This window comes from Prinia subflava, chromosome 8 (assembly GCF_021018805.1).
Source record: "Prinia subflava isolate CZ2003 ecotype Zambia chromosome 8, Cam_Psub_1.2, whole genome shotgun sequence".
NCBI lineage: Eukaryota > Metazoa > Chordata > Aves > Passeriformes > Cisticolidae > Prinia > Prinia subflava.
The window spans coordinates 36458452-36602630 of NC_086254.1; the positions used below are offsets into that span (position 1 = coordinate 36458452).

Below are 144179 nucleotides of genomic sequence, written 5' to 3' on the forward strand. Positions count from 1 at the left end.
CCCAACTCCCTGAACCCTGGTTTTTAGACTTGTACCCTATTTACGAGTATTGCCCCAGTCCCTCTTTCTGAAAAAGAAAGGGGGAGATGTTGTAATGTGCTTAATTTCTAATGGTTTGGCCCTTCCTCTTTCCCCAGGTTAATGGTCTGTCCCATGTCTCAGTTACCCTGAAGTTTGTTTCTCTCCTCCCACCCTATGTCCACCTTCCTAGACCCTTGTCCATCTTTTTAGAACCTCAGGTGTGATTTCCCAAAACACCTGGGAGTATTGATCCCTCCTCAATAGGGAAGAAATCTTCAGGCTCCAAACCTTTTCTGCCCCTGGCCCTGCACTTTGGGACTACAAAGGAAGATACTCAACTGTTTACCACTCATGTTTGTGATTCTTCAGAGATCACTGTGGCACCTGCCTTAACCTTCCCTGATGCATTACGGTGAGGAGCTTGGGTGGGTGGGACCAGCTGAAGTTTCTAAAGATGAAGCCAGCAGCAAAACAGATATTCACATATCCCAGCTTGAGGTTTCTGGACCAGTCACTTCAGTGCTTTTGTCCCAGTCCCCAGGTGGGGCAGCTTGGGCAAAGCACCAGATCTGCTGCAAAGGTGAAGTCCCAGGGACAGCACAGGGCCCCTACCAGGGAAACAGTCCGTGCACCGCAGCAGCAAGCACAGACACACAGGTCCTACAGCCTTGACCTGTACTGGGAACTCATACCCTCCTTAAGGAGCTCAGAGATGGTCTATGGGGATCTGGCTGGATGGCACTGATAAACCCTCTCTCTAACCCAGCTCATTTCCCCAAGGCTTGCTGGGTGCCTCATCCTCATGGGACTTGGCCCCACTGCTGCCCAACTCCTCTCCAAATCCAAAGCTGAGTCATCTTATCCTTTCTCCCCTCTCTGCCCAGACAGCAGAGCCCTCATCCTCACAGGGCTCTGCACCTGAAGCACACGGCTTTCCCCTGTCCTGGGTGGGTGTCCAGAGTGGCTGCACCACCAGGGACCCACACCTAAGGTAGGAGGCAGGACATGGAATGACTGGAGAACACTGGCATTGCAGGAGCATCAGGCTCCCTTCAAAAGCCAGTCTTTCATGTTTTCACTCCCCAGACTATTGAGATGCAATATGATTTCCTTACCTATGAGCCTCACTGTTCCCAGAGCTACTGAGGGGCAGAAGGTGTGCAATTCTGCTACCTCTGCCTGCTGTTGTCCTGGGAAACATCTCCATTGGAGAATTTCAACCAAGCTTTTGGAAAATATTAAAAATGGACCAGTGCAAAGTTACTAGATAAGAATCTTTAAAATTTATTGGACTAATTGTGTTACATTCAATATTTGATGTGTTTCTCCTGGACAAAGAATTGGCATAAATACAAACAAGCCTTTGTGTGCCTTCCCTAAACAAATGATAAAGTACTAGAGACAACGGAACATAGTTCACATCTTCATATTTACATTTTACCTTTACTTTACAACTTAGTGCCAGGAATATTTACAGAAAAATACAGTAAGAACAGAACGTTCATGTCTTGGCAACATACAGGAATTCATACAAATTGTCTATGATTGAAGCACATGATATCTGGCATTCTCACTTCTAATTGCTCCTGCTAAATCCAGGGGAAAAGGGCTGTGTTTGCCTTCGAAGGTATCACTCAATTGCACAGTCACAAAAATGCATCAGATTTGTCTGTGAGGTTGCAATTTAGTTCCCTCCTCTTTCTGGGCATGCAAAACCATGTGAAAAGAAACATTGTGACCTACGGAGAACCCAGCAGGTACAGCCCAGGAGCAGCCAGGGCTGCTCTTCCCTCTGGCTTTGCGCACTGCTACCCACAGATGCACCAATGCCACCAGCACTGTCCTTCCCCCTCTCCTGCTTGCTGTAAGATTCTAATGCCTTTCTAGAAATACCTTTAAAAGAATGGCTTTTCTTTAAAGGTCTCTGTTAAGGTATTAAAATGTAATTTCAACACTGTGTTTAACAATGTGACAGTGGTCACCTCCTGCTCTGTTAAAACAGAATTATGAACCCAAACTGAAAGGTCTGATGAAGTCTCAGTTTAATTAGTTGCAGGCTGGGGGGTGTCAGTGCTCATCCCCTCTGATGGACTGATGCTGACCCAAGACACTTGACTCAGCAAGTCATAAATTTTATGCAGCAGTTTGTGATATATAAAAAAATCTGGATTCTTGGCTAACTCTTGCAATCACCATGGAAATAAACCTCATTTGCTCTGACCCTTCAGGGGAAATGCTCTCAAGACAGTGCTCTGGACTAGCTAAAGCCATCAGAGTTTGGTCATACTTAGAGAAGAGATGGATATAATTCCCAGACTGGTGGGGTGCACTTTGTTATGAAGCCTGAGACCTACACACATCCTGGGGAAGGAGGAACAGTCCCTGCAGCCACCCTGCACTGGCATAGTCTGCCCAGGGTGCCCAGTGCTGTGACCAGCACCCAAACTATGAGGGATGGCAGCACAGCTCTGCATCACAACATTTTTGTACTGAACTGTGACTTTTCTGAAGGCTTACTTTTTCAGAGCCAATCCCATCACCTACAGCCAGATCACACCAGCTGTAACCTGCTCACCAGCTGCTTCTACAACTCAGTTGACATGTTCTAAACCTCCATCCCCTGGCATTGGGAGTAGCCACAATGTGACCACATTCCCTTCTTTCCAGATTCCTGCCAAATTATATGGCTCTCACAGCTTTTACTGTTCCCACGGGTGCCTTTAGGTGAACATGGAAATAGACCCAATACAACCCTTCAGCCAAGCAGAGGTCTTTTTAAAGAAAGTAAATCTTCAGGCAGTCCACTTTGCTATCCCTGCCAGGAACCTCTCAGAGTTTGCCCCCATGCCCATCTCTGAACTCGTGACTGCTCCCAACTACCTGATAGCAGCACCTGGTGCAGCTGTGCTTCATCTCCCAGGACTGTGTAACACTCAGCCATGGTAAGTGGGGTTGCTGTTACACTATTAGTGTGCAGACACAGGGATTGCTCAGGATGTTCATTGTTACACATGCATTGCTCATGCCTTTTAAACCAGTGGGCTCAAGTTTCTTTGGCCATTAATTAGATCCAATAGGTACAAACACAGTGTGGGTAAATTTAGTGTGCATGCATTAAATTGCTCCTGGCAAGAGTTTGGCAGAGGAATGAGGTTGTCCAAGTTCCCTGCACAGCTTGACCAATGCACCCAAATGCTGCCCTGGAGCTCCTCCTGCCATGTGCCACCTGGGCAGCACACATCCTCCCACAGGAGTTTTCTTTAGGTGGTTTGATTTTTTCACTTTTTATTCACCCGGATCAAAGTCCAGAGCTCCTGAATTGTTCCCTGCAACAAGCACACATCACCTTGGTTGACGACCTCAAAGTCCTTTCACACGTATTTTAGGGGCCTGTGTTTCCATGAACACTTTGTGAAAAATCACACAAAAAGCCAGGAGTGAGATCTGTCCTTGGCAGATAAGTTGTAATGAAACAATTAAGACTGCTTCAGGTCAGAACTGTTGCAAAAAGTAGCTCTGAAATATCAAAATTCAATGTCTGACCGGTATTACGGCAATGCATAGCACAGCTTATTAAAACCACTTCGGAAATAATTAGAAGAGCTCCCCAAATTCGTGTTAACTCATCTTCTTCCATTATCTGGTGCTGGAAGGATTAGGATTCCCTGCTGCTGTCAGGCTGCACCTCCCCAGGAGTGTCAGCCAGAATTCACTGCTGCAACACCAGTTGGGATGCATCAGGAATCAGAGGCACTCCCAGGGCTGCCCACGCCCATCACACCTCGAGATCTCAATATCACACTTGTAGCTGTAAACATCTTTTCCCAGCACATCCTTTATGTCCTAACACATCAAAGCCACAGCCTGAAAATGAAAACCCCTAACCTAGGTAGAAGGGACGTGCTGCTGCCATATGTGAGAACATACAGGAGATTCAAAACAATGTGAAGTTATAACTCCAAAGGGGCTTTCACAGCATTGAAATTAATGAGGAAAAGAAGAATTCGTGAATTTTCTTTTTGAGTTGTTCAGTCGGTTTAACAGGAGCTTCTGAAAAGTGTTGTAGAAGCTGCAAAAACTGCTCATGCTATAAATAACAAGGAGGAGGCAGCCCCAAAATCTCAGATTTCAATCCAGTGGAAGGAAGGCAAGTGATGTTTATGCTTTTTATGGAAATGGTGAGGAGGTGATACAGACCCTTCAAAATAAATTAAGTGGTTGCATTAAAAAAATTAAAAATAAAAATCAAGCTACTGAAATTAAATGTGACATTTTGCAATAGACCTGAAAGACATAACCTTGCTTTTATATAACCAAAAGCTCTTCTCCAGTAATAACTCCTTTTGGAAAATCAGTTAATTTCAGGTGTTGGTGGCTGTCTCACATGCAGATGGACTCACTCGGAGCCCTGGAGGGGGTGGCCACATACAGCATCTGGGCTTTGGATTTCAGAGCCTGCTCTTTCCAAGCAATCTTCCTCCTCTTGTTTCTGGTACACAGATGGGTTACACCCAGTGAAGGATCTTTCATTGAGCACTGAAGAGGGACTGAAAATGTCTTTGAAGTTCTTATATGGAAAGTTGATGCTCTGGAACAGACTCTTCCTCCAAGGAAAGGTCCTGCTCCCTTGCCCTTGTGGGTGCAGCAGGGTGTCTAATGGCAGGTTTGTTTGTATTGTTATTTCCATCCTCATATGCAGAGATGGCTTTACTTTGATTGTTTTCCTCTCAGAGCAAGACACCTACAGTTCCTAATTCATCTGGAAAGGATGACTGGGTGAAGAGATTATTTTGCTAGCATCCAGAAAGACTGGAATTCAGTGATCTTCTGAGGGTAGGAGAATCAAGTCAATATCCCAACTGCAATGTTTCGGGTTCATTTCTCATTCCTCCCACATGGTATCTGCTGACTAGTGCTAGAACATGATTTCCTGAATTCCGGAGGGCTGAGAAAATTTGTTGTTGTTATTTAACTGTTTTCATTAGTGTAGCCACCAAGCTCTGATCTAATTGTCCTGGAAGGATAATGACCTAAGGGTTGCAGTTCTTGAGCCCAACCTCCTGGAAAAGTGAGGTATAAAACTCTGGCTCCAGCTGCCTGTTGCGGTATTTATTGACAATATCTGCTATTTTCTGTTTTCGGCGGACATGGGGGGGGTTGTATGAATCACTTTCCAGCCTCTTTCTCCGACAAATATTTATTACTGTCTGTCTCACTAAAAAACCTGAAAAACAAACAACATTTAAATAAAGTTTAAATTTAGTCCTGCACCCTTTGCTAGCTTCCCAGCCAAAGACATTTTTGGATTCTGTCCCATCTAAACCTGGGGGAGATGTTCAGCCCCATCAAGTCAAGAACTTTTCTCCACGAACAGTTGATAACAGACAGCCATGGTCCCCATGCTTGTATAGACCTTCACTGTGAAGGATGAAGAAAGGGACTCACTCAGTGGTACTCTAAACAGCCAGAGGAGAAGGAAGAGTATTCTCTGCTTTGCTAGAGCCAAGCAGCTGCCTGGACAACAGCACCCTCAGGACAAGAGGGAAAACCCAGGGCAGCCAATATGAGAGGCACAGTACCACTGCCCCAGCTACATCACATATCTGGACCTCAGGTGGGCCCTGAGGTCACAACAGGTAATTCCAGGGGAGCCTTGAGAATAAAAAAATGTACCTGTCAATAGGTATATTTTTCCAGTAGGAATTGCAGAGCCTTCCCCTTGGAGAAGAGATGAGGAAAGACCTCATGGGTTGTGGCTGCAAACAGATTTCCCCTACACTACCTTGACACTTTTGTCACCCCTCTGTAACTCACACTCCTGGACACAGATGGAGGAGGAGGTGGGGAGTGGAACTAGTAGCACTCAAAAGCTGGCAGCTAACTTTATCATATTTTATTCTAAAAGGAAATTTCTATGCCTCTAAGGAAGCAAGTATCCCTTACCCTCTTTGCTGTTCCACAAGCTCTTTCACAAAGACAAACATTTACAGGACCTCCCTGTACACAAACTACACCTTCTGAACTTAAGAGATGAGAAAAATTTCACTATATTAACAGTCCTGATGCAGAGAAAAACGAGCCCAACTCTAGGAAAACATACCTGATAGTTTTTCAGCAAAAGCCACTGATTAGCTGAATTCATAAATGTTATTTAAGGGCCCAGGTCTGGCTTCAGTTTGCTAATCACTGAATTAAGCATACAAACCCCAGAGCTTGAAAGTCACCTCCAACAGCAGCTTTATGGTTATGTACAGGTATCCTAATGTTCATTACTTCATTTTACTCTGTCCCACGTAGTGCTTTCACTGGATGGAATTTACAGTTACTGAAGCTAAATAGCATCAATACTAGGACTGGTCCATGAATCCATCCAGGAACAGAGGAAAAGGCAGAAGGCACACAATGGAACCTATTAACACATGCCTGCATGGCACTGAACACATAATCAAAAATGCTGTGGTTTTAATCCCTGTCTGGCTTCCAAACCAGAAGGAACACACAGCATGCCAGTAAAGTAACAAATTCCATAGCACCCTCTGGTGCACCTTGGTTCTCTGTGCTAAACACCAAGGTCACATTTCGCTCTCCTTTATAAACAGGCCCTGTTCCTAGTTCCAGAGCTCTCTCCTGCTATGCTGGCAGCTGAGTGCTGCCCACCTGCTCCCTCTGCTGTTCCTGCTCCCAACTGCTCCCAACTTCTTGCTGCTGCAAGAAGCATGGCTTTCATTTGTTCAGCATTGCCTAACACTTTTTCCAAAGAAAGATTCCAGACCATGTACTTTGCAGATATATTATTATTTTTTAAAAAGTAAAATATAAACATGAGCATTCCTAAAACTTTTTAGCTTACCAAGAGCTCTCCTACTGACTATCATTCCATCCACCAGTGGGATAACCATATTGAATTTCCCAGTTGCTCCTTGTAGTTTTATCCTGAATAAGCCAGTGTTTAAAGGATGGATGAAGATCACAGGAACTTCCTTCTCAGGAATGGTAGACCTTAAGGTAAAAACACAACTGTTGAATCAGTTTTAAAGCACTGTTTCAATTAATCTACAGATGAAATGTGACCCCTTTATGTGTTAAAATAAAGTTTTAAAATGCCTCATGGCTAAGGCAGGATCCTGCGGAATGCTCTGGACCCTCAGAAGGGATCTGTCAGTCATGCTGTGCCTATGATGCCTGTCCCCACAGGACTGGACAGCCCTGCAGCCAGGGTACAGTGTGTATGCAGCATTAACCACCTCACAAGGGAGCCAGTCAGGAGGGAGACTTATCACGGACTCAGATAAAACTGCACATTTTCTGTTCTTTAATTTATCGTTTATCTGCAGTGATATGAAAAGCTCTTTCATTTTTTCAACCAAAAAATAGTCCACTGAGAAACACATAAAAATGACAAAAATAAGAGCAGTCTTACCTAAGGGAAGTGCTACTATTGGCTGTGGTTTCCACACCAGTGCTAGTCTCAGATACCAGATCAGGGAGGGGGAAGTTTTCTGTAAGAACAAAATGCACCAAATAAAGTTTATCTAATATAGTTTTGGATTTGTTTTTCTTGTGTACAAGGAAAGATTATTTATCATCAGTCAAAACCACATAGTCCTCAAGCATTTATACCAGTAGTGTTTTTGCACAGCTAATGTCTTTGTTTGGCTTCCAGTTTCAGCATTCATGGAGGGTACACACACCTCAGCCATCTGCACTCAGCAGAGGAGGTCCCAAACCCTCCGTTCTCTCAACCCAAAGGTCAAAATCTAGAGGAAGCATTACAGCAGGAAGGAGATGGAACTACTTCAACCACAAAAAGAGCTTTCCAATTATTATTCACTGAATCTTCATCCATCCACAAGTGATCAGCTTCCAGAATACTGCTAGGAGCATTGAACAATGCCAGCCACTCACACCTACAGTTCCCTTGAGCCCTGATGCCACAAACATTATATCCTTCCTCAAATCCAAGCTCTGTGGATCTCCACCAAAACCCACAACTCCGCTGCCATGCACTTGGTAACAAAGACTGGATAATGAAGGTGAATGAGGAAAAAGTAAGAACTTGAATCCTTTAAGGGATCCCGACACCTTGTTCAGAGGTTAAGAGATGTTTAGAGTTTCTCACAGAAGTAAAGTTCAGGCAGCAGGACAGTGCTTCCAGCAGAAGGAATCTAAGGCCCAAACCCAGACATTGCCATCAGAGCTGGGATGCTAAGGGTACACAACAGCTGGAGCAAGCAGAGGGAGAGCATGGCAAGGCATGGACACACTCTGAGATGGAGCAAGAGGGAGAGCAGACAGTTGGCATCGGGATGATAACCTTGACTACAAAGTGACAGCTTTTCACTGTCCAGACTCAAAGATGTACCAGAAGCATAAGGTAAAAGCCACGAACATAAGGAGCATATGGCAAAGCCTCTGGGCTAGGAGTCACTTCCAAGAGCTGCCCTTCCCTCCATCCAACTGCCAGGCTTACTGAAGCTCACAAACTCATTTCTTCAGCTTCAGGCCCAGAACTCTGGGAGATTCCAACAGCTGCTGAAAGAAAAAGTCAAGCAGAAGCACGCCTGTGCAGCACAGCTGTTGCCCCTATAGTGAAGGGGTCAGGGACACCAGGTTGGAACACACTCTGGGCCAATGTCTGGAGAAGGAAATGATGATGCAGAACTTGCTGTCTGCCTCATGATCTCAGTAAAGCTCTGAGGGACATGCTGTGGACATGGTGGTCTTCCTGAGAATTTGTATCTACACTTAACAGGAAGCTTCCTCTTGATTGTTGCTCCCATTCCTTTGGTTGCTTTACTCTGGAAGGAGTTAAGGCCTTAATTAAGGTCCATCCTTACTGCCAGACTGGGAACCAGTATTAGAAATCAAAGACAAAATAAAGCAGCAGTTCCTGGCCAGTCTTCCAGACACTGCTGGGCTAGGCCAGTGCACAGAGACTCTCACATAGCACTAAGGCCAGGCCATGGCTTGGAACCAGCACACAAGAAGCTCCTGGGGACAAAGAATTCCTCAACACTGTTCATCATTGTTGATTTCATATCTTCTTTTCTTAATGTTAGAGCCGGGATTAATACACACGAGTCACAGTTCACGTTTGGACTCAGTGTTTATTAATTTTTATCTATATTACAACCTCACAAGTCGTGAGTTCTAACTAGTAAGTTAGAGAATGGAGGTAAAATGGATGCCTCTCCTTCCAAGGTTATTTAAGCGCTCATCACCCAATAATGAGATGACACCTATATTATTTGTATTTTTGACTCAATAACGACCACTCAAGGCCCGCAATGTGGACCTTTTTCACCCAATTAGAAAAAAACACCCGAAACCATGAAGAAGAAGGTGAATATATACTAAAATCTTAAATCTAAGTTTTTCATCCTGTGAGATCACACAATACCATTCAAACCATACACACCCACAACCCCAGTGCTATCACTCAATTTCGGAAGCCTGTTCCAAGGCCTCAAGTTAAATGTGATACTTGCTTGACAGTCAGTGTTTTTTAGAACAGAAAGCCTGAAATCCTCAGCCTCCAGGGTTCCATCAGACCATGGCCATGCCATGGCTGTAAACAGAATAAACAAAGCTGGGTCTCTCCCAGAGCAGCAGTACGCTGAGGCAGAGAGTAAACACCAAACTAAGAAACAAAGTTGCATGAGGAGCAGGAGCTTGCCTGAGCAACACAGCAGAAGGGGAGTATGGAGCAGGCACCCCCAGTGCAGAACAAATGAGCCCTCCCCTGAAGAGAGAACATAGAGTTCCAAAGGTGCCATCACACTAAGGAGGATGATGATCCCTCCAGCACAGAAGCAGCAGGTGTCAGAAACCATTTTTTAAAAGGAAGAAAACCAGCTCCCCTCCTTGGAAACAATAGCCAAGGAGAACTCAAAAGCAGAAGAACACACCCGCCTTGGGTGCTGAGCTTAAGAAGCTTCATGACAGCATTTCATAGGTACTGCTAGTGCTAAAGGAAACTTCAGACCTCCATATGCCACTAATTCACCTACACCCTGTGGATCACAACTCAAATATTCAAGAACTGATTCAGAAACTTAGTGTTCTTACAGACATTAATAAAAACTTATTTTGACTGCGAGGGTGGTAAGGCCCTGGCACAGGTTGCCCAGAGAAGCTGTGGTTGCCCCATCCCTGGAAGTGTTCAGACAATATGGAGCTTGGAGCAACCTGGTTTAGTAGAAAGTGTCCCTGCACATGGAAGGGGATTGGGAATAGATGAGCTTTACAGTCCCCTCCAATTCAAACCAGTCTGTGGTTCCATGATCTAGCATTTTACTAAAAAAAAAAAACAAAACACAAACCCAAAAAACCAAAAAGCAAACCAAAACAACCAAAAAAAACCAACCAAAAAACCCTCCCAAAAACCCCAAAAGACAAAAAACCCCCCAAAAAACCCCCCAAAACAAAAAAAACCAACCCCCCCCAAAAAAACCACACCAAAACCCCCCAAAAACAAAAAAACCCAACAAAAAACCAAAAAACAACCACAAAAACCAAAACAACAAAAAACATACACAAAACCAAAACAAACAAAACAAACAAAAACCCAAACAAACAAACAAAACCCCAAACCAAAAAACCCACACACAAAAACGACAAAAAACCCCAACCAACCAACCAACCAACCCCAAAACAAGCCACCCAACAGAAAAAAAATCCCAAAAAACTAACAAAAAAACCAACAGAGTTTTTCCTCTGGTTCCTGCCCTGTTGCTACTTTAGTGAACTGTTAGGAGTTGTACATACCTATATCATCATAACGTTCCACCCAGACCACATACACTTTGGTTTCAGGTCCCATTGGTGGAATGGTTCGGCCCTGGGGCATCCTCTTGGATCTAGAAGTAGGACTGAGCTGTTTCGAACACAAGGGAAGAAATAGCATTTGCAAACATAATAAGTCCAATAATGCAGCCAACAAGTATTTCTCCCAGCTGTTCCTCAGTTATTCATATCTCAGCCAGGTACAACCTCTGCCAGCTATTGAGCAGGGGCAGCTGTACTGGAACTACTCACTGCAAGCTGGGTCACCAACTACTTGTATTCTATACAAACTAATATATATCTATATTCAACCTTGACTCAGTTAGAAGTTTTTCTTAATGTTCTTGAAGACCTTAAATGAGTAACTAAAAATACATTTGGAAGTGAATTCTAAACAGCAAGTAATCAGTAATAATGTCTTTCGCTTTACAGATATAACAGTTCATGATTTTCTGCTTTGTTAGTGTACAGACACAACTGACACCCTGTTTTAAAGTGGGTAGGTAGGAAAAGTGTTCATGTCTATCCATTCTCAATTTCCAAGCGTGGATTTGAGGCTGAATTACTCCATAAATACTGCATATACTTTTCCCTGCACGCATTTCAAGATTTCAGGATGCACAGGATTACCACTTAGCATGTCTAAGTTTTATATTTAAGTAATGTAATCTTGCTATCTCCTCCTGTAGATTAAAATTCTGACAGGACCAAAGCAGATATCACAGATTAATGGCAAGGAACAAGTAGCTCTACATGCCAGGAAATCATATATTATCAAAAATCCCGAGCATTGCCAGCACGCTTCTGGAAAGAAAAAAAAAAAAAGCACCATTTTTCAATGCAAGTTTTGCCTTACCCGCTGGGAGGGATTAAGATTGTCTGTATGATTGGGGAAGAGTTCAAGTGTCAGAGGCTGCTGCTTCAATATTCCTGGCAGCAGATCCATGTTGGAGTCACTTTCTTGGTCAGAAACACTGCTTTCCAGTGAATCAGCTGTAAGTCAGAAAAAAAAAAAGTGTTTGCTTCTTCTTCCACCAGAAAACTTAAGTTGTCATCATATATAAGGTTTTGACACGAAAAAAAAGTTGTAAGGCTTTTGAAACTAGACACGCATAAATGTATGGTCAAGTCAATATAGTCCTCATAAGCAGGAAGATGAGTTAGGAGACAACTGCCAGTTATTCCAGAAACAGACTGCCAATAAAGCACTCCCTATGGACTTACACACATACCAGCGATTTCCTATAGAATACAGTCTCCTTCTTCCTATGGCTACACCATATTTTATTCTAGGCAATTTTAAGCATGCCAAAGATGCCTTGAAAGCTGTAGCTTCTCTACTTAGCAGTGGTACAAACACTCCTCCATGTGCTGCAGGAACACATAACCAACAGGAAAGGAAAAAAGAATAGGCATCACCAGTTGATGTGAATCACATGTTCAGCCTAAAGCACCCTGGCAACAACAAAACTGCTGTGCATGCCTGGACATCTACTGAGGCTCAGACTGAGAAAGTCACAGAACAGATGCCACATCAGGAAGAAGTCTAAGGATGAGAATGCTGTAATTTAAACGTCCACACCTTTCTGACAAGGATCTTGCTGAACACACTACTTAGTTGATTTATTTAGGTTTTGCTTCTGAAGGAGATGTCAAGCAAAAAATCGTTGGTTTCATTTTTGTATAGAGAATGTACAGAGAGATCTTACTCAGGGATTCCATTGGTGATGGGACAACAAAGGCAATTTCTGTCAGGGCATCTGCATAATACAGCACCTTCTTCTGCCCATTGAAGATACTTGCCCCAACATCATCTGAGATAATTAGATCATCTGAAATGGACAGAAAAGCAAAGTTTAGCCAGAAGGAAGCTCTACTGCTTTACACACTGCATCAGAAATTACTTTCAAATACAAGGTGCAATGAGCAGAAATCATGCAAATCTCATTTTAAAACAAAAGGAGTCCCATGGCTAGCAACCTTTCTCAGATAAATGTTTTTACTGTCTTGAAGGAAAAGGCATTTTGGGTTGGGAGTGGCTTCATTCTGAACACGTTTCCAATGTACTGGATTGTTTCTTTCCTAGTACTCTAGTAAGCACATCTGCCACAAGAATACATCTGCTATCTATTTCTGAGCATTCCATCTAGCAACATCGTTCAGTTAGTCATTCCATTTCCAAAGGATTCTAACATTTATCACTTAGGTCTGATACTATTCCAGAATTCAAGCCAGTTTCTGCAAGCTGTCTTTGGTCTTTTCTCTGTCAAGCAGAGTTAGACAAACATCTGTCTCCAATCAGTTCAAGAAAGTTCCTCATTCTCAGTCCCCACTTATTCCCTCACCAACACAGGCCTTCAGAGTAGGGAAAGAACGTCCCTCCCACTTTTCCTTCCCCATGTCATCTCCAGAAAAACTAGCAAGGACTTTAATTATTTCTCTGATCCAGTTTATGGAAGGGTTCCTGGGATAGCTGCCTCAAAAAAGCCACTGGAGCAGAGAAATTCACCATACTGACAGAGAAGTGGCCAGAGACATGTTGAAGACTCCAAGTGTTCTTCAGCATCAGGAAAAGGTTCCCACATCTCCAGTGTACAGGCTCCTAAGGAGCAGCACCACAACTCGAACCCAGCTCTTTAGGAATTTCTTTGATTTTGAGGGTGCTGCAGGAAAACATTCCCATGAAGTTATTTTAACCAGAACTCATTGGAAGTTATTTTAGACTCATAGAATCATTTAGGTTGGAGATTGTTGAGTCCAACTGTTAACTTAGCATTGTCAAACTCACCATTAACCTATGTCCCCAAGTACCACATCTGCACAGCTTTTAAATCCCTCTAAATTGCCCAGGGATGGTGATTCCACCACTGTCCTGGGCAGCCTATGCTAATGCTGGACTGCTCCTTCCATAAAGAAATTTTCCCTAATATCCAACTTAAACCTGCACTGAGGCCGTTTCCTCTCATCCTGTCATTCATTATGTGGGATACTGACCCTGACCTGGGTTCAATGCTTTTCAGGGAGTTGTAGAGAGCCAGAAGGTCTCTCCTGAGCTTCTTTTTCTCCAGGCTGAGCCCTCCCAACTCCCGCAGCTGCTCCTCATCAGACTTGTGCTCCAGCCCATTCACCAGCAGAACCAGATTAGAAGTAACCTGCCATTCCTCCTTTCCATTTCTGAATGCATTTTCTGTTTCCTTCTTCCCCAAGCTGGTTGAATTAATTCAGCTATTTAGTGGTCTGTGTTTTCATTCAAATGGCTGAAAAATTTGAGTTGGAAAGTCCACATTAAACCAGGTCTCTTGCTAATTCAGGGACCTGCCTTCTGCAGTTGTTCTGACACAGCCAAAGAGAGGTCAGAGGGCTCTGCCTCTGAGAAAGCACAGCCTGACCCTGTCCTTAAAGCAAAATTAAATCCAGACCTGGCCATTTTGTAATCCATCCTGACTTGCTCAGAGAAAGCAACGCCTCTGTACTCTAATCTCTCTCCAACACTTTCAGCCTTCTGTGGTTTGTACTTTTATGCTGTAACTTCAGGGAGAAGCCTCCAGCTGGCTGCAGATACAGGTGAAGGGCACTCCTAAAACACAGTGAATGGATAGCAGAGCGAGTGCTGCTTAAACACTGATGAAGTTGTCCAAGGGAGAAGCTAACCCAACTCCCAGTTTCCCATCCTGGGATAGCAGCTCATATTCCTGGGGATCATTTTGGGTGACAGAATGGGGAGAGGGTGGTGTATGCCAAGCTCAGGAGAGGAGTTGCTCTAGTGGAAAAAAGCAGAGTCAGTGAAGCAAGAGAGAGAGCCATGTATGGGTTCCAACACCTCCAGGACCCATAAACAGCACCTTGAGTCAGTATTTCATTTTAATTTGCTTACAGAACACTAAAAGAAAATCACACAGTATTTCTCTGCTGGCTCCTGGGCCAGCCACAAGGAAGCTCACTCTTTCTTGGAGGACTGACAGCATGTAAGCTGATACTAAGTTTTAACCTCTCCCTCAGGGAGTCTCTCTAAGAAGCTTCTCTGGTGCTCACGGTGAGCAAGAAACTGCACAATCCCGTGAGCCTTTGCAGGTATGCTAATCCTTTGTTTGTGATTGGTCATTACCCTAGTTCCTGGGTTTTGCCTTCCACTGACTGGATGATTTTGGATCCCTTCCCTGACTGTTGTTTCCCCAATCCTTTCCCTCATTGGTCTACATTTCTGACTCTGCCCACCCCAAACCCTATAAAAACCTGTGTTTCTGAGCCTTCAGGGTCTTTCAGTTGCTGGTTCCTGTTCTAATAAAGAAGCCCTTGATACTGGAAGATCGCCTCCTGCTCCATCTGTCCTGTGTTGCCTGAGAAGAGCTTCGCTGATTGGCTGCTCCTGCAGCCCTCACAGCTGAGCTCTATCCCTGTGGTGTGCCTGTGTAACGGACACCGTGAGCGTCTTTTTAAAGATGCTTCACCCGGAAGGTCGCAGCAGCCGGAAGAGCCTGCGGTCTGTGACATATTCCAAGCCTCTTTGCCAATACACAGAACAATCTGCAACCGATTTCACCTGAATACTGGTTTGGAATAACATAATAAAGATTCATCAAATCTTAAAAAATACAGTCCAGAGGGGTTTTTTTTTTCTGAGGCTACTTCCTCCCAACAACATACAGACATTCGTTTTGCTCACTCCGACTTGAAACACTAATTTAATATTTACACATTCCTTTCCAGCAAACTTCATTTATAAAAAAAACAAAACCCAACCAAACAAAAAATACAAACAAAAACCAACAACAACAAAAACCATAAAAAACCCCAAGCCAACATTCAGATAGGTACACAGGAGCAAGAAAATTGTCTTCTCAAGGAGTCTAAACATTTTAATTTAGTACTAAAGACATTTCCTATGTCTTACGTGTCATACCTTGTTCAGGTCCCTCTTCATCACTGCAGCTGTTGATTAACCAGCTTGTTGAGACGTGACCAGTCCACCCAGGGTGCTTCCCAACATCAACAGACCAGCCAAGAGACAGCAAGAACTCCAGGAAGTGGGGCTGAACAATTTTGGAAGACTCCATGTTCTTCAGGATCTGAAACCAACAGCAGCACCACGTTGGTACAAGAAGCAGGAAACAGGCTTCTTCCTCCCCAGCTTTTACACTAAATTTTTGTCACCAACATGGTTTTACCCAAACATAGCTACAGAACTAAGCCTGGAACCCCAGCCTTTCTACATGGACATTACTCCCTGCTCCTCGGCATTCTCCTGTCCTGCTTGGCCTTGTCCTATTCAATCAACTTGACTTTCTGCCAGCATTTTCAAAGCCTGTAAAACAGTGAATGAAAGGCCTGGAAATAGCAATTTTGAGACTCAAGCACTCATCAGAAAAAACACTAAGTAGTCAGTGCAGAACCTGCATTTGCACCAAAGGCAACACAAGGGTTTCCTAGACAGTTTTCAATATAAGACTGAGCTAAAATTTGAGGAGAAGGCTATTTTCCTCTACTCACCTGTACACAACATAGAGTGATTTAAAGAACAGGCCTCACAGCACATTAAATGATGAAACAGATCTTCCAAAACAATTTTCAGCAGCATTAAAGTGTGCACTTTAATCAAACATCACACTGTACAGTTCACATTCAACTTTAATTCTGCTTCTGACAGAAATCTGGGATGTTTCAAAATGTTAAGGCAATTTTTACCTCATTATGACCAAGTGAGAGTTGAGCCCTTCACCAAACAGCACACAAGTACACATGCGATTTGGGTACCAGAACCATTGGGGCTGGTGGAAAAAAACAATCCATTCATCCCTTTTGGGCCATACAGCAATTTGTTTTGTGGCAGAGGCATCAATCATTTTGGCTTGTGCAGGGGCAGAACACTGGGACACAGGCCCAAACAAAGCAGAAATTGCAGGGATGGGTGCTGGAAGGAAAGCTTCCAGGCTTGAGGCTTTGTGTAGTCACATAGTCCTGACACTTCATCCTAACGCCTCATACAGTGTTCAGCAGTGACTACACACACTGCATTGAAGTATCATTATTAATCCTCTTTACTGAGCACACTGAAACCATAGCTGTGCTTCAGAACAAGTCAGAGTAAGTGGGTTGGAAGACGTATGAGCTCCATAAGAGCATATAAACATTCTGCTAGCTCAGCAAGTGCACATCGCACAGCTCAAAGGCAAACCTAGCATATCTTGTTTCATAGCTGACTTTGCAGATGAAAAGACCCTGCACCGGCTACTCTGAATGACAATTTGTAACACTCACAGATGATCCTGGTTTCAAGAGTTGTGTCCCAACCAAGGTAGAAGGTGCTGTGGTGTTCTGACAACTGGGCATTCACAGTGACATGAGGAGTTGGCACAATGATTTTTTACGCAAGACACGCTTCTACTTTTTACTATGAGAGTTATGAATGAAGTGAGACGGTACTAGAGAAACATCCTTTCCTAATGAGCGCATTAACCCTCTTAGCAAGTTTCTAGGTCACAAAGAAGTCACTACTTAGATTTGTGCAAATTAACCTGATTAACCTAATCGTCTTTGAATCTAAATATTATAGCATAAAGACTTACAATGCAATAATACTTCCTTACTTGGAGAAAGTTTTCCATTCTTTTAACATATGTTTAACATTAGAATGAAACCAAACTACCTTGACATTGCTCATTGCTGGAACAAACTGCAACCTTCCCTGCAAGCTGAGCCAACAAAGCTGAAATGCCTTTCTGATCTGAATCTTTGAACTCTACAAATAAGGACAATAAGGACAAAACAGATAATATAAATACTATTAATATTTTGATATATATCTTATCTATATTTAAAATATATATTAAATTTGTTACAATAATCCTAAGTGTGAGCAATGTACTTCAACCTACAGATGAAGGGAGTATGCAGTGACTTGTAGCTTGCTCTGGTTCTGACACTCCACTTTAGTCACCAGCAGTGATACTTTACTCACTTGGAAATTACTAGAAACAAGACAATATAGACTAGTTGGCACTCCACAGTTTCACTTACCTCTTGGCTAGTTTTCTGGCCTGCCTTCATGTAGAAAATGAAAACAGTATCAAAAGGACGACAAGGTAACAAATCCAAGTAGCCAAGGTCATCAAAAAACCCAGGAAGAGCAGAGTCAAGTGCAATCAGGTGAGGAGGTAGACGACTGTTAGTAGGTTCCTGTCCAATAGACAGAGTTCAACAGTTTAAAACCCCATCTTTCTTAATTGAAGGGTCTTTGGCTTCAATGGCAATCCATTAAAATACAAAAAGATTACTTCCCTTCTCTAAGAGCAAAATTATACAGGGATTTCTGATGTGATATAATATTGTCACTAAATGAGTAACAGCAAGTGTAACAGGTTGACAATCTGTTGCACTCCACTTCCATTAAATAAAAGTGGTACTTTGCCAGTGAGAGACATAGTATTTTGCTCAAGAAGAGCACACAACAAAACCAGCAGATGCTTTCAGAGTATCACAGCTATGAACACAGTGGCATATGCAGTTTCAGATTAACTTAAATATCAGTAATATGTAATATACTGAGCACTTTCAGACATCACTTTTGCAAATGCTCTATAGTCTACTTTTCCTGACAGCTTTCTGGAGGGAAAATAAATAAGACGTGGGAGAATCCACAGGTAGGAGGCAGATTTTCAAATTAAGAATATGATAAAAAATAATTGTTTTAATTTAAAAAAGAAACTTCGACATCTATTATGTACCAAGTATTTATGTATGATTAAACCAATTCAGCACAACTATCTCTGAAGCAAAACTTCTATGGCAGTTTTATTTCAGAGAGCCTTCAAGTATCACTACAAAACCTAACCCAAGTTGTGGAATAATTTTAATTGTGAACATTTGAGTGTGATGGCTTATGCATCCACTGTAAACAAAGACACAGACACCTCTTCAGAGCATGTTCAACTTGAAGCCCAGCCTTTTACAACCCTGCTCTTAATCCTGGAATACTGGAATCTATCACTTGATTTGATTATACTGCAGCTGAACAATAGCTGGAACTACACGGCTGATCTTCCACTAACAAAACTTATTTTTCCCCTTTTGTCAAGCCAGGTAACATGGGAACAGGAGGAATTGGACAACACCAAGAGGTATCAGATCACCTTCAGTGCCTCTAACGAGAGGAACCCGAAGTGAGAGAGGAACAAACGTGCGGTCTGGAACTCCTGTGCTGGTGGCGGGGGCTTACACTCAGTGATGGGATCAGGAAAGCTCTTCTTCCGCCACTCCTCTTCACTTCTCTGATCTATGGAAGTCTCAAAGACAATCTGCTGAGCCATGCCATTCCTCAGCTTCTCATGGCGCTCTTCAAGCTGGAAAACATTGCATGAACTGCTGATGTCACCAAAATCAAAGATCCACTAAGAAAACAGTTCCATCATTTAGGAAAGCCCTACAGCAGCTGCTGCAGTCCACCATCAGAATGGTTACTAAAACACTTTCAAAAAGACCTTGCAACATTGCAAAATGAGCACCTAAACACCCTGTTGGCATAGGAGAGCTCTGTGAATATCCAGTATGAGCTATGGCTTCCCCTATTCAAGAGAACAGAAACTAAACCAAATTAGATCCTGTGAAACTTTAAAATATTTGAGACATGCACTCTCTTCTTCCCCCAGGAAGGTCCCAAAAAAGACCCTTCCGTTTCCCCAGAAGAAGCAACAAAGTGGAAGTCATTGCTTCCTACAGGACATTAGGATCAGTAATAAAACATGTTGAGCAGTGGTTACCAAATAACACATCCAAAGCACTGGCATCTTCCTGGAGGAGTGCATAGATTTAACTAATTTGCAGAGGTTATTATTCCTCTAATATGAAATTGGAAAAGCAAAACAGTAAAATTATTTACAGTAAGACGTAAGTGCACGACTCTCAGAAAAGAACCCCAAGAACAAAATCAAGTCAGAGACAGTTACTTACTTCCTGATTCACAATTTCATGTAAATCAGGAATGCTCAAGTCAGCTTTCACAAATGGAATCTTGTCCACTTCTTCAGGAAAAGGGCGGTGTTTCACACTGTATTTCAACCCAACATCATTTTTAGGAGCTGGTCGAGGTTCTGGTACAAATGTCTGACAAAAAAAGGTTGCTTTTACATTCAAGGTATTGCATCACTATACAAGACTATAACAGATGAAAAACATTTCCTCTGCTGTCCCCACTAGAACTACACTAATCTATTACTGAGCAGCATCATTAAAAAACATTAAATACTTTAAACTAATAGACATGTATTAAAAACGTGACTGTAAATTTTAAAAAGACACAACTGTCCATTTTGAAATCTATGAACCCTGCTAAGCATCTAGCCTGTAAAAGGTTGCAAACCCCCCCAAAACGGCAAGCTCGCATGGCAACATATTATTTTCAGCCGTTCTAACTGTATTCAGAGAAAGCTGGCAAGTATTTGAGAAGCTCCATTTCAATCCTCCTGACTGTGATAATCACAACAAGCCAAGGACTCAAAGAGAGCAGCAATGCTGTGGGTCAGGAGATGCACTGCCAGAATAGCCAAAGGACTTGCATCATGGATTATAATGCAATTCTGACATTGCTACTACATCATGTTCTGTACTGTCATTATGTAATTCCAAACTTCAAGTTGCCAAGGAAAGCAACAAACGATCTAGGTGCAGGTTTAGAGGTGCATCAGCTCCAAGCAAGCAAGATCTTTCATTGCATCTTCAGTGTTGTTTTTTAAGTTTACTACTAAGTTTACTACTGATTACATTTCAAAAGGACAAAACCATTAACAATTATGTTATAGAATGCCTTCAAGTTTGAAAAGTTCTCTTAAAACTGGTGAGGAGGTCAGCAGTCAGATCATGGCTTGTCCTTTAGTGTAGGAGGTAGCACAGCTGGACTGAGATTATTTAACCAAGGGTCTCATCTCCAGAGATAGCAGAGCTCCAAACACATCCTGGATGGTCTTCCCAAAGGCTGCTCCACAGAGACCACATTCATCTAAATGTGAACACAGCAGCTGAGACTGACAAGCCCTCATTTCAGCTACATTACTGTCTTTCTTTGACTGAGGGTCATGGGAAGAGTTTAAAGAATCGGAAAAGTTCACAGACAGAAATTTTCATGACAAGAGTATATGCTTCATTAGATACCTGCAGTAAGAAATTTTACTGTAAAATAAAACTGAGGTATTTCTCCTTCACCATACCTCTCCAGAGCTGTTCTAGAGTTCACCTAGATAATTTTTTTCACAGCAGGTTTACAGCCATCTTTGCAATATCATGCTTTATAGCTTGAAGACCTGTTCTCTCTTCAGCACTACATTCTACACCTCCAGACTTCACTCCCTTTGCTGCAAGGGCTTTCTTTGCCTGACACCTAAAAACTAGCACCAACATTCCTGCCTACACGCTAAATACATTGTGCCTTACCCCATCACTTCAGAAGTTGCTTTCAGAAAAAAAGAAAAGAAGAATGTCCCCACCCTTAAGCAAGTCTGCAAGTAGAGAAACCAACAGCACTTTCACAGCTTGTAGTTAACATTAATCACACGTGGTAAAGAGTCACCAGAGATATGGCACATTACCTACAGCTAAAGGCCCCATGGCTCAGCCTTAATGTATAATCACCAGCTCTGGGGGGCTGTCTCACATTAGTGGAATTTCTGCTGAACATCTCTAAGTTAAAGATTTCTTTACAGGCTTTGATAGAGACCTTTTGATTTGCTTTAGCTCCTCTTGGTAAAAGACAGAGCTGCTGGGCCCACGCAAATCTTCCAGATGTCCCACGGATCAAAACGGTGACAGAGGGGAAAGAGTCATCTGCAAAGCACATGGGTTAAGAGAATAAGACATCATCATATACTGCAAACAGATCGCTGTGTAATCATTCAATAAGAAAATGCAGGCATGACAGCAAAGGTTTTGCTTCCATGGTTATCTCCTCCCTGGCCCTAAAGAAAAGTCCTGGTAAGAAGCAAGCAAATCTCCCTGCAGCAGTAAAGTGCTAGTCTACTTTGTCAGTTCAATACTTGCCAGCTCAGTTCCATCACTAAAAGCAACTTTCATCCAAATTCATGCAGATCACCATTTCTCTCCAAAACACCTCCAAGGAAATCAAAGAAGATTGTCCAGTCACTGCCTGTTTAGGTGGGACAATGACCACATGGAGATACCAATTCCATGATGCTTCTATGACCTTCTGCAAAAGTTCCTCACGAATAACAGCAGTAAGAACAGTGGAAGGACAAAAGACAATGGTCAAAAAAAGGCTCAGAAGATTCTGACTCCACAGCATGGAATTTTTCCCCACAAAGAACAGGGACACAGAGAAGTTGTTCCACTTTGCAAGATCCAGTTGGGCAACATCTGATTGTATTATCCTGGTCCAAATCCAGTGCTGGCCTTGTCTACAGCAGGAGGTCAGACTACAGAGCCCTGAGGTGCCCTTCTACTGGCACAACGGTGATTGCAGGGATTTCAGTCTTCCTTCAAGATTTAAAAGGCTACCGATATTAGTCACCTTGGAATGGGATCATCATACTTCATCATAAGCTTTTCTTCTTGGAAGTATTTGCATTTATCTTTTGTGCACATAAACCACACAGTGGCACCATCAGGTAACTAGCAGAACTCTATTCCTTCCGCAGTATTCCCTGGGAAGCTCAGGGTGCAACACAGCCTGAACATAAGCACACATACAGACAGAACCCAAAGCAGCTCCTCAGTCAGTCACTTCCGCGATCTGCCTCAGAACTGGTCTGACATACTTATGCATTATTTCAGTTAATCTCGTAATTCAAAAGGGATTTATAAGCAAGTTATACATAGCAAGAAAAGATAATCTAATTTATGATTCCAACAGCTTTGCAGATTCCACAGTAACACATTTAGCAGAGGCAGAGTGACGATGAAGATTGCTTAGCCATTCTAGCACACTCTAATCCACTCCAGTCAGGAACACATTTGCTCCAACACTGACTGGGGGTGGACATGTGGCAGTGGCTCCCAGCATTATCACCTCCTGCAAGATCTATTCAGTGATTCTCAACATGGTCAGAGCACTCTAAACTACAACTCAACTTCTCAGCACCAGTTCATGCAGTTCTGTGCAATTTCTGCTTTCAAGACTAGTTTTTAGGCTCCATCCTAGCTAGAGATGAGGAAAATATATTGGGGGCAGCACATCAGCTCTAACCTAAGTTAGTCTTTAACTGAGGTAGCATGCTAAGGAATTTTCATCTCTTCTATTAGGTAACACCATGACATGTGAAGATTTACAGGAGATCAGTTATTCTGTTCAAAGCATCATATAACACCAGATTTTTATAATAAATTCCTGATGGTCAAACTCTGTGAGGTTGAAATGAGTTAGACTCAGCTGTGAAAGCCATCACCCTGTAACAAATCTCCTTTACAGAGCTGTCATTGACAGCACAGGATCAGACATGAGAAAGTTGTAACAGCTCCTAAGCAACCAAAACCACCTGAGCTGAAAGCACCCACAGAAATATGTAGTAATAGGAGGCCTAAAGCAAGCAGCAGCAATGGTGCAAGCATAAAGGAGACATACTAACCATATGTTAAGCATTTATCCCTATCAAGTCTCCTACAGTCTTTACATTTGTATTCTTGTATGAACAAGGATGTTTCAAAATGTAAAGTTACCACTTTTGTTCATCACCCATTATTTCAAGGGCAGTCAGCAGCCTTGAATGCTGCTGATGAAATATGATCTACCTGGTTGAAAGACTTTGACAGCTGCATGAACAACTTGGGCAGGCTTGTGCATGTTTCATTATCAGTGACAATAAAGTTATTTCCAGCACTTCATCCCAGAGCAACACTCTGCTCTGTGTGCCCACCCACAGAAAGGAAAGCCCCTAAAATGTGAGAGACACTTCATGAAGTACCTTTATTTTGAAGCTCCATACAGAAAGTTTTAGCCTGAGAAAGAACGAAATGGGAAATCTGAACTTACTCTGTTCATTCCCTAGAGGCTGCTCCAACATGGCCAAGATGACACTGTTATCCAAAACAAAGTAACGGAAGCTGTGCTTGTTTATGGTAGGGAGACGGGAATATTTAATTAATGTGGTTTCATTCACCAAGCTGCAAGGAGAAGCAGGACCACTAGGAGAAGGAAATGCTCCAAGTAACTGCATAATGCTGCAAGTGAGAAAAAGGTTGAGAGTTATGACAGATTAAGTGAACTGTTCCACCCAATCACAAACTTTCACTCATATTCTGTATGAGCTGTATCTTGACCTAGCAGTTATATTATTAGGGCACATCTGCCCTCGCCCATCAGGTTGTTTTAAGATAAACAGCACCATCAGAAAAACATGCATGAAAACCTACAAAGAAAGGTATTCTGCCTATAGAACAAGCTTATTTATAACCTGGGTTATAAAGATATTAAGACATGCTTTAAAGCCTGAAAATCTGTACACTTCCATAGCTTTATGTTAATTTTTAAAACATTATTTCTCCAATCATCCATACTTTAGTCCTTTCATATCAACAAGCAGGATAGACATAGCAGTGCACTAGTTACAATTGCCTCTGCTTTCTTCAAGTACAGATTACAGTAACTTAAAAACCCCTTAAGGAGTTGGGCCCTAAAAGGTCCAGGATCACACAAGCACAACTATCACATATGGCAATCTTCCCAGAAAGAAAGCCTTCAGGTGGGGTCCAACAGTGCTTACCTTCTTGGAGCCACAGCCTTAGGAGGCCCCTAGAAGCATTGTTTTAAATCATTTGAAGTTGTACAGGATCTCACTAACTATTAGAAATTGAAAATTTCTATGGCAGTAACCAGTAATAAGAGTTGTCCAGTGTCAGACTGAAGTTCACATGATCTAAGTCAGGACTTTACACCCTTAACACCAACATCCAGAGCAAAATTAAGTCTATTGATTGCCCTCCCCACACCCTTTTCCACTTTACTGTGAAAACAGTTTCATCTTTCTAAATTAAGAGTTTCAGGCAATAATACGGATTTGTCCACAAGTTCCAAAGAGTAGTTACTTTTTCTTGGAAATTACACAGTTCTTTTTACTAACAGCAATGTTTATAACAGTTGGATTCCAAAGCAGAGCAAAAAAGAAAGCAGCTATTGCCTTTTGCAAAACATTTATCCTTCCCATCCTCAATCTGTCCTGTCTGCCACCATGCTGTTCAGCCCATAACACAGTGCTTTCCAGCTTCTCTGGAGCAAATCCCAATTTTCCTCTCGGTGCTTCCCCTCCCCAACCCACACATTATCTGTTACTGCATTTCCAGCAGAATCTCTCAAATATATTAATACAGCCCAACACTGTGGGTAGGAAGCCATCCCATCCTGCTCTAGCATGTGTTGCCTGTGCCATTCCCTGCTGTCACACAGTGCTTATCAGTTTCCTAACCAGAGTGGGGACAGCATATGTTGTCAGGCTGAGGAGAAGAGGAAATGGGAAGACAGGATCATTGGGGTAAGTGAAAGAGAGAGGGAATTGCTGTCTGCAGAGAGGCCTGGCTGGGAACAAAACACCAGGGCTGGAGGAGGGTCTGGGTTTTGCTGTACAAGGAAGAGAGAAAGCACAAGGGGAAAACAGTCTCCAGAAGGATCTGTTTTCTGTTAACACCTGCAAGGGGAAGGGGAGAGATCTAAGGCAGAGAACAGTCCTGCCCAAAGGGCAAAGAGAGGGAACTTCTGCCTAACTTCTTAAACTCTTGTTACATCAGAGATCACCAGCTGCGAATTTCCTATTAAACACTCTCAGACAAGGCAATACTGAACATTAAGGTGCTCTGACAAATTTCATACCATGTTAGTGTAGCTTCAGCAGCATCCTTCACTCGCATGGATGCAGGGTTTGGCTCCTTATCTCCTTTGTACTTGACCTCTTGTTCACTGTTTTTGGATTTACTCCCTGAAATGCCCAGCTCCACAATCTCCAGTACCTCTTTTAAACAATCCTAAAACACAAGAACCACCTTGAAGCAGAACTACTTGGATAAACATATCCAAAACCTCAGGGCAACAGTGATAAATCATTAAGTAAAAAAAAACATTGCAGGTAACACGAGCTCTTTAAATAAAGGCAGTTTACTCCAACACTGTTAAAATAAGATTGTATTTGCTATAGAACAGGGTTTTTTTTCTGTTTATAGATTTGTACTTATATTATCTATTTATACTCTAATGGTAAAAAGTTCCCTGAATGAATAAATACACACAATGTATTTCATTGCATACATACCAAATTGCCAAGAGGACTATTATGAATGCAACTGAAAAATGTAAACATACTTAGAGACAATAAACCCACTTCTGTGACTCTTTGCAGAAGTTTTAAGTTCTAAGGACCACAAGAATTAACTCTTCTGGAAAACTGCAAGAAATCCTTTTCTAAATTTTTCAATTGCCAACATCTTTCATTAGTAAAATACATCATGGTATCTAATTCACCAAGAGAAAAATAAGAACATTCTAAAAGTACATTGTAAAAGCTTCAACAAATCTATTACAGGAGAGGCCAACACTCAATAGAAGCACAGATATGATGCACAGTGCTGTGCAGAAAAAAAATCACCCATTGAAAATATTCAGATTACTACAACAAAGGTTCAGATCTCATGGCTTGAGCTACGGAGTAACAAAGAAAGAATTCTCCTGAATAAATAAGTGACTAAAACTGAACATGACTGGTCAGGCTGTACCACTAGAAACCAGACAGGGTTCTGTGTCTTGCCCTTTGTCCTTCCTTATATTTATTCATTGTTGATAGAATAAAAGGTGAAGAGAAAAATTGAAGTTTTCTAACAGAGCAAAATTAACCAGCCTGGAGCTGAAAAGATTGCCCACAAAGAATTGCAGCAGGAGTTTACAGAGTAGCAATACAGCAGGTGAAATTTTAAGCAAATATAAGAGAAGGCAGCTGGAAAGCTGCATTTTTAATACTTGCAAACGCAGGGAAAGGTTCTCATATGACTATCATGACTCAGGAACGAGCTACTCAGTGTTCAGTACATAATGCACACAGTATGTAACACTATCTCCTTATAGTGGTAAATTGAAATAAAGAAGACCATAATGAAATGGAATAAAGCACTATGCAACTAATTCAACACAACCTGTTCCACATCCAGGGAACCTATCTTATCGCAGTCACCTACTGCCATGCCAGTACTCCAAGGCACATGCAGAAAGCATCTTTATTTAAAGTTCTGCTTGTGGGTTTTCAATCTTCTTTTTTAAAATATAAATACAGTTTTCTATGTTGCAGAATAAACAAAATATAAAGATATGTAATGTACTATCTAAAAAAGGTAACAAAATATTACATAATACAAACATATCTATTATCTCTAAAAACACAGAAAGATCACTAAGTTGGCTCTGAAAAAGACTAACAATAAAAATGTGCATTCAAATTTTTTTTATTTTTTCTTAAGCAGCAGGGCAGAAGGCAATTGAAAACTTGTCTCTAATTTCCTGCTCTTCTCAAGCTTCCCAAGTAAATTCCACCTTATATTGAGCTATGCTTTGCTCAGTTTCTAGAAAAATCGGTGAAACAAACTTTGATTATCAAAATATTAGCATCAAAGGAATTCTGTTAAGCCTAGAAAATGCTTTAGTCAGGTAAGAGCTGAGAAATGAGGAGACTCATGGCTACCTACAGCAGGTAGCTATGGGTTATCCCATGCATTTCTATATTTCTCTTTTGGTTTTTGCCAGGTTCTTTCTCTTCTCTCTTCTTCAAGTTTTACAAAGAAAAAAGAAAGATTGAGACACTGCTGTAACTATAAAGGTAATTTCAAAGCCAAGAACTGTATTGGTGAATAAAGACCAGGAACTAAAGTTCAGAAGTATTTTGGACAGAAACCATTTTTGAAACTCTTAAGAAAGCTAAGCAAACCACACTAATTTAAAGTATCGAGAACAGACAGGTTGGGCACAAAAGGCATTTCAGATGCAGCACTCAAAATCTATGCACTGGAGACTCTGACCTTCTCATCCAGCATGTCGGGGTGCTCCGTGAGCCAGACACAAAGGCACTGGAAAGCTGCCACGATCATGGAGTGCAGATCCCGGGAGTGCAGTGGGGCTGGGCGACTGCACTGGTACACAATGTAGCTGCACACGGAGCTGATTGCGCGCTTCCGATCCGAGGGATCGACCACCACCTTCACCTGTGTCAACAAGGGCAACAGGGTGAGAATTTCACCACAAAAATCTTCGAGAGAAAAAACAATTTTTGAAAATGTTCTAAATTCAGTTTTAAGGAACAGCAATAAACAGTTGAGCTCTTTTTTGATTACAGCTTAAAATTGCATGTAAAATTATTTAACAGTGATGGATATTGAAACTAAAAGTAAAGAAATGCTGCACTGAGGTGTGACCACATTGTATGGCTTGGTTTCAAAGAGCAGGAGTGGTACCCAGTGTGGCTTGGTAAGAACCCAAAAATAAGCTGAATTTGCAGTATTGAAATTTTTTTCCACAAATGACTCTTCTTCAGCTCTAGTAATCCATTCTGTACTGTTGGAGTCCAGAGGATCCCTCTGACAGCCCTGGAGAGTCAGGGGGCTGTACAGGGGGGTCTGGGATCTGTACAAGGGGGCCAGCCAGCCTCCCACAGAGCCCAGAAGGACTCTGATTCTGGCTTCTATCCATGGAAGTGAATGCTCACATGAAGGAAGAATCACAGATCCTAAGAATTTAGAAGTAGATAGTAGTTTGTCATAGAGTATGAATATAGAGATTAGGATTCATAGTATACGGGGCTGAGAGGACAAGATGGAGGAATTGGGGAGTGGCCCCTAGTTTCCTTGTTCTTGTTCTCATCCCCCATCTTTTGCTGATTTGGACTTTAGAGATTGGTTTAGAATAGAACTGACATGTTAGCGTAGCAAGTTAGTATTGGTAATGTTCTGTAAACAATAAATACGTCTTGGACTGTGGTTGGGTCGGGGGTACGGTACATAAGGTACGGGGCTCTCTGATCTGGCCCAGTCCAGCGGCAGCCCAGCGCCAGTCCAACGGCGTGTCTTGCTTGGCTGGGGACGCCTTGCAAAGCCGAACAAGAACTGTTAGATAATATGAAATAAACAACCTTGATAACTTGAGCTGCTGGACTCACAGTGTCGTCTCTGCCTTCAGTGTGAAACGCTCAGGGCAAAGAGAAGACAGAAAACCTTATTATCCTGGGGAACAGCAACCCCAGGGAAATACCCAGGGAACAGCAACCCTGGGGAAGATTTCACCACCTCGGGGAACGGCCGCCCCGAGGGGAATCTCTGGGAACATCAACCCGGAGACTGTACCTCCAAGAAACCACTCACTGCCAAGTCTCCCTTCCACAGGGCTTCATTCTGCTCAAGTAACTTTCCCCTAGACATATTCTCAGCACAATAACTTTCACCACTGGTAAAAGGAACAAAAAAGCCATTCTAGGAAGAGCAGACTGAAAAAAACCCCATAACTCTTCCCCAAAATTCACTGCAAACACCTCCCTCTGCTTCTTTCCCAGCTCAGGGCTTCACAGAGCAAGGCTACAGACAAGAAGGTCAAGAAACAGCACAATGAGCTATGAGGATCTGGACTGTAAGGCTAAAGAACTGAATTTCTCTTTTCTCTTAGTCACAGCTTGTGACTTAGCACAGGAACAGATGGATTTTTCTACTCTGTAGCATCTGACCATGCTTAGCCAAGCAGGAAGGTGGATGGACTTCCTGGTGCCAGCATTGAAGTCTGGCAGCTGTACTCCACAGATAGTAGTGGCAATTCAGAGCCCCAGGATTTAGCTACAACATCCTTCAGAAGCTCAAGATCTACAGCAGAGTCTCCTCAAGATGAGCTTATGAAAGGCAGGTTTGTGAACCAGCACTCCTGCAGGAAACAAAATTTTTGACTTTTCTAAGTCTCACTAATAACTGGTGCTGAACTGAAACAAGACAGGGCAGCCCCTACCCGAGAAAGGCTTTGGATATATCACCTCCAAAGATACAAGCAGAACAAGTCCCCAGAGTAGTTGTGCACGAAGAAGTGATCTCTTTTTTTTCCCACTTTTTTGTAAAGGGGAAAGATACTCCAGGGCAAGAATTACTTCAGTTCCATGAGAGTTATACAAAGACTATAATATTTAGCATTAACGTGGGGATACATTTGTAGAGATACTGTATTTCCACATTCCCATAACCCTGCAAGAAAAAAACTCAAACCAAGCTAAGAAGACCCTGACTTAACCACAAAAGCTGCAGAAAGCTCTAGTTCTGTATGGTGCTCTGTAAGATCCAATAATACACATTAATTCATTTCAGAACACTTTCAGATACATTCTTCAGTTCATGCTACTGCAAGAGTGAACAAACACCCAATCCAATATGGCTTAGTGCTGACATAATGCTCTAAAAACTGCCTGAGACACACATTAGAAGAGATCTGTTGAGTTCCTGGGAGATGATGACAGGAAATGCTGAATTGTCACACCTGGTTATCATAACTGCTCTAAATACACTGGGTTTTTGCTTAACAAAGGCCATGAAGTCTAGCCTGGACACAAGAGCTCTCAGGCAGAAAGGGGCATTGTGCATCTCAACTCTTCTCCCCTACCAAGTAGCTTGAGTTATTTGTATTGAATGAAGAATTGTGTGCACATAAAGCTCTGAAGAAGGCAAGACTTCATATTAGCAATACACTACATTTTGTCAAGCTTTAAAAACTATTTCCAAGATGAGAAGAAAGGCCAAAAGTGGTACAAAAGAAGTTCCAGCTAAAAGGCATTCCCAGGCCACATGTCCTTTGAGCCACAGTACATTTACAGAGGGAGAAAACCACCTACAACAGCAGTGTTGTTTCTTTTTCATTTCTAACAGAATAGTTGCTGACAAAATCAGCCACAGAAATCTGTTTTGTGGCATGACTTTCACCCAGGTTGCAGGACTGCAACCACCCTGTGAGAAGGGGCCAAAGTACACCAAGCACACCAAGCTGCATATCTCACCTTTGCCAGTCCAGAGAGCAGCTCCAGGGCAGCCAGAGAGATACTCATGTCCTGCCTCCACTGGGAGTTGAGCCTTTGCGTTACCAGGTGAATGCTGCGGATCAGCAATCCAGCAGCTGTATCTGTATGAAGAGCTAGGATATAACCCCAAAACCACACACCACAGGGAGGGAAAATAACTAAGCATTAGTGACAAAAAGCAAAGCACAGGCACAAGGCAAAGCAGCCACAATACAGACATAAAATAAACTCTAACCATCTCAAAACTGGGTTGATGCCTTTTGCAAAGGCTAACTCCCTCACGTACTCTCCAGGCATTATACAAAGCCATTCAGATCAGCTATCTCAATTTAATTTTTTTAAGACATTTTTAATAATCCCATAGCTCTGCTGCATTTCAGCAGCAGAACAGCCAGCTTCAGGTTTTGCTATTATATTTAAAAATTGTCTGTCACGTTATGTCTTTTAGTCTCTGGAAAATATAGGCATTGGTAATGTAAATTATACATTAGTAGCTGTACTGAGGGACTAAGGAGCACACATGATTTCAGATATCTGTGTCAGAAGTTAACCATTCTTTCCACACCTAATGTTTATCAAAAGCTGCACTTGTTCAACAGACATAGATAATGAAAGAATCAGTGCTAGAGAAACAATTATTTTTAACCTTCTGTTTCCTTGAACCTCTAACTCAAAATTAAAAATAGAAACATTTTAAGTATTAATTGTTTCCACTTCAAAATACTACAAAATATAAATACTATCTGTACTTATTAAAATTGAAGTATACGAAATAATGTCAGAAATAAAAAAAACTGCTCAATGACTAGTTATAGAGACATAAGAACTATGACAGATAAAGCATATCCTTCCCCAAATTTAAATTACCTGATTTAATACTCAAGAACTATGTCCAATGTCACACCAGGAGCAGATTCAAGAGTCTACTATGGCTAAACAGTAACAATAGACCATCTTGTTTTCAATTTTCTCTTGTTTGAAGCATCCAGTGGAAACACAAACTCTTTACATAAGCTCCTTACAATCTTACCTTCTGTGCACAGGAAATTTTAAAAAATCCAGTAAAATGAATATACTACAAAAATATATTTCAAGTTATGTCATGGTATGAAGACTCTGTAACTCAAATATTTAGAAGATTTTTTTAAATCTTACAAATGAATATTTTTACAAGCACTTGTCAATGAAAACCTACATAAATTAAACATACAATTCAAATGGTGTGCAGAAAACTAGAACTTTGATAATTTCAAACAAGCAAATCCTGTAGGGAAAGCACCAACATGCTTAGATGAATCCCTAGGATATACTGAAGCCTTTCCTGGTAATACCCCTCCTCTTGCTATTTACAGAACTAGATAAAAAACACACCACCAAACATTTTTGGTTGGTGATCATAGATATGTCAGTCTAGGCTACAATAAAGGTGATTTGTTCTCACATTTAATTGGCCAAATCAGTTAAACTAAAGACCAAAGGAGTAAATGAAACTGCAGGATCATGACAGCTTACCACACACAGATTTAGAACACAGATTATACTACAGAGAGTCAAAAATGGACTGCACAAGACATAGCCAAGTGAAATTAATTACTAAATTCTATTGTTATAACATATGACATATCACAAGCATCCTGCTTATTAGCTCTATAAAAAGCCAGAGTCCTTGAAATGTTCTTTAAATTTGATTTAGGAAAAGGTGCTGCAGAGGTCAGGTGAGCATTTGGAATGCTATCAAAATGAATGAAGTGATTAATTTACACTTGGTGTACATATATCCCATTCTTGTTGACAGAAACTAAGTGTATTGAAAACATAAGTTAAAGTTTGCCAACACCTTTTTCAAAAGCTTTTACATTCTGATTTTGAAAATGTTAAGAGTCCTTTAGTAGGGTTAAGACAACCACTAGAAGGGCACATGTGAGTGCAGACTTGCAGCACACAGCTAGGCTATCCCCCTGGCTTCAAACACCTGGGCACATTAATGCTTTAGCTAGAACTAGAACAGAAAAGCCAGAAAACATCAACCTGGCATACCATGACGGGGTTTTCCAAAGACCTAACCTTACCATAATCCCTCAGAAGGGCCTGTGCTGGCCGCTCACTGTCAGGTGTTGTGGGCTCTGTGCTGCCACCGCTTGCAGTGCTAATGCCACTATTAGTGCGACTGTGGCTTTTGAAGAGGTTGTTTTCACCACCATTCTGCAAAGTGAAAGGCAGTTTAGAGAGATGAGAAAATTTCTGAGTTCCCCATGCTCTCAGATATGAAAGATCAAACCTCATGATGCTACCTGAGCCCCTTTCAGTAGCAGGTAATGTGAGGAATGCATTCTTCTGAAGAAATAACTTCATAAACAAAAAATACTCACCATTTCCATCTGACAGCCAATGGCTTCTAGCAGTGCTGAATCCTGAACAATATTTAACATTGCACCTGCAGAATCAGATAAAAGAAGGTAATTACGGACTACAGTAGAATTCACTACTAAAAATTACCAAGCAGCACAGAAGGTCTAATGTAGAGGTTTGCAGTCCTGTTTTACAAATTCTCTTATTAAAACACAGGACTTGCTTTGAGCTTAGCCATTTGAAGCAGATGAAAGTTGACACAGAGAGTGCTTTCAGCTATGTTAAAAATGTTTTGAACACAGTGTAGAAAAGACTGAGAGGAGATCTCCTCATTACATATCAGTATCTCAAGGGTGGGTGTCCAGAGGATGGTGCCAGACTCTGTTTAGTGTTTACTGGTATGCAGCAACAGGACAAGGAGTAATGCACAAACCAAAATACATGAAGTTCTATCTCAGCATGAGGAAAATCTTCCTTCCATGGAGGGTGGCAGAGCACTGGAACAGGCTGCCCAGGGAAGTCATGGCTTCTCCCTCTCTGAGGACATTCAAAACCCACCTGGACAGGTTCCTGTGTCACCAGCTCCTGGTGACTCTGCCTTGGCAGGAAGTTAGACTAATCATATCCAGAGGTCTCCTCCAGTCCCAACTGTTCTGTGATAGGTCTGTCAGATTCCTCAGTTTGGAAGGATTTCAGCTTCACAGAAGGGATGGAGTGGTTCCTTGTCTCATACCAGACTGTGCTCATTTAAAAACTCAGGTTACGTTTAAGGCTATCCATCAGAAGGTAAGTTCATAATCTGAGGTGAGTTACACTGAAATTCCCTCTGCCTGCAAGTTCTCCCCAGCCTCTCACTTTCCATGCTCCAATTCCCATCAGTGCCCAAAATACTGTATTCAAGAAGCTGAAGCTCTTAACTGCAGGGGTCCCCGACTGCACTGCATCCAAGCTAGCCAGGACAGAGTTCTCTCCTCAACCTGAGGAAAGTTTTAATTCACTTAAATCAAAACTGCTGATGTGTCTTAGCTAAACTAGGGTGAACAGCCTATATCTGCTTGGCAGCATCACCCCCATATGATGAGGGAAGAAGCAGCAAGGACATGGACCTGAAACTAGCTGACACTGGACTGGCACATTTGTTGCCTTCAGTTTTAATTTTCTGCCTCCTTTCCCTGCCTCATCCATCAGTGAACATTTAGGAAAACACAACTTACTCTATGAAGGGAAATGACAGGACAAGGGAAAATGTTTTCACACAAGAGAGAGTAAGGTGAGGTGGGATGATGGGAAGAAATTCTTTCCTGTGAGGGTGGGAATGCTTTGGTACAGGCTGCCCAGAGAAGCGACCCAGCGTCCAAGGCCAGGCTGGACAGAGCTTGGAGCAACCCGTGCTAGTGGAAGGTGTCCCTAACCAGGGAATAGGAGTGGAATACATGATGGAACAGCAGGATGGAATGACATGAGCTTTAAGGTGTCTTCCAACCCAAACCACTCTATGATTCTATGAAGTGCACCACTTGCTGCCCAACATTTATTTAGCAGATGGAAACAAACCCTGCTTTTGTTGAGAAGCTGGAAGCACATGTGAGAATTTCTGGCTGAACTGGAGATTCATGACTCCGCTCCAGCTAAAGCCAGCAGGAAGTAACTTCACATATGGAAACAGGAACTTAATAGGAGGACTACAAAGGCAGGTGAACTGGCAGGGACTAGTATGGGAATAATAATTCCCAGTAGAAAAGCCATTCAAGGTAGAGCACCTACCCATCTGGCTGCAGACCAACTAAGTGTGGAGGGGCATGGGACCACAGAGGTGGGATTTAACAAAGCATCATGCTGAGGTGTCAGACATAGTACTGGAGGTGGGACAACCTCAGGTGCACCAATGCTCTGAGGGTCTCACTTGGAAACCACAGATATCCTCACCCCTTCACCAGCACTGGATGCAAGTTACTCTTTCAAATTACTCCCCTTTAGTCTTCTGTGAGAAAAGAAACTGCCTAAAATATTACAAGGTAGCCTTCCAAAAGTCTTTACAGACTTTGATTTGTTTCCCTTCCCTTAACTATGCATCATTTTCTTGCCCTCTCTTGTTAACCAGGTAAACTGCCTCCCAGAACAAGGCAGACACCCCTCTCACAAGACTGCTGCCTTTTTAAATAGACAAAAGGAAAGTGGTATGGGCAAGAACACCATCATGTTGAAAAAAGCACTTCTAGAGAGAAGACTAAGATGGGACAAGTAAGAATAATAGGCATGTACATTTGTACTTACCTGAAAACAAATTTAACTTGACAGATTATGCACTATCCAAGTTTTCATCTACTTCCTGAGTACTCACTAATAATGTTAATCCACTTGGTACCTCCAAGAACAGTTTGCCAAACTGTGCATAGTGCAGCTCCACACTCTAATCCTTTCGTCCTTATTTAAAACTTTTGTCAAAGACTGCTAAACAAATGTCATCTGTATTTTGCAAATGCTGGAGCACCAGTCACCAGTCACCAGTATGTTTCTTAGGATTAACATATCAAAACCTAAGGTTTTCTCTGAAATCCATTAGTCAGTAATCCCCTAAAATTACAATATTTTTAACTACTTCCATTCTAGTTACGACTGACTTTCTGTGCTAGAATGTGCTTTACTTTTGCCTCTACTTTTCAAGTACTACTCCACATAAAAAGAGAGAGATTAACAGATATGTGAGGCTTTTCAAGATGTTTTCATACTATGAGGGAGATTACACATATGACAACCTGGCAGGATTTTAAACCTTCTTCTTGCAAAGCAACACATCACTAATAACCCATACTGTCCCAGGACAGATTAAGACAGACACCTCTATAATACAGTTAATAAATAAAAAAGCTGAAATAACCTAGTATCATTTGAGTGTTGTTGGGATCAGTTTCTGTTTGCAAAGCTCCTATAAGGATATTCACAAGCCGCAGCTTCAAGGACAGGAATGTTACTGGCTTATCATATGCTGAGCTGTCATCATTGCTGAATTTCCCTTCCAGGACAACCTGAAGAAAAAATACACTTATTTCAGTATCAATTAAAGATCATGTCAGCAGGGTTTCAAAAGTCAATGTTCACAGCACACACTGTTACTGACACCTTGTACTATGGTCTTACTATTTCATGTTCACCGGAAGAGTTCCAGTGCTAAAGAAAACACCCAATACAACCCACAACTCATCCAAATCTTACTCCCAGGAAAAGAAAAATGGAATGCAAAGCATAGTGATAAATGCACTACCTCAGATTTTATTGTTCCAAAATGATGAGGGAGAGGCAACAGAGATAGCAAGATGTTAATGGAAGCTCTTCTTAGCTCTGTGGGGTTTACATAAATTTTAAACTTTGAGAGTTCCCTGCAAATCAAAGCATCAGACAGTTAATGAACTTTTCACAAGAATGTAGAGCCAAACACAACTAAGTTAATATTAAATATACACCCACCCAATAGTTTTTAGTAATTCGCAGTATGCAATGTAGCTGTTTCTTTCTAAGACCTATTCAAAAGAAGCAGTGGCTCAGATTTAAGCCCAGGAGATAAATAACACTTTTTGTCTAAATGCCTAACATCAAAATGAAACAGGGTACCATGACATAACACATACATTGAAGAAGGCATGCAGAGACTACTATTAAGTGCCTAACGTAGCAAAACATTCAGAAATCTATAAAGCTCTGATAAGAACCTACTCCAATTTCACCAGTCTAAATTACCAACGTTTCCATTTAATGATGCATAAGATTACTTACTTATTGAATATACTGCAACAACAGCCATTAATGAATATCTTGTGAAACTTTACTTTAAAATCAATTGGCTTTCAATATATTTTTGGCATATTTCAATATATTTTCCTATTCTTAAAGGCACTGCTTTGCATCAATGAGTATGCAGCTAACAACTCACATATTTCAGTTAAAATAAGCACTATTATTGCTTTAAAGAAAATTGCATTAAATAAAACTGAAAAATTGAGCTTACACAGTGTTGCTATTATCACCATCAAATACACACACACTGTGGGCCCCACATGACAGAATTTCTTTGGTGAAATTACACAGGAATGACAAACATCTTCCAACATCTCTGATGATGTTTATATGGAAATGGCAATTTACCTGTCAGGTAAAATAGTTTCCAAAGCTGAAATGAAGTACGGAACCACAACATCAATGCCTTTCAGGTCACAGCAGAACAGAGGAGAGGAGTTTAGAATAACGCTGGCAAGAACCGGGTGGCAAACGAAATCTGCTATCTGCAAACCCTGAATTAAAAGCATGTAAAATCTGACAAAGAAAGATAAGATTTAATTATTTGCACATAAAATCATCAGAACCCCACATGATTCTGCAGCCACTATTTGATCTTGGTCTATATAAAACAGAGTAAGTTTCAAAAACAGAGCTCGGAAATGTTGATATAAGTCTTCTCCTACAATTACTTGAGCATGGGCAAGCACTGACCAGCTTAATAAACCCTCAAAATGATAGGTATTTCATACGAAATGCCAGTGTAGCACAGTTTTACTGAAGTCTTTGACTTGTTGCAACAGCCAGACTGGGAGCTGAGTAAGCACAACCAGCTGGTTACTAACAGCGGATCACCTGCTCTCCACTACTCCCTTCCCATATAAGGGTGGGAGCAAGACCTTGATTTTAACTCCCCAATACAAGAAAAATACTGTGAAATCCTGGGGGAGGCAGTGGACAGGACAATGGACAGGATGTCAGGACAAGACACACTGATCAGCAATTTGGAAAACGAAACCAATCATAATCATTATAACCACTTCAAATGAAAAATCAAGGGCAGAAACTCAGCTGCCCATCATCTTAGAGCAGATAGCTTCCTTTGCAGTTTCTTGTTAGAGAACACGTATGCTCTCTTAATTGTTTCAAAAGTCTTGCAGACACAGAGGTATCCCACTGACTGGCAAAGAGAAATATGAGCTATCTATACAAAAAATATGACAACATTCAGGAAATAAAATTGTCCAGTCTTCCTGGAAGTTTTAATGCCATCTGGGACAAATGTACCTGAAGAGTTAGAGAGAATCGTGATTTAAAACTGATTCTCTGCCTCTAGCATGTGCTATTTTACGTAACAAAAATTTGTGGAGAAGATATACTATGACAGGCAAAATTGCTTCATTTTCTCAGATATAAACTGAACACAGAGGTAGTTCAAACACAACTGTTTCAAATAATGGGATATTACTGCATTTCAATACTCAGAGGGTGAAAAAAAGGAAACTACAAAAAAGCAAACCAAATGATGTGGTATCTGACAACACAAGAGCCTCTGTGGTCTAATAAAGCGTACAAAGTCTTATGCCTGCACACTTGTGTTTTTTTGTCTGAACAATATTCAGTGACAAACTAAACAAAAATAAAAATACAGGAGGCAAGAAAGCACCAAAGAAAATGTTCCTTCCAGCTGGAGGCACTTTAAGGTACTCTCCTTCAACTGAAATTTGAAGAAAACCCAGTGAAAATCAGCATCATGAAAACATGAGAGAAAAACAGTGCTGGGCTTAGCTAGGAATCCCACCTCCAGCCTCTGAAGGCCAGATAGCTGTTCTTAAACTGGCAACACAGGATTCAGACAGCAAGTGAATGCTATTCACCGGGAATTAGTCTGCATCATAAAGTTACACCAATAAAGCAACTGGAAGATAGGTTAGTACCGGGATAGGTAAGCTGGTAATATTTCCTCCCCAGTCTTCTTGCTACAAAATATCCTACACAGTGTCCCGCATGCCTCTGCCCTTCCTGCTTCATAGTTGTCTGGGAATTCACTTGCATCAAACATGGGGTTGGAAGCCATAGTGTCTGTGGACATTTGGGATCCTTTCCGGCGGAACTCCACACTAGCCTGTGTCGCTATAGCTGGGAAGAGAAAAAACAGTGTTTCACTGTGCGTGATAATGTACAGAATAGGCTCATGGGATCCTGGACACAAAGATCAAGTCCAATTTAGTAGTTAACATGAAGCTATTAGTTCACTGTATTTGAGTCAGTGCCCTCTGTTTAGGAAGCATTTGTGGGTGTACCTAACTTGTTTTCTTCATAAGGATAACAACAACTGATCTTCAGACCTTCATATCCTAGAGACTGTCCTAACTTTTTGCTGGGAAGAGAGCGCTTACATCCAACACTAGCTTCCTATCCTCTCTGAAAGGGCAAGGATCTGCATCACCTAGTTCTTGTCCCCACAAAAATGAAATGCCACCTTCCCTTGCTCCCTTAAAAAAACCCAAAAAATTTCGATGGTGCCATTACTATTGACCTCCAAGGAAGTGCTTAACTTCCAGCTGGCCAACTCATCTCATGCTGCCCTGAACACCAAGCGGCTTTGATTCAGTTTTGTTGTACCAACATACTTATTAAAAAAATAATTAAAAAAATTTAAGGCCCCATATAAGAAAGGGAAGGTTGTGGAATCCCATTCTCCTAGTTTGGTCCCTCTCTCCTCACACGATCACTAAATCTGCCAAATAAATAAGAGAGCCTCCAGACAGTAGCTACCGTGGCCTGGCCATCTCCTGCTCCCTATCCTACAAGAAGCTCCACGATCCTCTCAGAGGGTCCTAATGGGTTTTGCCGAGTTCTGTGCTCCCTCCCCACAGGCCAGTTCTGCCAGTCCACACCATTCCAATCCACGTCTTCCTGGAGAGATTTCTGGTCTCCTTTCACACCTCAGCATTGTGTGGATACGAGACCACTCACTGTTGGCTCCATACTTTCTTCCAGAATAGCTACCAAAACAAAATACATACTGCACTCAATGTGATTTTTTTTTTCAATTTTTTCCCCTCTTCCTTGGACAGCTTTGCTATAGGATTACTAACATCTTAAAGAGTGTGTTCTTGCTTTTAGCTAAGACTAGATGGACTTCCAAAACTTTTATAAACTACAAAAGCAAACAGCAGACAATGTGTGCTCCTGACATAATCACACCTATGTGTTTCTACCAGCAAAAGAGGACTTCTGTCTCAGCTCTGGGACACTGGGGAACAGCAGGTTCACAGTCAGCCTTGAAAAACAAAGGCATGTTAACACTTTAGCAGTTGGAATACCTGAAAATTTACAGATAGAATGCTTTTTTGTTTTGTTTTAAAGAAATGTCTTAATGACAAGTGCCTACTCCTAATTTTTTGTTCTCAAATTTATCATTTAACCTATGTTTACCTCATAAATTTTCATTGACCTTAAGTAGCAAATAAGTACAAATCTTTATGTATCTTCCCATGAGCCATTTTTTGTCCTAAATAAGCTATCCAGCAATATACTGTAGTTGGAAAAAAACACTACATGCACAATGCATACAAATCAAACACCAGGTCTGTAAAATAAGCTTTAAGTAAAAAAAACATGGTTAGTGCAAAGTCCTGAAATTCATGACATGATCACAGACTAAAGTACAGAAAAGATGGGACTGATTCAGGCAGATTAATTTGCTTTTGCCAACAATCCTCCCCATTCAAAAACACACACAAAAAAAATTACTCGTCTTTTTCATGTAAAAGTGCAAAAGCTACAAGAGACAATGAGAATGAATTTACAAATAAAATATGGGATTATGGAAAAAGAAAAGCATGACCGCAATTAAGGAAAAGCTACTGGTTCCTACTTACAAGATTTATAAGAAAGAAGAATTTGGATAAAAGATGCTGCAAGATAATAGAAATAAAATGGAAACAAATCAAAGGACAGCAGTAATTATAAAATACTTTTAAGATGGTGAAATTGTAATATAAGTTAAGAAGCTTTTAGCTTTTTAAAAAAGAGATTAAAAGCTTTATGATACAGCAAGCTCGTTAAACACATAGGAAATTGGCATACAGGTTCAAAATTATGGTTTTGAAAGTACCATGCAAAACAATGAACAAAAAGTTACAAAATACGACTGAAATTTAGAGCTGTTCATATCAACATACACCAGCTCTTTAACATGTATTAACCCGTCTCAGCTTACAGACCTGTCCCCATGTCACACTGCACATGGAGCATATAGCAGGCTATCCTAGGGCTCCACTGAATTGGGGTATGTCTTGCAGGGGCGAAGTTACTTACCTGCAATCTCCTCACAGCAGTACTCCTACTTCCAAACCAGCAGTTCCCAATGGTATTACAACTCCCATTTCCCTAAGCCAAATAGCTAACAACCAGAATACCTGAGCATGCCTCCCCTGACCATCAGCTTCATTAACAATCTTCCAAAGCAGAAACAAAACACTCACGGAAACATTAACATCTCAAACAACATCCAGAGAAAGAAGAGAGTAAGAACTCCAGCAGCCACCAGCTAGGGAGAGCTACTTCTCTGAGCAGGCAGGGTCAGATCCCAAGTCTCTCAGCAGCACTCACTATGATCCCAGACAGGGCTGCTTCGAATTTGCTCCTAGAGCCCCAGAAACGTTCTATGGGACATTAATGACAGTAGGGCCACAACAGGAGAGAGTAATGATGTACCCAAGACTCCCCCATTGCCAACAGCCCCTGGGTGATATCAGCAAGTCCCTGAGGTGCTCCTTCAGCTGCTATAAACTGCACAGCCAGCATCCTTTAGATACAAGGATTGAGAATGAGCCCATCAGATTGGAGATTCAGTTGCTGAAATGCTGGCACAAAGTGCTGGTGAGCCTCTTCCCACTCTCAGAGGCTGACAGTAGGTAGCAGTAGCATGAACTGTATGGCCAAGCTTGTCTGAAACACATCCTGCCACTGAATCTGCCCTGGTACAGATACACATACCCCAAGCTGTCATTCTTGGGTTAACCTCATACAGGCTCTGTAGCCGATTTCTTATGAATGTTATCTATCATAGGGATCTATTTATCTCACACTATCAGCTACACAAATGCCACATACCCATCTAATTCTAACGACTATGACAGCAGGATCCAGCTGCTTTCAAACCACCTATGCATCTTTCAACAGGCCATTTTTACTCTCTCACCACAACACAATGATACCTATCAGCTGCCCACCATAAAGCTTCATCATTAAAGTCTGTGTGCAGAACCCAAAACCTGATAAGGACACTCAAGACCCAAAAGCATCATGCCAATGATGGAAGATCATTGCTCTGCTTCAGAATCCAAACAATGACACAGGACTCCCTTGCAAGACTGGGCTCAAAGAGCAAAGACAACAGATAACCTCCACCAGTAGCCAACTGTATACAGATGACTTCCAGGTAATCTTGAGAGAGAACAATTTTCTCTTCACAAAGACAGACAAAACCAGAACAACCACAATCAAGAGTTGGTACAAGATGTTCACCCGTGAGATGACAGCAGCAGTTAACCTGACAGAATCTGAAGAGTTGAGGCTGAAGGGGCCTCTGGAGATGGTCAGCCCTCCCCTGCAAAGCAGGATCAAGTAGAGCAAGTCCACTTACCCTTCTATCCATTTAGACAGTTTTTTCATCTCAAGACTTACAAAAATCTTGACATTTTTTCCACCCATCATTTTTCATTACTTCCTTTCTGGAGGTTAAAGAGTTACAGTGGTAAAACATGAGATCCCAGGACAGGAAAAAAAGGAAGGGTAGAGGGGTAGTCATTCACATCAGCCTTGATCAAATGCTCTTTATTTCCTAGAGCTCATCAAAAAGGTGTGCTGTAAGATGGGACAAGCACAACGTGCTTGGCAATGTGTGTCAGCAGGATTTGTTTAAAAGAACCAAACTAAATTCTGAACGAGAGCTTGAGATCATGGCTCATCCACAGGGCCCCTGGTAGGCACTGCACTGAGCTCATAAATCTCTCTTTAGTAACCACATCATGGGGATTTCCCACTGAGACTGTGCCATGCGGTGGAAGAGGACAGAGAAACACACACTAGAAAACGCAGCGTTCCAGAAGCATCCCAGGGCACTGGATCTCTACAGGACCAAGGAGCAAGCTGCAACACTTTTGCAAAGTGGTCCTCAGTCCTCCAGCTGGCAGGGAAACAAAGAAGCCAAATCAGACAGTCAAAAGAGAAGGAATTCCTAACTGCATGGCACTGAAACAAAACAAATATTAGAAAGGTTTAAAGCTGCTGAGATCTTACACAGCTGCAGTTCCAGACCTAAAGAAAAACAGTGTGTGTGGGCCAGTGGAAGACAATACTATATGGCAAAGCTGATTTTAAGTGCCAACACATCCCAATCAAAACATTAAAAGCACCCATAAAAATAATAGTGTTTCTTGAAGCTAATGCTAAGATTATCAACAGCACTGTCAGACATGGTAAGAATATTCCAGCTAGTGGCTGAAGTGCCACGGCCACAAAGGATAGCAGATGGACCAAGACATACAGGAACAGCCAAACTACAGCTGTAAAGCATCGCATTTATTTTGGACATCTTTCCTAAGGGTAGGGACTGTGGCAGCTAACCGCACTTTCTCTGCTGGCCCTCCTCCTTCAAGCCACATCTTTGGGCAGCAAGAGCAAGTGAATCGGCACAATGGGCAGACCTGATTGTTACTGATGGGCCCCACTTCTGCAGTGGGGGAGCCCTAATAGAGACCCCTCCCGGCCCACTTCATCAGCCAGCATAGCACCTCCTGCCTTATGGTCTTCAAAGAGGAAAAGACTTTACTCGGAGGCATCAGGCAACACAAGTCAGATTCCCAGAATAAAAACTTCATGATTTGGATTTAAAGCTCATCGGAAAGACACTGATGCTTCAAGTCAACAGAAACTCCAGAGGCCTAGCCCTTTACACGTCTTGCTCATTTTCCCACCTTAAGCAGAGGCTGAGCAAAAGGATAAATCAGGCAATCAGGGTTCGGGACCTCTCTACAGCATTTCAGAAGTAGGAGTCCAGAAGTATTTCTCTCTCCTTCAGCCAGCCCACCTTGGCACTATCGTGACCAGTGACCTTATACAGCAGTAACAACACCCTGCAAGGGCAGCAGACACTTGAAGAAATTCACGTAAGTTAATTCTGTCCTCCAAATCGCTAAAAAAAGAGGACATGACACAGACAGGTTCCTGGGGAGTCCACCAACATCACTGTCTCAGAACCACTGCTGCTAATACACAGCAGATCATGCGATGTGCGAAGACTGGTCTCACTGCAGAGTGTTCAGAAGAGCACAGAGGAGGAACAGATTTAACTCAATTCTGAACAGCTGTCTCTAGATTTCAGAAAGCCAGTTAATATCCCTGTAAGGCTAGTAACACAACAATTTTCTGATTGCTGTTAGGTGATTTAAGACATTGCATATATGAACAGAAGGCCCTGGAACCCTTTTAAGGAAGTTAAATTTCTTGATTTTGGATGACTGTGTACTTCTGCCAGTATAACAACACCTCTGTTTACAGCTGACACTTTTGCATAAACACCATCTCAGCTGACATCCCTCCTTTGCAGGTTAAGCATTGCATTAAAATTGCTCAAGAAACAGGTTATGTCAAAATTCAAATGATCTAATCAATCTGAAAAGCACCAAATGCAGTAATACATTAAACATGTATGCAACCGAACATATCCTCAAAGGATGCCTTGCCCCTTCCTAAGCTCAGCTGCTTCCCTAATCATGAGCCTTTCACAAAGAGATTCCAAACTCCTACTAAAGAAACCCACAAAGAACACTTTCAAAAACCATGTGCTACATACCTAAAAACATCTTTAGAAGATTCCAAATCCTAAGCTTTCACAGAAGAATTTGACACAATAAACAAGGAAGATCACCAGTTTAACTGCTGCTGTCAAGTCCCACTATACATCCAACTTGGTACAACAAATGTTTTTGTTTTTCTGTTTTTCTTAGGCCAGTGAGTTACTGACTGATTGATTGATAGATCTCTTGGAAAAGTTAGCAGACATTCAAAATACACAAGGAGTAAGAAAGATTATTCTTTTCTGAATATTATCATCAAAAGTAAGATGAGAGCTAAAAAGTCTCTGAGCAGAGTACTAATTCTGCTATGATATCTCTAAACATCTAACCTCTGCAGCGGAGCAAAGCACAGGAGACAACATAAGTTTGGTAGTTAAGGGTTGAAGACATGAAGATATCAAATCATTAAGGGAAACGCACAGCAACTATAACTGATAGGTAGCAACTTCACTAGCTATTTTGACTCCTGTTTTCGTAACTCTACAAAACCAAGAAGTACTGCTTTGTGCACTGTGTGGAGCAATGTAGGACAATTTTTCAAATATTAAAGAGTCAATATAAATAATTCCTATTAATCAGAGACTCAAGCAGATTTCAAGCTAAGAAATGGACTCCTACCATATGATTTTCTTCACTTAATAGCATTTTCCCCAGTATCATAATTAGAAGTGACATGCTTGTTAGAGCAAGGGAGTATTTAATAGTAAAAAGTGGGCTTTTCTAAACTTTGAAATCCCCAAAAAACTGCTCAGCTAATAGCAGGTGCTGGCTCAGCTCCAGTGATTAACTATAACAGAGCACTCCAGATTTTTACTATTTTTGAAGTATGCATGTGTTAATCTTGCAGGTAGGAAATATCCATAAAACAAGGAAACAAGTGTACATATATTTTTTGTAATATTTGTAATATTTACCAGTCATGCTGCTGTCTCTGTTTATTCCATTATGAAGTTTACAGTGAACAAATGCTGCATCAAATAACCATGATCCAAAGAGGTTCAAGATGCTGTTAACCTTTGGCCTGCGAGGAGCTGGAAGTGGACGAGGCTCAGAGCTTGTCTGGTTTGGGCTAGAGAGTGGAGAAGTAGAGGAGGGTTGGTGCTGCACTTTTGAAGCATGTGCAGTAGTTACCTGTTTGAACAGAAGAACAGATCAGCTCCTAGAATCAAGGAAATTACTTCCTCTAACTGAGGAAACGATCCAAAGGGACAGCTACTCAGAGTATGAAATCTTACAGTGCTGGTTTTCATGGTCACTTTGTTCACAGTCACTGCCCGATGCCTCCGGTTATGGGGTGGAGTGGTGTTGGTAGCAGTGCTCTGGGGCATGCTCAGCCTGTTCACTGGCGTGGGTGGTGCACTGTCTGACCGGGGTCGGGAAATGCCTGTAAGGCCAGGAATAAAGCAGGCTTTCAGCAAGAATTCCATGGGCTTACAGAGCAGACTATTAGTAAGCAAAGGAGCCTTTGCTCAATAGCCATGCCTCCCCCCTGTTTCCAAAACAGCTGTAGTAACAAAATCACCTCTCTTTATTTTGCTATTAGCAGAAATAAATGCATAAACAAATGAAAGCAGTAATTACATAAGATAAGCAACTGATTAAAAACACCAAAGGACTCCACACCTTAAGATTGTGGAAAATGGCAGATGGGAGGAACCAGTCCAGAAGCAGGCAGAGGGAAAGGAGCGAGATTCACTTGTCAAAGACAATTTTACGGCTCACTTCTGCCAAAATTCAGACGCCTCTCACCTTTGCCTTTCTTTCCCAATCATAACTCCTACACCTTTTTCTGAGACATGTCTAAGATGTCTGGCCCTAAAGCCACCTTAGCTAACTAAAATAAGATGAAACCCATCCATCACACAGCTTTCTGCTCGATTTGAGCTGAATCAGCTGCTGAACAGTCAAATACTAAGGCAGTACACCAGATGGAGTAAGAAAGCAGAACAAGCTATAATCTTCTGGCAGCAGCAGGACATTAGACCAGCTTTTATCCAGTTTCAGGGAAATTCACAGTGTACAGAGCTCTTCCCCTCACAATCAGAAGCAACTCAACTTCTGCAAAACTTGAAGTGACAAACACCATGTCTGCCCATTTTAATGAATTCCAACACCCTTGTGCCCCATTTGAAAAATTAAGTGGAGAACCAAAGTGCTCGAGAATTTGACACAGATTTTTTCTGACCATGTTGATTAAAGCACACAAGTATTTTTTGTAACACATTACAGAACAATTTGCTCCTGCTAAATCATCAGTGTTACACCCCAGGCAGAGTATGCACTATGAAACCTATTGTTTTGGTACATTTGGCTGGAAAAGAGGATGCACTATTTTGCCAAACACACCATGTGAGATGAGATGTGAGACCAGAGAGAACAAGATAAAATCCAATGTTTTAGCACTTGTGACAGAAGGTAATGAGCTCTCCCATCACTTTTGCTGAAGAGCTTTCTGCAGCTCTTAAGTCTGCCTGAGCACACTCTCCCATTCCATACCTACAGCCTGAATTTAATTTCACTAAAATCTCCTGTGCCTCAATGCATGGTAGTCTCCATCTCTGCACTCCAGGTGGGCTATTATCACTCTCGGTGCTTTATCTTGCAACAAGATCTTCAGAAGTCTTAAGTGTCTGATTCATAAAACCACAGAATAGTTTGGGGTGAAAGGGACCTTTAAGACCCTCCATTCCATTCCCAGCCATGGGGAGGGACACCTTCCACTAGACTCACGTTCTTCCAAGTACAGTCCGACCTGACCTTGGACACTTCCAGGGATTGAGGGACAAGTCACAGCTTCTTTGGGCAACCTGTGCCAGGGCCTCACCAATCCCCACAGGGAAGAATTTCTTCCCAATATCCAGTCTAACCCTGCCCTCTATGCCCCTAGAGCCTACTCTTCTCCAGGCTGACAGTCTCGTTCCACTGACACTTGTTTTCCTAACACTGTTTATGTATCTGCTCGAGTCTCCTGCAATCTCACATCAGCTCACACTTATGGCAAATGACATTTGTTTGCACGCATTTAAGCAGAAAAGCAGCTGGAGACAGGCTCTTCCAAGTTTATAATAGCATGTATTCCTTGAAGAATTTTCAGTAGGTTTGAAGCATACTAAGTATAATGCTTTAAATTTCAGGTACTCCATCCAGTCAGAGCTCCTCAGCTACCAGCAGACACAAAGTAATACCACTTTTCTACTCAGCACTAGTAGTAACCCAACCATAAATTAAGGGGAACTATCACAAAGATCTGAAGATGACAGCCCAAATTCAACACTTTATAAAACAGGCATATAGCAGTTGCCACAAAGATTAGAAATATGGTGGTGAGTGCTCACAACATGCTAAAGCATAGCACTTACATTGGCGATTAGAAGGAAAGAGAGAAGTCTTGTTTGGGAAAGAGATCCCTGGTTTTATTTTATATTTCTGATTTATTTATTTGTTTTGCATTTGAAACTAAGGCCATCTACAACTTCATGCATCCAAATGCTACTTTTGTATATATAAATTTTTTTAGAAGTGATCTGAAGTCTCCTCCTCATCAATTGCAGGATATACTTGCAAATAATAAATTGTTATTGCTGTATTTATGGAGAAAATGGATTTAAAGAGAATAAAATAATGATTAATATTCCTAGCTATCCGTGGGTAAGACAAAAGCATTACCTAGGAATGCATCCACTAAACAGCTGATTCCACGCATGGCACGAAAGAATATTTGAGGCAGATGTTTAAGGCAGGGGTACTGATTCAGTTCTTGAGTCATCCCACTCACATTTAGAAACTGCTCCTGAAATTTGGGAGTAGAGCTAATAATGGCTGGGTTACTCAAATCCACAGGATTACTGCACAGAAAAAGAGCAAAATATACGTTAGTCAGTTTAAGCACAGCTGTTAAGATTCTAAAAACACTCGAAGATGCAATATTTTCAGGCATTTAAATAATACCACAACCAGTATCCAATATCAATACATTTTAGCTGTTACTCCATCACAGGAAGGCAATTTTCACTTCTTGGGTTGGCAGTATATAACTCTCTTCATTTCAAACATTACCAAACACACTGAACAATTTTAGTAAAATAAAACAAACCAGAGCACACATTTTCTAGACTAATTATTGCAGCAATATTAATTACTTATGAGGTCTTTCGAACCCACTTAAGAGTTTCTTATATTGTTAAAGTTATTCTAGAAAGGTAAGCAATGAATTAAATATTGTCAAACAGTGACAAGAAGGGGAGTGGATTGTAAAGTTTGAGCAATTTTTCCTGACTAACTGAAATCCTGAAACAGCAAATTTGTAAACTCCAAATTTCAAGAGTACTATACTTGTGACATTAGTACTACAGATGAAGAAAGAGGGGTTTTTAAGAAATGAATTTTAAACAGTCTAATGTTTATCTAGTTTTAACTATTAAATAGTATTTTGTATCAATTGTTTAATATTCTGGCCATTGAGAGCATTAATGTAATGCCACGTCCAAGTCTTTAAAACAAAACACAGCATTTGGTTCACTTGTGCATTTAGGGAAGAGTAATATGTATGGTAAGATTAACTGTATAGATTTCTTCATAATAATAAATATATAAACACCCATTTTAAAAATAAATTGTAGGTTAAATTTAACCTGGAGAATAAATGGAAGTTGTATGCATCTCCCAGAACTATTGTTCAGCTCTTCCTGTTTGTTATCTCAGAGAAACAAACTTCTACTGAACTCTTGTTTTTCAGATCCTCCAAAATGCCAAATAGCTAAAGTAGCAATTAACTATTATTATTAGCTATTTTTAATTAACTTAACCAGTTTACATTTTGAAAGAGTCAGAGTTCAAAGTTGAACAACACCACTCATGGCTTGCCCTGAGCTGCTGCATGGCACTGGCACAACAAGTCTCTCAATTTTATTCTATTTACTCGCTCAGTCTTGGCCATCTCCAGATAAATGTTTTGTTTGTCATACAAATGTATAGAGCTGATGCAAGAACAGGAACAATGGATGGCTGCAATTACAATACCTCAGCATATGTAAAAAGCGAAACCATGTTTGTGCAACACACTCATTATCCATTTCAAGAGGAATCAGACCAGCATCTTCATCGGGAATTTTGAATGGAGGAAATGAAGGTCCATAGGTAAAACGCAGCAACCTAGAAAGCAAGTCAGACAGACCTGTCCTTCAACTCATACTCCGAAATTTAACAGTGCATTCGAGCCCCAAAGGTATCAGCAGCCCACAGGTGACTCCGCAGGCAACAACGCAACATCCCAAATTTTCCTAGAGATCCGCATTTTACACAATCACTCAGCCCTCTTACAGCCTTGGATGGTGCACATCTGGAGCCTGCCTAAAGCTCCAGCCAAACCCAAGAGCTATTAAGGCACAAGACCCCTCAGCAGCTCTCCTGTCACTTAGCCAGAGGGGTCACCAGTTATCATAGCCACATGCACACCTGGCAGGACTCAGATGTGAAGGAAGAGCAATTTTTTTTTTTTAAGAAAGAATTCAAGCCCTTATCCTCACAGCTCTTTAGCTCAAGCTTTCAATGACACTAGCAAGTCATATTAGGTTGCAGTTCTAAATTCCAGTTTGTGACTGATGACCTACACTGTACCCCAGCACCCTGAGCAGCACTTGCTGTTGACCTACAAGCAGCACAGAACTTGCAACCCATAGTTTAATGAGTTCTTCAAAATAAATGCACCACATCTGCCAGAGGCTGGAACCTACAGACCAGCAAAGAACAAACCAGTGGTCCGGTGCCAGGAGAACAATGCTTGGACAAATGGACATTTTTCCAGAGAAGAGCTGTAACTACTTAAAAGAGTCACCAGTGACCTTCACTGAGCTCCTGCTATCTAATCTGACCCCTGCTTCATAACCAGCTTCACTGAATTACAGTTCAATTTCCCTGATCAACATAATCTTGATGTTCTCTAAAGGAATGGAAAAGATCTGCATTTCACCTTCATACTATCCCAGCATCCCCAGAAATCAGTTTGTCTTTCCCTAAGCTAACTTCCTTGCAATGGACAGGAAATTACCCACTCATCCTTACTCACTTATAAAGCCATACAGGTTTATAGAGCTAAAAGTCATTACAACTAGGAGAAGAGGAGGAGAAGAAAAATAGTCTACGGCTGACTCCTAAGCCAACAGTCAAACAAGCTGAATTTCCGTCTTCCAATTTTCCCAGCAGTGGGCACTACAGTAACCTGCAGCCAATTAACACAAGTGTCTGAAATCACAGCCTATTTACAGTACTTAGCCTGGACAGAAAAGCAAAAGAGCTTTAGTACATTAGGCCTTCTCCAGATCCAAGGATGATGAGGAATCCATTCAGTGCAGGGGCTGATGGTGCAGCTGCAAACTGAGCTCCCCGAAGGGAGGCTGGGGGAAGAGGCTAGGAAATGCCGACCCTGTGCATAACAAAGGGCACTGGATCTGTGGCCCAGCCAGGGGCTCAGACACTGCAAGGGCTGAGGGCTAGAGAGGAAGAACTGAGACTTGCATGAGCTTAGACTTAGACTGTGAGGGGATAAAAGCCCAGGAGTCTTTTGCTGGGGCTGCTCCTTGGAGGCACCAGCTCAAGCTGTTTCTGTGTTACTGTGCCAGGAATAAAGGGCTTTATGTAACAAGGCATCTGAGACTCCCATGCGAAACCTGGGGTCCAACTGGTGAGGAAAGCTGGTCTGCCTGTGAGAGTGGGGTGTGCAGGGAGTCAAGCAGGGCACTCCTAGGCTCACTGGAGCTGCTGCTGCAAAGGGACTTCAGTCCCAGCAGTTAAAGTTGCTGGTGGTGGAAGAGTGACTTCCAGAGAGTCTGGGAATGGTCAGACTGGGAAGTTTCCTTAACACCAGAAATACACACATCTGTACCAGGTAGCAAATGCTCTCCAGCCCTGTGTCCACCTACATTTAGCGCCCAGAGGCAAGACCATGGTATGTTTTTGCTGAGGAATTACCTGGCTCTAAAACACCCAAAAGATCCTGGCCCAACCCCATGCATGGGCATGCTCCACACAACTGCCTGGCAACACAGTGCACTGCTTCAGTTCTCCCTGAAACTGCAAGAAATCAGTTTTTCAAAGAGTGTGATCAAATCTTTATTGACATATGGAACATTTTCAAGAATTCTTGAAAACAGAATAAATTTTAAGCCATATATCCAAGGCAGTTAAAATATACTTAAAGCAATCTAGATGGGATAAAAGTAGTAGCTATTGGTATGGCAACACAATTAAGACTCCAGTTTCATCCTGCTAAAAATCATAGCCAAGGACAAAAATTAACATTACATATGTGTACAGATTTTCAAATATACTTTTCCATATGGTTTTAATTTGAAACATTTACTCTCAGCTTATTGTTAATAACCCAATTCAAAGAACTGTTTACTAAAACATTTTAACTGTTTGAAGCTGGAGCTTCACTGAAGTATTAAAAATGCAGCTTAAAATACTGAACTTAAAGCCAGCCTCAGAGGAGACTAACTTTCTATGTATCTGGCATAAACCAACATTACTGAACACAGACTGAAACATTCCAGAAACCCTGTAGACTCCTGTGCACCAACAGAACCAAGACTGTTAGTCAACAGTGGGAGAGAAAGTGTATGCACAGTGTGTGGTGCAGAACACCAACATGTTTTGAGACAGAGCTGTTCTTTTCAGATCAGTGAATCATAAAGTATTTTCCATTATGTAACGCTACATCTAACAAGCTAAAAATAGGTAAAAAAATAGCGTGGGAAATACACGGAATTTGTACTGCACTTTATTTCCCAGAGGGTTAACAAATAGCTGCATAACCAGGAAAAACCTATCCACACTTCACATTTTAAGAGGTAATTCAAAGCAAAATTTTTCAAAGTTATAATAAACCTTTGCAGAAAAATACACTACTGACTATTTCACACTGCAACAATTTTAACACATCTTTAAACTTTCACAGAAATAAGTTACTGATATTTCAGGAGAGCTGGAGGGAGACCCAAACGACCCTCTTACAAGCAATTGATTCTGTTCTTTCCTCCAAAAGTCTGAGATTTGTCCCACAAAGATTTCATACCAAAAAGACCTCAATATTAAGGGTACTGAAACTCTCCACACTCTTCAGAACCTTCTACTACAACCAAAACTCTCCTGCAACCCCCAGATGTGAGTGTTCCCTTGGTCACTTTGCAGGTGACAACAAGGTTGGCAGGAGCTGACCTGCTGAAGAACAGGAAGGATGTCTAGAGTGATTCAGGCAAGCTGGATCAAGGGGCTGAAGCCATTCCATGAGGTTCAAGAAGGCAGTATGATGGGTCCTGCCCTTGGGTCACAACAACCCCAGAGCCACAGGTTTAGGGCAGAGTGGCTGGAAAGTACCCAGTAGGAAAGGCCCTGGGGGTGCTGATCAACAGCAGCTAAACAAGAGCCAGGTGTGCCCAGATGGGCAAGAGGCCAAGGACACCTGGCCTTTCTCAGCCATGGTGTGGCAGCAGGACCAGGGCAGCAGCTGTCCCCTGTGCTGGGCACTGTGAGGCACCTCCAGTCCTGGAGACAGTTTTGGGCCCCTCATAGCAAGAAAGATATTTAGAGGCCATATTAGAGAAGGGACTGGAGCGCAAGGAGCAGCTGAGAGAGCCGGGAGGGCTCAGCCTGGAGAAAAGGAGACTCAGAGGGGACGTTCTCATTCTCTACAACTACATGAAAGGAGGTTGGAGCCACCAGAGGGTCAACCTCTTTTCCCGGGTAACAAGGGACAGGACATGGGGAAATGGCCTTAAAGGGATGTTTAGATTGGATGGAAAAGGTTGTCAGGCACTGGCACAGATTATCCAGGGCAGTGGTGGAATCACCAAAGGGTATTAAAAGACTTGTGGATATGGCACTCGGGAACCTGGGTTAGTGGTGGGTTTGGCAGTGCTGGAGGTATGGTTGGATTTGATGATCTTAGAGGTCTTTTCCAACCTAAACAATTCTATCATATGTGATCCTTACTGCTCCCCATACCCAGCAAGACTCAGTAGAGCTCTTCTCCCCTACTCTCTAGAGCAGAGAGCCTGTGGTCTGCCTCTGGCCCATCACATCTCGACTGCCAGGGCAGAAGTGCCAGGCAGCTGTAACACAGTTTCAGCTCCATAGGGTCCAAGCAGAGTCCAAGAGTCACCTCAAACCTGGTATCATGAGTATTAACAAGCCTCTAATAATTTTGACGGTGACACACACATAATGCTACACTAATATTCTTGAGTCATTCCTCAAGGCCTATGATGAGGAGTCACAATGATGGAGACTAATACACACACATGCCGCCAAGTGCTAAATATCACAGAGGTGCTAGCTTACACAACAATAGACAGAATCCAACTCAGATCTTCCCTTGCAGAACAAAGGAATACACACACAATCCAAGGATACAGAAAGATCTCTCACTTTCTACTGCTTATCCACTTTTGGATTGCTGCACATTGCACAAATAAGCAACTCCAAAACATGTATAATCGTGATTATCCCCATACATGCATTTATTTCCATGGGATTTCTCCTACCTGGATGTAAGGGCACAAATGACTTTGCTCCACTGTTCAACTACAGCAGGATGATGTCGCCAGTTAGCCACCATCTCTTTGGCAGTTTTCCAGTAAGGAGGTGTTGGAAAGCACCGCGTACAAGCAAGTAACCATACCTCAAACAGCACGCCAATTAATTTCTCAGCCAGATTCTCAGCAATGCCACCTTATAACAGAAACCAAGCACTTTCAGTTAGTGTTATATCTAAATAACTTCAAATATCTCCCCAAAAAGCTTTTGGTTAAAGTGCATAAAGACTAAGCCCTTTTTTTTTTTTTCATAATTTTCAAGAGTGATCCTTGATTGCTTCCTAAAGCCAAGTAGCCTTTTTGTAAGGCTAAGTACAATAGATAAAGCACAGCCACACATGTGTAATAAGGGACAGCAGGAATCCACCAATCTTAGGCAGTCTTCTATTGCACTGTGTCTACATTGAAATATTTAATAGGTAAAACTGACACTATTATTTTGCACTAGGCAGGCTGAACAGCAAAACAAAGGGGTTTCAGTGAAACAAACAGGGAACAACATTGTCTGAAACTGTTCATACCAAACTGTTTCTGTATAAAGTCACTGTCCTGCAGAAATACTTTCAGGAAAACTCAGCTCCAAATCATTCAGTCTTTTCTGGCAATGCTTTATTTTGGAGTAATGGGGCAGAATTAGGAGTGAGCTATTGTGCTTTAGTAGCTTCCAAAGAGCTTTTAATGGGTTCCCCCATCCTGCTGGCAGCTGAATACCAAGAAGAGCCAGAATATTTTTCAGTAATTGAACCAAATGGAAGATGAACATGAACCTTGCACAGTTGGAGCTGCCAGAAGAGTGTCATTGATCTGAAGAAGAAATAATAACAAAACCTCCCAGGTTTCTCTTGCCATAATTGTCGACTCATGTGCCAGCTTCTGGACAGCTTTCAAAACCTGCAAGCAGAGTCTGATCTGACTGGATCCTGGGTCTGGCCTGCAAGAGAAGAAAACAATGTTCGAGAAACAGAACTATAAAGTGACGTATTCAGTAACATGAACTTCCAGCAGTTACAAAAAGAAACAAATATTATTGAGTGAGACCCAAGAACATGAGCCAATATGCTTCTGTGCACCTCAGCTCTGTCTCTAGGCATCCTAACTCTGCCTTAATGAGCACAAGATGGACCATAACACTCTTCTCCATGTGAGACTCAATACGTACAGCAAACACCAGAGCAAGCACAATCCATCATCTCAGATTTATCTTGGACCAAACAATCACAATCCAGTGGAGACATCATTAATTACTACATACATAATTCAGAAGTGGAAAAACTAGGAGAACATATTGTTAGCAGACTAATTTAAATTCTTCCTAGTGTCCCTCTTGTTTCCAAACCAACTCTTACCCCTTCCTCTTTTAGTCTGATGTTCCTATTTAAGGACCCCCTTCTAGATCTTCTTCTGTAAGCAGTTAGGATTAAGAAAGGAAGAAAGGAAACAGTTTTACAGGTTTTTCCTGTAGTAATAATCAGACCCTTACTGGCACTGCTGTGTCACTCAACACAAAGTTGTGCAGAAGCAGCAAAAATCAGCACCATCTCTTCCCATCACTTAGTCTGGAAAACGTAGAACAGCTACAAAAGAGTAACATGACACATTCTGGACAGTATCTGAGAATGGTAAAAAAACCTGAGGAAGCCTAAATTTTAAAGGGTGAAAGAGATTACAAATTAGAGTGTGCAGTATATGTAAGGCATATTTCAGCCTGTGTATGATTTCATCCCCTCATACCACCACTGAAGGGATGACAAAAAAAATCATAGAAGTATTACCTTCCACTGGACTACTAAGTAGTATTACCAGATTCCCACCAAACATTTTCAATGTGATATAACCCACAAGTCAGGTTGCATAGCAAGCACCTCAAGAATGTGCTGGTCCACTAAAAACTACTAGCTTTTATCTTGGCAGCATAAATGTTGTATTACAGTACTGGAAAAAAGATTAGAGACAAGATAATGCCTAATGCAAAACTGCACACTACTAGCCACAGTTCAGGACCTCAGTGGGTTGCTTGATGCTAGTGCTAAATCATAACCCATGGTCTCTCAGTAGCACAACCAACTTTGGGACAAGTGAGCCCTGCCTTGATTACATCAGTATTTTTTGCCTGAGTAACAACAGAGAAGACTGTTTCAACTTAGATATCCTTAACCTATATAGGCTTGAAGCTTCCAAGGCTGCTTCAAGACTTGTTTCCCTCATCATTTAGAGAAACTGTAAAAAACCAGAGCTTACATGCAAGCTAACGGGATACTTCTGTGCTAGTCTTGTAAAGGCAACTTGAAGATTCCTGTCCATCTGTAGCAAGAGCAGGATGTGTTATGGAATGAAGGTTGAGCTATCCCAAACCGGGCCTCAGATTTGGGCCTGCTAGGCCTCAGATTTGGGCCCATGTAGAAGTAGATAAACCTGTGGCACAGTTAGAAATTAAGTTAAGGTGTGTGCATGCTTTAGCTAGAACAGTTAGAATAGAAACACGGTGGCTGCCTTAAGCTAAGATTGTTTGCATTATTTTTCATGCTAAATGCCAATAGAAATGCACCTGCAACTGTAAATTATTCTGCACTGTATAAAACCAGCCATTTCGTAAATAAAGGGGAGAACGTATGTTTTAACCACACTGGTTGTATCTGCGTTGCTCTGTTCCAGCCCCACATAGAGACCCTGGCTTCATCCATCTATGACTTCCTCTTGTCCACAAAGTTGACCCAGTGGCAAGTTCTGCTTGCACTATTTCTAGACTTCTAGGTGTATAGATTTCTATTTTCCTTTTGGCCATACTCCTTCAGAAGTACTGTTCCCATGATGTTATACGAGAAGCACATGAGGTTGTTACAAAAAAATGCTTTGGCAGTCACATGTTCCATGGTCTCTCAAACAATTCCAGACATTTCTGCTGCAGATGACCCAGATACCTGTACCCCACTCTCCTGGAGAGGCAATACGTGGGGAGAGAGAGTTCTCCTATTTCTTTCCTACAGTGTTTATGGCACTGAAACTTTATCTGACAGCAGCAACAACCACTACTGTTTAAGTCATCTTCAAGACCTCTTGGATATTCTAGGTTTGCCAGAAATGGAAACTCTATGGGTTGTCTGGGGACTATTCAAATATGTCAACAAAGTGTATGTTTCTTCAGGGTGGACAGAAGGCCAGTGCAGGAGGGAAGGAGGCAAACAACCCTCTCTCCCATCACTGCAGCAGACAGAGGAAAGGGAACTTGACTCACCCAGCCTTCATAGTTTTATTTTTCAGCACCACACTATTTCAAGGGCTGTGCATCTAAACATTTGATTCAGCTAAACATTCACACTAGAATAATCTAGATGCACCTGCTCTGTATGGGTGTACAGAAGCTCCTGAGATGTCATTTACACTGAAATGCCCACTTCAGACTTCAGGCATTTCACACCTCACCTATACGGCACCATCCAGAGCCTGAAGCCTTCACAACTCTGGGGCCACCACTTTAAAGGCAGCCAAACCAACAGCTATACCATTTCCACAGAACGAGGATAAGGAAGGAAGTTATTTTAATTACAACCTTCCACAGGACATAAGCTTATAATAAAGACAGTATCTTCAACACAAGAACAGATTTTTCCAGGGGACAGTTGAACATAGGTTGCTATAACAGCTCCTTGGTAAGTTTTCTACATGAGCCCACCAGCATCAGCAACCTGCATCAATTGGGTAAACTCAGAAATTATTCTTCTCTTCCCCACCACAGACACCCAAGTCTGAATATTCGCTTTTACTCAAGGCAGATGTGCACATCTCAGTTCTGCATTTCATTTGCACTATAGAAATTTCTCCTGTTGCTGTAGTGAATTCTGAACACAGCTCCCTGGAGGGCAAAACTTAAAAACAGAGTAGGGACTTGAACATCAAGTGCTGACAGCAGCAGTGTTTAAGATACATCTCAAAGGCTCTTGAAAGAAAAACTATAGTACAGCTATACTACAGCGACAATGTTAAAATAATAATTTTTCAGCCCTCCCTGTCTCTAGGTGTTAATGATTTCATTCAACAGCGATCACGTGTAGTCTACCAACCTTCATCGAAGTCCAACAATGATTGTGGGAGAGAAGGGTGAAGTAGAAACTTGTGCCAACAGCATGCAAGAAGCTGTACGACTGAGCTGCCTGCTACTAGGGCCCCCGATGTGAAAGCAAGCAAGGGATCACAGAAACAACTATTTAATGGACTAGTGAAGAATTCCTTCTCTGCTGTGCCAATGTAATAAAGGATCCCAGAAAGCAGACCATATTCTGCACTTATTAAAGCTTAGAGACAACCTCCTGCCGCAGTCTATTTCAGAAGCTTGCTTTCCTCAAGACTCGTGTCATTGCCTTGACCATTCTTTAATGGGAATTAAATGCATTTTCACTACAAGAGCAACAGCAGCTAAGAGTAGGTGGCAGACTTCAAAGCAATCAGTAAACAGCAAAGAACTCCTCTGAATTTGCACACATAATTATTCAAAGTCCTTTATAAACAAAGCCTTTAGTAAAGTGACCCAAGTGCAGCTGAGCACTTTGAAGGCCACCTGAAGTGATACATATTTAATACTGATAAAAGTAGATGATCTGATAGTTATGGACATATACTAAACATTGATCTGAAATTAAGTACCTTTGCAGGGGGCACTATTATTTAATCTTATTTATCCAATCCACATGTGTAACAACAGCATGTAAACTTGCCATAAACTATAAATAAGGTAATTATATTTGCACACTCTGACAATGTAGCTGAGTACAAGACCTAGAAACATGTCTATCTCAATACCATCATCCAAGGATGCCAGGCAGGAAGCAGTCTGCCACGGGGTTCTTTCAAAACTACCAGTGAAGGACAGTCAGCATAACCATGCACATTTAAGAGGCAGCAAGAAGCAGGCAGAGAGCAGTCACTTAGCGCAAGATCCTTCAGTATATCACAAACATGGTCAAATCTTGACTAACACGGGCTGGGACTGACATGATGTGCTCTGAGTTTATCTCGGTTTTACACAGTGAAAAGCACATGGTCACACAATGATGCTCTTCTGCTTTTCCCCTTACCCTCCAGTCATCCAACAGAGACAAATCTTGAAGCTCTTGGGACAGTAAGCATTCAAGTATATAAACTATCTATGATTCTAATTACCTAACCACAGCAGCAGCAACTCAATTTACTACTGCAAAACTACTAAAGACATTTGGAGAAAAACCTTCCTCCTAAGATTGCAGCAATAGCAGTCTTATTTTACTCAAGAGCTTCCACGCCTCCTGAGTCCTCTAGCAGGCTACCTGCTGACTATAGCTTGGAATCCCTCACACTCACCTTGGTACAAAGAGATTTTGGAGATGTTTGAGAATGCTTTGAACATAAAGGTTTGGTTCCTTAATAACAGGTAAAGGAATGGAGTCCTTAGGTAACACAAGAGCCATAATCCAATCTGTATACACATCCACACAGTATTTCACAGTATCGCCATCCAAAGGGAGGGTTAGTCCATAACAAACCACCTCCATAGTCCATTTTACCTAACAAACACAAACCAAAAATTATTAAAAATAATATTAAAAATATGCATAAGTAAGTACTGGTCAGAGCATATTAGTTCTAACTCAAAAAAACCACCCAAAAACCCAAAAACAAAACAGTAGTTAAGTTGTGTGTGCAATTCTGCTTAACATACCCTACATGAAAATACCAAACAACTAACTCATATATCATGACATTATGAAGAATACAAATAAATGGCAAATCAGTTTCTAAATCCTCAATCTCTTAAATATAAACTGTAAAGAGAAGTCTTCGGAACACACAAAAACTGCTAGTGAAAGAATTTCAAATTCTAACAAATACTTGTACTATAAAAAGACTTGTTTTTGAAGTCACATACTGTTACTTCAAAACTGAAGGTAATTAGAAAGGCTTTGTGTTAAATTCCTTGTGTTTGTTTTGAGATTTTTGGTTGGTTTTCTTTAACCTTAATTTCCTCGTACAGTAGCTCAGACAAACATTTACTAAGTCACAAAGTATACCATTGCTGTGATCTAGTTGCTAATAAAAACCCTATGGAGATTACAAAACTAAAAATGTAACACACTTCCTAAAACTTGGGACAATAAAGAGAGAAAAATAAAAGAGGCTAGAAAAAAATCATTAGACTGTCACTCTTGCATGAAGAAAAGTATCATCTCCAAGGAAAGACACTTACTTCTTTGTCTGTTTTTAGTAAACTCTCGCTTCCAACAGATGATGTAATTAAAGCTTGTCCAAGAGGACGCACCACTGCATTTGCCACTTCTCTCCCCACATTCTCAGGATAGCTGTGAAGTACACTGGTATTCCCCTGATCATTTTGAATGACAAGGTGCAAGGATCTCCACTCTGAGTACATAGTGCCTCTATGCTACAATCTAAACAACACCTGGGGGGCAAGGAAGAAAAAGAGACAATTAGTCAAAATATCTATGATATGAGTTAGCAAAACTGAAGCTGTGTATCACAATCCAGACCCTTGTAAATTCAAGATGCATATACCCATTTCATACATTTGACAATCCAGAAGAGATTCCAAGAGCTATTCTTCAGCCTTAGTATGCTTTTTACACAGACAAGCTTTAACACAGCTTGATTACAGAGATAACAGCAAGTTTCAGTTCAAGACTATCAGCCCATTTTAGAAACTTTATCTTGAGAAGTGACTTTACCTCACACTTCTGCTTGCACCATCTTTGCAGAAAAGATGCTCTCATTTACACGAGATCTTCAGGTGAGCAGAAAACAGTTCTACAAGTATTCTGCCCATGAAGCAATGGCTGCAATTCATCCCTTGTTCTCTTTTTCACCTCAACAGCAAACAAAACAAAAAGAGATACCAGGAAACTACCTGGAACACCTTAGTCATCTGAGAAGACAAAAATTCAACCTCTTTCACATTCATAAGGTATTTCTACAGCAGGCCTTACTCAAAACTGGTAGCTGAAAAATGCAAGTGAGTGATAATGAAGGGTGCCTTTTATTTGTAGTGAGTTTGGGACTGGCTAAGCCTTAGTGCATCACTAGCTTAAACTCAGCATCACTTTACAGTTTCGTTACAGTACATACAGGTTCCAAATCTACGGCACAGGGGTGCATTTCAAATCATTGTGAAGTCAATACACACAGAGAGCCACTCCGTAAAAAGCCACATTTGTCCCACAGATTCCAGACAGAAAAGCTACTAGGAAACTTCCCAGGCAGTGCTCTCAGAACTAGACACAGTTCTCCTTTCAGTAACAATCCCCGCACAATTGCAGTTGTGTATTTCCCCTCACAGCCATTTGAGATTAGGAAGCCAAGCTGACCATGAACTAATTAGGTTTTTGCAGTGATGGGAGCTTGGGCTGGGTATTTTGGCATTGTGGTGAAACCTCAATCAAGAGAGGCGATTAGAAGCAGCAGAAGTTAAGCTGTGCTCCCACAGTCCCTCTCAGGCAGCAGCATCCTTCCGTCCCAAGCAGTGACTCATGCTGCACTAGCAGCACACACAATACCTACGTGCTGTACCAGGGCAGGGCTGGGAGACAGGTCAGAATCCCCCACCCCGGGAACGGGCAGGGCGAGGCAGCACCGGTCATGGGACTGCACTGGGCAGCTCAGAGACATCCACTACAAATGGCCAGTTTTGATTCACACATCAAACATATCCAGAGATCTGACCTAACTCAGATGAGAAACATATGTGCCAACACAACACATCAGTGAGGACCCAGGGCCAGAGAGGAGGCAGGAACACCCCTCTGACAGCAGAATGCTTTGTACAGGCTCACAGCAACATTAAACTGCTGTTCGAGCAGGTGGCACCACAGCAACCTCAGCCACTAGAACTGAGACTGCGCCATCTCCCTTTCCTCCTCTCCCACCAGAATCAGCAGTCTTTTATCCAGTATCTGAGCCAGCTGAACACATGAACATGGAAAACAGGGCTGGCACAGGAAAAAAGCAAAGGGTGTTGAAGAGAGACAGCTCAGAGCAGCTCAAGCTGTCACTGATGGCACTCCAAGATTCATTTGCCAACTACACTTACCTGGCACAATTTGGGAGCCAGTTAGTTGTACAGGGAATATTTTGAACACTTCCCTTAGACATTCATTGGCCCAAAACCAAACAAGAAGCTAGGCCTGGAAATACACATTCCTAGGGAAAAGCCTATTTAAATAAGTCTGCCTAGTTAGATGACTCCCCAAATGTTTATACCCAAAATCTATGCAAAAGGCCTGATGATTCCCTTCAAGGGAGACAGAAAAGTGAGGTAGCAACATCTTGTCTTCTACTACATCCTTCCCGGTTTGAGGCACCAATCACATGTGCTCATCTGATAGTGAGTTAACCAAAACAGCAGCAGCCTGCAGGACATACAACGTCTACATCCTTCAAGCACCTTCCCTCCTCTGGGGACTGAGGCAGGGGGAATGCTCATGTGATTGTGGTCAAAACCCTTAGGCTTACAGAAAAATAGAAATTCCATGACACAGAAAAGTCACTCACACACACATACAAAACTTCCCCAAATTAAACCAAACCAAAAATTAAAAAACAAAAACAAAAAAAACCACCCCAAAACCGAACCAACAAAAAACCCCACAAAACACATACACACACAAATGCAAACAAACAAAAAACCCCCCACAAAACCAAAATACCAAACAACATCCACAAAATCCCAATCCTCAGTAATGTCTTCAATCACTGCTTAGCTTCACTATCTAGGTTTCCATACTGGTATCTTTTCCTTTCATATCCTATAGCCACAGAGATGCTTCATCTCCCCTTTTCCCACCTAAACACCACCCTAGTCTCTAGCATGTGTTTGGAGTCAAAACAGAAAGGTCAGAAGTGAGATATAATCCACTTTCCCCTCCTCTATCAACCCCACAGCACTTTGCTCCCCAGAGCAGTCCCTACCCTCTATCCCACATGGGAAGAGGGGAAGTACTCTCCATTCCTCTCCTGAGATGCAAGTTCATTAGAAGCATGTAAACTTGTATCGGCATTTGAGGAATATTGGTTTAAATAAACTGATTTGAACTGATAAAACAGCATGTCATTTCTGCACCAGCCCTCTGGCTAGCAGTGAATAGCTCATGGCAGGAGCTTATCAGTGTGTGATAAGCACAGTACACTCACTGTGGCTATCCCCATTCCAGAGCAGCGTGCCCAGGTGTGCGGAAGCAAATGGTAGGCAAAGTCTATGTGGAGCTTTGTCATCTAGAGAAGAAGGAATTCAAAGAACAGGGATTCCCAAACCCTGCTGCATTTTAGAAAACCTTAATTGCACTAGAACAGGGGAACATGAGGACACAACCACCCGCCTTCATGCAGCTCCCTGCCACAATGAAAAAAAGACACAAAGCTCTTCTGGGTGACCCTTCCACACTTCCAAGGAGTAACACTTTTAACAGATACAATATGCCATGCCGAAGATGTTTAGCAGCAGGACAACCAAAACATCTCATACCACACACTCCCAGCCTGCTGCCTGACAGTCATACATAAATTTAATGATCAGCCTGTATCTTGTTAATATTTGAGGCTTCCTTTAGTCTTGCTGTAAAGGAAACCTGCTAGTTTTAGCAATACACAGGGAATACTGAAAGAAGTAATTGATTCAGATGCAAAATCCTTACGAGAGGGATTTATCAGGGTATCAATCTATTCACCCCCAATATTTAGCAGTTAAAGTTTTTATTTGGAAGGACTAGAAGTTACTTTTTATTTAAGGCTCCAGTTCAACAGCCATTTGAATTAGAAATGGCTGCAATCTGTTAGGACTGAAGTATCCCTAAATCTATCTAGGGTGCAGCTTCTTCTAACTGGACATGAATTTAAAAAGGCTGGGAAGTCTCTGCAGTGATATCCAAGACAATGCTCCTGACAGATTCCACACACTGACAGCTTCCTAACTTGCTTCAAACAAAGAGCACCTAATGCTGTGCAGCAGCAGGACTCCCTCCGTTCCAAGACGCTCTATTTATCAGTAACTACTGAAACAGCAACAGCAAACTGAAGACCAAAAAAGCAACTGTCACATCACACCTGATTTTGACTTCTGTTTTTGCAATTCTTCTGTACTTCAGCTTTAATAAAACACCCTCACTGGCCCAACTAACATCTCCCAAGTTTCATGAAACTGAATATTCACACTTCACATATGTCTTATTTGGGTTCAAATAACTAAGGACTCTCAGATTGCTGATTAAGAGGAGGGTGAGAAGAATAATAAATAAACCCCTGTTGTTCACCAAGCAGTTTTACACTCTTGTATGCTATATGTTCACTGTATGTTCTTGGAAGCTGCACTATATAAAACATCCTCACACTCTCACAGACAGACCTGGAAAGAAATCACCAGCATTAAAAGCAGCAAAACAAAGGAGACATTCATTTACTATGAAACTGAGCATGAATTCCAATATTCCCTAGTGTGGTAAATAATCTGGATTTCAATGTATTTCCTCCCTATCTGTTTCATTTTAGGAACTTCGGTAGTTATCACCATATAAACCACTGAAACTGCGTATCTCAGCATTGCAGACCCATGATCCTCAGTTCTACACTGCAGAAGCCAGTGAGAATAAAAGAATAGTGAGTCCATAAAACTCAAAATATAAAGTTCTATTTCCAGTTTCCAAAGACTTAATATGAACAGCTGCAGCCAAAATATTTAAACTCCTGGATCACTAAAGTTAGACAGTGAGAACTAAACAGAGCCACATTCTGCAGTTACTGTGAAGGAATGTGCAGAAGGTCTGAGTCTGAAGCTGAGGTGTTTGGAGTGTGTGCAGGGAATCAATACCTATGTACAGAGCAGTTCCTCCGAAAATGTGCACTGAGGGAGGGAAGTGCTGGGGGCAAACGTGAACATTTAGTCTTTTGTGTGCAGCAGCTTCAGATGTAAAATGAATTATCTTCCTAGCAAAAGAACTTCAAGCACAAAGACAAGCTGTCCCAAAAGTGGATCCTTCTTGGCTTTTACTAGAACCAAAAAAGCAGAGCGGACACAATTGTTAGTAGTACAAGAGATGCAAAGACCATTAGCACAGATATGCTCAAGTGTGGAGGCCCCTGAGCCTGCCAGGGAAGCTTCTAGGCCGATGCCTTGGAAGAATCTACCACAGGCTTTGGGAAAGCCTCATAGTTTTGGGTGAGTAAAAAGGCTTCCCCCATGGTGCTCTACATTACATTATGTTAATTTACCTCCATTTTGCTCTTCCCATTGGCCCGTGGGTCCTGCCCATCTCTATTGTTCATGTATGTCCCTGGTTCTCAAGATTTCTCCTTTCCCTGTTTCCCTATTGGTTGTGGTATAACTGATGCTCTGTCCTTATGTCTCCTATAGGTCATTACCCTGCCCTCGTACCACCCACTGCCCTCAGACCATGGGGTTCCTGACCCCACACTTAACCCTGGGCACTCCTTCAATCTTGATCTTTCTGCCTCTAAAACCCTTCAGCATCTGTCTGCAAAATAAATTTTGCTGGAACTTTATATAGGAGACCCTTCCTGCCTTTCTTTGCTGAGCTACTGTGGGGTTTGTGTGTGGACCCGAGTGCCTTGCCTGTGTGCCCACCTGAGCAGCTTCTCCAGAAGAGATGCTTTTCAGGGGAAGGGAGCAGCAACCACCACCCATCTCCACGCTGCTACATTCAAGGAAGGCTGAAGGCCTAATTGAGCCTAAACCAGAGAAGCAACCACAAGAAAAAGCCGACATCAAAGTTCTGGGATATCAGATATGCTTTGTAAGTATTTCCTGGAAAAAAAGAACATGACCTCTCATTTAACATGACCTCTGCTACCTAACGGTACTAACATCTGCTCTCTAGAGGAAACAATTCTTGTCTGAAAGTCATCCTGCCACAACTCACCTTCCTCCAATGCACAAACCAGACATTTAGGAGCAATTTTTCTCAGTCCTGTGACATTCTAAGCATGAACAGCTGCTATATGCCCACCTGTCCCACTGCTCTCCAAGTTCACATTGGAAAAAGCGAGTGAGATCTAGCTGAGAGTAACTGCACCTCTGGTATTACGTCTACCAGGCCTGAGGAAGCACAGCCCTCCTGGTAGCTCACCTCTGGAGCCATCTAACAGGTCAGCTCTGCCTAAGGCATGCACTGTGTGTAAAGGACAACACCCAGAGCAGAGAACAGACAAAAAATAAAAATGGCAAGAACTAAATAGAAGACCTATCTGGAAAAGATCAGCAGAAAGTTGGTATTTTAAGTATTTTGTTAAAGAATAAAAAAATATGCATGTCAGGTTTTTTGAAGTCTATATTAATGGCAAGAAGAGATGAGGCACTAAAAAAACCAGAAACTTTTGTTATCCTTTCCCAAGCCATTCAGCCACAGCACTACTAAGGGTCAGAGAAGAAAATCACGGCTGCCCTTGCCCAGAGAAAACAAATTTGTCAGATTTTATTGCATCACTGTAGCAGAAGGTAATACATGAATGCACAACAGGTTGAGTCTCAAACATAAGGTGCCATTTAAGCCACAGGACTCCGGTCTCACTACCTCCAGCACTCCCAGTTCATGGACCCCATCGCCTCCTCAGTTCCGAGGAACACTGCTGGACACAGCCTGGCCGAAGCAGGAGGCAGGGCACCTGCTATAGAGAAGGCCACTACCTAGAAGTTGCATACTGTTACAGCTGAAGAAGAGCAGAGCCATAAGAAAGAAAAAACATCAGTCAGTTTTGTATGTTTTGGCTACTATTCTGCTTTCAAGCATCATCACTCAGACATCAGTACTACTCTGCTTCTCACTATCACTCACATTTTTAACAGTAGGTTTGAGAAAATTATGTTCCAGGCAGGTTACCCGAGAAACTAGTTAAGTTTTCAAACTCCTCATTTGTGCAAAAAACTATTTAATGCATTTGAAAATGCCCTCGACTGAGAAATTTTTTTACTCAACAGCTTATTTTACATTGGCACTTATTCGTCAGTCCCGTTTCTTGTGAAGGCTCCAAACTGCTCAAGCAGGAAGGACACTCTAGCACGTACAGTCCCCTTACTCCGAGGAGAAGCCTCGCTGCAGTCCACTGTTTGACAAATAAATAGGATTTACTATCCACTGGCCTGGGAGACCAAATGACACAGGGAAAGCAGAATACCGAGAGCCAAAGAGACACCAGCGGGGTGTTGGTCGGACTCTACAGGGAAACAGCAACACAAACTTTTCCCTCCCTCAGGCCCAGCTCCCGCTCGCAGGATCCACACGGGAGGAAGGGCGCGGATACCACCTCACGCTCCTCCCAGGAACCCGAAACGCGGTTCGACCCCGAGACCGCAGCAGCGGCCGAGAGGGGCCCTGGGCCGTGGGGAGTCACCGAGAGTCGCTCCCGCCCGCCCTGCGGTGGCTCCGCGGCACGAGCCGAGCGCGAGGCGCTGGGGGAGCCCCAGGGACGGGCTCCCCCGCCACTCGCCCCACTCGGGCGCCGCCGCGGCAGCGCAGAGGTCAGCGCGGCCGAGGCTCCGGGCGGCGCCCGCGCCACAGGCCCCGCGGGCGGCGAAGCGGGCCGAGCTCGACAGCGCCGTGGCGGGAAGCCTGGCCGTCTTACCTGCGCCGAGAGCCCGGAAGACATGTCGGGGCGCGCCGCTCCCTCAGGCCGCCGGCGCCAGGGGGCCGCGGCCACACGGGACCGGGAGCGCCGCTCGTTGCGCTCGGCCCACACCCGCTTCCGGCAGCGCCACAAAGCGCACGGCGGGACCGTGCCCTGCGCATGCGCAACCACGCTACAGCACGATTCCCCACCCCCTGAACACAACCCCTGTGCCGACGGCACCGAATAAGTCGCAAGAACATGCTCTGCGCATGCGTGGAGCGGCCGCTGCTGTGACGTGCTGCAGTGGCGCTCTTACTCTTAAAGGGGCCGCGCACGCCGGCCTCGCCCGCACCCTGGGCCGCTCGCGAATCACGGAGGCTCCGCCATCTCACCGTTTCCTGGGCGTTGCATTCGGGCTTAGGAGGGTCCGTGCGGCTCACCGTAACAGATCGCCCCCAAGCCCTCGGGTGCGAGGAGCTACTGCCAGGCCCGTCCAATTCGAACACCGTGAGCAGCGACCGGGAACCGCCAGTGCCGTTCCGTTAGCCTGGCTCCGGCTCCTCTTCCACTGCCACCGCGGGGTCTGCAGGACGCTGCTGTCCAGTCCGGCCTTGCCCTGCCCTCAGGCCCCGCTTCTGCTGCGCCCCGGCAGCTGCAGCCCAGCTCGGCTGTGGCTGGGAATGGATAGCGACAGCACCAGCTATGTTTCCGCAGGCCGTGTCTCGCCCTTCCCGCGGTCTCTATTTCCATACCGCGTTCATTTGGTGCTCCCTTAGCCCATAGTGTTGACTACTCTGCAGGTGCTGATAGTGCTTAGCTACAGTGACATGGCTTACCTGGGTTCAAACAGTGTGGGCAGCATGTGAAGGGGGGATGCTGCCCCTCTGCCCACCCAGGTGAGACCCCACCTGCAGAGCTGCCAGCCCTGGGGACCCAGCATAAGAAGGATGTGGAGTTGTTGGACCAAGTCCAGAAGTGACCATGGAGATGGTCCCAGGGCTGGAGCCCCTCTGCTCTGGAGACAGGCTGGGAGAACTGGAGATGTTCACCTGGAGGAGAGAAGGCTCCAGAGAGACCTTAGAGCCCCTTCCAGTGCCTAAAGGGACTCCAACATAACTGAAGACAGGTTTGGGACAAGGGTGGAGGGACAGGAAAATGTGGAATGGCTTTTCACTGCCAAAGGGCAGAGTTAGAATAGATTTCTTTAGTATTTCCTTATTGTGAGAGTAGTAAACCACAATTTTCTCAGAGAAGCTGTGGCAGCCTGTCTTGGGTTATGTAATCAAAAAATGTATATTCTACTTCATCAGTTGAAACCAGTTGGGGAGATTTTTTTCTTTATCTCTTGTAACTCCAGGGGGGAGGAGGGCAGATGCCTTCTGATAATAGGGCAGCTGTTAAAACCAGGCGGGGCAGTGTTTCTTATCTCTTTCACCACTGTCCACCCTCTGGGTGGAATATCTTCTGTTAATGGGCCATTAAGGCTCATCAATGACATGACACATTACATCATCCCATTGTGAGATGCTCCACCCAGTGGGAGAGGAGCCAACCTTTTCTACCAAGATAAAAACTGAGATGTAGGAACACCAAGCAGCCTGTTTGCCACTGGATTATCAGAGGAAGAGTGGACCCATCTTGCCAGCATTGGACCCTTTTTCTACAGGATCATCTCTACTCCACAGAACAATGTCTGTTACTCCAGGAAGACTTATTTGGACTGCTTACAACACCCTGACAACAGTGTGTCAGGTCATATCTCTCTGTCAGGGTTTTCTAGGACTTTTGTTTGCTTGCTTGTTTGGGTTTTTTTGTCCTACTGCATTTGTGTTTTTAATATTCCTAGTAAACAACTGTTATTCCTATTCCCATATTTTAGCTAGAAAGCCTCTAATTTCAAAATTGTAATAATTTTGAGGGCGGGGGTTTACACTCTCTTTTCCAAGGAGAGCTCCAACTTTCCCTGACAGATACTTGTCTTGCCAAAACAAGACACAGCCCATCCCTGGAAATGTTTAAGGCCAAGTTGGACAGGGCTTGAAGCGATCTTATCTAGTGAAAAGTGTCCCTGCTTATAGGAGGGGGCTTGAAATAGATGGCGTTTAAAAAGTCCTTTCCAACAACTCTCTGATTCTGTGAAACATAGCCACTGGAAAAGGCAGCACAGGGCACTCTGTAGGGAGCACTGCCTTGTTCCACAGCCCAGCACTGTTTAAGGATGATGCAAGGGCCTGGTGTCCTGAGAGCCCTCAGGAATGGGCCACTTTACCTCACTCCCTGCTGCAGCTGGGGAGTGGCACCATCTGCCTGCCTATATCACCCCTGGGGACACGCTATGTTCACCTCTCCACAGTGTTCTCTGCTTTCTGCAAGCACTCCAGCAGGTGCACTGCTGGGAAAGTCAGCCCAGTCTCACAGATTCCTTATGGGCTGCTCCACAGAGGCCAGGTTTCCAGGTTCTGTCTTCAGCGCTTGCCTGCACTGTTTCTTGTTCAGTGCAGCACTAAGATGTTAACCTAAACAAACAGGATTTTTAACCCCTTGTATTGCCATCTATTGAAGGAGCACCATATATTACAGTGCAAACTGTACTCCTGTTCCCCGTCCAGGCAGGAAGACTTCTGGTCTGCATATCCTGTGCATGAAGGCTGCTGACAGCAAGAAATATGAGTTTCATAAAAAAGATTTGCTCACTGCTTTTGCTGTAAATCTTTTCCTCCTCTTTGTGCTGCCCCCAGGAGGAGAGCAGGGCCCTTGCAGGACACATCCCTTCATAGTACCATGAATCTCTGGTGCCTAATTAAAAAAAAAAAAAAAAAAGTGAGAGATCTGGAGGTGTTAGTGAGCCTGTTGGGGGTTGATAAAATGCAGCACAGATGGAGAGGACTGAATGGAAAGAGCATTTGTGTCTTGGTTTGAAAGACAGATGTCTGCCAAGTAAGGCGGGAACCTCCCTTGGAATGGAGAATATGACCCCCTTCCCTCTGAATTATTATAACTTTGAAATTACAGGGCTTTCAGGCAAAGATGTGGGAAAAGGAATAGCAGTTCTTTACGTGTGTGTGTGTAACAAGGCAAACAAACAACAGCAAACAACAAACAGATGCAGAGACCCAGTGCCAGCCTTCCCCTGGCTGCAGGCACCTTCCCCTTTGGTGCAGTTCCGGGCACAGCCGGCAGGGGCGCTGCTGGCTCCCGGCCGGGCAGGGCGGGTGCGGTGATTCCCCCGCGGCTGCAGGGGGCGCTGTGGCCCAGCTCGGCCATGGAGAAGGGGCTTCCTTTGGAAACTCACGGGAAACAGCTGGTCCCGATGCACCTGGAGATAGTGAAAGGAGCTGCAGCAGGAACCTCAGAAGCAGCAGCTGGAACAGCAGAGGTGAGCAAATCCCGAAGTAATAAATGAGATGTATCAGAAATTCTGCAGCTGCAGCAGGGGCTGTGGGGCATTCCATCAGGCAGGGGTGGGGGCTACAGCACAGCAAAAAGTCCTGGAGCAGTGGCAGAAACAGGGTGGGGCTGGGCAGAGGCAGCCTGATTCCTGAACACAGCTGGGAGAGGCTCCCTTGGAGGGGGAAGGGGCTTGGGGTCTCAGGGCTTCCCCTGAGGCACCCGAGCAGATGGTGAATGTGAAAAATGCAGTTCACCTTTGTTAAAATTTTAAAAGTTAAATAATAAAAAAAAAGACAATAAGAGACATTAAAAAAGGGCAAAAGTGACAGACGTCTGGGTGCCTGGTGTTTCCACCCCATGACACAGCTTGCTAACAAACGGTCTTCTCCTTAAAAACAATAGGTTATTGCATATTCATAAATTTCATACAGGATTCAAACATTCCTTTCAACTTTAGATGTTTCTGTTTAATTTCAACTGTTCTCTCCCACCATTCTATCTTGCTAGTAAATTTTCTTTTGGCTCCACAAATTTGCAAATCCCTTGATAACAGAGGCAGTAAATTCTTTTTGGAGTCTTTGTTGTCCTTGCTGTTATCTCTATCCAGGTAGGATGATGTGAGGAATTTCTTAATTGTCTCTCTTTTGTTTGGGCCACTAATAAAAAGCATTTTACATTACATAGTTTGTATTTTAATATTATGCTATAGTCTAAAAACTATATTTATCACACTACTAAAATAGACTACATTAATACAACATAATTTTCTAACATAACACATATAGTATTCATTTAATATTTGCAAATAGCCAATCATATAATATGTATTTATAACAGTGAAGGTCCTTTTTTAGTGAGGTAGGGTGTTAACAAGGTCCCACAGCATCAGCCACACCCACAAGCAGAGCTTCACTCACGGTAGGAGAAAACAGCAGGAGACAGAGCCTCACAGTGGTGGCGAATTCTCCCCCCAGCAATCAAAGCCTGTCTCCCTCTGATGCCGAGAGATTGAGAGAGAGCTAGGAGCTGCACCCAGCCCCTTCCCCGGCCCAAATCTCCCGGTATCTCTGCTCCCCCAAGATAAACCCCTCAGCTAATAGAGTAGCCGGCTCCACCCTTCCCCTCAACCCTGGCAACTTTTTTTGTCTTTCTTAAGTACCAGTCGATTTTGTCTCCTAGCAACATGTGGGAAAAAAATCCCTGAGAAAGAAAACAAAAGGAGCAACCCTAATCTCCAACAATTGGTTACACAAGAGAGGCCAGAGCCAACGGTCACGTGTGCAGAGATGAAACTGCAAAGCTGGCTCATGGACCTCTGTTCCCCAAATCACAGTATGCTTGCTGTGCCCATCTTCCTCTCTACTTCTTACCTGCTAGATCAGAGGAGCAAACACTCCTTCCAGTCTTGTACATTAAGCTTGACAGCAGCAGAGGGAAGTTGAAGTTCACATGTAGCCATCTATGGACAGTCACCTTTCCCTGTGCACTGTGTGTGACTTCAAAACCACTGAGTGGACTCAGGGCCACTAGCTGCTCCTGTGCTGCCTCCCAGCTCTGTGCAGTTCACCCTGTGTAGATTCTCCATAAAAGGCATGAGAAGCAGGTGTCTTTACAAACAAACTGTGGGCCTGATGGTAGGTAAGGCTAGATACTGAGAGGTGAAAGAAGCAATAGGGGGAATGTTATAGGTGGGTGATGTGATGATTTGCTCTCACAATTAAGGGGTGAATATTATTTCTGTGTTAAGAGAAGTTTTATTGATGTATGGTTATGTTATTGTAGTTTGTTGTTCAGATGTCCTCTGTTCTCCCTATAGTCTCCTTTACCCCCCTCTGTATAGTTGCTACCAGACAGCCTGGGCTGTCCGAGACATGTGGAGGGAGGGCATGTACATGTTCCCCTTGCATGGGGCAGTTGGGAATAGTGAAAGCTTGTTGCTAGGGAGACACGCATGACAACAGCTGATATCCAACCAAGTTGCAAGAAAGTAGTCTCTACCAATGGCCAGCAAAGAAGAGTTTGGGACTGACAGACTTGGGAGGAGCCAGGGTTGCCTGATGCAACACCAGGGGTATAAAAGGCAGAATAGCCATTTTAGTGGGTGAGCACGTGACAGTTCGTCACATATTCCCAGGGTCTTCCTTATTCAGTCCTCTGTTTTATTTGTTAAGATTTAATAAACCTTTTACAATTTTAAAGTGAGGGGTCGTTTCTCACAGGAATTCCATTAATTGACACAGACTGTTATTCACTCAAGACTGCTACATCTCTGGATTTACTGAAAAAGAACAGAGACACAAGGAAAAAGAAAAATGGGATGGGTATACATTACAAGGGGGTATTAAGCATTTCAGGAAGTCTGTACCTCTCAAATACCTCAGCCAATGTGGAAAGAGAGAGGGAAATGCAATTGGGAATTAGGATAAAAAGAAGGCTGCATCCTCTAAAAATTTTGAGAGATCCCACGGGGAATGCCTTGTGACCTCTCCCTTTATTCAAATAAAGTTACTGAACTATTCTGTCTCCTTTTTGGTCATAAACATCTAGTGTTTGTGGATTAATTTTCCTAATATCCATGTATTATCACAAGGCTCATGCACCTTACCATTGTAATGTAACCTTTAGGTATGTGTAATTGTTGTGGTGTGGGTTTTTGCTTTGAGTTTCCAGGCCAGCTTTCTATTTCATTTGTGTGTTATGGTTTAAATTATGCTTTGTGACATGCAGCTTGTCTCCCCTAGATTCATCCTCCCCCACTCCTAGAGACAAGCACTGTCCCTCATTTGTATCAGTTTGTTCTAATTTTAGGTTCTATACCTTAATTATTATGCATACTGTTATATGTCAATTCCTTTACTTGTCAGCTGGCCACTCCCTAGAAGTCTCCCCATTGGCCCACAAACATTTCCCTTCCCTAATCCCCTCCTTCCCCAGTTGTCAATCCCTTGTACCCCTGCCCATGTTTCTAGATCCTTCCCTACCGATCTCCCCTTGCCTGATGTATCATTTGCTGTCCTGTATTGTTCCCCTCCCTTTGTTATCCCCATTGGATTTAGTTCTGTATTCCTCGCCTTAGACTCCTCCCTAAGTGTACCCTCATTGGTTGTTTGCTTTGTGACGCCCCTTCCATAAAACCCACTGCCATAGCCCTGCTCTTGGTTCTTGGGGTTCTGCTCTTAGGGCTTTACTGTTCAGTTGTCCACACCTTCAATAAACCTCCTCAGTTTACCCCAAGACCCGTCTTGTCTCTGCTTCATCTCTGCGCCCCAGAAAGCCACCGCTGAGAGCGTCAGAGTCCCTGAGTGGGGAGGTGAGAGCTCCCGGGGGGAAGGTGTCACACCCCTTGCTGCCGTGCGCCCTGGGACATCAGAAGCACACAACGCAACATCGTGGTGCCCTCCCTGCCTCTTCTCAGAAAACAAATGGGCAAATTCTTGAGGGTGCCCGCCTTGCCCGAGAAGAGGAAGGGAATGAAGAACATCAGAGGCACAGGACTCCTTGACTCTAGAGAGGAACCGAGAAGCAGGAGCGGTTCCGGGACTCTTTCGTGCTTGCACCCAGCGGGGGTGTCTACCCAGGGCTGAAAAGAGAAAGCTTGTCGATAGGCCTCGCAAAGCGGAGGGAAGGTGCAGGAGCACACCATGGCTGAGGTCTCTGCCATAAGTGACTTGGGGGGATCCAGTCACAGAGGCGGTGAGCCGAGAAAGGAAGGAGTCCTCAGCAAGTCATCACTCCAGCAATATCTGTTACCCGACTAGCTGCAGGAGTCGTGGTGAGCCAAAGAGCACAGGATCCAGTGCTGGGGTGGCCCATCTGGGGGGACCAGTGCCAGCTAGACCTGCAAGCAAAGCCGAGGTGCTTGGAGGGCTGATCACCTGTGACGGGTAGGGCTTCGGGGTCACGCCCCAAAACAATTAGGCAGGTTTGGTTTTTTTTTCCTATCGGTGAGTGGGAATTGTAACTGGCCAGACTGGTAGGGAGCCCCTTCCAAAAGAAAAAAGGGTGGTTGGGTGGCTGGCGGCAAGCCACCCAGGAGAGGTTTTGGAGGCAGAGACGAGCAGGCTCACCGATTTCTTCCACTCTCACCCCCTGTAACCGAGTATAAGTCAAGGGTCACGTCTCTGGGGAGAGGAGGGAGACTGGAAGGGACAAAGGATGGGACAGAGAATGTCGAGCAGATGAGATGTTTATGTTAGATTTAAATTAATTTTAGTTAGTTATGGGAGAGAGTTTAAGAAAAAAGATTTTAAAATTACAATAATTTTGATTTTCGGGGTTTTCCCAGGGACCCCAATTGAAGATTTCTTTAAGATTGAGTTTTGGAATTTTTGGGAGAATTGGATTTGGAAAGATGAGTTAAAGTCTGTTTGTGTTATAATTAAGGAGGCCCTTTACCACTACGCACTTTGACGAAATTTGGTTCCATCAGGCCCCCCTCCCATGAATTCCCCTTTAGCTTCTGTGAAGCTCCCCTTACCCTCAGCCCCTCAGACTTCCCCAAACTCTTGCCTATCCTCTTTGCCAGCTGCCATTAAGTTAGGGCGTGCAGGCTCTCCCTTCCAAGATGGCAATGCGCACGCCGCTTGGAGCCCTCTTTCCCACACCTCTCCTTCTTTTCCGGTCCCCGAGTCTGTCCCCGGTTCCACGCCTTCTTTCAGAGGCCCTTCCTTCCATCGCCCTGAGGGTTTGGAAGGGGAGGTAGCCCCAACAGGGTCTCTCCATCAGATGGGCCCTCCAGGGTCAGAAGAGGAGGGGTCAGCCCCTTTGAAGGGATCCCAAACTGGAAATCCAACTCCTTCTTCCGGTCCTATAGGCTCCTCCTCTAAGGAGGGACGCCACTCCTCCGATGGAGGAGGTAGAGCCGGAAACCCAGACCCATACGTTGTTGTCTTGCCTCCTCCCAAGATGGTGGCACTCAGGTCGCACTTTCTACCGATACCCCAAACCAATTGTGACAGTTACCCAATTCCTAGTTTCTTTTCTGCTTCTAATCATTCCCTCATTAATCCAAATGTTTTTGCTTCTCTTTTCGAAATGAATTTTCCCTGATTGGTTTGTGTTCAGTCACTAGCATTTAATTTTTGGAGAGACATCCCAAGCAGTTTTGATCCTTTGAGACCCTTGAGGAAGCCTCTCCAATCTGCAAGATTCTATTGCCCCAGCAAAAGAAAATTAACAAGAAAAACTCTAGCATTTCAATCAGATGAATTTCATTTTAACTGTTTAATGTGTTAAATTAATTTTCTTGTTTCTCTTATATTATTTCTTAGATTTGATCATTGAAAGGAAAGATTTTAGTGTAGGTTGCAATCATTTCATTTGTGGTAACTGCACAAGCTCCTATCCATTTCCTTGGTCATACCTTACCCAGTGTTCCTTTTGATTTCTTAGTATTGTCATATTTATATTTATTATATGTATATTTATATTTATCGTATTTTATTTTCTATATTCTATTCTATTCTATTCTATTCTATTCTATTCTATTCTATTCTATTCTATTCTATTCTATTAATTACCTATATATATTTGTTATTATTACAATGATGTCTCTATTAGTATTTCTCGACTGGATGAATTTGAAAATATAAGTTCATTGGTCTACTTGAGACACTAATTTTGAAGCTTTGAGAAAAGCTAAGGTTACAGTTAACAACAGATGTTGCTGATTTAGCTGAAATGAATAGATAAGCTTTACTGAAATCAGTTAAAAGTTAGAAGATAGTTAAAAGAAACCAGATTTAAGATAAGCTACCCCAGATTTAATAACTCATTGCTTGTCAAACAGAGAAACTAATCAATACAGCACAAGACCTCCTGTTTCCAGAAACCCACTGAAATAGTCCTGGAAAACAGGAAACAGGGAGTTCTACCATCCATCAATCACATCTGCATTGAAAAGGTTGAAAGTTTAGAATGAGGAAGACTCATTTTACTTCCTCCTTTTGGTGACCACTCCTCACAAAAGGACCACCGACCCATTTCAGGGAACAAATTACACATGCTTAATAGCCTTTTTGTCAATTAGCTTACGAAGCAGAGAAGAGGAAGTGACAGGGGTATGAATATGCATTTGTATTTTGTGTATTCAACATTTTTGTAAATAAAAGGCTTTGTAATGACCTGTGATCTTTGCAGTGCGCATTAGGGAACTATCCCACGCGCTGCCCAGCATTGCAATAAACATACACTTTCTAATTTTAACTGTTAGAGAGTCTTTTGTCCGTCACAGTTGAATATTGATATTAGATCAATATTCATATTTTAATAAATCATCTGGCGAGCCAGGCAGGAGACTGCTCTCTCTGGCCGAGGGGCCACTGGGGTCTGGGCGCCCACCCAGGATTTTCTGGGAAGAGGGCTCCCACGGCCCCGCTGACACCCCAGGGAAAGACCAGGACCTGTCAAAACTATGGACACAAAGGTATGTGTTATAAATGCCAATACAATAATCCAATTAAAATATAATTTTTATTTAGTAAACAGGATCGAATTACAGAATTTCGGCAAAACCACCCGCAGCAGAGATACTTGATGTTGATGATTTACCCAGGAATTGTCAAGGGTGAACTGGGATGCGGTATCTGGCAAACTGCCGTCCCCCTTGAGTTCACAAACTGGCCTTATTCAGGGCTTAGTTTTTATACACTTTATTCTGCCTCTGGCAAAAATTTCCTCATAGTCCTTTTGTTTCCAAGCTAGTTATTCGAATTCATAGTCTCCGGCTTGGCTGAAAAGAGTTTCTCCTCTGCTGCAAGGTGTCAATTTCTAGTTTCCAGTGCTGGATGAGGGTGTTTTGATGGCTGAAGATAATGATCTGATGACTCTGTCATCCAGGGAGGGGAAGACTGATAGCTTATCTTAATGTGTCCTTTTCTGATGCCAGAGAGAAGGCCAGGTTTTCCGTATATCCTTTGTCTCCTTTCTAAATGTTAATTCCAGGGTGGTGACTGCTTCTGTCTCAGCGAATTTTCAAGGCAGACTGAAACTTAAGACCATATTCCCCTATAACATATATATACAATGTTTTTTATAATTTCTAACATGCCATAACCCATAAGAACACGAATTAACATCCCATATTTTTCACAGTATGTTTAATAAATATTGGAAACGGGTACCTTTGAATAGAGGCGGCTTATAAGTCATAAGAGATGTCTTATGCAAAGCAGAGGCCTGATTGGGTTTTGTAAGCTCCGCCGAGTCTGATATTTGTGGTTTGTGTTTCAGATGGTGCTGGCAGCAGCACCAGGAGTTTGTAGCCTGTGTCCCGGGTGAGGCAGCGGCAACAGGACAGCCAGTTTTGGTGTGTTCTGGGAGCAGTAGTGGCTCCGTTTGTCTTGGTTTGTGCGGAGAAGCGGCTTGGTGAGCTGCGTGTGGGTGTCAGCCGCGAGTTTTGGGACGAGAGGGGTCCCACTGTGGGTTGCAAGGAGATCGCAATTGCAGCCCGTGCGCACTGGATGTGCGTGTAGTGTAAACAGATCTTTGTTTTGTAAGTTTGCGTGCTTACACTGTGGAAATTACTGTTGTGCCGTACATGTGGTGGTTTGTGAGGATTTGTACTTTGATTTGTGTGTTTTTGGGGTGTGCTGGTAGCATGCTGTACGTGTTTTGGAGGAGTGGTGTATGTTTAAAGTTGTAAAAGAATTTTAAAACCCCCGCCTAATCAGCGGAGGGATATCTGCGTTGGTGTTTGCGAAAGTAGTACTTATACAGTTCCTGGAATGTGTGCCACAGAGAAGTACTGTGTGTGAGTTTTGTTTGTGTGGCTGGCAATGATATTTTAACCACTGTGTTGTTAGGTGGAGAAGACAGTTGTGAGTGAATAAGCTGTTTATTTTGTGTGATTGGTGTGAAAGGTTTGAAATTACGCCCGGTATCACCTTGGTAACCAGCGTAAGGATCCAGGTTTCGTAGTCTCGCATTGTGTTCTACCAGCCCCGCTTGACCCCAAGAGGTTTTGATTGTGGGGACTTGTCTTGACTGTGAAGCAACATACTTGATTGCTTGTGAGGCTTTGAGATTGCCGGTGTGTGTGGCGTGGTATTTTAACTAGGAACTGGTGATTCCTGGCAGCCAGGGAGTGCGGGACGGTGTGGGGCCGGGGTCGCGCCCCCTGCTTCTCTCTTGCAGAGGGATTTGTGCTGTGTCTCCGCTTGAGCCCTTTGACTTACGGTGAGACTTTGTTAAAATTTTTGGTTGAGTGTGTATGTTTGGAATTGTTAACATCTGGCCAAAGCCAGATATTGGTTGGTATTCTGCAAGAGCCCCATCTATACTCTAATTACAGCTCGACAGGAATTGCGTTAGTTTTTAACAGTACCCTTGCTGCAGTATGTGTAAAACTGTTTGCAATTTTTGAGCGCATTTTTAGCTGCAATACAGCCAGTGCAAGGTATAACAGAGGACTTGGTTCGATAGCGATTTGTAATCAGCAATTTAAGCAAGGAGGAGGGGACAAGTCTGTGTGTTGTCAATTTGTTTGACTGTGTTGTGTTGTTTCCTTTCAGATTAAAATAAAAAGATGCTTTTCCCTTCCTGTGGTGCGTGTGTGTGCGTGTGTGTAAACCCTGCTTCTTTTTTCAGTCAAAGTATATGCCCATGTGGAAAATAGGGTTATTTAATTCATGTTCTATAAATAATTATAGACTGGAAACTGTAATATATTGTATAAAGGTATGTGTGTCTGCTCAACCCGCACGTTTCACGGACTTCTGTAAAGCACCTCTCCTGATCTCCCTGGTCCAAAAATAGAAGGTGAGAACACGAGGCACTGATGAGACAATGAGTACCGACCAACCTACCCTTGCATACCTGCAGCAAAAACTACCTCAAAATTCAGGGCTTACACCAATCGAGTGCTACGTGCAGAAGAGTCATCTCACACTTCTACGATGGTTGAATTACTCAAAGCAAGGACTTAATCTGGACATTAGCATTTGAATGGACCATGGGGCTCTTTTCAGGATTTAGTGTAAACAATCTTAATTGCCGGTGCTTAGCAGAAACAATGGGAGAAGTGCTGCCGAGGGGGAAATTAAGGGTATTTAAGTTAAGCCTCTAGGCGGGCGAAGGTATACACAGCTAGAGACTCAGACTGCCAGGGTCTTTGTCTCTGGGTCACCCTTGACTTCTTTTTCCCAGGAGAAACTGTCAAGTAAGTGTCGCTGTTTGTGGGGGGTTTTTTTATTGCTTAAAATTCTGTAATTTGATTCCAAATTTTGTGATTTGAACTTTTATTAAACCAAATTATTGAATTTGGTAATAAATTGTCCTGGCATTTATAACACCCAGGAGCAGGAGATATAGGGAAGCCAGTGGAAATCTTTAGGGTGAAGAGTGCCCAGTATATTTTTATACCAGAGGAATATTAAGGGAGCAAGTGAAAGTCAAGAGATTCCTAAAGGCAGTCCTCTGGGATGTAGTTTAACACATTGGAAAGAATTGGTGGCTATGGGGGTACAGAAACCAAAAGGGATCTTGTTAAGTTTTGTACACAGTGGTGACCACTGTATAGGCTGGAAGAGGGGGTGGAGTGGCCAGCAAATGGTACACTGCACTATGAGACTCTATTGCAGCTAATGCTCTTCCTACGCCGTGAACAAAAGTGGCAGGAAGTAGCTTATGCTGATATGTTTTTTACTCTTAGGATCACCTTGAGTGGCAAAGGGATTGTGGAATGAGGCCACCATCTGATCCTTTAGCATTGGCCCTTGAAAAGGACCATAAAGTTACTAAGGGAAAGCCCAAATGGTGTTGTAGCACCTGCTCAATAAATCAGAGGTGCACACATCCTGACAAGGTATACCAAGCAGAGGCATTGGAACGAGAGACAGAAGACATACTTAAACCACCCCCTAAAAAGCAGGAAAGGAGGAGGGTGGTGGGGGATACAGATTCAGAACCATCATTAACTCGAACCTCCCATACTTCATCTCTAGCTTCATCTTCCTTTGGAAGGTCAGCGGCTGAGGTAGGGGTTTCTCCATCCACTCCTGAACCCAGGGAACCATCCAAATTTTATCCACCGCTGCCTAGCAGTGACAGTGAGTGGGATGAACCTGAACCTCCCCCACCAGCTCCCAAACTTCCCCCACAAGGACCCATAGCATTAAGGACCTGAAAACAAACCAGAGAGGTCATACAAGCACCTCTAAGACAAGCAATGACCTCTGATGGAGAAATAAAACTGATTAAGGTTCCCTTTTCCTCGATTGATTTAGAAATTTGGGAAAAGAGTGCTAAGGGCTATCGAAGTGATCCAATAGGAGTTGCTAAGAAAATGAAGTTTATGATTAAGCAGCATTTACCTGATTGGGCAGACCTCCAACTGCTGCTTGATGCACTAACAGAAACTGAGAAGCAATTAGTTTTGAAAGTAGCTAAGGATCTAGCCAAGGATGATTGTAGAACAACACAGGAGGATGTTAAGGATCTATTTCCCCTCCAAGACCCAAAATGGGATCCTAATGGAGATGAGGGGTTGGGACGGCTAAAGAGATACCAGGAATTGATAGTAAAAGGGCTGGAAAGGGCAATCGCCAAAACCATAAACTGGTCAGCCTTATATGCTATCAAACAGGGCCCTTCTCAAACATCATCTGAATTTCTAGATCACCTGTGAGACGCAGTGTGCCGACACACCACCCTGGATCCTGGATCTGATGAAGGGATGCAACAATTAATAAATTTATTTTTAGGACAGTCTACAGGAGACATCAGGCAGAAACTCCAGAAGATCCGGGGTCCAAACAGCTGGAATTTAGAAGCTTTACTGGACGAGGCCTGGAGAGTTTTTAGTAACCAGGAAGAAGGATATAAACAAGGGATGAAGAAATTAGTAGCAGTAGTAAAAGAGGGAGAAAAAGGAAAATGTGGGCAAGGTCCACCGAAACAGGGACCATCCCAACTGGGAAAAGATCAATGTGCATTTTGCAAAAAATTTGGTCACTGGAAAAACCAGTGTCCAGAACTAAGAAAGGGTGATGAACATAGAAAAGGTGGTCAGAAAGGGGAAAAAGTGCTTGCTCATATGAAAGAGGACTGAGGGGCACCAGAGGAGGACCCCCTGGTTATAGTCAAACTGGGGAAAAAAGAGAAAAAGGTGAAATTTTTAATAGACACAGGGGCAACATTTTCAGTGCTGAATAAGGCCCTAGTACCTGTAACCAGTGACTATGTTATGGTAAAAGGGGCAACTGGCCAATCTGAAAGAGCTTATTTTTGCAAACCATTGAAGTATAAATTGGGTAAACAGTGGGGAATTCACCAATTTTTATACCTGCCTAAAGCTCCGTCTGCACTTTTGGGCAGAGACCTGCTAGAGCAGCTGGAGGCAAAAATAATATTTAAGAATGGGGACATTATTTTGGAGGTAAAAGATCAACAATATGTAGAACTAATAACCAAAGAAATTGAAGTTGCAAATGAAGAGGAAAATTTCAGGAAAATAATAGATCAGGTATTTCCTGGAGTGTGGGCTTCTGATATACCAGGAAGGGCAAAGAATGCACTACCAGTGCAGATTAAACTTAGAGAAGGAGGACAGCCAGTAAGGGTTAAACAATACCCCCTTAAGAAAGAAGATAGAGAGGGGATTAGTCCACTTATTGAAAACTTTTTGAAGATAGGACTACTGAGGGAGTGTCAGTCTGATTTCAACACTCCTATTTTGACAGTGAAGAAGCCTGATGGGTCATATAGGTTGGTACAAGATTTAAGAGCTGTTAACAAAGTAACTGAGGACTTGTACCCAGTAGTTGCCAATCCTTACATCCTGTTAACCCGTTTAACACCTGAATTAACCTGGTTTACCATTTTAGATTTGAAGGATGCTTTCTTTTGCCTAACTCTCCATGAAGCCAGCCAGAAAATTTTTGCATTTGAATGGAAAAGCCCTAGATCTGGATGTAAAACTCAGCCCACATGGTGTGTATTACCACAGGGGTATAAGAACTCTCCTACCCTATTTGGGGAGCAGCTTGCAAAGGGTTTGGAGTCCTGGGAACCACCTCCAGGAGAAGGACAGCTCCTCCAGTATGTGGATGACCTCTTAATAGCCACTCAGACACAGGAAACGTGCGTGGACTGGACAGTAAGCCTCCTAAACTTTCTGGGCATGCAAGGGTATCGAGTATCCCAAAAGAAGGCTCAGATGGTAAAGCAGACAGTTATTTACCTGGGCTATGAAGTAAGTGCTGGACAAAGAACCTTGGGACAAGATCGCAAGGAGGCAATATGCCAGACCCCAAAGCCTCAGACAGTGAAAGAACTGAGAACCTTTCTAGGCATGACAGGGTGGTGCAGACGGTGGATTTATAATTATGGATTGCTTGTTAAACCTCTGTATGCCTTGATCACGGAAGGGAGCAGAGCTCTTCAATGGACAAAAGAAGCAACTCGAGCCTTCGACCAGGTAAAGAAGGCCCTCATGTCAGCACCAGCCTTGGGACTTCCAGACGTGGGTAAGCCGTTCTTTTTGTTTTCTCATGAGAAGCAAGGAATTGCTTTAGGAATACTAGCACAAAATCTGGGCCCGTACCGAAGGGCAGTTGCCTACCTCTCGAAACAGCTGGATACAGCAGCTAAGGGGTGGCCAGGGTGTCTCAGAGCTGTTGCAGCAGTAGCAGTGAACATCCAAGAGGCACCCAAGTTCACCCTGGGCCAGAAGATGACTGTGCCAGTGTCCCACACACTGTCTACAGTCCTGGAAGCGAAAGGGGGGCATTGGCTCTCCCCACAGAGATTCCTGAAGTACCAAGCTATACTGGTAGAACAAGATGATGTTGAGATTGTGGTAACTAACATTGTGAACCCAGCTTCCTTCCTCAGCAGGAATATGGGAGAAGCAGTGATCCATGATTGCCTGGAGACCATGGAAGCCACCTACTCCAGTCGCCCGGATCTGAAGGATACCCCGCTTGAGAATGCCGAGACCTGGTTTACTGATGGGAGCAGCTATGTCATCAGTGGAAAGAGGCATGCTGGGTATGCAGTTACCACAAGCAGAGAGGTAGTAGAGTCTGGACCATTACCAACAAATACCTCTGCACAGAAGGCTGAAATAATTGCCTTAATTTGAGCCCTAGAGCTGGCAAAAAGAAAAGGAGTTAATATCTATACGGATTCCATGTATGGATTTGGAGTACTTCATGCACATGGAGCCATTTGGAAGGAAAGAGGACTGTTGAACTCACAAGGGAAGAATATTAAACATGCCCAAGAAATACTGAGACTATTGGATGCAGTACAGAGGTTATCTTGACTTTAGGCCTCAGAGGGATTTTTCATCACACCCTTATCCAGCTGCTCATCGTGGGGTATGTCTCTCCCCCTGCCCACATTTGGCACCCAGCTGGGCAGAGGGCTGGTAGCTTCATCTTAACCTTCCTGCCCAAAACAACACCACTGCTCACAACTGCCTGCTTCAGAGCCTGCTCTGAGCTCTGTGAGAAACAGGATGTTTCCTGCCCAGCTGGGTCAGGAATAAGATTTGTTTCACAGGTCTTCTGTAGAAGAAGTGTTGAGGTTTGACTGAGCTTCAGAAAATTGTATCTAAAGTAGACCTCTTCTTAGTAAGCATTTAATCAGTTTCTTATTACACTGCATTTTCTTAGAGGATGTCTTTTGTCATTCATGTTTTAATTCACTAATTATTTTAAGAACATTGAGCATATTTCCAATCCAAAGCTCCAGCCCACACTACTCAGTCTACAGGACTATGCACTGACTTATATCTATATCCATTTACATCAGTTTGATATATATTTGTTGGGGGTTAGATTTGCCTCTTTTTCACTTACAGAATTTTTTCCCATAAGTTTCTAAGAAACATTAATGACAGTACTTAGCCAGAACAAAGGGAGTAGTTGAAGGACATGGCAGCACAAGGCTACATCTATTGTTTTTGAGTCTCTGGGAGCTCCCCTCAGAGGGGAGAGATAACGCGAGCTTTGGGAAAGGTAAAAAGACAGAGCGGGGGGGGGGGGGGGCAGATGCTCACTCCCGCTCTCAGCATCGAGGAGAACAGTCAGGCTGCCCCTCGCTGCAGGAAGAGTTCACGGCCATCACTCTGTCTCATCCTGGGAAATCTACCCTCATCTGCTCGTGTACCCGGGAATCCTGAGCTCATTTTCTCCAGCCCTCCCCCCACAGCCGCTGCTTCTTCGGAGTTTTGAGGCTTTCCTGCTACTCTGTAGCCCTGCACTGCCCAGCCCTGCCTGGACACCCCTGCTGCTCCAGCTACCAGCGCAGAGCTCCTCATCTCATCCACCAGCCCGGGACTTTCTACCCTTCCAGCTGGGCTCTCAGATTCCTGCAGGGGCACCAAGATCAAACTGCCCCAGGCTTTTTGTGAAAAAAAGCCCTCAAGGTTCTTGGTTCTGTTTATTATTAATGCTGTAGTTGTTGTTTGTTTGTTGCTTTGTCATATATACTAGTAAAGAACTGTTATTCCTATCCCTATACCTCTGCCTGAAAGCCACTTTAATTTTTTAAATTAGAATAATTTGGAAGGAGGGGATTCAAATTCTCCATCTCTAGGGAGGTCCTGCCCCCTTCCTAGCAGATACCTGTGTTTCAAACCAAGACAATATTTTACATATAACATATATATAAGTCATATATCAATAACATATCATAGATAACATGGATTATCTTAACCATTCATTTACATACATATACATTTACATGTATAGCTTTAATCTAGGTATTTTGGCTGCTTCCTCAGCCTGCTCTTCTGAACCTGACAATACCACAGGTGTCATGTGAAGATTTTCTTCTCCTTTACTGTAACCCTGGTGGCATTGTCTCGCCTAAAGATTTTTCAGAAAAAGAGATGTGAAAAAATGCATTCCATCAGTCACTTTCCCATTGTTTCCACTGCACATCTCTAACACAGAGATACACTTTCAGGCATGCTGAGCTTTCACTGCTTTAGTTTCCATTAATACTTACAAGGAAGTGAACACAGAGAAAGCAACTACTAAACAAGTAAACGCTTACTGATGGAAAGGCATGGATTTGTAATGCAAAAAGGAATCTGATGTGTATTTTCTAGGCTGAAAGACAGGGAGCTACCCCTATTTTGACACACAGAGCCAGTGTTCCCAGCTGCTGTGTCCGGAGCAGGGTCTAGCTCAGCAGAAAGGGAGTTTTGCTGAAAAGGAGCAGAAGTAGCAGAAGTACCTTTTGTGTTTGGCTGCTGGACAGGCGTATGGTTCCTTCAAACATGGTCTGTGTCCCTCAACCACAAACCAGCTAGCCTAGACAAAGAGTTCTCTGCCTGGAGAACACTGAGCAGCCAGTCTCAGCCTGGATCTATTTGCACTGTGAGCTGCAGTGCCCCATAAGGGTCCTCAGTAAATGGTCACCACCACAGATGTACAGTGGTGGTGTGGAAGGTGTTTTCAACATGCCAGTGAAACAAGAAGAGTGCTCTTTTCAGCTCTTCTGCTTCCATGAAAGCCACAGAAAGACAAAAGTGAACCATGGGCCATGATACAAAGCAATGAGGTTTGTGGAGAGCAGCTTTGCTCCCTGCTTTCAGCATTACAGTCTCTGTCTTATGAGGCAGAGCAGTCTTTTGCAGTAGTTCTTTGAGCAGCTGGTATGAGCCAAGGCACAGACAGCATGCAGGGAGCTTTCTGGATGGAGTAGCATGCTGCTCCATATCCTGGCTGTGACTGAAGGTGAGGAGTCATCACCTGTGTAGCCTGGAGAGATGCTGGACAAATGGAGCCAGCAGGAGAGATCCATCCCAGCAAAGCAGAACTACAGGCAGCCCCTGCAGGAGTACAGGCTCCAGCTAGGAGCTGCTGGGGCAGCTTTGCTCTCTGCTAGAAATTGAAAAGGCATGGAAAATCAACCTCACTGGCCCAGTAGATCTGCACAAACCTGGTGAGGCCTGGGGATGCAGGGATGGCATAGTTATGCTTGTACCCCACTGTTCCCATGACTACTGCAACAGAAGGCAGAGGCATCTGCTCAGGACCAGCCCCAGGTTCTTCACTGCCTGTCACCTGATCCCTACTGCTCTTCCTGGTGCTTGGTGGAAACAAGCCATGCATCAGCTGGGACAGCCCTCAAAAATCAAATGAGTCTCCTGCAGGAAAATTAATGGAATATGCTCCCTTCACCATGCACTGAAGCAGCATATATGCTGCATGTTTCTTTCTGCGCTGTCACAAGACAGGAAAAGGTTAGATTTTAAACTCCTTGCAGAATCAGACCAATCCCAGCAGCCTTTCAGCCCTGTTAGATGCTTTGATAGGATTCAGTTTTCTCAAAGCTATATCTCTGCCAGATATCCTCTCCTCAGAGAGGGCTGAAGGCAAATATGCAGAGATGTTCCAACATATGTGCATCAAAAACCAATAGTGTTTTGGAAAATCTGACATGGATTAGCTAGAAGAGAAGCTGGCAGAAACAGGCTGAATTCTAGCTGTTATTTTCCAAATTCAACTTTCCTCTAAATGCAAACATTCTGTTTAGCTGCACTAAATGTGCATATTGTGCAAGTTATGGGTGAGTGTTATGTTGGATTAAGACAGTTTTATCGCTTTGTAGAGACCAATTAATTTTTCTATAAATCTTGAAAAATAATCAGTTTTATTAAAATACAATATTGTTTCAATACTGTCTTAGTATTTTGAACTACAGACCTGAATGGAGTAGTTGCTTCATTGCTACTGATCTCCTAGATCAATTAGTGTAAACTGTAGATTTTGTCAAGAAGGAATGTTCAGCCAAAGCTTTGTGAAGGATTTAGGCTGACATGAGAACTTTTGCCGCTAGGTCTTGCTTGTTCAGAAAAGAACAGAGATCTGTGATCTCCTGATGTTAATAGGGGCAGTAGAACAGAACAACATTTACTCTTATGAAGGACAGTGGAACACAACAGCACAGCTTTGGAGAAACAAATAAAGGATGTAAATCAGGCAAACAGAAGTCAGGCAGGAAACAAATTGCAAGCAGGATGCCAGCTCAGGTCTACAAGGCTGACAAAGCAGAAGTTATGCAAAACAACAATATTGCACTTACTCAAAAGTGGGAGTTGAGGAACAGCCACCTAAAATGGATACCAGAAGTTGAAGATGGACCCCAAAGAACCACATATGGGCTTCTGATAAGATGTGCAACTATGTGAAATAAATCCAAGGAAGTGGGGATAGCTTATGATTATGTAATCAGTGTGAATGATAAAATCCCTGTTCACCCAACACTCCTCAAACTGGAAGAAGGATCCCCCAAGTGACCAGCACGCTACAATAAAAAATGCCTGCTTCTAACACTCAAAACTGTGTTACAAAATTTCTATCCAGCAGATTTCAGTATCAGTGTGAAGTCAGCTGGCCCATCCAGGGCCTCTGCAGCCCAATCCACTTGGAGCCTTGGCCCAGAGCCACACTGAGGACACTTGGCTCGACTGAATGACTCCAACAGCATTGAGGAATCCCAGCCCGCACTGCCTGTACAGCCAGAAAGCCATCTGCTTCCCAGTCCTCCCCCATGCCCACATGGTGGTTATTGCTACATTGGATGCTCAGCACCTCAGTGTATAGTTCTGCATGTTATAAATGAAAAGGTTCCAAAAACATCCAAGCTGAAATTTAGCAGCAAATTTTAATTGAAATGAATATAATTAAATAAAAGGATACATTCAAATTAAAATGTATTGCATTCTTTATAAAAATAATTTAACAGTGAATGGACCCAGTATCAACAAAGCATGAGCAAAAGGCAGGCTGGCCAGGCCAGGGTACATGTGCAGGGTTCAGGACCCTACCCCATGTACGAATCAAAGCCTATTTCATCTATACTTTTATACTGTAGCAAACACCCCATCTCTTCCCATCTTTGATTGTCTCCTCCCAGTTTCGATTCTTTAAGTCCACGTCACCTTCTTCATCGCGCATGCTCCAGTTGTTATTTGAGGGTCTTCTGACTCCTTTTGGTGGTCGCTGGGATGAAAGCTACTTCTCTTCCTTGTATGTCCTTTGTTTGACCTTGCAAGTTATACATATATGCCAAGCTAGTGTTATACAATAGTTAAGTTCGATTAGATATAGCCAAAAAGTAACATCTGGCCTTATCTTAATTCTCCTGGACTCTTTTCAACCCCTTTTTAGCATCTTCAAGGACACTACTCCCTTACTAGCTGTTCTTGGTCTAATGTCCTGTTTTCTCATGCTATTTTGCCAAGGAAAAAGGGGGTGGGGGCCTCTTCTAACACTACGCTTTTATCTGAAGTTAGTTTTACTAATTCTGCTAATATTGATTAAATATAAAGTTACAATACTAACCTATTGATAGTAAGTGATATTGAGTATATATATTGTTAAAATTTAGCATGAACCATGCTCATTCATTACATGCATGTCATTGCAAACAGCGCCACTTTTCTTCTGTGGTGGACAACATCTGGCCTGAAGGCCTCACAATTATAGTTAATCCCCTCTTTATAACTGAAAGGTAACTAATTATGTAAGTACCTTGATTATATAACTTGACCAGTGTGGACTGTTGGAGAGCAGGCCTAGGCCGTTGGGGACACCAGCAGCCATTGGTCGGTTGGCCAGGTGGCAACTGGTTTGGCCTATAGAGATTGACCATACAGACCTTCAGATCTATATAAGGGGAAGAGGACACAATAAAAGTTGGCCGTTGTGCATGAATCCAGTGTGTCTTGTCACTTGTCTGTCTCCCAAACGGCGACATTCTTCAGTGTCTTCCTGGAGAAAAATAGAAACTAACATTTTCTGGGAGAACTGCAGAAAAAAAATACACAGGTCAGTCAAAACACATGGGGAGGAAGTGATGTTAGGATGAATGCTTTTGTAGAGCTCTGAACTGCTGTTATGCAGCATGGGCACAGAAAAAACAATCATGGAATTACCACAGAATCCCTAAGGTTTCAAAAGCCCTCTGACACCATCATTAACTCAGCACTGCCTGGGCCATCACTGAACTATGTCCCCTTGTAGAGGAATCCATTCAGTGCAGGGGCTGATGGTGCAGCTGCAAACTGAGCTTCCTGAAGGGAGGCTGGGGGAAGAGGCTAGGAAATGCCGACCCTGTGCATAACAAAGGGCACTGGATCTGTGGCCCAGCCAGGGGCTCAGACACTGCAAGGGCTGAGGGCTAGAGAGGAAGAACTGAGACTTGCATGAGCTTAGACTTAGACTGTGAGGGGATAAAAGCCCAGGAGTCTTTTGCTGGGGCTGCTCCTTGGAGGCACCAGCTCAAGCTGTTTCTGTGTTACTGTGCCAGGAATAAAGGGCTTTATGTAACAAGGCATCTAAGACTCCCATGCGAAACCTGGGGTCCAACTGGTGAGGAAAGCTGGTCTGCCTGTGAGAGTGGGGTGTGCAGGGAGTCAAGCAGGGCACTCCTAGGCTCACTGGAGCTGCTGCTGCAAAGGGACTTCAGTCCCAGCAGTTAAAGTTGCTGGTGGTGGAAGAGTGACTTCCAGAGAGACTTGGAAATGGTCAGACTGGGAAGTTTCCTTAATACCCAACTGCCACATCCACACATTTTTTGAACACTTCCAGGAGTGGTGACTCCAGCACTGCCCTTGGCAGTCTGTTCCCATGCCTGACTACCCTTTCAGTGAAGAAATATTCCTTGATATCCAATCCAAACCTCCCTTGGTAGAAACTTGGGGCCATTTCTTCTTATCCTGTCAGTTGTTGCTGGAGAGGAGAGCCTGACTCCACCCTCCTGTCAGGGAGTTGCAGAGTCTCACCTGAGCCTTCTTTTTTCCAGGCTGACTCCCTCCAGCTCCCTCAGCCACTCCTCAGGATCTTGTGCTGCAAACCCTTTTTCAGCTGTGTTGCCCTTCTCTGGATACGCTCCAGCACCTAATCCATGTGGACAACAGCAAGGACTCTTGCCACACCAGAGAGCCTAAAAGAAGCTTCCTGGGTGGGAGAGACAGTGCAGTGATTTACAGGCCTCTGGCAGGAAACTCCCCTCTTTCTACCTCTAACAGCTCATCTAGTTTATATGATTCCTAAAAATGTAATCAGAAGTATTGATACTTCTGCTTATAGTGCCTGCACAAGTCCACACTTACCCCTCTTCCTTCCTGTCTAGCTTTTGGCAGCCCAGGCAAGCTCAAAGGTATCATGAAGAGCTGCAATTATGCTTGGTCTTGTGCAAGAAGGGGCAGGCAGTACAGTATGTTACTCCTTAGTGGCTTTTATATGAAAAAGTATTTATAAGAAAAAAGATGTAAATAAAATATTAACTGTTAAATTAGAAGAGGGTTGGTGGGGTGTAATACACATTGTAGAGGTCTGTCCAAGGGACAAGCTACTTAAAAGCCAAGGTCCATCCAGAGCCAAACTGAGAAAGCACAGCTGAAGAGAGGTACCTTCCTGTAAGTGAGGCAGAGAAGAGTGGACTGGGCTGAGTGGGAATGGGACTTCTTGAGGGTGGGGAGGGGCTCCCAGGTGAGACTGGTCTGTGTCATGTGGGGTCATTGATTGGAGACAGAAACGAAAAAATTCACCAAGGGTCATCAACAAACAATGTGTTTTATTGTTTGGAACCCTCTTATATAAGGGGTTCAAATTTTTTGAGCTTGGTCAGCTGATTGGCCGAGGTCTTGACACCACCCAGCTCTTTAGCCAGTGATACGTCTGCATTCCAGATTGAACATGATTAGCTGAGGTCCCTGTTTGACTTCAAATCTATCCTACCATTGCTCACCCAAAGATTTGTTCTACTTCTTTTTTTAGAACAAGCCAAGCTAGCCAAATTTGCTTTGTTATGACCAGATTTATCTTGTCCAGCTACAGACCAGCTGTGCTGTGACAATTCCTGTGGTGGTGGATTTTGGTTAAGCTGTTTGGAGTTATGTATTTCAATGATTCTTCCCTGTTTCCCCCCGCTTGAAGGGTTGGGTGCTGCCCAGGCATGTTCCCCTTTTTGTACCTCTCCTACCCCTGGCCTGTCCCTAGAAGCTTCGGTCAGCTGTCCATCTTTTCCCTGACCCTGCCCTATGTTATGGAAAAACCTCTGTCCATCTGTCCTGGGACCAATCACCAGCTTGTTCCACACCCCCACCCCTCGAGTTTAAAAGCAGGCATGGGCTTTGTTCTTTGCCCTTTTTCATACCCCCCCTCTTAGGGAATAAAGGTCTCTGAGATATCATACAAAAAAGAGTCTTCTCTAGTCCTTGCTCCAAAGCCTAGACACTGCAACACCTGTTTGCTATAGAAGAACAGCCTTGTTCTGCACCATTACCTGAACCTGCTGGCAGATTTGGGAACAGCTCTTGGCACAGCCAGGAGTCAGAGCTAGCTGGGATTTTACCAGCCATGTCAAATTCCCTCTTGCTGTTTTATTAAAAAATGCAAAGTGTTCTCTGTGATCCTACCTGCAAGGGTCCTTCACAAACAAGATGGCAGAGACAGCATAAGTTTTATTCAATAGGGGCTTTTCACCCAACTCAAAAAATTTAGCTCCCCCCAGCCAATGATGTGTCCCATCTACCACCGGAGTTGCAATCCTTCAGGCTAACATGTCACAGGTTAACTGCTTATGGTTACAAATTATAACTTAACACTAAAAAACAAGAACCCACTCAACTTTCAGAACTGTCAGAAAAACCCATTTAATAGAAAAAACAATTTGTAAACAGAAAAAAACCAGTTTGTACATAAATAAAATCCTTAAATAAAGTGTCACTTCAAGAGTCCCAGATTTTCATGAGGTAGGTGCACAAGTTGTTTCAAATCACTGTTCCACACGTGGCTCCATAATGTCTGTTGAGAGGTCGTCAGGAGGATGCTGCTTGTGGTCTCAGGCAGGATGTAGGGCAGGACAGACACATCTGGGAGGTACCAAATGTGTTCCCCGTCCTTAGCTGATGAGATTCCACAGACCTCCCCACTTATTGGTGATAAGGTCTCACACCATTATCTTGGGTTTAGGCAACTGATCATTGCTAAGTGATTGTAAAGATAAAAAGTAAATTAAAATTACTGGAATCTGGGACTTTTCTAATACTGTTAAATGATTTAGTGTATAGATAGCTTTAGCTACCCTGCTCTGTGAAGATTCACCGCACATTCTCTCCTTCTGTTTATCAAGTATACATTTTAAAGTGCCATGTGCATGCTTTATAATGGCTTGTCCTGTTGCTAAGCAGGGAATACCGGTGTGGTGTGACACACCTCAGAGCTGTAGGAAATGTTTCGTTTTCTGTGAAATGTGTGTAGGGCCATTGTCTGTTTTGATGGAATGGGGGATACTTAAAGCAGCAAAGGCTGATCTCTAATGTGCAATGGTATCTAAACATTTTTCTCTTGTGTGTTCTGTAGCGCATATAGCTGATAGGAAGGTATTAATTAATACATGTATATATTTTAGCCAAATTCAGGGATGTGTGTGACATCAGTTTGCCAGATTTGCAAGGCACACAGCCCACGAGGATTTACCCCTGTGTGCAATGGTGCAGTGTGGCCTTGCCAGTCAGCACAGGTGTTAACTATATTATGAGCCTCTGTGTTTGACACCCAGAATTGTCATTGTAAGACTCAAACACCTTGGTGAAAAAACTGTGTGATGCCTTTGCTTGTGTCAACATATCTGGCTGTGGTGCTGTCCAAGCAGGGCTAGCTAGCCAATCTGCTTAAGCATTGGCCTCTGCAATGAAACCTGGTAAATTCGTATGACTTTTAATGTGTAAGATATAATAAGGGCAAGTTATGGCTTGGATAGTATGGCACAGACTTTTTAGTAAGTTAAATAGTTGTGCATTGTCAATTTACTTTAATAGTGCTTGGTCTAATCTCTGAGTAATATCAGCTACATAGGCAGAGTTAGTTACAACATGTAATGGAATGTGGGGGAAATATTAGAAAGCCATAGCTACAGCACGTCGCTCTACTGACTGAGGTGATCCACTCTTGTAACCCTCCAACGTTTTCAACTCACCTTCCTCTTTCCATGTTACAATGGCTTTTCCCATTTTCCTAGAACCATCAGTAAACACTCTAACACCTTTTAGGGGTGTATGCATATTCAGAGGTTTAAGAGACAGTGCAGTTTCCACACGTAACTTCAGTAATTTATGGCTTGGTAAACGATTAATAATTTGACCTGAAAAATTTTGCAAGGCACTTTGCAAGGCTGTGCTGTTGGTAAAAACACCACTTAAATTGTTCTTGTGTCACAGGTATAATAATTTTGGAAGAATTCTGGCATTCAATTGAAAGCACCTTTGGCAGCATTTGATAATTAATTGTGCAATCAGCTCAAAGACGGTGGGTGCCATCTCTTTTGGTTGATGAGGTAAAAACATCTACTCTAGAATGTGCAAAGGATCGGGCCAGTGAGTATTCCCCTCTCCAATAATACCAGTAGGGTGAAAGTCAGCAATGAGAATGAATACAGTGATACACACTTCTGAGTACATCTGGTGGACTTGTCTATTTGTGATAGCTTGCTCTACTGTTTCAAGAGTGGCTTTTGCCTCTGGTGTTAATTTTCTGCGGGGAAGTTAACTTAGGATCACTTTTTAGGAGGTTAATTGTGAGTTGGTTGATCTTAGGGTTTAACACAGTTGACGGTACTTAAAAGTTTTTGAGCATCTGTTGGAGTCCAGGATATTCATCTGGCCGCCCTGGAGGATTTGAAGACTGTACAGGGGGGTCTGGGATCTGTACAGGGCTGTCAGTTAGACCCACACGGATCCCAGGAGGACACTGACTCTGATTCCTGTCCATGGGAGTGAACACTCACGTGCAGGAAGAATCACAAATCTAAGAATTTAAAATAAGTAGTGGATGGTTTATTATAGAATATAAATATAGAAATTAGGATTCTTAGCATATGGGGCTGAAGAGACAAGATGGAGGAATTGGGGAGTGGCCCCTGTCCTCCTTGTTCTTGCTCTCGTCCCCCATCTTGTGCTAAGTTGGGTTTTAGAGATTGGTTTAGAGTAGAAATGACATGTTAGCATAGGTAGTAGGTATTGGTAAAATTTTGTAAATAAAAAATACATCTCGGACAGTGGTTGGGTCAAGGGGACCGTACATAAGGTGCGGGGCTCTCTGATCCACCCAGTCTGCCGCGTGTCCTGCTCTGCTGGGGATGCCTCACAGAGTTGAGAAAGAACTAAGATAAGGTACCCTGCCAGGGAGGCCTGGCAGAGTTGAAAAAAGACTGAGATAATGAAGAATAAACAACCTTGGAAATGTGCACCGGCAGACTCAGCTTGTCGTCTCTACCTCTGGTGTGTAACACTTAGGGCAAAGAGAAGACTGAAACCCTTATTACCCCTGGGAACAGCAACCCAGGGGAAACTCCCAGGGAACAGCAACCTTGGGGGAACCCTTATTACCTTGGGGGTCAGCAACCCCAAGGAGAATCTCAGGGAAACAATAACCTTGAGAAGCATCCTTTAGAGTTTGAATTTTGGTTGAAAGTTGAATCGTTTGTGGCTGTATAGTTTGGTTCATTATTCTGAGTCTCAAATATTTCTAGGGTGCTTGTTGCTGCACCTTCTTTGGTGCTACCTGTAGCTCAAATGTTTTTAATGCTTGCAACAGGCTTGGTTGAATCTGTAAGAATTCTTTTTTGGTTTGGGCTGTAAACAAATATTGTCTATGTCATATAGGTAACAGCATGCCTTTAGAAATTGTTCTTTCACTGATGAGAGTGTCTGTACAACATACCAGTGATAAATTGTGGGGCTGTTTTACATGCCTTCAGGAAGAGCTCTCCGTTGATAACATTGCACTGGTGCTGCATTATTAATGGAAGGTACTGCAAAAACTGACTTTGGGGTATTGTCTGGGTGTAATAGAATAGTGAAAAACCAGTATTTTAAGTTTACAATCAGAATACTCTAGGAGGCAGGTATCACTGTAGGAGATGGCATAGGTTGCAAAGTGCCTATGCTCTCCATCATAGAATTGATTTTTCTTAGGTCACAGAGCAACCTCCACTTACCAGATTTCTATAACAAATACTGGGGTATTCTAAGGTTCATGTATGGTTCTATGTGTCTTTGAACTAGTTGTTCTTGTACTAGGGTTTTTAGGGCACCTAGTTTCTTTTTTTTCAAGGGGTCACTGTGGTACTCACACAGGTTAAGTAGTAAACTATTTTAAAGCTAATGTGGGATACTTTACATCTTCTAATACCGTGGCCTCTGTTAAAAATCTGTTGCTACTTGGACCTTCTATGCAGACAGAACATCCCTCCCCTACAGTTTAAGAGGTGCAGCAGTAATGTATGGTTGAATTGTGGCTGTTTTACCTTCAGAATTTTTGATCAACACAGGTTTGCTGCTCAAGCAGCTCTGTGTGGTCCCTCTGAGGCCGGTGATGACAGATCCTGCAGGTGTGGTGGACCACAATGAAGGCCATGTGTTGGTAGAAATGATGGTGACATATGCTCCCGTGTCAGTTATCTCACTGACTTTTATTTGCAAAGGCCTTGCTTGAAGTGTCATAACAGTACAAACTATATTAAGTTTTTGATCACATATGACTTGAGTCCAGTACACTTGGGGCTGTTTCGTTGATCTGAAGCCTTGGTCTCTTTGTTCCTTAGAATCTGTTTTGGGGACAGAAGACTTAAAAGGAATGAGTTGTGCAATTTGGATTTTAGCAGGGATAGTCTCAGGTGGAATAAGGGTTGATACCATGGCATGCATCTGTCTTGTAAAATAGGCATTTATGACACTGGGGTATACAAAGATACCTTGCAGCGTGGCACTGGATCATCTTAGAAACAGTGAACTCAGTCTTTTTCCTATGGGCCCCTGGGCCTTGAGAGGAACTTTATGTACCTTTAATGAGCTTATGGTTATTGGGATTGAGGTGAAAACATCTATGCTAGCTGATCTTGGTTTTGCTGTGAGTTGGTCACACAGGCTTGTATTGGAAGATGGGAAAATACTTGTGTTGTCACATGATTCCCTTTTGCGTTTGGTTTCTTGTTTCTTTGGTCTTTGGGAGATTGTCTATTAGCATGAAATTTGGACTTGTGTACCTTAGTCACATGTCTTCCAAATTGGTTGCAGCTTGCATTTATACCTCTCCATCCTTGAAATGTCCCCTGTGGAAGGGATTTTTGGGGATAGTTTACTTTCAGGTGGCCTTGTTGTGGCCACATCTGTAGCAGTGGGGTGTCAGTTCTACCATAGCTGCAATAGAATTAGCTAACATATCTATGTTATATGAAATGGTTCTAAACTTAGCACGTACATTAATCCTTTCCTCTAAAGATGGATTTTCTTTAGGTAATGCATCTATAATCTTTTCGCAGTCCTTGTTTGTGTTATCTCATGCTAGTTGTAGTATTAATTGACTCCTTGCTTCACTGTTTGCTGTTTGTTTTTCTATAGCACCTTGTAAACTTTCTATGAACTGTATATGTAATTTCTGGGGTTTTGTCTTCCGCTTGAATATCTTTGGGCTAACACAGACATGTCTGTAATTTTCATTCTTAAGTCTCTTGCTTGGGCTAGTATTGAGGGATTCAGGTTCTGTTCTTCTGCATAACACCTCTAGGCTGATTTAAACATCATATATTGCACTGGAGTACAGAGTAATTTTGCAATTTGCTTCATGTTATAGTGGGTTAATTCATTAGCAGTTATAAATTGAAACATATTTGCAACTGCAGGCAATCTCAGTCTGTGTTTAGCAGCTAGCTGGCATAGCTTGGAGAAGACTTGTCAATTAAAGGCTGTATGTTTGTTGTATGTAGTCTCATTACTTCACAGAATTGGGAATGCTGCAATTATACCCCCTCTTTGCTGCTATCTTTGATGATAGTGAATACATGGGTACAGAAACTAGTTCAGCTTTCTCTATATCCCCACTTTTAATTGCCTTTTGTTTTACTTTCATCTAAAAGATTACCCGGTCTCAAGTGGAGATGGCTTCTGCTCGGAGCATTGATGAGGCTGGAGCTTGCATTGGCAGGGTTGAAAGGGGCTTCCACTCAGGGGCTGGTAGTAGGGTGATGTCTCGGGTTCCCTTTGTGGGAGTTTTGTGTATTCACCAGTGATGTGGGTTCCTCAGGTTGTTCAAGCTTTGGCTGTAGGCGTGATGGAGCTGCCACAGTAGCAGAAGTGGAACCGGGACCGGGAGCAGGATGGGGTCTGATGTTTCTTGGTTTCGATGCACTTTTGGGTGTGATGTAGGGATGACATCTGAGCACCCATAGCGATGCATCCTCAGGACCTGCCTATGAATTGCAGCAACAGGTGGGTGTGGTCAAGGCAGGCAGGGCCATAGGCATGGTTTCGGAGCTGTCAGTCAGCTCTGGGCAGAGGCAGTTTGGGCGTTTGCATGATGATGAGAGGTGTGGGTGGTTCCAGCGCGAGGGGCTGGCTGATCGGGTATGTGCACTCGATGCAGGAAGTAGGGGGGTGGCCCTGGGGACGGCGCGACACTGTGACGTGGTAACAGGATGCTTGCCTAACTAGGCGGCGTGGGGCAGCTCAGCTCACCGTCTTGGAGTGGCCGCCGTGTGGTCTGGCACTGCACAGAATCTTGGAGTGGCCCCAACGTGGTTCTGGTACAGTGGTGCAGGACGGCATGGGCGTATCTCTGCTGTCTGCTAGGAGTTTGCTGCTCGGCGAAACTCTTGTGCCTGCTGTAGCTTGGCTGCCCATTTGAAATGTGCCGCCCACCTGGGCATCGCCAGCCGCCGCGGCATTACGCCTTGGTGGGCCCTGCTGTGTGTCAGGATTTGGCTGCCTCCCCCAGTTCCGTTGTCCGCCTGGGCTGTGCCGGCTGCTGCAGCATTGCCTCATGGCAGGCCCCCCCACTGCTCGCTGAGGTTGCACAATCCAGCCTGGCAGGGCAAGGCATGGTGGTAGGACACTCATTTAGAGCAGCACATCATGAGGGGGAGCCGCTTCCTCCAGCCACTTCCTTCGCACGCTTGGGGGGGTGGCCCATGCTTCTTGTGCCTTGTTCAGCACCTATTCCTCGCTATGCGTCTCGGCATCTATCTGCCTCAGTAAGTTTAAGATAAGTTTCTAGGGTTTTAGAATTTTAACTGTGCTTTCGTCGCTTTTGGAAACTGCTTCTATTGTAAATCTCTCAGTCTGCGCCCAATTATTTATATCAAACACAGTCTCTTTGGTTGGTTCTAACCCTCGGTTTTTAGTCCACGTTAGCAAGTCTTAATAAATTATCCTCTTCCTAGTTTATCTCCCATTTTCATAAAAAGAGAGATGATACTCTCATAGCTGGGTGTTCTGTTGAGATATACCCACCCATGTCTTTGGTAGGGTTTTTCTTCTATGTAAAGGGGTATATACAAAGGAAATCCGGATTTTTTAGCAGCTTTCCACTGCAAACAGCACTCCTCGCTGTATATTTTGGGTGGCTCTCCCCGCACGCCTCTGATTTTTTGTGCAGCTTTTCGCTGCTTTTTTGGCAGCTTCTCTCACACACCGTCTGCTTCCCCTCTCTCTCCTTGCAGGAATGGCTGCTGTCATCACCTCAGGGTCACCAGGTGTTACGTGGGGTTGTTGATCAGAGACAGAAACAACTAGATTCACCAAGGGTCATCAACAAACAATGTGTTTTATTGTTTGGAACCCTCTTATATAAGGGGTTCAAATTTTTTGAGCTTGGTCAGCTGATTGGCCGAGGTCTTGACACCACCCAGCTCTTTAGCCAGTGATACGTCTGCATTCCAGATTGAACATGACTAGCTGAGGTCCCTGTTTGACTTCAAATCTATCCTACCATTGCTCACCCAAAGATTTGTTCTACTTCTTTTTTTAGAACAAGCCAAGCTAGCCAACTTAAGTTAATGTTATGACCAGATTTATCTTGTCCAGCTACAGACCAGCTGTGCTGTGACAGGTCAGGCCTCTATGGCTACGCTCAGGTCCACTGTGGGGCCATCTCAGCCAGCATGTTCAGAGGCTGTACCCAGTGATGACCTACTGCACACTTCTGAAGAGGGATCTCAAAGAAAATCCTGGTCCTCCTAGGGAGGCACAGTCAGTACATCTGATGTGGTCTGCCTGAACTGCTGTCTGCTCCAAGACTTTTTCAAGGGCACCAGGAGGACTTGGTATAAGGGGAATCTGCCAATTCCAGGTGTGAGGACTTTCGAGGACTACTTCTGAAGTCCATGGCGCAGTAACAGACTTTAGTGGCCCTGACCAGCCTGAGGCTTCCACCCACCTACATGATGTATTCAGTGCTCTTTCTTTTCTAGTTATAGAATCATTACATTTGGAAAATCCCTCTTGGGCCATAATTAACCCAGGGCCACTGTATTCATTAACCATGTCCCCAAGTGCCACATCCACGTGCCTTTTCAACTCTTCTAATGGCAGTGACTCCACCACTGCCCTGGGCAGCAGGTTCCAATGTCTGACCACTCTTGCAATGAAGAAATTTTTCCCAGCATCCAATCTGAACTTCTCGTAGCACAACTTGAAGCCATTTCTTCTCATAACGTCACTTGTTCCCTGGGACAAGAGTCTGACTCCCATCTCGACCTACTGGGAACACACTCAGGAATGATATACCTACACACACCTCAGTTCTATCTCACCAACTCCATACCTATTCAGCCTTTAATTATTGAAGAGTCGAGGTAAAGGCATTCCGCAGGACCACAGGGTGGCACCAGAAACCAGGGCACGGGTTAGGTTTGGGAAATACCTCGCTCCTAAGTATTTAGGGTAAGACCCTACCGAAGGTAAGGCAAGAAGCCCTGGGGATGCCACACTACTCCGGGAAGCAAATGTTTCCACCTGGAGACGTTCCTAGAGAGGGCGAAAGGCAGGAGGTGGTGGAGGATAGCACGCGCCCTCCGCGGAGCGCTGCCCGAGATGCCAGACAGGCAGCAAGCTTGCTGTGGGACGGGTTTGGCTGCTGCCCCTGAGCGGAGACGGAGGGATAGTCGTGCTCAGATGAGGTCACCCCATCGAGCCGCGCCAACCCTAGCGCTGGCTCCAGCCCCGGCGGCACGACCAAGGCCCGGCGAGCGCCCACAGGAAGGCGGCGCCATCTGGCGGCGGGAGGGGGAGGCTGCGAGAGGCCCCGCCCGAGGGCGGCGGGGGGCGGCGCCATATTGTTTGTAGTCCCGACCCCGCGCAGAGGCGGCCCCTGCGCAGGCGCAGAGCTCTCCATGCCGCAGGCGGAGTGCGGAGGTACCGCCGTCCAGGTGAGCCCTGGCCCGGCCCCGCCGGGACCCCCTTCTTCCCCCTCGCCCCTCCTACCCCGCCGAGAGCCCCGTCCTCCGCGGGACCTCGCGGAACCGTCGTGGCTCCGGGACGCGCGGCTGCCCCCGGGCAGGAGATGCCACGCGGCAACGGCGGGCGGGCCGGAGTAAATGGCACCCGCGGCCGTGTCCCGCCGCGCCCCGGCATCGGCGGGACTGATTTCGCCGCGAGGGGGGTTGGTGCCGCCGCCGTTCTCCGCCGAGACGCGCCACTGAGGGGGCGCTCAGCGCAGCCCAGCTCCGCGGTGAGGCGCCGGCGAGAGACCCGCTCCCCCCTCTGGGAGTGGGAAATGATCCTCGTCACGCCGGGCTGCGCTGGGAGTGAGGCAAACGCCTCGGAAGTGCCCGAGGTTATTGCGGAGATGCGTTTTTCATGTAAATAACGGACGGGAGTGCGTCGGGCGTTCTGCTTTCATTTACAGCTTTTCTTTCTGGTATTCAGATCTCAGAATTCTCGTTTGTATTATTTACTTCGGACAACGCAAACTGGGTGTTTATCTTTTTAATTCGGCCCAGCCTTGTCGGAATATGAATGGGAAGGGAAAAGCTTTAAAATTTTTTCGTTGATTTGAAACGTCATGTTTCCTTTTTCTGTTTAGTAAATATTTTGTATTTAGTGTAAGTCACAAAGAGTAATTCAAAACATTGTTGTGAAATCAGAGGCTTTTGCTATCTTAAAGAGCATAATTATAAACGGCCGTACAGAAGATGGGGTATTACAAAAACAACTGAGGCTGTGAGCCCTGACCAGGCTACCTGGAGGCTGACGGCTCGTGGCACTGCCTCGAGGTGTTGCATTGCTGATGGAGAGCCTGGGGTCTGGACCTTGTTTGATGGCTCTCGAGTCCAAGGAGGTTGGAGTCGGTGTGCAATCATGTCATGATAAGGTATAGTCACAGCATGAATTGCTGTGAGGTTGTGACTTGAGCACATGCATGTTTGCTCCGGAGGACAGGAACTATCTGATAGGGATCAAGGGGTTGTGTCTGGGAAATCCAAAAGATTTTTTGTGCTTGAATACTGAGGTGATAAGAAGATGGGGATTACAAGTGAAGAAGAATGAAACATGAGTATTCAAGGCCGGGTTGGACAGGCCTTGAAGCAGCCTGGTCTAGTGGAAGGTGTCCCTGCCCATGGCAAGAGGTTAGAATTGGGGGAACTTTAAAGTTCCTCATAACCCAGGCCATTCTGTGAAGAAACTGCTTCTGCTATGTGTGTCAAGCATGCTTGTGAGAATTCTGAGGACTTGGAGGCTCATTGCTTTAGCTTCTGCTTTGCCATGTCTGTAGAAACAACAGTCTTCCAAATGATGGAGCCTGGCAGATCAGGTTTAACAGCAGCATATCAGTCTGTGGGAAAAAGCAGAAAGGTGGTGTAAAGTCAGGGAGCTAAATTTAAAATTAGCATGAAGGTTTTCTACCACAATAGTTTTGTTGGGCTAGGTGAGCAGAGCTTACCAGATGTCTCGCTTAGTGAACTGGGGTAGAGTCCTGAAGAAGCAAGGTGATCAGTAGGATTCATCAGGATTATTGGCCCCTGGACTGGGGATTGTTGAAGGGGGCTCAAGATGGGCAATGACTGTTCCAATTTCAATTATTTATTTGGGATTTTGAAGCTTTTGTGGCACACAAAGCAAGGTTCTTAGGGCAGCAGCTTCATGTGCCTTATATTTGCCTTGTATCAAGATGTTTGCAAAGGCAGAAGCTGGAAATGCTACACAATGGAAATTAAACAATATTACTATACAGTTAAAATTACACAACTGCTGGAAGCAGCATTATTGAAACCTGTAACTATATTCCTACCTACTCATTCTGTATCTGAGGTTAAAAATTAAATGAAATGAATAAACGTGTTTGATTTGGATTTTTCTAATTTCAGATCACCTTCAGAAACGCTCCAGTGCTCCTATTTGCAGCTCTTATTTCACATTGGTCATACATACTCCTCAGTGTTTTTCACTGGAAAGTGTAAGTGTAGTGGTACCTTTAGATTTCAGAGGCTTTATTATGTACAACATGTATTTTGATTCCTTAAAGATGTACTAGAAATTTTTTTAAAGATACTTATTTTTTAAACAGTCCTCTGTTGTATGCTTAAGGTAAGCATTACAGCGAAGTAGTAATATATACGTATTTCAGTAAAAAGCACAAAAATTTGTAATCATAGTATAGTTTAAGGACAAAAATAAAAACAAAAGAGAAAGCAATTCAGCTTTAAATTTTTGAGGGGCTTGTATTTTATGGGTAAGAAGAAACTAGGGGTTTTAATTTTTAGTTACTTCATTGCCATTCTCACAAACAGTAGCTTAGTTTCTTCCTGGAAAATGATGAAGCCAAACCCTCAGTTCTGTTTCCATAGGCAGTGCTAACACCATAACCCTCCCTGAGCAGGGCTTATCTTGTGCTCATCGTGTTGGCTGTGTCTTGAATATAAGTAAATGTCTATGCTGCATAAGCCCATGTTGGGCACTGTGCAGGGCTGGCTCGGGCTATTTGAGTCTGTGAATATTATGGCCTGTTTTAACCTGTGATGGTTCCAGGAGCAGAGGAGCAGTTTGGTAGTTTCCGTGTGTAATGCTGAAGACAGTGTTCATGATAGGTATCTCAGTGCTCCTTAGTGGTTTCATGTTTATGTGAATGTGGTTTGGGAGGAATAATAAAATCCTGTATTGCTTTTCCCCAGGAAGTCTCAGTGTTCTGGCCGGTCAGGTCGGTTATTAAGCACAGCAGTTGTGATTTGGTCCTGCTGTGGAGAGAGGTGGGTGACTGCCTACTATTGTGCAAAGCAGAGCTGATGAGAGACTTCAATAACCTCACTTGGTTTTCAGTTCTGTTCCTGCAAATTCTGAATTATAAATTGAATTTGCTGGATTTTTAATGATTTTATTCATCACTCACGATTTTCTATCTGGTCATATCCCATTGTATTCTGTGACTGGTATAGCACCATTTATTGTAGTAATCCAGTGGGTACTGTGGAAAGCATGGAAGGAATAGCTCTGTTGTCATTTGGCTGTTGTCCTTTCCAGACTTGAATACATTTCTGTATTTACAATGGGCTTAGTTCCCCAAAGGTGTTTTCTTTATTTTACATAATATAGAAATAGGAGAGGTTATAAATGTAACGACTGATTTTAAAGTAACCTTTACTGTTCAGACTCCCTTTGTAGTTACCAGATAGACCAAAGATGTGAAATGGCACTTTTTTTTCCCCCCAAGAGCTGGAATTGTGGCCTTTACCTGTGTGTTTGAACTGAGGAGATAGGCAGTCAGCTGCTTCCTTTGCACCTCTGTTTTGGTAATGAAGCTGCGTGTTACACCTTAAACTAATCTAAAGACTGGCTGCCATGGAAAAGGGCCGGTCATATTCTTGCTCTCTCTTGTATCACCTTCAGCATTTATTGGAGGTTTTCCTGATCCAGTTCAGTTTGCTGAATAATCAGAATACTAATCCAGCCCCTCTGTGTCCTCATCTCCCCAGAAGATCAGCTTTTGCCAGGTAAGTAAGCTGAGTGAGTTCAAAAGAAGTCTGAGGAGTACCAGAGATGTAATTGATTTTTGTCGTGTAAGAACAATGTTCTTTTCTAACAGTGACCAAAAAGAGAAGAGCATAAGGTCAGGATGTATAATATAAACCTCTGCCTGATGGCCCTCTTGTCTCTTGTCATTTGTAGGATGTCAAGATGTAGGTGTTGTTTGCTTTTATTTTGTTCATCATTAATGCATTTTTCTTCTGCAAACTAGCCCATGTCTCCCATCCACTTAAATGTAAGGCCCTGCCACATGCCAGGGGAGATTTTCCAGAGCACAGAATCACCTTGTAGGTGCTGACTACCTCTGTTTGGTTTGTTTTGAACTTGAAAGCTGCTGGCTTGATTTCCTATCTCTTAGCTGTTTTATTTGGACACAGTGAAGAACTGATCTCAATTCACCTTCTGCATTCAGTTCATGATTTTACAGGTTTCTGTTGTATGTCACTGCAGCAATCTCTGTTTCCAGGCAGAAGAACCCTAGCCTGATTGATTATTCCTTATTTGTATTTTCAAACCTTGTCTCCTTTTAAAAAATACTTTCCTTTCCATTATGTTCTCTTGAAAGGAAGGAGCAGGCACTGCATCCAGGATTTAAGATGCAACCATTCTATATTTTTATATGGTGGCTTTATTAGTAATCATTTTCTAACATTATTTTTTCGTGTGTTGAATGAATTTGAACTGATGTGTTAGTCAATCTGTTGTGACTCCATCAAGATATTCTGAATGTTAATGATCAGTTTGGAGCACACCACTTGATATGTGAAATAAGGACCATTTATTTCAGACTGCAACTTTATTTGTACTGAATTTAACCTGTTATTTTATTTCTCCATTATTACTCTCAGAGGGTTTTTCTGCAGATCTTCAGCCAGCCTTTCTCTTTGCTCTCAGAATAGCTTGTATCTTCAGGAGACTTTCACTCTGCTCCTTGCCCCTTTTTCTGGACTTTATGAATACAGTGTATAGTACAGTGCTGCAAAAGGCTCCTTGCAGTCTCTCTCCCTGGGAAAACTGACCACTTATTCCCACCCTCTGTGGTCTGCTTTCAGCTGCATGTTAGTCCAGGTGGGGCTTTGCCACTCAGGGTTTTCTGAAGTTGTCTGGATGTTGACTGTGCAGCAGTTCTGTCTGCCGTGAATGCTGCTCAAGGGACAGGCTCAGCATGTCCTGTGCCTCTCTGGCACTCCTGCTGCCCCGCAGTGAGCCCAGTCTGCAAGCAGCTTGGACTGGAAATGAGCCAAATAAATTACAGCTGATTTAGTGGTGTTGTACTGGCAGTATACAAATGGAGAGAGTTAATTAGAAGCAGTCAGGTAAGTGCATATATCTGTGCTTGCTGCTGCCAATTAAAACTGCGACCTTACAGGCTGAACTGTAGTCTAGACTGAGGCCATGTGTCAGTGCATGCACTTCTTGTTTCAAATGGTCCTATTTGATGTAGTTAGATTAGCATGGCTTGGTATAAATTACAACTAGATACTAATTCAGCCTATTTTGTGACTGCATCTTCGATGGTTTCCCTGTGCTGAGACAGATAAACAGTCTAACCCTGGATTAACATCTGGAATTCCTTAAACAAAGACAGTGATTAAGGATGGGGTTTTAGTGCATTTATGTAAATTAATAAGGATCTAGTAATACTTTTTATCCTATATATGGACTTGATTCTAATCTATTTATAAGCATCATAAATACTTAAAAAATATAACTGGGAAATTCACAAATTTTGCTACTGATACCCTTATAGTGTTTTGTAAATTCTAAAATTATTTGAAGTCTGTGTACATTTAGGTTTTCTAAATACAAAAGATACAGATCTTTACTGAAATTTCTGGTCACTAAATTGATTTTTCATATCTGTTCTTGAAAATTTGCTTGGATTCCCCAGTACTGTTTTCACATATAGTGGTTTTCTGCTGAGGATTTTTTTGGACTGTCTTTATGTGGAAACTGAAGTTAGGTGCTTACATTTTTATCAGTTTCTTTTGGCTGTGGTAGTTTTGAAATTTATTACTTAGCCAATAAAATTTGGGGGCAGGGGGTGGGTGCAGGTTGTAAAGGGTATTTCTACCTTTGCATAGGCAGAAAGAAAAACTTTATTTGTGTAAGTGTGTAGTTTTATGACTTAGATTGGAAAAGGAGGACTTGCGCCCAGATGGTAGAAGATGTGACCTTGGGAGTTGTTTAAGTCTGCTTTTATGTGCTGCATGGCTTGTCTCTGCCTTGGTGGAGAACTAATATAACAGTGCTGGGAGTCTTGAGCAAAGACAGGGTGTTCAGGTGACAAGTGTTTTTAATCATTGTATAAGAACTCTACATTTGCTGTTTTGCTTATGTAGTTCATTCTGATACGGTTTTCCAGAAAGAAATGGCTCTTGGTACAAATAAAACTTCTTTTTTCCTTTAGCTTGGATGAAAAAGTTATCAAATACATATCATATTGCCTTCAGGAAAGCCAGGGAAGATGTTTTTTTCTCATTTAACAATGCAATTGGGCTTTATCCATCGGCTGACCTAAAGAAAGGCACAGAGCTTGGTGAAAATCTTCACCTGGATTAGTTTAGCCACAGAATAAAACTATATTTTTCAAGTGGTAATTGGAAATAATCATTATTGTAAAAAAAAAATTTGTTACTTCTAGCAGTAGGTGGATGGAACACTCAGCAAGTATTCCTGCCAATTCATGTTTATTAAATAGTCTGTGAGGTTGCCTGTCAGTGGGTGGCCTCTGCTCCATCCGCACACAGGTGAGCATGGTCATGCTGCTGTGAGGCTGCAGTACCTCTGGGGGTCCAGGACTACTTTGGAGTTGAGAGCAGAACTGTGGGACCGCAGGGCTAGTGGTTCACAGTGAGGACATTGCTTTAACAGGAGAGATACAACATTTTAAACTGTGCAATGCTTATATAATGCAATCACCATAGCTGCTGCTCAGGTGTTGTAAGAAACATAAGGAGGGAGTTGTTGATTAGAAGATTGTCCATCAGGATGTCTCCTTGGTGAATCCTTGGCTTGCCTGTGTTAGCCTGTAGTGCTGGGCTGTAGCCATGGGTTGTCTCCATAGCCACAATGTGACTTGGTAGTGTCGGGCACCGCGCTCATTCATGCTGCTGTGCTATAGAACTGAATTACTGTAACTGAAGAGTTGGCATAATCTAAGGCTCTCAACTGACATTTTTCAGTTACTGACCTGTCATTGTCAAGATTTCAGCACTAACAGCCAAGTTGCCAAAGGGCCGGACTTTTCCAGCAGGATGAATACAAAAGCACAGAGGGGACTGTAGCTTTGTTTGTACAAAAGAGCTAATGAAGTAGGTCAGGTGGTCTCTGCTGAAGTGTCATTTTGTTTTCTTCCTGGTGCCATGCTGAAGAAAACGCAAGGCCTCCACTACCGAGAGGAGCAGCAATATGAGCTGTGTGCTGTAGAGATTCAGATGTACCCGAGCCTGGAAACGTGGCTACATGGAGGGTCTTGACATAAGAGAGTAAAGGTTTAAAATATTTTTCTGGGCACACTGAGCAGAACCATTGTCCAGGTATTCAATACCTTTTGGACAATTAATTTCTGTATTTGTAACTGTTTTAAATAGACTTGGAGCTCATGGCTGTCCTGCCCCTGGACTCAGTTGTGGGGCTGACCACATGAGACAGGAGCCAGAGACAATTTGCCTGTGATTTCAAGGGATCACAAAGTTTTTCTAAGCTTCTACTGAAATGCATCAAACAATTCAAAGTCTGTCCTGTTGCCAGCCAGACGTCAGGAAGCACCTCCATACATGTGAGCTCTGTTGCTCTCCAAAAGGTATTTTCTCTGATGTCTTCGGTTGCAGGTCAAATCTTAGAAAACAAACTGTTATAAATGCCAATCCAATATTCCAATTGAAAATATAATTTAGTTTATTAAAATCAAATTACAGAATTATCGGTAAAATCAACAAGTGGAGTTACGGTGACAATAACCGGGGATCGTCAGAGGGTGAACTGGAAAGCAGCCTCTGTCGCACTGCAGTCCCCCAGTGTTCACAAACTGGCCCCATCTGGGCCAATATAAAACCTGGGGTCCAGGTTTTATGCAGTTTATTTTGCCCCTGGCATAAGATTTCCCCACAGTTCTTTGTTTCCCTGGAATAGTTATTCGAATGCATCACTGCCATTAGTCTGTTGAATAGGGTCTCCTATGGGAGGGAGAAGTGTCAATTTTAGTCCTAGTGGGTGAATGAAAGCCTGAAAGCCAAAATTTTTGAATGGAAAGGTGTTCTCCTCTGGATATGGGGTGCGATGATGAGGCTCTGATGGCTCTGCTGGCCTGGAGAACTGATTCCTTATCTTAATGTGTCTTCCTTTCTGATGCCAATCTCATCATCTCCAGTTCTGACATCTCATTGTGTTCTCCCAAATGGTGGTTTTTGGGTGGTGCCTGCCTCGGAATTCCTCAGTTCCCTGGCTGGCTAGAATTTAGGTTATACTCTATATTACATTTACCAAATCACGATTTTAACATATTATAATCCATAAAAACACAAATTAACCTACTTTATCACAGAAACCATGAGCATTTTCCTGTTTCCAACATGCAAAAAAATTATTGATGTGGAATTGCAAAGTGTGATGCTGCAGTTGGAGAAGTTTTTTAAAAAACTTCAAGACAGGTTGACTTTTGTTGTCACAGTATTGGAATATGTGCTAGTCTGGATGTGGTCAGAGGATCTGTGACCAGACTCTTTTGTGACAGTAATTGTTGCCTGATCTCTCTGTAGCTGTGCTCCATGGGAAGGAGCCGTCTCAGGTTTTTGATGGTTACTCAGATTTGTTAATTGCCTTAGAAGTGGTTGACTGTACTGCAGCACTCCCTGTCACAGTCTGTGTTCCAGTTCCCACCCCAGACCTGCAAGGAAATTAAAAACCTTTGTTGAACTGATTTCCTTGGGACTATCCTGGTTCTTTTGAACTTCTGTGGTGCCATGCTGGGAAGCATAAAGATGGAGGTGCAGGGATAAGAAATGCTGTCATCACTGCTGACACCCCCACCCCCTCCATCTTACTTTCTAATATGTCTATACTTTGAGTGGTAAGTGGAAGATTTTTTTTCCAATTTTGTATTGTAGTGATGCCACTGAATGATATTAGAGGTCTTTTTGAATCTTGATGTCATGCCACCTTTCTGGTCCCTCTCTGGCCTGAGAGGGTCATACCAAAGCAGTAACAGAGACTTCTTTCTTTCCAATTGTTTTTTTGCTGATTTTGTTTTATTTGGTTTCCTGTTGACGTTGAGTATGTCTTCATTGATTCTTTGTTAATGCATAGGAATGTTGGCGACCATTTCCAAATTTTAGGTAGCCTGACAGTGCTGTATCCAGGTATTCGAGCAGTTCTTGAAATCTGGGAGACAACAGTGTCAGCACCAGGGCTACCTGGTCACATGTACGCCATAAGCTTCACAAGGATAATGAACCCATCAAGTCCTTTGGATAGTGATTAACCTTACACTGTGAGAAATTGCTTTTGTTGTGACATTTGGTAGTAATTGCCTAAATAAAGTTTTCAAGGGAAACTCTAGGCCACTATAATTATATTTATGTTGCACTCACACCAGTATAAAAATGTCTTAAAAATGATTTGCAGAGCATACCAGTTGTTTTCTCAGGAGGGGGTCCTGTGCCTGTTCCACGGGACAGCGTTCCATTTCTGGCGGTGGTTTTAGGTGTTGGAAAATTATATTCCCTTACTGAACATTGTTTTCCTTGGCAGTGCAATGACTTCTAAAAATGTCTAAGAAGTCTGTCATTCTGCCTTTTTTTTTTTTTTAATTAACTGTGATATCCTGAAGGGAGCAGAATTTCTGCAGGAATTCCAGAGTCAGCAGTGAAGAGCAGATGGGAATGTGCAGTGCTGCGAGGCATAGCAGAAGCAGCTTTTGTGAAGGGACAGTGAGCTGAGTGCCTGTGTCACTTGGGGCTGAGCTTCGGGAAGTGTCCTCAAGAGATGGTTTGATCTGAGAAAAAACCTTTCTTTTTTCCCTTGTTAAGAAAAATGTTTTGTTGAGGTTGCAAAACAAGCCCAAGACAGCCTTCAAATGCCAGCTTTGGAAATAGCATTGCATAGGATTTCTCAGAGAGATGGAGGAGACATTCACTGAGCATTATGTTATCTTTTTTTGTCAGTAGTAGGAGAGTAATGTGGAAGAGTAATGCAGGTTTTCCTTGGGCCTTACGAAAGATATCTGCTTTTCCCCCCTTGACTTTGTTTCATTTTTCTTTAATAATGACAGGAGTTTCTTAACAATAAAAGCAATAAAACAGCCACAAAAGCCCGTGCTCTCTTTAAAAAAACAAAGAAATAAGTAATAGGATAATGTTCATTGTATGGTATAGTAAGCTGTTACAGCTCAGCTGGGCTGTAGCTGGACAAATAAATCTGGACATAACAGAAAATCCAGCTCAGCTAAGTGTAGTTCGTTCTCAAACACGTCCCTGGGTAAGCAATGATGGGATGGATTTGAAGTTACACAGGGAACCCCAGCCAATCCTTTTCAACCCTGTATGCAGACATATCACTGGCCAGACAGCTGGGTGGTGCTGGAACCCCAGCCAATCACTTGTCTAAACCTGGGAGTTTTGAACCCCCTATGAAAGGAGACCCCGAACAATAAACCAGGCTGTTTGTCGCTGACCCTCAGCAAGTCCTGTTGTATGTCTGTCTCCAAGCAACGACCATAACGTAATAGTAAGCTTTGAAGAAATTCATAGTAGAATAGAAATATGAATTTTAAACTGTGTATAATTGCAGGAGAAATACTGTCAGTATTTCATTGTCATAAAGTAAGAACTGTTCAGGCTCATATTATTCAGCCGTTTACGGAGGTTTCCAAAATATGAATCTCTTTACTTTCTCTCATTGGTAGTTAGTAGTTGTTCTGGAAAAAAATTTAAATGGCTTGAAACATACTGCACCAAAAAGCTTAATTTGTTACTTGAGCAGGCATTGTCTGAACTGAGAAGTGTTGCAATACACATATCTTGCTTTTCAATAGCTTTATTCCTTGATGTGATTGTATTAATGTTTTCTCAGATCTCTAGCCTTCAACTGTTCTGGGCTCTGAATTTATTATGAACATGGCACTTATGCCTGTCTCCCTGTTAAAACGAACTGCTTATATAAAAGTCATCATCAGTCACCTTGTTGGCCAAAAAATTACTTAAGCAAATACAGTCTTTGTAGTGTCAAAACACTCAGTAAGAAAAGGCTCACAGAGTTTAAATCCTGATCTTTAAATATTTCATTTAGTGAAGTCTGAAGTATTTTTATCCTATCCTGGTGCGGCTCTTTGGAGAAATTCCCCGTGCTAGTTCTCACACCCCAGTCTGCGCCAGGTGTGGCCACCCCTGGGTCTGGCTTCGACCCAAGTGGCGGTGCAGAGCAAAGCTGTCTGCTCTAAGCAGCAGCCGGTGGTACAGTGTCAAGGACTGGGGCAAAGAACAGGGAGAAGCCTTTTGTGTGCTTCTCAAAGGAGTTTATTTCCCAAGGGGGGCAAAAATGAAAGCTGAGAATCTGCCTCTGACACTGTCTTTTAAGCAGGAGAGGAACAGGGGGAGGATACACTTCTTCAACCAATCAGGGATACAACAGGGAGGACATTAAGGAGGGGCTCAAAATATGACAACTAACAGGAAAGACAATGGGAGTGGAAAGAGTTACATGGACCAATGGGGAATCCCCTGGAGGAGTTTAGGCAGGGAGTTGGAACAACAGGGACTGACAGGGAGGCCTCTAGAACAAGGGGTAGGGATTAGGGAGGATTGACATTATTTAAATGATGTAACAGGTGGATCTAGGGAGTGAATGACCGGGAGAGGGAAAAGAAAACTTTGGGTAATAGCAAACATATCGGGGGAAACAGGGATGATCCATTGGGAGAGTAACTTCACAACAGCTTAACAAAAACACACTACCACACTGCCCTAAATCACTACACTCAAATTTTCTTATGTGTTTTTAAGAAAATGCTAAGGTTTCTGAGCAGCAGTGATTCCAGTGTCTGGGACCTCAGCTTTCAAGACTAGCACTTACCTTTCTGTCCATCAAGGGACTTGTTCCATGTCCTTGGTCTCTGCTTCCCTGCAGCAGCGTTCAGTAATCTGTGTGGCTCAGAGGTACTGGGAAAACCAGGTTGTGGGGAACAGAGGTGCCTTCCACCTAGTGTCTTTTGGTGCCTCTGAATTCCTGGGTGCTGTTGCAGTAGGAGGGGGATCTCTCTCTTGTCTGGCCAAACAGACGAGGCCTGCAGTGGTTTCTGGGCAGCTGTTAGAAAGTTCCATCCTTATTTTACTGGCATGCCTGTATACTCCTCATTTTTAAGGGATGAACAGTCACATCTTAACCTCGACAGCTGCTGCTTCTTGCTCTGAGCAGCTATGTTAACACAGTCATCACCAAACTGGTGAGAAGCTTGGTTCAGCGGTGCTGTGCTGTCTCTCTCATGCAGTGGCTAGATGAAAAGCAATGACTTTTACTGCTGCTGATTGCATAGCAGAAGGTAGAAAACAGCTTTCAGTCAGTGGTGGTAAGGGTTCTATTTCCTCCAGACTGGCTGCAGAGGAAGAGGAGCCTTGTAACTTTTACCTCTTTCTTGATTTCTCCCCTGATTACATCGCCATTTGAAGGAAAATCAAAACACTTAATCTCTAACTGAGGTGAATATTTAACAGGAGTGTATCAGGTGCCAGTGTATTGGGCAGCAATGGAAAGTGTTGGTCTCCTCATTAAATGCAGTTATTCCACGCTGACTCAAAAGAAACAAAACTACTTCATTCCAGTGTGTGGTTTGGTGAAGGAATTGTGGGGAAAAATTTGTGTTCCTATGGTAAACAGGAGGTTCAGATGGTTCAAAGAAACTGATCTCTGACTTCACTGTATTGAGTAATATTGACATACGAAGCATTGCCTGAAGGGTTAAAGAAGACCAGGAGTACAGCCTAGAAAGAGATAATGAAGCCATTGTTTTGAAAAGAACTGAATACCTGCACTTGTGATGATTTCCTGTGCATACTTTGTTTCATAAAAGCTCTCGAACAAGGAGAGGAGTGTAGGATTATCTGCAGTGGATGGACACTTTTCTCTTTGCAGCTTGTATTGTAGCTCATACACAAATGGAACAAATGTACATAAAAGGGGTAATTAAAAAAAATCAGAGTTGAAGTCAACTTGAGGTCAAGAGAGAAACATATGAGCATCCTAGATTAAAAATTATGTAATAAAATATTTTTAATGAAATTCCCAACTCTGGGAGTGGTGGGGGAAGCAGGGCATTATGTTAAAGGTTGCATGCACATTTATGAAGGTTTGTGGCAGTTTTAAGGCACACTTGTAAAGAGGAACTCTGATATATCTCCCTGAGGAAGTGTGGAAGTTCTATAAAGCAGTAAAATCATAAATTTTAAGCAGAATAATCAACACTGGAGCTCATTATCAACATAATCAGGCAAACTCTTGAGTATAAGAGAACTAGAAAAGAGAGAGAGAGAGGTGATGAGAGAGCTAAGGCATAGAATTAGAAGAGTAAAGGAGACATTAATCGGTTTAGGACTTTGCACCTTGGAAAAAAGCCGCTGGGAGGACAAAGGGACGTAATAAAGCCTTATGAAAAGGTGACTGGTGCAGGAGGTGAGTGAAGAATAACTGGCATTTCTGAGACCATGAGAACTGTTGGGACATCAAATAAAATACAGCTATAAATCAGACAGATGGAAGGTTTATTTTATACAGTTTTTTCATGATATTGACCATTGCCAGAGAATGTTGGGGAAGCCAAAATCACAGAGATGTCAATGTTAGAAACTGAAACAGGTGACATTTATTTGTATAAGCAAACATAATCATAGTTAGCTTTGAGGAAACATGAAAAAAATCCCGTGGCACTAAGTGATAAAGTAGCATTTTAAATTCAGCAGAGTGAAGTAATGCAGCTGGAGAGCAGCCCTCACTGTATATGTGTACAGTGATGAGCTCTGAATTGCCTTTCTAGTCAGAGGCAGAACTGGGGGTTATAATAGGGAGCTCTATCAAAATATCTCATTGTTTAGAAAAGCAAATTGAAGGTTAGATGCTTGTGAACAAATAACAGTGACCAAACTAGGAAACAGTTGTGTGCAAGCTCACAGTGCCCCTGTGTTGTGAGTACTGCATGAGTTCCAGTCCCATCACTCTGAAAGACCCAGTGAAACTAGGAGAGATTCTAAAAAGGCTCATGTGAATGATCAAAGGTGTGCAATGAGTTCTTTGTAAAGAACGATAAATAAATCAAAGCTGTTCAGTTTCAAAAAGATGTCTTTGAAGAGGACACGATGGAAGCATAGTCTTAGCAGCATGGCGTGTATGTGAACCCATTATTCACTGTTTCCTTTGATAAAAGGACTAAGACCAGCAAATGGAAATAGTGGGTGGCAGGCTCAAAACAAAGTGAGATATTTCTAAAGTGGGAGCAGGGCCTCCTCCATTCTCTTTGGCAGGGAGGTTTTAATCTGTTGGAACAATTCCCCGAATTTAAGCTGATTTATTCTGCAGTTAACACTTCATCAGAATGCTGTTCATGGGGCTTTGTAAGCTTAGCTCTAGAGCTGTGTTCACAAGAGAAATCCTTTCAAATGGTGGAGCAGGTGTATGCAGCCTGGCAGGCTAGAATTATCCCCTTGGATCAGTTTTCATGGGGAAAATCAGTGCAACTTCTCAACAAATTATTATAGTAGAAATACCTACTTTACTTACTTGGTAAAGTCAAGTACAGTTTCTGCAGCTCAGGACATCCAACCTCATCTTGTATCTTGTGTTTTCAGGTTGCGACTGGAGTATTAAAACTTCTCTGACAGCAAGATCTAATATACCTTCTTTGTCTGACTATTTAGCTGGGATGGTGGCATGTTCTTATGCTGTGGTGGTGGTTCCAGTTGCATCTACTGCAGAAATAATATGACATTAAAATACCAACCAGTTGCAATAGTGTTATTTTGGGATTGCCCCACAGGAGTTGGAAAAGCAGATGGTTTTGGATTCATGGAAACTGGATATGGTTTTGGTATGCAGGTTATTTGTGGTTTGTTTGAACCTGTGCTTTGTTGTGTTTGCATATTTGTTGCCAGAATTATTTTTTTGTCGTTTTAGGCCGATTTAGCACCTTGCTAAACATTTCTTTACTGAATTGTAAAGACAAACTTCACTAACTTAAACTTATAAACTATTCAATGAACTGTGCTTTTGAGTTGTGTTTAACATCTGCTCCTGACCTGCAGAAGGGCAGGTGGTCACAGAAGCATGTCATAATTTCCAGTTCATTAAATAAAAGCTATGACCTTAATCTGCAAATCCTTGAGATATTTGGAGTTTGAAAGAGTAGGGAGTGGAGTGGTGGATTCTGCTGGTATTGATGAGCTAATCCCTCATGGTCGCTTGTGTAAGCACGTGGTCTCAAGGACCTTGTGTCTCCCTGGGGACAACTTGCTCCTGAGCAGGGCACAGCTTTGCCCAGGACTGGATTGGACTCTTGAGGTGCTGAGGAAGTGTTCGGTGGTGAGTTACTATCATTTTACTTCTAAAGTGTTATTAGGATCCAGAGTAATTGTATAACTGAGATTTCACAGTTAGCTAAATTTCCAGTGCTCCGTGGGTCCTCTCAGGCCTCTCCTCTAGTCAGCTAAAACTCATTAGCTGAAATTCCTATGGACGAGGCTCCAAAGAGTATCCATGCTTTGGTTCCCTCATGGGAACTTAAACAAATATGATATTCTTTACAATTAGGTTTGGCGCCTGATTGTACCACAACTCACCTGGACTAATACTGTCCTTCTTACATTTTGTAGTATGACTACCCTTCTTCTGAACATTTTAAATATTTTCTGAGGTTTTTTTTGAGATACCACAGCTATAACATTGCAGTACTGGACATGGGGTATGTCATTTTCTTGTTGTCATGACAACTGCCATTTTCCAAAAGGATATGGCAATGAAGCTTGGAAAGGGAGGAAAAAAAGTAATGTTGGAGTGAATAAAATCAATACAAAAGTAACTGGGGCTTTCATTTTGTATCTGAATTGCCTGCATCAACTTAAATTCTGCTTAAAGATTAATATGGGAGAAATGTGCAAGTAATGTTACGGAAAGGAAATACTACATCAAGTAAAAGTATTTGATCATTTCTCTCCAGATGAGATGGCTGGCAAGCCAACCTGTCTCTAGAGAAAGTATTGTCAGGCTTTTGTAGGGTTGCGGCTGGTGTTCTAATCCTTGCTGTTTGTCAAAGGCATTGGAAAGTTCCTTCTCTGGACAGCACGTGTGGGCATTGGGAGTTGTGACTGCTCAGAGCTGTTCAGATGGGCTGTCAGAAAGAGTTAGTCTTCAATAAAACCGCCAGGGTGTGTCACTTTATATTGCATATTTTGGGGGGGGGGGGTTGTAATAGTGGAGTGGAAGAGTATTCTGTATATAACAGGTCAAGCTCTTGATAATTTTTGTGACTGAAGGAAGGAGAGAGGCACCAAGATTTCATGGATGAGGCTGCCGTGTTTTTCTGTTTTTCTGCAGCACGTAAGTGTGAGAATAAATAACTTCTTGTTCACAAGGAGCAGCAGTGTTTCAGTGCACTGGGGAAGAAGCTTCTCCAGGACTTCGGAGAGACAGATGCTGCCTGAAGTACACATAGATGTACAGACAAAGGGCAATTATTGTTGGGTGCTCTTCTTTTACTGTAACCTAGACATTTGCTCTTGAACTGAGTCAGACTGGATGATGCACTACTCAGCTCTTGTGCAGTTCTTCACATGTTCTTTTTCTGAAAAATATTGAACATTTTTCAGAGTTGGCAATCAGTTTTATATTAAGCCTGTTATTTTGAAACATCAACGTCTGTCCTGAAAAATTTACCAGGAGATGAATTTCAGCTCCAACTACGCCTTTAATGTGAAGTATCCAAGTCGACTCCTTATTCATTATAAAACAGTTTTAGAAAGGGAATTTTTAAATAGTTCTGATGTATTCATTTGCATTTTTCTTTTTATTCTGGCCTGTCATATTACCAGGTTAAAAATCTCATTGTTTATACCACTTGCACCAAGGGAAATTCCTGTTGGATAAAAGGAAACTACTTTTGCCATGAGAATGGTATGTAATGCTGGAATCTACATCCTTAGAGATTTTCAAATCTGTAAGGCCCTGAACAACTGAATCCAGCTTTGAAATTACTGTTGCTTGGAGAATAAGCTCTCCTCCAGAAATCTCTTCCAGCCTACATGGTTCTGCAATTGCATCCAGGTCCCGTAAGCAGAAACCTTGCCATACTCCTGCTGTGCTGTCCTTACCTGGAAAGAGGCTGTGAGCAGGCTTCTGAGAAACTTCCTCCTAGTTATTAATTGAGGAATTAGTTTTAGACTTTGGTGTAGTCAGCTTTTTCCTTCACTGTTGCTTTGGTGTGGTACATCCTCATCTCATGCTGATTTCTAGGGAATGAAATCAGGAATTGATCTGCTTTAACCATGTCATTCTAAACACTGAGGAGTTAAACATGAAACCCATGTGATGGTTCAGCTTTATTCAGGACTAGAGTATTAGAACTAAATGAGTTGCATTGAGATCTTCAGTTAGTTTTGAAAGAAGTAAAATCTTTGTGTTTTAACATCTTCAGGGGTCTGTTTACAATAACTGTGTGTCCTAGTTGACAATTGTCGTTGGGATCATGGATTTTGCTTGTAAGATATGTGATGTGAAACTGTCTTAAGCTTGTGAATGTTTGCTATATCCCAAATGTACAAAACTGAATTTCACTTAATGAGAACCACCTTAACTTGCACTGTTATTTCTTAATGAAAACTAAACTCTGAATTGATCTAAGCCATGGACTTTGGCATGAAGAAGTTTGGGTGAGGAAAAAGGGTTACTGTTTTTACGTGATATATATTGCAAGCAAAAGCTATGCAGATTTAGCCTACCTTTCTAAAAACTGCGCTTTTTCTTGGTATAAGTTGTTCACACAGTAGATAACTTTGATTTCTGATTTTGATCACTCAGATTTTCAGGGGTCATTGTGAGGGTGAATGAGGAAAGGGAGGGGAAAGAAGGATAGAGAAAAAGGGAACAGAAGTTCTGTTGGCATTTTAGGAAGGGAGGGTCTTGGATCTTACAAGTCTAGGAGGATGTGCCTGCTGGACTTTTGCAGATCTTAGGCTGTAATTACCCGAGCTTTTGCAGGAAGAGCTAAACTCACAAGCAGTCAGAACATCCACTAGAAATCTGTAGAGAACAAATTGGGTTTGGGTGAATATGGATCCTGGTGAGTAGGTCAGTTTCCTTCTTAGGCCTATCTGACAAAATTTGGGAAGGTGTGTTTGTACAAAGTGCCATCTGCCTTTGGCTTTCAGCTGCTTGCGGAAAAGCATTCCTAATTCTATGAAAAACATCACTTGCCTTCTAATGGTATTTTAGGTATTTGCTTTATATGCAGTTTTATAACTGACTTCAAATACAAGTCATTCTTATGAGTGATGTTTGGCCTAAGTAGTTGGTGTTTTGTGTCCTATGTCTCTGTTTTATTCATGCAGGTGTTTGCAAACTGGCCCTGTAATTTGTAAGGAGGGATGCTTACAGTGGCTGAAAGAAAATACAGTCCATTGCTGCATCACAGAATCACAGACTGGTTTGGGTTGGAAGGGACCTCAAATATCTCATTTCAATCCCTATGCCAAGGGCATGGGCACCTTCCACTAGACCCGGTTGCTCAAAGCCCCATCCAGCCTGGCCTTGGGCACTTCCAGGGTGTTTCTGCCCTCTCTGAAATAAGACATTGTTACCTGTTTTATCAAAAAGCTTCTATCCATTTGAGAAACTTATAACATGAATGTCCATGCTGAGGTATACTCAGGTATTCATTTATAGCCCTAGTTACTTGTGTCCACAGAGCACCATGAAGACTCTGGTGAGTTTGTTAGTGTATTTCCCTATCCATTTTTAATGTGATCCTTAACTTAGACTGCAGGATTTGGAGGCAGTTCCAGAGGTCACTGCATGTCTGGTCCTCATTACATGAGTTGGTTGTAATGTTTATGTGACCGTCTGTTAGGCTCCTTCAGCTCACTAAAGCAGCAGAAAGCTAGCCTGGCAAAAAGTCTACATTGCATCTGCTCATGTTGCAGTCAAGCATGCCAGACATTCCCCAAGGCAGGGTTTGGGTCCTGGCTGTGAGGGGACAGAGCAAAGAGGAGAGCTTAAGGGTCTGGGTTTTCTTTCAGAGGCTGTGAGGTGAAACTCTAGTTCCTGTATATGTCCTGAGATAATACACTACAAACAAGGCAAATGAAATTGGCAAAATTAGAGTTCTGTCCTATATTCTCTATACACTCTATCTAGATAGATTAGATTTATCATACCCTGAAGCTAAGTGCAGGCCCCTGTATATCATCTGGTAGTGTCCTGAGCATGGTACATTATCTGTTCCCTGATTCAGCTGAAGAGCTAATATTGCCCAGATACCTGGTTTCTTAAAATCCAACCTCAAATCTAGATGCTTGACATATTTAGAAAAAAGATGGAACACAAGGAGCCTTTTCATCAGTCAGTTTACTGATCCTAGTGAAAAAGGTAGTCCAGGAAAAAACATTGAGGGAGAGGGTAAGGAGATCTAATTTGCCATGTTACTGGATAATCATCAGCCCGCTACAAGGGAAGGAGAAGAAGAAAGTTTTGTCTGGTGTAGGGACGGAGGACAGGAGCATCCCTTTTGGCAGAAACTCATAATTGTATTAAATGTGTAATGAAATTACCTCCTGAATTGGCCTTGAATTGTCTGTCCTGTATCCATTACTAGTTTTAACTGTGCTAAGTGGAGTACCCTCTCCTGTCCAGTAGCCTCAGGAGGGACATGCAGTTCAGCCTGACACACACAAGGACGTTTTCTGCATGGAAGCAAATTCACAGACTGGAAATGATGGAAGGGACAGCTGTGTGGCAGTCACAATGGGTTTGAAGTAATGGCACTCATACTTAAAAAGAGGTTGTCCTTCAATGACACAGGTTGGGCCAAAATGAAAGAGCTTGTTCTGGGAAGCTCAAGGGGCAGTACTACATGTGTAAGAGCAATATTTCATTAATGAAGAAGAGGCAAAAAGAATATAATAAAAATCTTATTTTAGCAGTTTGTTTTTAATACAATGTGTTGTTAAAATTTATGTCAGTCCTGTGAATGCCCCTTTTATAAGCAGTGCAGCTAGAACAGATTAGGATAGTGAAACTGCATCCTGTGACTTATGTCTGTCTTCTGTGTACTTTGATATTCGTATCGACCATCAATATTTAATATTGAACAATATGTATTTGCTGTAGTAAAACTTACGGACTCTCCCTTGTCCACCATGGTGAATAACTTGGAATTGGAGGTGTTGAAGTGTTTGATCGGCTTTTGCCTGGAAGTATACTGCTTTCTGATGGCCAAAATCCATTTTTTCAAGTTTGAGTGAAGAAGAAAATCTCGGGGTTGCTCTGTGAAGACACTAGAAGTGATTTAGATGTATATACATAGACAGCACAGTGAAAGGCTCTTCTTTACCTGAATGAGCTGAACCAGAAGCATTTGTGTCTTCTTAGCTGTTGAGGAGCAGAACTGTTTGTTCCTCTTGAACTTTGCACATGTCTGTGATTATTTTTAAGTTTGGTTTATCCAGACTGCACATATATTTGTGTATATGTGTGTATATATATATATATATATTACACTATACATGCGAAGAGATCACCTTCACCAATGAATACATTACTACGTTGTGTTTAGGTTGTGCAATTTATATATTTGAGTGAACACAGTTTAAATAAAAGTTACTCTACAAATTTTTTCTTATGCATTTGATTTCAGTATTTTTCTTCTGTCCCAGTAGCACCCCACATAAATGAACTAAAAATATCAATCAAAATTGCATTAGAAAATATGAAAACAGAGGTCTGACTAATTCTTTGTTTAGCCATACAATAACCTAAATAGTGGTTCCTCACAGACAGCAAAAAGGCTCAGTTTGGTGTAGTGGTTATATGATGGAATGGTTTGGGTTGAAAGGGCCCTTAAAGGTCCCCTTCCACTAGACCAGGTTGTTCCAAGCCCTGTCTGACCTGGCCTTGAATCACTACAATTTAATGTTTAGTAACTGGTAAAAACGCAACTTTTTCAATTAAGATAAAATGCAAAATTAGTATTAAATTTCAGTAGGTTGGAATGTGGTATTTAATTATAAAAGTCATTGTTCAAATCTCATTTAAACAGATTTCCAATTCACCTTGCTCTGGAATGCTTTACTTTGCTCAATGCAGTATGTATTCACATTTAATTAATTTTTTTCACTTAAGGTGTGAAAACATAGTCAGTTAGTAGGAAGCATGGCTGAAATGAAGCAGAAACAAGCTTGAAAATAAAACTGCAGAGGAAACTGAAAGGATCTGGTGGAAAGCAGTTAGATTTCATCATAAGCTGCTTAAGAGCATGTTCCTGCTGAAGACAGCATTTTCCCCACTTGCCTGGTGTCACATGGGTGGGTGTGTGCTGGAGAGCAATTGAGGTCAGCTACACATAGTGAAATCTGAAGGATGGAGACACAGGACAGGGAGGAGATAGCAGGAGGAGAAGGTGCTGTGGATGCTTTGATGGTGACAGTGCTGATGAAGAGCTACATGTATTTTGTTTTGGACAAACAACTAGCCAAAACCCTCAAGAGCCCTCACCAGTGCCTGGGTGGGTCCTCCTGAACTACAGGGCTAGTTGGAAGTAGGTGACTCAGTAGATGTGAAAGCATCTTGGAACAGATGCATTTGAACATATCCTTCACCATGAAACTGGCAAGAAGGGCTGTGTGGTTTAGTCAGCTGTGTGAGCTCTGACACTCAGGTGTTACACAGGTGTTGTTTTAGAGTGATGCCACTGGGTACAAAAGGACCTAGAACATCATATGAGTAACATGACTGGTGGTAACAGTCACTGCTTATTTCTTTTGCCTTGGGTAGAAGGGAAATGCTGCAAAGCCATTTAAAAGAAATACCATGATCAAAAGAGACTCCTTCAAAGACAACAATTTACACCATTTGCAATAATTTTCACAATTTTCAGAGAAATTTCTCAGTCCAGTTTATATCCTGAGTGTCCCCACTCTAAAACTTGGACTGTTCTGTATAGGGGAGCCCAGCATAGTTCATTGTTTTCATGGGCAATGGTCCACTTTAAAACATTTAAAGACTTTTACAGCATTCTTGTTTAATCAGCCCTATAGTTGATGCCTGTTAATTCTGGTGATTGGCAGGGACAGTGTCCTTTGTGCTGAGCCCAGTTACACTCATGGCAATATGACACTGCTTTTAATTAAAACTGGATTCACCCAGAATTATGGAAAGCTGGGCACAGACCTTTTCCTTACAAACCATTGTTAAATGTAGGTCTTGTTTAAATACCTTAGAAATTATATGCATCAGCTGACATTTCTGTCCTAGGTGTAGCTCAGATTCCAGGTATGTAAAATCACGGTGATTTAGGAAGCTGCTGTTGGTTTGCTCAAGTGCAGTGATGCCTTAAAAAGCTAGGAATGAAACAACATACTTTCGAGACAATATTAGTATAGGAAGTAATATAAAGGCTGGTCTTTATTGGGGGCCTCCAGGGGCAAATATGGAAAAATGCCCACCCCCTCATAGGGTGAATACCGTTTTGTAAGTTTAGCAATTTAGCATAATTGACAAGAATCACCAATTAGGAGCACAAGTGATGAGGTAATTCCTCCCTGGTTCTACCCTATTCTGAATTCTCCCCGCCCTTACATAAGAACTAAACTTTGTTTATGAAAATGTGTCTTGAAGAGCTGGTTTCAACCTTGGCTCCCAGGGAGCCTAACCTTGGGCTCCCAGGGCTTGGAGTCTCTGAAATGTATTTTGTCTTTCTGCCCATCAGGGTAGGGAAAAGTACTGGAGTTAGCTAGGAACTATATAACTATGCAACAATAGTCTATAGAGCTAGGAATATATATGAAGGAAATATGAAAGCAATCATTTTGCCAACAGCGGAAGCTGGGACTGCGCTGGCGAAGCAGAACATAGTCTCTTTCTGTAGGCACACAGTTTGTCTTGGAGGTGGACCTCCATGTAGCATGTTCCCAAAAATACATGTGCTGGAATGCAAAGTGAATAACCTTGGAAAATATTTTGAAACCAAATTTAGGCCCTTTGCCTGTTTCTCTGGAAGCTTGCCATGTCAGCCAGCATTTTAGTAGAGAAAACAGAGTAGCCTGTGCAGGTTTTGGGAAGCAGACTGCTGTCCAGGGGCTTGCACAGGGCAGAGGAACAACAGAACAGGAATGCCCAAGGGTCTCAAGACCCATTCATGAAAATTAGCTGAGATCTATATGCCAAGAATGTGGTCTGCCCAGCCACATAGCCCTGCCAGCCAGCTGGTTTTCCCATCTGTGGGAGAGCAGCACAGAAGGCACAGGAAATGGGAATCCCTTTATAAAGAAAGGGAGAAGTTGCAGTGGAGAGCTGCACGGTGCCTGAGCAGCAAACTTGCAGACCATGGGTATTGTACTTTGGTTCCAGCGTGGGTTGCAAGTAGTGGGTTTGTTCCCATCTTTCTTTGCATACCTGGGAGCAACCCTTCTGCTTTCCATCTATAAGATGCTGCCTTGTCAGAGAGCAGTTCTCAGGAACCTTACCCAGATTGTCTTGGCTGTGAGTCCCTAGAGAGGAGCTTCTTCAGCTTGCCTCTGTTGTCTGCCAAATGAGGGAGCATATGTTTAGGAACATTTAATGTCATGTTTTGTAGCATAGCTTGACAACTGATGGGTGTAATTTTGCCTCAGTGTGGTTAACATACAAAGCAAAGGTGTAATTGGCTATGAAGGTAAAAAATTATAAGCTGTAGTCAAATTCAGGTGAAAACCCAATGAATTTTTAGCTTCTGAACGCAAGGTTGTGTTGCACTGGGTTCCTAAATAGTGTGGAGAGATTGTACCTCCATAAGAAAAGAGACTTGAATTCAAGAATCAGCTCTTGCAGCTCCTAACCCTGCAGGGAGCAGTTGTGCCAGAGCTTCAATGACCAGAAAGCGGAACCTCGGAACCTACAGATCTTGCAGTTCACACTTGGTGGGTCCAGGTCTGTAGTACTCATGTGCTTGACTACTGAACTTTACGCCAATTTCTTTCTTTGTATATTGAAATTGTGCAAATTGAGAGCAGCCTTGTCTTAGAATAAACATGCAAACATATATTTAAGATCATATTTATAGGTAGACGATTTCTTTCTGGGTCTCACCTGTCTTGATTTTTTGTAGCCTTCTGTTTTCTACCCTGATTCTAGTCTCTGTGCTTGATAATTCACCACATCTTTCTGGATTCTTGTCTTAATGGTTTTCAAAGAGCATAGAATCTACTTCAGCCTTTAGGGAACCTTTATAAAGGAATGGGTAGTTTCAGTTGGGTTGGATTCAGTGTATTTATAGTAGTATATAAATAGAGGCAAGAGGAATACTTGCAAAGCAGGTGGTACTGGGCCATTTATAGAAAAAAAGGTATGATTTAAACATTGTTTCGGGCAAACCTTTTGCTATGCCTATGGCCTGTCTTCTACAAAAATCTTTTCAGTGTTATGAATATTTATGCTGCTTTGTTGTGGTATTTTAAACTTCCCTTCAGCTTATGAAATGACATGTTTGTATCTTTAAATAACAGGAGGAATGGTGAGAGAAGATTGTTTCCTGGGCAGACAAGTCTGCAGAGCTCTTATGAGGAGTCTTTAGCATGGTTGGAACAGAGGATAGCCCAGCTCACCAACACTCCACCTTTCCTTTGCCTCTGTACTTGGAAATGTGCTCTACAAAGGTCTCTCTACTACAAAGCATCCTCTTTTGAGAATTTTTTGTGGCCTTTTTTGCTGAAATGCGCACATTTGCCATGTACAAACCAAAACATGTTGCTGTTAGTATACCAGGGTGCTCAGGTGAAGTTGTGGCAAATAGTCATGTAGAGCTAGCAGATTTTATGCTGTAATGACAAACTACCTTCATTTAATCCAAGGCAATCACATTGAGCTTGCTAAGACCTTGGGAAGAGAAAAGTACATGCATCTGCCAATGGAATATCCTCTGACTGGATTAAAATGAAGTTCTGAGGCTGTGTTATCCATTTTCAGGAGAGCTCACTAGTGAGCGGATTGGGAAGAGCTGGTTCAGCAAGCTAAAAATCTTCTTGCAAGCGGTGATGGGGACCCCTTCCTTCAAAAAGCCTTCAAAAAACTTTACAAGCTAGGCGAATAGCTATAGAATCAAAATGTTTAGAAAAAAATCCGTCATCTGAGGTTGTGCAGGTTTAATCTTTCTGTGTGATTTTGCTCTCAGTTGAGCAGTTCTCAGTGAACTCAGTTCTTCATGGCTCACCACAGTATTTAGTTCCCACTGGAGGGATCTTTCATAGGTCTTACTTCTGGGTGAGAATGTGCTATGAGTTTAGCATTCCAGGCTGACTGTGCTGTGGACTCATTGCTGAGAGCAAGTGTCTTACTCTTCCGTGAACTTCCCTGCAGAGGTTTTCACAGCTATTTGAACCCAGCTGGTGTTAAGGACGGTTGTCTCTTCTATCTCAAGGAAGTTTCACATAATAATCAGCAGCCCTTTTTTGTTGCTACCCAGCTTGCTTTAAGGAAGAGGCAGCACATAGTGCGCATTATGACTAACAGCAGCTTGCCCTAGAGACGACCCCCCTTCCCTTGAGACAGCATTTGGAGCAGTAGTGGACCAGGAAGATAAACATCAGATTAATTTCAGAGTTGTTTCAATATTGTTTAGTGTGTACACTGTAGTTGCATCTAGAGGCCAAGTATTGAACCAGAGTTGATGTGATAAATGCATTTGATAATCCTTGATTTGAACCCCTACTAGGTTTTCAATCTTCTTATATAATAAATGATTAACAGTGTAGTGCATGGGTACAAAATGTGTGTCTCCTCTTCTCTAGATTTTGCACACTTCATGGATGTGCTTGTATTGACACCAAATGGGTGTACCTGGGCAGGTTAGTGTAGGATGCATCTCAGGCCTCTCTGGGACTTTGTATAACTCAGGGAAAACTAGAAAAAATATCTGCAAGGCTATAGCAAGAGTTTCTTTGAGCAATCTAATGCAGAGCAATTGGTGCTCTGAGGTGTCCGGTCAGCCACAGCTCAGTAGAGAGGGGTTATTATACTGGTGCCCTCCTCTGTAGACTGGTTTAGGCAAAAATGCAAGAGGTAAACCCAAGACTCAGGAAAACTGCGACATGTATAAAAATACACAGAGAAAGCTGGCTGGTGTGTGCGCAGTTTTTAAATTACTATGGGTAGAGTGAACAAATTCTTTGTCTCTTGGGTAACCCCAAGAATAAGCATGACCTTCTTGCCTGCCACCAGTGGGTGTCTTTTCAAAGGAGCATAAGAGAAAGGATACGCTCTCTGACTAATAAGGTGAGGGTGGTCATTCTAGTACTGTGTCACCTGTCTGCACTTTATCTGCAGATAAGCTTTGTAATGCTTGTTAGAAATTCCTTTTGTGTCTGTAACCTCTTTGGAGAGAACCTGGTAGATGCTGAGCTCTTGATTAGTCCCAGTGTGTATGGAAGTTGTAATTCTGTTGCCCGATCCGAAGAAAACACAAACAACCGAAGTCGTTTATGCGGTGCTTTATTGAGGGCCCTGGGAGCCTGGGACTAGCGTCCAAAGTCAGAGCCCCATCTCACAGAAATTTCACAGGGTTTTTATATGTTTCTTTACATGATTTCTTCATCGCAACAAAATCTTACTTAATTTTAACACCTGGTACTATTATCTTCTTGACATTTAGGTTCCTGCCAAAAGGTACATTCCTTAGATAAGTGATTATCTCTTAGCTACACTGCTTACATTACAAATTTCATTATAATAGTTCATCTGCAGGTTATACGGGGCCTACCAAGCCTTAGCATGACTGCTACTAATGTCAACTATAAGGTTCTCTACTAGCTAAATACAGTTTATTTTAATCAAATGGCAACAACTCCTTAGTAGAATTTTTTTTTTTTTTATTCCATCATATCTTAGCAGTACGACAGTAATGAGCTTTCCTCTGGGGCTTACAGTGCACTACATAATGGCTCTTATTCCTCTTCTGAATAAAAATTCATTGTGGAGTAGGGGGTTGTTGGCTGTAGATTAACTGATTTCTTGAAACTCTCACAACTGGTATGTTTTACAGCAAAAATTAGTCTGAAAAAGAAAAATAATTGTGTTTCCCAAAGCAAAGGAGCTAGAAGAGATGGATGTTCCTGTGGCTAATTTTCAGAGGGCGAGGCATTTTTTTTTTTATTTGTTTCTTGACAGACTGTCTTCAGCCACACCAGTGTTAGTCCTGGCAGAAAGGATGCAGCTTTGCACAGCATTTGGGGTGAGGGGGACCCCTCCTCTTCAGTGCATGTTTGTGTTGAATTAAGGTGAATGGTGAACACAGTTCTTCTTTTCCCACTCTTTTTCTTCTGTGGTTAGTAGCCTGTAATATCTTAGACAAAGAAATATTTGTGATAGTATTCAGAAGTATTTTCCTAGCATGCTCAGCTGATGCCCAGGAAGTCCACTTCCACATGCTACTTCTGTTCCATCAGATGAAGTTGACGACTTCATTTATTTCATCAGCAGTAGTAGGTACAATTTTCCTGAACAACCAGGTAGTTTGCACCATCGGGTGTGATCATCTCTTGCCAGAACCCTTTTAATGTTGCTGCAGGTGGTTGCACTAAAAATTCTTCTATCTAGAAACACAGCTAGAGTGTCTAGAGGAAAAATTAAATGCCTTGTAAACTCAGCCATATTGTTCCTCCATCTTTGTTGCAGTATTTATATATTTGAAGATTTCTCCTCTGGCTCTGTGGCAGCAGCAATTTCCCACAGATATATGGCAGCTTCTTATACTGTTGATTACATTTTTTTCTTTTCTTTGCTGACTCTGCACCATGTGATAGAATGATGGTTTGGGCTGCCAAGCTAACAGTGTTGTCTGCTTGTGTTCCACCAGACCAGCACTATCTAGGGCCATTTTTATATCTGACCTTGTACAGCAAGGGCTGCCGTGAGTTCTGGAGTCTCTTATGTTCTGCCAGCAAGAACTGTGGATCTCCACACCTCTGTCTCCTGTGTGTGGATGTGGTTTTGGTTGTATGTCTCAAGGATACAGCACAACCTTGCCTTTGGTGGCAGAATGCTGGGGTTTGGGTATGTAGGGCATGGCAGAGGAAATCAGTATTACCTCATACTAAACAGTTCTTCACTTTGCTGATCAAGTAATTTCCAGTTAATTTCCAGATATGCTATCACCGCGAGGCCTGACAGTAAGAGAGGGACTTGAGAGACATTTCTGGGTTGTGAGCAGATCCAGGGCCAGAAGCAGGAACCTCGAAGTTTATTTACAAAGGCACTTTTATACATTTCCTATAATGTCCATCGATTGGAGGATGGAATCCTCACCTCCCAATCCACACTGTCAGTCACCTTTCTCCTCCCAACTAGAAATATGTAAACAATGAAAGACAGTTAGCAAAACATGGCCAGTGTTTACATTCACGAACGGGACAAACTGCACGTCTCTCCTTCAACACGAACACTCAGCAAAGTAGAAAAAACCTCATGGCAACAATATGCTATGGCGGAAATACCAGCAGTGCATGGAAGTGGATGCAGTTTCTCACTTGAAAGCCCTGAGCTTTCAGGGACAGCTTCCAAGCGAGCGGGGCAAGAAGTAACCAGACTGACACAGTGCGAACAGCACTGGGTTTGCCTTCTGCACTTACAGGTGCTTTGTGTTGCATTAAGAACCAGCTTCTTGCAGGCTTAATTTGAAGCACGGACAAGTCTAATGAAAAATCTCTAAGCGTTCTTTGATTAGCATATCTTGTAATGTTGTTTCTAACAATATGCCTTTGTTTCAGAATCCCTGTTTGCTGCTTTGAGGATTAATTTGCTCTACTTCCAGCACAATGGATGAACTGCAGGATGTTCAGCTGACAGAGATCAAACCACTCCTGAATGACAAGGTAATGCTGGCTGCTGCTTTATCCTCCCAGGTGTATTCAGGATGATTTTGTGTCTAGCAATGAGTCCTAGCTGCCGGAATCTGTCTACAGATTGAAGTACCTTAAATACTTGAAACGCAGTAAATTCTTCCCCACTCTGGTAGTCTGCCACCACCCACTCTTCCAAAGTCTCAGGGAAAGACAGACCACCACAATTCAGGTAATTTTGGAGTCCTGGCCAAACAGTACATCATGCCTGTACTAAGGTTTTGCAAAGGCTGGGCAGCAGTTGGAAAGGTGATCCCATTCCTGACCTGGTGTACCTGTAGAACCTCTAATAAGTTTCTCCTTTTTAGGGAAATGCTGGATTGTATCCTGGTTTTTGTGTAGTCGATTTTGGGTTGTTGTTGTGTTATTTTGTGGATAGGTTTGGTTTTTTAACTTTTTTGTTTAAAATATTTTGTCTTAAATGATCCTTTAGTGATTTGACCCCTAAAACAGCCCTGTCTCTTTGGATTTAGTAATGGAGAATCATTTCCTTTTAATGTCTGCAGAGCCCAGTTAGAGCAGTCCAGATTTATGCAATACTGAGACTTTGGAAAATCATTGTGTGGCAGTAGCTGTTTGAGTCTTTCGGTCTGTCCTCTCTGGGCTGGGGAAGAGCCATCTGGGCTCACTGAAAGAAGAGCCTCACTGGATTCTGCCATAAACTGTTGTTGAGGGTGCCTAAGTTCATTACAGGCATCCCAACAAGATCTAGCATCTTGCATCTGCAAACAGTAATCATGAGCAATGTGGTTTGGTCACTTTCCATAGCTCACAGACAAGTCTAACGGTGTGGGAAGGAATTCCTAAGGCTTTGCTGTTTGATGGCTGATGATCAAGAACTGGCTTGTGCTGCCAAAGGACTGTCTGTTGTGCTTTGTCCACTCACTGTGTGCTTGCAGAAGACTGCATTGTCCCCCAGCAAATGGGTAAAATCTCTGAGATTCTGCTATGTTTTAGTCTGTGCTGATTAGTTTTTTGCTCATTTCTTTAGTGTTCTAGCATATCTGTTTAGTATCTGTGAAGTCCAAAAACTCAACTGAAATCTGCAGTCCAGCTGCCTGTTCTGATAGACTAGTGCTGACTACTGGACTTCCACCGTGAGTCTTGAAAGTACAAAATCAGTGTAGATCAAATAAGAATATGGAATACAGGCTTTCAGGGCAGTTTGTAATTTCAAAACAAGAGATAAACATTTACAGAAGATAAGCTTCCTAAATGTAGTGATTCTCATCGCTGCAGATCACACTCCAGATCTTGCTCGTGATTCTCCTGGGATTTTCTGTGTTTGAATTCAACTGGGTAGATTGCCCTTGCTTCAGTTAGCTGACCTAAGTAGGAGGCATTGAAGCATGCCAAATCAAAGTGGTTTTCACTTTATAAGTTTGCAGTCTTTCTGTCTAGTATTGCCTGGTCAGCCCCATCCAGTCCTTGCTGTGATGTCAGTTGTGGTTCAAATGCAGAGTGCTCACCCAAATAGAAACACCAAGTGGTGTTAACCAGGGTGCAGAAGGGCACATAGAGAGTGATTATTTCTTTGCTTGACTCAGTGTTGAAGTCATAAGAAATATCTAGTATCTCAGTAGGTAGAAATATGAAGGGTAGCTCCAGAACCATCCTCAGTACTGCATGGGAAAGAAGTATGCTATGGCTCTCCTTTCCACACTTTGTTTTAACAAAATGAGGGCCTCAGGGAGCAGCCACCTCCAAGGTCTGGCCCTTAGTAAGGCTTTCAAGCTTGAGATAATACATGTGTCCTTTTTAGATATAGTTTAGGGAGCATGAGGGTATGGTGCAATAACCTGCCATTCTGTGCAATGTATCAGATCCAAAATCTATTGAGCTGGCAGTTCACAAAGGTTTTTACTGACCAACCCGCTTTAGATATAGGAGTTTGAGCCAGCATGGATTAATGACCAGAAATAGTACAGTAACACTCTTAAGGTGCTAATGAGTGAATGCTCATGAACTCCTCAGACACAGAGGGTAGCATACACAGAGAAGGAGCCCTGGTCTCTCAAACTCTGAAACCGATGGAATTACCAGTGGAAGTGGAAATGGGTTGTATCTTATTCACTTGTCTGAACTGTAGGTAATGCGACTGTGGACCACTGAATCCTGGTTTTGTTCTGCCTCAAATCAGCAAAAAGTTACAAGCTTGACTTTTAAAGAATACAAACACTATTTTGTTTGTGTGTAACTTAAGCCTAATATCAAGTGCAGGGAAGTAAAATACGTTATGTTTGTTCACCTCATTCAGGCTCACTAAAATGCAGTAACTTTTTACTGGGGAAGCAAAGGAACTAAATGTTCCCATTTAGTGAAAGAGAGAGAAAAAGAGAGTATTGCCTGATCAGGAAAAACTAGCCCAGTGACACTTTATTATTCTGGCACCTTTGTTTCCTATTAATTCAGGCTCAATGAAAAGTTACTGAAATGCCAGAGCCAGATTCAGGAAACTAAATGGACTGGATTGGGTCAGCCCAGCGAGCTCTGTACTTTGAGATGCAGCCATGGCATATTCAAAGGCCTGAAAAACTTACCTTAAAGTTTCTCAAGGCAATGAATAAATGGTTTAAAGTCAGATTTTCAGTGTGTTAAAATCAAGTATGTGGGAGTCAGGGCATGTCAGCATGTTAGCTTCTTTTGCCTCATGTATGCCTTGACAACAAGCAGCCCAATTCAGAGCCTCATTTCTTGCTTTGTGTCATTTCCTCCCCACTTGCTTGGGGAATCTCAGACCTTTCTAAGTACAAATTCAGATCACCTTCCTTTGTTACTTAGCACGCACCATGCAAATCCCATGCTGTATACAGAAGTTTCTTGTTTCTCCATAAAGAAACAGGTGACTGAACTGACCTGCTTCACGAGCTGGTGATGGTGTCAGAAATCTCAAGTAATTTCAGGATCACAAACTGAAATAAGGGGAGACTGCTTTTTTATTTTCTTTTCCCCAATCCTGAGGATTTATGGGTTTTGCTGTGTGGTGCTTAAAACATTGCCACAGTTCAATATTTATCACAGAGGAGGAAAGGGGGGAATGGATTCTTAAAACAGATTTGCAGATATCTCAACTTAAATGTCTCCATGTGCAGAATGTAGGTAGCAACCCTTGTTCTTACTGACAAGGCAAGGCTCTGCGGGGAGGAAAACATGGCCATGTGTTTACACATGGAGAGGAATGAGGGTGCTCATTCCAGAATGAATGAGCCAGAAGAAATGTTTGGAGTGTTTCTGTTGTCCATATGTGATCCTAGTTTTCTCCTAGTAATTTTAGTACTAGGGTGCTGTGTTGATTTGGCACAGCCTGGTTTTTGGTAGCAAGGAAGGGCCACAGGAGCGGCTTCTGTGAGAAGCTGCTAGAAGCTTCCACAACGTCCAACAGCCAATCTCTGAGGGCTCTGAAGATGGACATGCTGCTGGGCAAATTAGAGAGGTTGGTAATGGCTCTGCAATGACTTCAGAAGAAAATCAAAACAGTGTGCATGCAGTTTTTTCCAGGGATGGTGAGGCACCACAGCTGCTGCCATCCCGGCACAGAGCATGGCGAGCCTTGCCTGCCTGGCTGCCCCTAGGCAGCCGTGCACAGGAAGAAGGGCAAGGGCACTGGCAGCAGCTTCTCCTTCCCAGCGTCCCTCATCAAGAGAGGTGTTAAACAGTGCCAGCGCCATGGCAGGCGCCACTGCCCGCTTGGTGGTGGAGGGGCCACATGGCCAGCAGCAGAAATATGGTGAGAGTCTCTCCGGCACGGAACCTAGACGAGATCGACCTCTTGGAGCTGCTGGATGCTGCAAGAATCTTTGAATTAGTGGAACTTGCTGACAGTGGTATCTATAAGCAGTAATTTTTCTTCTAGTCGGAGGAGGAAGTGAGGACATGTGAGGGAAAACAACAAGGTGACATCAAGATCAGTGGAAAAAGAGGGAGAGGAGATGCTCCAAGTGTCAAAGCCAAGACTCCTCTGCAGGCCATGGTGAGCACCATGGTGAAGCAGGCTGTGCCTCTGCAGCCTATGAGATCCATGGGGGATGCAGAGATCCACTCGCAGCCTGTGGGAGAAGTGGTCATGCCAGAGCAGGTGGATGCCAGAGAGAGCTGTAATCCAGTGGGACACCCAAATGGAGAGAGAGCCCCTGCTTCCAGAGACAGAGAAAGGGTCTTTGCTTCTAAACTAGAACAACCTGTCCTTAGAGGACTGCACTGTATGGGTGAGTGAGCCACACTGCAGCAGTATTGAGAAGACTGTTTGCGTGTGGGAGTGATGAATGTTGCAGCAGTTTTGGCAGGACTGCTGCTCGTGAGATTAGAGCCATGCTGGAGAAGTTCATGGAGAACTGTCTCCCATGGCAGCGGCCCCATGGCATAGCAGAGAAAAGACTGATCTCCCTGAGTGAACAGAAGATCTTGAATGATGAACTGACCCAAACTCCCATGCCCTATCTCCTTGTGCTGTCAGTGGGAAGGAGGAAGGGGTGAGGGGGAAAAACAAGGTGTTTTAAAGGCTTATTTTGCTTCTCGTTATCCTCCTCTGACTCTATTAATAACAAATTTACTTTACACCTTTAAATTTGAATCTGTTTTGCCCTTTGAGTGTTTTTTCCCACTCCTCATCTCAATTCATGAGCCCTTTGTTAATTTTTTCCCTCTCCTCTGCCCAACTGAGAGCAAGAGAGGGTGAATGAACAGCTTTCGTGGGTGCCTGGCATTTGGCCAGTATCAAACCATGACAGGTGTCTAAAACATATAAGATGAAATGCCATCTCAAGTGGTTTGCTCAGCCTTTTGCTGACAGCTCTCAGTGGTGTAACCTGCTGTGTGGTTAGAGATATGTTTCACAAAGTACATGGGCACAGAGGTTCCTGCAGACCTTCCAACCTGGAGGATGCCGAGTGGGTGCTGTACTGACTGTGTCCACCTGCATGCATGGGGTCTCCCTCTGGGAAGAGTCAGTGGTGAGCTACTGCATGCAGTTCCCATGTACTCAGGTTTCAGGAGCTCACAGGTCCCTGTGTCATGAAACGACATACCTGCAGTGGCTGCTCATGAGCTGACTGCATGGTTTCTTGCACTCAGTACATGAGATCCCAGGAGTAGTCCTTTAGGAGTTTTGCATCCAAATTGTTAATCAACACCAGGAATAGACAAAACCCAGGCCCATACGCAGCCCAGCTGTGGCCAGTGTCCTTCCTATCTGCATCTATCCCTGCTTGAAGGCTCTCAGCTGTGCACACAGGTATTCACTTCCCTTAGCTGGTAGCCTCCTTACAGCCCTATAACCTTGTTGTATAGGAATGGGCAGATCTTGCATGGAGTTTGCTTGTACAGATCTTGCATTTCACTGCTTACCTGACTGCAGCCAGTCTCGACTGTGTTGGAACAGAGGTCTTTATGGGAAACTTTCATAATGTTGGTGGGGTGTTCTGGGGTGTTGTGCTGATCTCCTTTTTTCCTTTTTTTTTATTTTTTCTTGTTTTTTGTCAACAGAATGCAGCTCGCAATTTCCAGGACTTCGACTGTCAGGTAAGACCAGGTGCAGGAGACAAGGATCGGTGCGTAACTCCCCATAGGTCAGCAGTAATGTTGAGAGAGATGAAAAAAAAAATCTCTGTATTGTAATTTTAGCTCCTGTTACAATTTAATCAATAAGAACTGGAATATATCCAGTGACAGAAATTGCCCTTCACCCTTACATGCCAGTCAGCATGAAAGTTCTGAGGTGCAGACTGCTCTGCCAAGGCATCATCTTGCAGGATGGCTGGTCTCCTGAACAGTTTCTTGGAAAAATACAATATGCTGAAGAACTGCAGCTCTTTCATGTCCCATCTGGTTCACCGGCAGGGAAAGGAGGAGCTTGCATGTTCTACCTGTTTGTCTTGAGAGGAGATGGAAGTGAGAAAGCTGCCCCAGATACAGCACGCTGCATTGCTGGGCTTGTTTTGACACAGCCATTGTTTTCCTGGAGTTTATTGATGATACAGAGGTGAGCCCAATGGCTCTGGTTGCCATAGGAATAATCCTTTCATAGAAATGGTTGTTCCACCAGCATCCAAGACAGAGGACATGCTCTGTGATAGAGCAGAGCACTGAGATTCTGTGAGGCGTGTTGTGGAGCACAAGCTCATTTCCCATAGCAGATTATCCTGCTGCCTTCTCACTGAGCATGTGTGTATGCAGCTAGTGGCTGTTGTTTCTCTCTAGCAGTTGGAGGCTGCTGTGTCTGTAGTGCTCTGCTCAGCATAGGGCAGGTCATACATACAGCACTACTGTAGCACACCAGGAGCTGGCAACGTCATGTGATAAATTTAATAGAAGTCTGTTGATGTAGGTGTTTCCAGAAAACTGTTTGCAAACCTATACACAGCAGGAACGTAGTACATACAGTCCTGTGAAGGTAGTCCATATTTTTTCCTTTTCTTAATATCAGACACTGATAGTGTCCATGCCATGTGGGCAGGTGCACATCACTGTACTGCTTTAGCTCAATTAATTGTGAGTTTTGGTATCTTAAAGCCTACAAGTATAAAAATCACTAATCTTACCACATTTTAACTTTACTGTCTGATCTGGAAGGCAGCAGTAGTGTTAAGCAATGGTTTTTCTTTTGAAATAAAGTTAAATAATAGGTTTTAAAACACTTTGCTGTACTGTCAAGTCTCTGTCTATCTATATCTTCTCTGTTACTTTTAGAGGTGAAGTGTGCTCCCGTGTCAGATGGGTAATGGGTAAAAATAAGTGATATACCTTTGAGTAACTGTAGACAGCAGAGGCACTTACTGCTGTGGGCTGTGTGCCAGGATTGGGAAGAATATGAATATACTGAGTATTGGCCTCCACTGCCAGTCCTCTACTGACCCACCAAAGCTCTGGGCGTGCCCATGCCTTGCCTGGCTGTGAGTGGGCATGCTGTTGGGAGCTGGAGCAGAGTGGGAAGGTAGGAAAGAGGCCCTGTCACAGAGCTGCTGCCTTTTAGCTCCACATTTTTTCCTCAAGAAGCAAAGCCTCTTTGCATTTTTCTTTAAAGAGAGCCCCAGATCTGAAGCTGGGCAAGCCCACAGAAACCTGGCACTGCAGTCACCAGCCTAGGCGCTTGGCATGTCCCGGAGCTGTGGTTGTCCTCTCCAGGGCTGAGCTTTGGGGAAAGCTGAGCAGTCTGCAGCCAGAGAGTAGTGCTCTGGGGAGTATTAGGCCAGGAAGGAGGATTTGTTGCTTCTGTGCTTTGGTGTAGTTCACCAGTGAGCTGGTGGCCATGGCAACAGTTGGATAGGAGGCAAGATGTTTGTTCCAGGAAACCATATAATTCATGCACAATACCTTTTTTTTTTTTAAGCAAGATATTATCACAGTGTGTCTCGTGACTGTAAATATTGTCCCAGTCTCACCTTCCTCCAGCATCTCTCCCTACAAGGTGTGGTTTCAGGGCACACCTGGCTTGACATTCCCCGACATCATACCTGAAAAGTACCCCAAGGGCTGGTTTAAGTCTCTGAAATCTGCCAGAGAGGATGGATTGTGTGTTGGATCCTTGGCTTTTCTGTCTCAGTTGCTAGTACCAGGAAGTGTGCTTACACTTGGAGACTGAATTCATGTCCTGTGAAAAATTACTACTGCTTTTTAATCTAGCAAAGCACATCTGGCTGCCACATCCAGACCTCTGTGAAACTCATGTGACTTTACCAGTATCCAGGGGATTTGAAGTGAAGGAGATTTCCAGGGCTTTCAGAGGAAGGAAGATCCTCTTGTGTAGAGAAAGATTTAAAAGCACTTAGGCTGGGGCAATGTTTTAATTTGTCCTGTGTTTTAGAGGGAGGAAGAGCCTTGGGGAGGATCTCAGTTTGACAAGAACAGGCACAAACTGGCCACAGATTGATGAAAGCTGATAACTGGAAGATGGTTTCTAGTTATAGTGCAGTGAACTTCTAAGTCAGCTTCCAATAGCAGCAACATATGCAAGGGACCTGGTGGGTTTTAAGGCAAAAATTGAAGCATTTATGAGATGGATTTTATCATCTTACACAGTGTAGTGTAGTGTAATATGAGACCATAGCATCAGTGATGCAAGACCTGCATTTCAGACCTTCTCAGTTTTGTAAGAGTTTGAAAAAAGCTGTTTTAAATGGAGTTAAAGCTGTAGCTTTGACTGGAGCTGACCACATCCTGAGCTGTGCTTGCAGGGCTGCAGGCAGTGCGGTGAGGGAAGGGGGTGAGGAGGGAAACGTGAGGCTCTGTCAGCACTGTTGATAACCCTGTCGGCAGTGCAGGTCCAGTTTGAGCTCCCCTGTAAAAGAATTGGACATGTTGGAACAAGTCCTGTTTTATTTCTCTGTGTTATTCTTGCCCTTGTCCCTGAGGTAATTTGCTGTATGTCCATCCAGAACTTCAAAGAATATGCTGAGTTGGAAGGGACCCACAAAGAACATCAAGCCTAACTCTTAAGTGAATGACCCATACTGAACTCACCATCTCTGGTGTTGTTAGCACCATGCTCTAATCACCTGAGCTGACCTCAGGGTCCCAGCTCCTTCCAGGACTGACTAATGTCCCTGCCCTAACTTCTCTTTGGATACAGCTGGAGTAACAGCCACCCTCAGTGTTAGTTCTGTGGTGCCTTTAGACCTCCCTCTGTCTGAAATCTGGAATTTCAAAATACTCTCTGCAGTCGGGCCATGTTTATGAATGGAAGAAGTGTTCAGTTTAATTCCATCTCAGGAACATGTCATTAGCACTGTCACTTAACTCTGGGTGTGTAAGGCCAGGCACATACACTGTTTTCTGTATATTTAGTATGTATTACTTTTCAACATAACATGTATATTTAAGGTTTGTAAGATCTTTCTTAGGTGAAAAGAGGTGATGCCATTGTGAATTTCTATTCATTTCCTTGTATGTTTGGTTTTATTTTTGAGTAACTTGCCAGGATCAAATCTGGGCAAAGTCAACAGCACAGGTTTCTGCTTCTTCCTGCTTCTGAAATTCGTTACTCTGAGGTGAATGTGTGTGAGGAAGCTTTTAGCTTTTCTGGTACAGCTGACTTCCAGATACAACTGTCCTGGTTTTCTTAAACTGTTCATATGCAAGCAACCAAAGCTAACCCTGATGAATAACAGATTGCTTGGGTGTCAGTTAAACAACCCCACATAATTTGATAACTGCAGTGGAGATGGAGAGCTAGCATGGGGGCTTAGCAGTCTTTATCAATATGAATTTAGGTTATTCTCAGAACTAAAAAGTATTAACCTAAATCTGAGACCTACATTTTGCTTGAAAGTAGTATGAACCCTAATGAGGTCTAGGCTTGGCTTTTCCCAATGTCCATGGGCAGATGGTTGAACAAATTATCTGGAATGCTGATGGACAGATGGTGTGATGACCTGCACTGTTAATAGAGCTGTGCCTGTGCTTTTATTATACTCTGCAGACTTCCTGCAGCTTTCAGAAGTAGTTGTTCTATCTCATCTCTCCTTTTACAGATGATTTGCTTTAAATAAAAATGAAGGAATATGCTGATTTATTTGTAAAACTATCCAACTAAACCTGTGTTATGTTTCAGTCTGAAATAAGCTGTCATTGGATCTGATGAGCTGATTTGATCATTTGAGCTGACACTTCCCCTCTGCTGCCTCCCACCAACAGGAAGGCAGAGAAGTGTTTGGCTTTCAGTACACACAATGCAGAAGAAGGGGGCTTGGAGTGTGGAGGTGGTCTGGGATTTGACTGAAAGCTTTCAAGGAGGAGGAGATGGGAATAAGTAAGTCCAGGACATGAAGGGTTCATCTGAAACAGAAAGGACAAGGCATGCATAAACTCTTGGAGGAAGGAAATTTTCTGGTATAAAAATGTGCTGTCTTGCTGGCATTAATGGAAAATGTGGAGTTACTCAGTCGCTTGTGCCCAGAGTAAAACACAGCACAATGTTTGCAGAGTTAATGTCAGACCTTGATAAGGAATTTTTTGCCACTTACTTTTACTGAAAGTGTCACTTTTGAATAACCCCATGTTTGTACTAATTCAGTTTTGGAGAAGTTCTTTTGCAAGTATGTAAACTTAAAAGTAGTTTGGAGCTTTTTTAGTCTGCATTTTTAAAAGTTTGCTTATCCTTGTCTAGTCTTCTTAGCTTTATTTTTACTTGCTCTGCTGTCAGAGAGGGTATGTGCTGCTGAGAGGTTATTGACATATTCCATTGTGTGCATTTCCTGATGTTGGAGATGTTGAATTGAACTGTGCTCATTTTTGAAAGTCTGTTCCTTTTTTTTTAAGACAGCTTGTGAGTGCTACCCAGTGGCATTGAATATAAGATGTTTTAAGGTGTCTTTTGTTTACTGTGCTGAAATAAGATAGAACATTAGCACTTTCAAGGAAGGGTTTGCTTTCTGTGTGTGAATACTGGGAGCTGTTCTCACTGCTGTTGAAACATTTTGGGATACTGAGGACCATTGTTCCTCTGATTTGTACAAGGAGTTCTTTTGTTTAAGGCCTTGAGTGGAATTAATTAGAACACATAAGATGTTTTGATCTAAAAGGCAAGTCTATTTAATAGCTGCTAGATTAATGCTGCTCCTAATCTTAGTAAAACTAGCATCACCACTAAAGTACTAGTTTTGACTTCTGACATCACAGCAAAAAACCACTATAAAGATAATTATTAAAATAGAATTTTATTTTGGCCTCCTTTTTTTGCGTTACTTATATTTCTTGGGAAGCCTTTCCTGTGATTCCTCCCATCTGGTTTCCATCTAAAAGCTCACTTTTTTGTGAAACTGCAATGGTGACTTCTGGAAATTTTTTGCTAGCTGGACTTGGACTGAAACATGACTCTTATTTCTAAATGTATGTGCACAGACCTTCCTTGGGGTTTACGTAAACATTAGTTTTGTTTTCTGTATTCTGTGACAACAGTGTGCCAAAGGGGTGGTTATGCATTTGTAATACTTGAAGTTCCTGTTCTTTTTATGTTCTTGTGAGTTGAGTTTTTTGAGCAAAGCAAATATATGTGATTTAGGTTGAGCCGTTTTCATCCATCCATTAATGGTATTTCACAGCAATTAATGAATAACTGTACTACCAGATTTAATTAAATGCAGTTCTAGTTCCTAGACATGTGGAAAGTTTGGAGACAGAACACAGCCCTGCATTCTCTTCTTCAAGAGATTTTAAGATGTTCATTGTCTTCAGCAAGGTACTGAAATGCAATTTAGGACATCGTATTAGTAGGAGGACTGTCCTTGGCTAGAAACAAGGCCCTTGGCTTACCTGCTGGGTTCCTTGAGGAGTTAAGGTGATCTGGCTTCTAGCAGTCACGCAAACTATTTCAGGCTCACCTGTGTATTAGTGCATTCAGGTCTCCCTTGCGTGGGCCTGTGGAGGCTGTGTGTCTGCAGGTGGTGGCACCTTTAGTCCACTGCCCAGAAGGGAGATAGCCAGAGGTTCTCTGTTCTGTTTGCAGCCCGTGGGGAAGACTGCAGTCTCACACTCTGCTGTCTCAAAACAGCAATGCAGAGTGCCCCCTTGCCAGCCTTGGGCAGAGCAGAGCTCAGCTGCCATGGTTTAATTCACCCTGAACTGTTACAGATCTAGGCAGGTCATTAGGCGGGGAAGAGGGGATCTAGGAGTAAAAAGCACCATGTATTCCTCAGTCTGTACTGGCTGCCTTGCTCATGACACTGGATACTTGACTGTAGTGCAAGAAAGTTGTAGTTTTAACTGCTTCTTGTAGGCACATGGGCAGGAGATGGAGATGTGCATCTTTCTACGTCTCAGACATGTTGTCATGAATTGCTTACTGGTTCAGCATTGCATGGTTGTAGGGGTTCATGATTTCTGCTTTGGGAGCACAAACCCAGCCTGTCAGTCATGTTCGTGTTGTACCTCACTTGACTGAGTTCCTTTGTAGAGCCAGTGTCTGTTCCCTGGCAGGATCTTTGTTTGGAAGTAACTTGCCAGATCTTGCTGGCTGACACTGCACATTAGCAAGGGTCACAGAGAGACACTGGGTCCATCCTTCACCATCGCCCGCCTTTGGAACATGTGCTCTGTCTCCTGTTGCTTTTGAGTTTTTGTAAGCAGATTGCATATCTCTTTCTTCTGCTGCTCTTGATTCTCACCCAGAATTTAAGATTTAATCCAATTACACAGAGTAGCAGAAACCATTGCTTGCCTGCATAGATCATATTGTGTTTTCTATTAATAAGTTTCTGCTCTGTATGGAAATGAATAATTTACTCCAAGATGTTGTTTTCAGTCTGATTTTGATTTGCTTCCCGTGCAGCCAACTCCTTCAACTCTACTATTTCCAATAAATTTTTCACTGAGAAGGATCTGGGAAGCACTTAGCTGCCAGTTGCCTTAAGGTTAGTAGTATTATAATGGGAAGAGTTACCAGGTGGTGATGTTTTACACTCTTACAGTATTTTTTCTTATGTTACAGTCATAGTTTATGGTATTTTTTCAGTAACATGTAGAAATTTGAGGGCAGCTGTTGCCGAGAGCAAGATAACAGAGTCTCTGCTTTAATCTCTACGTAGTTAGTAGCTGGGATAGGCTGTCCCAGGAGCATGGCGCTGTTGTTTTTCACCTTTGCCAAGACTGGAAAAGATGACATAAATAGCCGTAGTCACAGAGTCAGTGAAAAGGGGGAAAGTCTACCCTGAGTAATCTGCATCTCCTCCACCTTACAGCAGAGCAGCAGAGGCAGTTTTCTTTAGGTGAACCAGGAACTGAATGTCCTTAAATTGAAAGGTTTTTTGGGAATGTTTCTATCCCTATGCTAGTACAGACATTTAGCAAGCTTGAGCAGAGTGCAAGCAACAGATGCCTTGCTGCTCTGTGTTCTCCCAGGTTTTCATGTTATTAAAAAAAATTTGAAGGGATTTCACAGATGTGTTCTTTATTGCCAGTCTCCAAATTAAATGAATTCCCAATTTTTATAAGGAATTAATTTTGAACTTTGAGCAGCTTTACATTAGGAGTAAAACTAATCTGGTAATGCTAAAAAAGAAGCTTAATAAATTAGTCATGAAAAGCACTGGTAATACGATTTCTAGTCATTAATCATTCCCACTGTGAAACAACTGGTTTCTTTAGCCTTTAATAACTTCTAAAACTTAAGTACTGGATCACACTGTGACCTGGGTCTGTGGGAGCATGGCTGGAATTTGGACTGCTACCTCTGCTGCCTGTGAGTTTCTGGAGCTCAAGGCATTAGCACCTCTGGAGCTGCTGTTGGATGCCTCAGTCCTTCACTGTGAATGTTTTTTCTCAATATGGGATATTTTGGTGGTGTTAAGGAAAATTCCCTATACAGCCATCCCGGACCTACTCTGGGAGTCACTTTCACACCACCTGAACTGGGACCAAGTCCCTGGCAGCTCACATCCCACAGTTAGTCACAGCAGGTTTCTTACTGGCTCTTACCCCATGTTTTCCATAGCAGTCACAGACATCCAGATCCCTAAGATAGTTTAATCATGGGGCAACAACTAAATAGCAAAGCAACAAAGTAAGAGCTCAAGCTGGTGCCTCCAAAGAGGGACTCCAAACAAAGGAGTCCCTGGGGGTTTTGTCCCGTCACAGCACAGGGAAAATCTGAGGGTCCTCAGCTGCTGCAGTGTCTCTGAGTCTGGGTCCCCTCTCTGGGCCTCAGGTCCTTGGGCCATTTTCTGCAAAGGGTCTTCAGTTCATGGTCTCTTGCTGTGTGCTTGGGTTCCTGCCTCACCAGAGCTCAACCTGCAGTCCTACAGCAGCTGCACCTGAAGCCACTGGCACTGAATGGATTCTTTAACAGTGGCGCCTGTCAGTGGCACTGTCATTGTTTTCCTCTCTGGCCAAAGGCAGAGTGGCAGTCAGAAATGGTTCCTACGTTTTGAACCTTTGGCCGTGTGCCTACTTCTTTCCATAATCAGTCCCACAGACAATTTAGGATTTGGCAATCATATTTGGATGTGGGT

At 42.9% G+C, this 144179-nt stretch overlaps 2 protein-coding genes across 5 annotated transcripts in view; one reads left to right on the forward strand and one right to left on the reverse strand.

The window, feature by feature from the left end:
- Nucleotides 1-1281: 1281 nt before the first annotated feature.
- RALGAPB (Ral GTPase activating protein non-catalytic subunit beta) lies at nucleotides 1282-68171 on the reverse strand. 3 transcript variants are annotated; one of them, XM_063404778.1, is made up of 30 exons: nucleotides 67993-68149; nucleotides 60602-60814; nucleotides 59719-59921; nucleotides 55155-55318; nucleotides 54337-54523; nucleotides 49817-49948; nucleotides 48464-48642; nucleotides 46033-46181; nucleotides 45712-45928; nucleotides 38864-39065; nucleotides 37296-37463; nucleotides 36418-36532; nucleotides 36034-36181; nucleotides 33176-33240; nucleotides 32876-33008; nucleotides 30786-30907; nucleotides 27790-27972; nucleotides 25604-25755; nucleotides 23774-23961; nucleotides 21509-21615; nucleotides 19750-19902; nucleotides 18933-19142; nucleotides 17821-17979; nucleotides 15707-15872; nucleotides 12516-12638; nucleotides 11663-11799; nucleotides 10789-10897; nucleotides 7442-7520; nucleotides 6872-7020; nucleotides 1282-5245 (listed from the first exon to the last, which is right to left on the reverse strand). In XM_063404778.1, exons 2-30 carry the CDS (start codon nucleotides 60782-60784, stop codon nucleotides 5052-5054), a joined length of 4476 nt encoding a protein of 1491 aa, XP_063260848.1. In that variant the 5' UTR covers nucleotides 60785-60814; nucleotides 67993-68149; the 3' UTR covers nucleotides 1282-5051. The 3 variants fall into 3 exon arrangements, with proteins under 3 accessions (XP_063260848.1, XP_063260847.1, XP_063260849.1); XM_063404777.1 differs by having other exon boundaries at nucleotides 30786-30919; XM_063404779.1 differs by lacking the exons at nucleotides 59719-59921; nucleotides 60602-60814 and having other exon boundaries at nucleotides 30786-30919; nucleotides 67993-68171.
- Nucleotides 68172-101446: 33275 nt separating this feature from the next.
- Nucleotides 101447-144179, forward strand: part of NDRG3 (NDRG family member 3) — a 62948-nt gene continuing 20215 nt past the window's right edge. The window contains exons 1-4 of one of the 2 annotated variants that reach the window (XM_063404781.1): nucleotides 101477-101535; nucleotides 103474-103562; nucleotides 130111-130215; nucleotides 135724-135759. In XM_063404781.1, coding sequence (XP_063260851.1) covers nucleotides 130159-130215; nucleotides 135724-135759 — 93 coding nt within the window. In that variant the 5' untranslated portion in view covers nucleotides 101477-101535; nucleotides 103474-103562; nucleotides 130111-130158. Of the gene's footprint in view, nucleotides 101536-103473; nucleotides 103563-130110; nucleotides 130216-135723; nucleotides 135760-144179 lie in introns of both variants that reach the window. The other variant, XM_063404780.1, reaches the window with a different exon arrangement.

What these genes read in the sequence shown, in the direction of transcription:
- RALGAPB (XM_063404777.1), bottom strand. Translation starts at nt 60,784, where the DNA reads ATGTACTCAGAGTGGAGATCCTTGCACCTTGTCATTCAAAATGATCAG. An exon ending in GAAACTATTTTACCTGACAG is followed by an intron (nt 36,533 to 37,295) that starts GTAAATTGCCAT and finishes TTTGATTTGCAG; the next exon opens with GGAACTCTCAAAGTTTAAAA. An exon ending in GCTGAAGCTACACTAACATG is followed by an intron (nt 23,962 to 25,603) that starts GTATGAAATTTG and finishes TCTCACTTGCAG; the next exon opens with CATTATGCAGTTACTTGGAG.